Below are 142,055 nucleotides of genomic sequence, written 5' to 3'. Positions count from 1 at the left end.
TTTTTATCTGTGTGATATATTGGGGTTCTCAAAAATTTCAGTTGAGAAAGAGTTCTATAATGAAAAAATCAGGAAATGACTAATCGTATCTACCCCCCCTCAATAGGACGCCCCCACGCAGCAGCGTGGCCCAGCTCTGAGCTGAAGCCTGCCATACTGACCCAACAGCCGACCCTGTGAATGTCTTCCCAAGTCTGCACTTGGTGACATGACTTTGATAGCTCAAAATTGGCCATGGTGGGAGTTGTTACGCCATAGAGATGGGCAGATGATACAAATCAGGCAGCTTCCCCCCCCCCCCCCCCCCCGCCCCCCCCCGCCCCCGGAGAACCAGTTGTTAACATTTATCAGCACACCACTGCTTATGACCATGGCTAGTGAATCCCTACTCTGCCTGTTTCCTGACCTCGGGCTAGTTCTCTATCTGACCTCTGTGAGCCCCCACTTTTCCATCTGTAAAGTGGGAACCATACCACACCTACAGCATAGCTACTGTAAGGCTAAATGAGCTTGTACCCCTAAAGGTTAGCACAGTGGGTTTCCAAACCTGTCTGCATGTTAGAATCCCCGGAGGACTTTTTACACACACCAAAGCCCCAGCCATCCCCCAGGCCAATTCAGTTACAGCCTAGGGAGGTAGAACCCGGGCACCAGTGTATTTGGAAATTTCCCAGGTGATTCCAACATGCAGACAGGGTTGGGAACCCCTGGCTCACATTGCCTGCCTCTTGGCAAGCACTCGGCCGCTGTCCAGGAACCAGGAGAGAGAAGGGGGCAGTGGTGGGGGATTTTGTTTGTTTGTTTGTTTGTTTGTTTGTTCTATTTAAAGGCCCAGTCTGCCTAAAGTGTGCAGGAGATGCTGCCTCGAGGGAGCATGGCAGGAGGGTCTTTGCCCTCTCCCTTCCAGATGTGCTCTTGGACACCCCACACGCTCCAGAGCAGATGGGCACAAGCTTACACACCCCAAGGAGGCCTCACTTCATTTGGTACTCCACTGGCCAGCTGGGAGATGAACAGGCCTCAGCCAGGCCTCTCCCTCCCCTCCTAGAGAGAGTCAGGCTGGCTCTTCTCAACGCACAGGCCAAGGATCCACGAAGCTTGGCTTAGCCTGGGAGACAACAAGCTGCCGACTTGGAAGACTCAGATTAAGAATAGAGATATCAGTGCTTATGCCAAGGGCTTGGGGCCTCAGCCCAGCTTTGCCCTGGACCACCACCAATGAAAATCAGTAGTAAAAATAAGCATAATAGAGGCCAATATGTATTGGATTCTTCCTGCACGCTAGGATATACCACATAAGCACCTTGACAGACAGTCTAGTATAGAGCTACGCTCTCCAATCCAGTGGTCACTAGCCCCCTGCACTACCGAGCCCTTGAGATGTGGCGAGTTCAGATTGAGATGTACTGTCAATGAAGGATACCACCAGATTTCAAAGATTTTGTACCCAAGGAAGAATGTAAAATGTCTTACTGATAACTTTTTAAGGATTTATTATGTGATAAAATGATGCTATCATGGACTTCAATAAATGTATTATTAAAATAAATTCCCTAAGTTCTTTTTTTTACCACCTGTTGATTTTTACTTGCGTAGCATGGCTGCTAGAAAATTTAAAATTACATATGTACTTGCATTATTTCAACAAACAGTGCTGGCATGGAGGTCAGGAGGACATACTCTCTAGTGTCACGGTCCTGGGCTTTGAATCCTATTCTGTACTCTGCATTTACCAGCTGGGAGACCTTGGACAAGTTATATAACTGTGCCTCGGTTTCCTTATCTGTCAAATTAGGATAATAATCGTAATCACCTCTTGTGACTTTGGTGTGGATTTAGCATCCTGGCACGGACAAAGAACCCTTAAAAATCAGCAATCAGGGGACCATCTGGCACTCGGCTAAGTGATTTCCTTGGATTATCTCACGCCTCATTAGGTGCCGAGCTCCCTGTCACTGGTGGTGACCAAGCAGAGGCTGGGAAACTCCTTGGCAGGCTGCTCTAGAGGTAGTGAGAAAATTGAATGTTGGGGCGGAGGGGGAACTGGATGAAATGGTCTTTGAAGGTGGCTCCCGGCACTGCTTTGTGCTGCTGTCTGAACCTTGTTTAGTGTTCCCATTAATCCCCTTCTCCACTATATCCTTTCCTTTCCCAAATTTTCATTCAACCCAACTGAATATAACAAACACTCATAGGTGCCCCGTGGGCCAGAGTCCCGCAGGACACTGTGGGGGAAAAACAAAGGTAAAGCAGACGTTGTTCTTTCTACAAGCAGTGCAGTGTGGGCAGAGGGCCTGAGGTAGCAGCTTGGATATTTATAATATGAGGTGGGAGGCGACAAAGGCCATGAGCAGCTACCTAACTGCTCCAAGTCTCAATTTCTCCATCTGTAAAATGGGGCCACTGACAGAACCACCTTCTAGGACTTGTTATGGGAGAAGCATTCAGCACCGTGCTGGGCACACAGACGAGCTCAGGAAGTGTTGGTCATCATTCCGGTATGAGAGAACATACCCAGCCCCCGTGGGACCCCTCATCTTCAGCACCCACTGTGGGAAGAGCCAAAGAGGGGAGACACTGGTGCACAGTGACCGAATATTGGGCCTGGAAGGGAGCTAAAGCCGCCATCTGATTCTTCAATTCCCTTTCCCTCAGGGCCCCGAGCCTCAGCTTGTTCACCTCCGGGGTTGGGGGCCTCACTCTCCCCAGGGGAAGTTCCTTCATTCCATCTTAAGTGCCCCTTTTCTATAGAGATGAAATCTCTCTTGTGGTAGCTCCCTCCACACCACCCCACTGATCGTAATCCCATCGTCTGAGCATGACAGAACAACTTCAGCCCTCTTTTCTATTCCTTCCTCCCTTTAACCATTCCATCCAGGAAAGAATTCTCTGATCTCTTCCCATCCTGTCCACCCCCCTCTACCGTCAGCTCAGTCTGTCAGATTCTCAGAAGTGAACTGACCCCATCATTCCAGGAAAACCAAACCAATACAGACGATGGCAAGACCATCACCGCCTTCACTTCGGACATTCTATCATTATCGGTGCAGTCAAGCATCCATTAGCCTTTTTTTCCCTTTCTTTCAACAGCCGTATCTCTGCTAGGTCCTATTGTTCCCATGGATCACAAACACCTCACTTTATAACTGCTATTATCATGCCACATCTCCCACACCCTGGACCTGTGCTGTTGGCATTGTGAGCCCGATGGAGGATTCTGATCTGTGCTTTAGTTAGTTGGACCCTCTATGGGAAGGATTCTCCATGAGTGGTTGAGTCAAGTTAAAAGAAAATAATAATCATCACCAACAAGCCCCCCCGCCCCCAGCCAGCACATACATGCACATACAGGATAAAATAAAATAATGGAAGGGAAACATGTTTTGTCAACAGTTATCCAAAGCTATTATTAAGGAAACTCAGAACACGCTCATCCAAGCAATGGCTGGCTGGCTGAACAAGCCTGAAACGTGGGGCACCGGACACACAGGTTTAGTGGGTAGAGCTACGTCTCAGGGGTCGGCGCAGCTGAGGGAAAGGGAGCTGCGGCGGAAGATGCCGAAGGAGGAGGCTGGAGGTGCCGAGTCTGACTCTGCCGATGTGGTAGTCTGTCCCTCCCTGACCCCCCGCTTCTCCTCTCCCCTGAAGCCTTGGCTCAGCACACACAAAGACATCCAGCCCCACTCCTACTCTCTGTGACCAAGGGCGGGGCACTTCCCTTCCCTGGGCCTGAGAAAGCTGCAACCTCAGCTTGCTGCTTCACATGGCATGGGCAGTGGGGGCCCAAGTGCTGAACAGAGCCGCAGTCTAGCGCCCCCAGAGACGGCGGGGGGCAGTGCTCAGCCAATGGGCCCCGTGCTCTGGGGGCCTGCCTCGGAGGCGGGGGTCACTGGACAAACTGTGTGACGTTGGCTGAGTTACTTTGCCTCTCTGTTTTCCCTTATGCAAACCAGGGCTAACTACAGTGCCCACCTCACTGGGCTGCTGTGAGGATTGAAACCGGTTCATATAAGTAAAGGGCTTTAAGCTCACCAGTAAGTACACGGTACGTGTTATTGTGGTTGTAGTGAAGGGCTGAGCCAGGGGTTCCAGAAACCCTCCATCTCAGCACCTGCCCTCCAGCTCAGAGCTGCTGCACCACGTGCGTGTATGCGTGCGTACGTCTGTCTCGTGTGCACGTGTGCGTGTCTCTCTGTGCGTGACTGTATGCGTGTGTGTGTCTCTGTGCATCTGCGTGTCCGCATGCCTGTGTTAGCTGTGCATGCGTGTGTGCGTGCGTGTGTGTGCGCGTGTGAGGGGTCCGTGTGCAATGCTGCTGGGAGTGGCCCAGGGGGCGGCTCTGCCAGACCGAACAACCCGGGTGCTCCAGGCTCCAGGCTTTTCTCTCTGTTTGCATGCTTCCTCTCCTTTCCGGTTCCCGTGTAACTGGTTCCTGCTCCCCGGGAGTGGAGCTGGAGGGAGGCCCTGGCAGGGTAGGCACAGGGCCCTCCCCGCACTCCCCCCCAAGCTCTCCTGGCCGCTGCTTTACCGCTACAACCCCACACAGGCCCCTTCCCTCTCTGAAGGGTTCTTGGGGTTCCCGGTCCCTCCCAGAGGAAGGCAGCCCGCAAGTCTGCGGATGATGCTCTGATGAGCCCCGTCATGCCTGCCCCCTGCCCGGGATGGGGCCCAGCATCCCCCCAGGAGTTAGTGTCTGTGGCTCTACCCGGGGCCAGTCCCCAGGGAGCAGCCGTCCTGGGGCCTCCCTGAACTTCCGGCCACCCAGAAAGCCTGGGGCCCCGCCCAGGGACTAGAGGGACTATTGGGGAACATTCTGAGGGGCGAGGGCCCTTGAGGCCAGCCAGGCCCCGGCCCTGGGCCTCCAGGTCCCCGTTCAGCCAGGGCGGTGGTCACTGCCGGGTTGGCTCATTCAACCCCCACAGACGCCTTCCGAGGCGGGTGCTGCCCCCGCCCCAATTCTACAGACGAGGAAACGGAGACTCAGAGAGGTCCGTGGGCTGCTCGAAGTTACAGAGCCGGTGCGGACAGGGCTGGGCCTGGAGCCCGAGGCTTGGAAAGAGTGGGTGCTCTCCCCTCCTCCCCGGGCTACCACTCGTGGTCCCGTTCTCCCCTTCGTGAGGGGGTGGCGACCCGGTCCTCTGATGTCAGCAGAGTCACTGACGGGCCCGATACGGGCGCTGGGCACAATGTGTGCAGGGCTTCTGCATCGTCATCTCAGGGGGCTTCGTGACAACCCATTTTACAGATCAGGAAAGCAGAGCTAAGAGAGGAGCAGCGACCTGGCCAGTCCCTCAGCCTCAGCAGGAACAGGGCGCAGGTCCACCTGACCGCTTTTCTTCCTTCTCTTTTTTCCTACCCCCATAGCAAATGCCACCTTTTCCCTTTGCTTGAAGTCGATGTCATCACTGGTAGACCTGGCTGCAACTCTCCAGGGAAAGTGCCTTGCCGTCACACACAGTCTGTCTCTGGAAATCGAGGCAAAATCAAAGGAGGTGGAGTGCCCAGGGCATCCCCGTGGCTAGGTTTAACTAGAATCCTCTGCCTCTGTCGGAACCCACTGCTCAGCACAGCAAGGGTTACATGTTTATGTGGATGCTGGTCATATGAATAGTTTCGTCTTCTAAACGGCAATGTTACTTTAGGAAGGGTTGTTCTTTAAAGCAGGGCCACCTCCCGCTCCCTGGCCAGGCAGATCTCTCTATAACCATGCCCAGAAAGCTGCCCAGTGCATCGTAAAGTAGGCATCTGTGTGCCCTTGGCCTTGGGTGTAGCTGTTGGTAGTTCTGCAGGACCCACAAGGCCACTGAAGGCCATCTGGAAAGTGATAAGTTCTGAAAGCAGGGACTGTGCCCCTGACCCTGGTCAGCTGCTTCTGTGGGATTTGAAATAGCTGATCCCGGCCCCAAGGGAACCTGGTCCCAAGGAATGTGGACAACTCCATGTGGTCCACCCATGCTCCAGGGAGCCCAACCCTAAAACTCACAATCTTCTAGAGGAACAAGAACCCCCTAGAAGTAGATGGATGGATGTTGCTCCATCCTCAGACAGAGCTAGGGAATGACTGCAGCCTTGCTGAGAACAGTGCCTCCAGAGGCTGGTGTGGATACTGAGGCCCTGGGAGCGCGAGGAACATGCCCTGGGCTCCTTCCTCTGCACCTGCTGCCTCCCCAAGAAGGGATCCTGAGTCCATCCCCACCCAAAGATACTGTCCACATCCTTGAGCCAATGTGAGGTGCCCTCTGCCTGCTGCACGATGAGACAAGAAAGGACAGTCTCAGAAGCTGTGCCTGTAGCCGGGCAGGGTAGCGCTTGCCTAGAGTCAGTGATGAGACAAATCACCAATGAAGATCCATGGATAAACAGTCATCGTCATGAGTAACAGTAACTGCATCAGCAAGCCACTTAGTAAGGAGGGGATATATGGGGGCACATCCTTAAGGACACTAGCTCTAATCACCCCAGCGTGGAGAAGTGACTGAAGGACTCTACCCAGGGGCTCCCCACACCCCCCTGCATCCTCCCAGGGCACCCCTCCCAGGGGAGGTCCTGGGTTGGCACATAAAACACAGCCAAGTAGCCAGGGAGCCAAGGCTGAATGGCAGGAAGGCTGAAGCCAGGGTGGCCCCTCGCCTAACCACCCAACCCAGTGATTCAAAGCAAGGCTGAGGCCGGATAAAACACTTGAGAATGTCAGTCAGGAAACAATCTCTTTCCCAAATTCTCCGCCTTTGACCTTGGGCACCCAGCCCCGACCTTGGGATGGGCTGATCTTTTTCCCAGCTCTGCCCATTTCATCCCTTGTCCCTCCTCAAACACACACACACACACACACGCACACACAGAGTGTGTGTGACAACTGGGCTTTTCACTCTAATCACAGAATTATAAAACTGCTAATTTGTGGGGGCCAAAGGATGGTTTACAAGCAGATCACAGTGGATCCTAGACAGTCCAAACCAACATTCTTCTGGGCATTTAAAATGGGAGAAGCACCAAAAGTTGCCTAAATGGACAGGACCCTGGGGACCTTCTAGCAGTCCCCTGTCTTCATTCCTTTGAGGAGTTTATACTTTCATCTAATGTATTTTTATGTATTTTTCCCTCATGTAGGTGAAAACAACACACAAGCCTTGTGAAAACGAAAATTAGTAGTCCACGTGGCACCATGTCCTGAGCTGCCAGGGCGGCACATTCCACACTCGGAGAAATACTGTGTTGGCCCAAACCTGCCATTGCAGGGATGGGGAAACTGAGGCCCAGGGAAGAGAAGAGTCCTGTCCAACATCCACAGAAAGGAAGGGGTGGGACCACCACCAGAACCCAGAGCCCTGCTCCCAGTGAGTCTCACTCTTTAGGGAGAGAAGACCCAGGACTCAGGTCACTGGGGCCCCCAGGTGCCCTCGTTTGTCACAGCATCTGAGGTCAGCCTCTGGCCACTTCCCCGAGGTCTGGCCCTTGTCCCCGTTGTTTTCCTCTGACCCCCACTACCGTCTCCCTGATGCTGTGGGAAAGCTGTCCCCTCTCTTGCTTTCCTCACCTTCCTTGGCGACAGTGAAGATGCCATGCTCTCGGAAGTGCGCCCTCTGAAAAAGATGACAACAGACGTGGGAGAAGAGGCCGTTATCGGCCCCTTGCTCTGTGCCTCAGCCTTTCTTTCTGGGAAATAGGCAGAGGTTTGCAGGTGTGAGAAAGCCTGAACTGGGCTGGAGGAAAAGAAAGGAAGGAGGATGGCGGCCAAAGGGGTGTCTCCACATAGAAGGACCAGCACCAACTCAGCTGGGGTGCCTGCTCACCCCAGAGGACCCCTCCAGGAGGCAGCCAGCACGCTCCCAGGCTCTGGGAGATGGGTAGGAGTCTGCTCAGGACTCTGGCCACAGGAGGCCAAGAGGGAGGCCAGTCTGACCCTGTGAACGGGGCCACACCGACCTACAGATATGCTCACACACACACTCATCTGTGTAACGTGCACATACACAGAACTCAGACATTCGCACACACTTCTCGACATGCTCTCATTTGTACAGATGCAAATGACCCCAACCATTCCTACCCCACCACCCACCCTGGGCACACAGCGGGGCCAGCCCGCCTCTTCCCTCGCATCCCCCCGACCCCCCCGCCTGCCCCAGTCCCCAGCCCCAGGCTTGGCGGCGTCTCTGTCCTGCTGCCTGGGAGACACATGTGGTTTCAGTTAGCAGCAGAGCGGGCATTTCCGTCCCAGACAGCCGGGCCCTGCCAGGGCCCCGGCCCCACAGGCGCCCACCAGAAGAGCCACCGCGACCCCCGCTCCTCCACTGGCCATCCCGGGGACCCCAGAGGGCCCTCTCCCCTGGAAGACCCCACTCTCCTCTCCCACGGTCTCCCCCTCACCTGGAGCCAGAATCCGCACCCACGCGTGCAGGCACCAGCTATGCCCGGGCCTCCGGCCACGACTGCCCGCCTGCCTCCTCGCTCTCGCTCTGTCTCGGAGCAGGCTGAGCGAGATAGAAGGAGGGCAGGGTGTCAGGGGGGCGGGCGGGAGGGAGGGGAGGGGGCGTGTGGAAATGAAACTTTAATAACAGAGCCCCTTTTGTTTCCGAGCATATGGGATATTTCATACATACTGAAGACATTAGCCGTCTATATTTTTAAGGGCTCCGGCTAAAGGACGAATAAATACAGCCCATATTCCACTCGGCAAACACGCACATGGAGTGCTGACTTCTGGAGCATTTCAAAACCCAAAGAGAAAGCCCCCAGTGACACCGGACACTTAAAAATAAATATGTTTCCAAAACCTCAGGCTCGCCTTGCCCCTCTTATAGCTACCTGGAGGCCTTGGGGCTCCTTTTCTCCCACCACCCTCCCTGCATCCCCTCTACCTTCTATTTCAGAGCAGGGAAGCAAGCCCCTGGAATCAAGCCTCCATCCCAGTTCTCTTTCCCAGTACCCCCTCCCCCCAACTCCCAACAAGACCCCAGAGTGTCAGAGTTCCAAAAAAGCTTAGAAATCTTTGCCTTGTCATTTCTGAGAAAGGGCACCAAGGCCCAGAAAGGGGCAGGGACTTGCCTGAGGTCACACAGCAAATCAGCATCTTGAGCCAAGGGGCAGTGCCTTCTTCTTTCAATAAAATGTATCCCCCACTTCCCTATCTCGGGTTGGGGGTGGGGAGACCCCAAGACCCCAGAAGGAGGGCCAAGGTATGGGCTGGGAGCAGGCCTGCCTGCCTTTCCCACTGGAGTGCTGCTCTGGGCACCCCCCCACACCCAGCCCCAACTCTGGGCATGCATCCAGTGAAGACGTCAGCAGGGCTGGGAACTGGGCCGGCCCCAGGAAATCCCCTTCAGGTCGGCAGATCCCAACAGGCCTGGAGGCCTCAGGTGAGGGAGACTCCCTCCCTGACAGCTCAGCTCCCGGTCCCTTGTGCCCTCCATCTGTTCTCCCTGAGGAAAAACAGAGGCTTAGAGAGGGCTGGGCCTTGGCCAGAGTCACATGGCAAGATGACAACCAAGTGGGAAATTGAATGGGGTTTTCAAACCCTGTGCTTGTTGGCATGCTTTGCTGGTGAGCTATTCCCCCGCTCCCCCCAAGTCAGGGCCCCTTCCTCCTGGCCTACAGTCCCCCACACTGATGTTTATTCACCCCTAGCAGTGGCCTCAGCTCCCCACTCCTGTTAGAGTTCAGTCCCTTCCCACCAATGGTCTCACCATCCATTTAGTCGAGACCTTTACACAGAGCTTGACACAGAGTAAGTGCCCATCATAAACGTGAACAATTGATTGTGATGACATTGACGGAGTTTCTATGGTGCTCTGAGCCCCGCGCCAGGCGTGGGGGCTGTGACATTCACTGTGAGACAAGTCTACTCCCTCCCCGGGCTCATGAAAGAGAAAGAGCATCCCCTGAGGCAGACAGCTCCACACTGAGGGGAAACTGAGGCCCAGAGAGGTTCAGATGCTTCTCCAGGCCACACTGCTGGTAAGTAATGGGGCTGAGCCTCCAACCAGGATTCCCTGCCTCCGGAGTCAGTGCTTGTAACCCTCTAGGGGCTCACTCATCGGACCCTACCCTGGTCCCAAGACTGCAGGGCTTTGTTGTTCTCAAAAGTCTCTGCATTTAATAAGCATAGGCAGACAGAGCCCCTCAAACCCTCCAGGAGGAAGGGGTATTGATGCAGGAGCTAGACGCCTGGGTTCTCGGCCTCACTATGCCACTAAAGCGGAGGCGAGGTCCCTTCTTTGGAGACATGACTTTTCTCCTCTGCAAAGTAGAGATAACAATTTTGCTGAATTATGAAGATCCTGTGATATAAAGGATGTGAAGGGGGGCTTTGCCAAGTACTTGGTGATTTTCCTGTCTGGAGTTTCATGCTGTGGATGGATCCTGGCATTAAATCTTGTCTGGGTTCCACCGGGCCCTGACTGGCCTCCTTGCCAGCTGGTGCCCCTTGCCATAACCTGCGTTAGCCCCCAGTCAGCTTTCTGAAGAAAGCCTTGCATCTTGCCACCCCCCCAACAGTGACCCCACGGCAGTTCCCACTGCCCCAGGGCAGCCAATGAGTTAGACTCCTGGGAACCTGGTCCCTACCTCAGCCTCCCGACTCTTTCCCAATCCAGACCCTTTACCCATGTCAGCCTGGCATCCTCAGGCCTCAGGAAGCCTTCCTGTCCTCAAGTGATCTGAACTAGCTCCACCCTCACTTCTATCATCAGCTTATTGAGGAGGAAGGCCCCTGAGCTTCGGTGCACAAACTTGCTACTCTCTTGGTGATAGCTCAGAGGTCTTTTTTAAAAAGATTTTATTTATTTGAGAGAGAGAGAGAGCGAAAGCACTAGCGGGGGGAGCAGCAGAGGGAGAAGCAGACTCCCCACTGAGTAGGGAGCCCATCACCAGGCTTGATCCCAGGGCCCTGGGATCATGACCTGAGCCGAAGGCAGACACTTAACCCACTGAGCCACCCAGGTGCCCCTCAGAGGTCTTTTTAGAAGGAAAGCTTCATATAAGTTCTTGGCTGGGTTCTGCAAGGTAGGAGGGTTTCCAGGTAAGTGAGAGGTTATTGTCTTAATGCTAACTATTTCATACAATGATAATAAAGCAGCTATTCGTGGAGCACTTTACTCTGGGTCAGGCACCATGCTGGTGTTGAGCATGCATTGCCTGCTTGTTCCTGACAACTGGACAACCATTTGAGGCTGGGAGGGAGGCTGAGCTGTTTGCCCAAAGCCCCCGCCCGGCTGTGGTAGAGCTGGTATTCAAGCCTGGCCTGCCCGGCCCCAGCTTCTGCTCCTAACTGGCTCTCAAGTCAGTGTTTTCTTTCCGCATCGACAGTGGGAGCCCCTGGGGGCGTGACATTTGGCCTCAGACGTTTCATTCTTCGCACAGCAGAGTTGAGCCCAGTGCTTTGTTCTTAATTGGCATTAGTGAATTTTTGCTGGCTTGAACACTGGAGCAGTCCTGGTGAGATTCAGGGATGGGAGGAGGTGGGGCGTGGGTGTGTGTGCGCATGTGTGCACTACTCCGCCAGCCTGGCAAGCCCAGCCCAGCTCATGCGGAGCCCATGACCATGGTGGGTCACCAGGAGGGCAGTAGGCACTCCTAGGCGGGATTCTGCTGCTGATCAGCGTGACTCACTCTGTTTCCAATCCTTCGGGCAATCTGGTGGCCCCCAACTCCCGGCAGGTTACTAAACTGATGGGCACAGCTCACTACAGCCCAGAACTCTTGGGCTCAGTGACCCTTCTGTGTATGTGGATGGTGAGGGGTGGGGAGGCTTGATGTCCAGGAACACAGTTCTCTAGCAATGGGCTCAGCATAAGAGGTTTTGAATGCAGACTTGAAGAAACAGGAAACCCCAAAGCCCATTGCTCCCCACTCACCAACTTAGCAGAAGCTGCAGGAAGACAGCAGGGATCACTTGAATTTCCCAAGGCGGTCATCCTATGGCACAGCACTCCATCCCTGACCCTCACTACTGCAGCCTTGCAAGTAAGCACCAGTCTTTACCTTCCAGACTCCCTGCTAGGGATTGGAATGTAAGGAGAAGTCATAAGGGTTACCACGTTCACGGATTCCACGGCTGGGCACAGAGCCAGACCAGTTGGTCTAAGATTCAAACACCATCTTCCTTCACCTTCCAGACTCTATGTGCTGATTCAGGTCTTGAATGGACAGGGGGCCTGAGACACAGAGCAGGAAGTGGCAGCCCCTTCTGTGTCCCCAACCCCTGTTCATCAGGACACTGCTCACCAAGCCCTGTCCCCACAGGGGCCCCAAGAGGGCATCCCAGCCTGTGAGAAGGGTGGGCCACACATCCAGGAACCCTCATCTCTGGCAAAACAACCTTCCCCAGGGCCCCCTCTGACACATGAGCCGTCCTGATCAGATCACCGGTAATTGAGTTGCTTTGGGGGGTAAATTCCATCCAGATGTGGAGGGCGGGGCAGACTTCCTGAGCAGAGCAGGGGCGGGGTACTGATACATGGGGGCCATGTAGCCAACTTGCCAAGCACCCAGGAGGCCTGGGCTAGAACATCGTCTTGTAAAAAAGCCAGAAATAGAATTTCAGTGCCAGGATATGAATCTAACCCCCTCCCTTAGTCAGTATATGGGGAAACTGAGGCGTGGAAAGCCTATAGAGGAGAAGAGACTGGTCCAACAGTGGCTGGTTGGTCCCAGATCTCCTGTCTGGCCAGATTTCTTAAGTCTGGGAGTTTTTAGATGGATGGAAGGAGACAGAGCAGCCTCTTCTCCAGCCCTTGGATTAGGAGGTCAGGAACTGGGCTCATGGAGTAAGGAATCTGCAGGTGGGGGAAACTCTAATCACCTCCATCCTAAACCCCCAACCAGAGAGTTCTGTGTTTCATTTGTGGGGATTGGGGGCGGGGAGGAAGAATGCCCCAGGGACAAGCCTGTAAACAACATGCCTCCTACACCCCACCTAGCCCTTGCTGGTGGTGGGAGAGCCTGGGCCTCTTTTCCCAGGGGAAGCCCCTCCATACTTCTCCCTTTTAACCTCCTCTGGGCCGCATACCTTCCTGGCTCCTTTGGGCTGGCTTACTGGAAAGCAGGAAGAGGCTAGCCAGCAGGGTGGGTTGGGTTGGGGGGGGGGCATGAGAACTTGCAGAGAATGAGAGGAAACGAGGGGGGTTAGTGGGTTGGGGGGGCAGATTAAGAAGGGAATTTTTTTCCTCCTGCCTCATGTTTTGGCTGCCTTAGTGTGAACATGTCTAGGCGCCTTATCGCAAAGGCCAGCATAGTCTGCACGAGAAAGAAAATAGTGTGCAGTGGGAAAAGTGACATCTTGATAAAATATCCCTTTGGAATGGCATTGTGGGTCTCTTATCAGCAGGCGGCTGGACCCCACATGTCTCTTGTCTGACTGTCCCCAGGCCCCTAGCCCCCTCTATTTCTTCCCCTTCCCTGGCCCTCTACCCCGTTGCCTCCCCAGAGTGGTCTGTGCTGAAACTGTGGGGGAAGTCAGGAGACCCAAGTTCTAGTCCTGTCTCTGCCACTGAGGCTGGGTAACCTGGACCAAATGCTTTCCTCTTTCTGGGCCTTAGTGTCCCTTCGGTAAAAGGCAGGGAGGCATGGATGGACCAGATGGTTTCTAAAGATCCTTCCATCACGAACACTTTGTGATACTAACATCTTCATACTTAGTGCGTTGTGAAAATTTCCAACTTCCACTCAAACACCATGACATGCTATAAATGTCTCTGATAAAAAAAAAAAAAGAACACACAAAAACGTTCAGGGAGGTGGGTGGGGGGATGGGATAACTGGGTGATGGGCATTTAAGAAGGCACTTGATGGAACGAGAACTGGGTGTTGTATGCAACTGATGAATCTCTAAATTCTACCTCTGAAACTAATAATACACTGTATGTTAATTTAATTGAATTTAAATAAAAATTAAAAAAAAAAAACGTGCAAATCCCCTTCATTTCCATTAGACACGTGAAGCTCTTGCCTGAACGCCAGGTAAAGCTATGCAACCGAGAGCTCGTGCAGCTGAGAAGGGGTTCTTCTCAGCTCCCACCTGAGGAATCCAAGGAGAGCACAAAGCTTTCATTTCTCTTTAGATACAAATATTGTTCCCACGAAGTACTTCTTACATAGAAATCCATGTGGAAAACAGGCAAGGGAAACAATCGTGCCTGCTCTGACCCATGCTTTCATCCCCCCGCACTGCAGGAGTGTGCAAACCACCAGGGCGGTGGATGGAGGTCTGGACGCAGCCACGGGAGCCTGGCTCAGTCACTACCTCACGGTGTGAACTTGGAGGACCCCTTCTTCTCTCTGAGCCTTCGTTTTGTCATCTGAAAAAAATTGGAGGGAGAGCGTGCACCACGCCCCCCTCACTAACCACCAGGTTGTTGGGAGGAAAACTAAGCAGGAAATAGGAAAGTGCTCTGTGAACTCTAAGAGCTTCTTACTGTTGAGAACTTGGGAGTCTGCAAATGTGGGACCGGGAGGGCTCAACGAGACCATCTATCCCAGTCCTTCCTCACATGGCTGGGGAAACTGAGGCCCAGAGAGATGGGCAGGGACAAAGTCACCAGCGAGATAGCAGCAGAAACAAGGGACAAAGGAGAGAGCCGGGGAGGCGGCAGGACCCCCTTCTCTGGCCATCTGCCCTCTGTGACGACGGCTTGTCCGAAGGCCGGGGGGCCGACTTGTTGGTTTTTGGAGACCCTGCCCAGCTTGAAGATTCAATATGAGCCCTCTGAGCTTTCCCCTCACTCAGCCTCCCAGGCCTGAAGGTCAGGGACGGGGAGAAAGCCCCTTTGTGTAGTCATCAGGCCCCAGCTCTGACTCATGTTTTTGTTTCCTAAAGACCTTCCCCCTGGCAGAGAAGGCCCATCTGCACCCCCAGCCCTGCCCAGCCAGTCTCGCCTGCTTCTACAGCAGCCTCAGGCCGGGACTCTTGGCCTGCTCACAGGACTCCACAGAGAACCTCTGTCCTCCAGCCGTCTGGGTGGCAGGGTGTGGGCTAACACACGTGTGCAAGTCTGCAGGCTGGAGTAACACGGGGCCCGGGACCAGCTTACCCACGTGGGGACAGCCCCTCCCCCATACCTGACTTCACTGATCACCTTGTTTTGTCCTCTTTGTCACTCAGCCCAGAGCTGGTGGCCCCCTCAAGGCGCAGCTCCCAGACTGCCACCAGGTCATCCACACTGCCCATTGTCCCACTGAGCCCTGACACTGCCTAAAACCCTTCCTTCACAGTACCCAGGGGGCAGAGTACCAATCAATCAGAACAGGCACAAGCGTTTTTACCTATAAGAATAGATCAAGTATGCTCGTGGTTCATAAAGCAGAGCGAAGCCCAGGAAGGAGAGGGGGCTTGCCTGAGGCCACACAGCGAACTAGGGGCTGAGCAGGGACAGACCCCAGGTGTCCAGGGCTCTTCCTGCAATTCCTGCAAGCTGAGTCTCTGCAAGAAGGGAACTTCCCTCCCATCCTGGTTCTATCCTCACCTCTGCTCCCAGCATTCCCCACGGTCAACCTCTTCCCTGCTCCCTGACTAAGGATAGTACACAAGTCAGGGACACCCCAAGCACTGTCCCCATCCCAAGCCCTAAGCCTCTTCCCTGCAAATGAGGAAGTCAGAAATCAAGCCGTCAGAAGTAGAGTTCAAAGAAATGGGTCTGAATAGATTCGGAGGGCCTACTCTCACGACTGACAGATCTCTGAAGGACTGTCCTGGGCCAGAGGGGAGCACTTTGTTCAGAGGGCCAAAGTGAATCTACAGAGACTCTGTAGGAAGGCAGATTTCTGTTCAGGCTAAGGAAGGGCTTTCTCACCGTCAACACTGCCTAATGACGGAAAGAGATGCCCTCGGAGGTAGTGAGCACCCCGTCACTGGAGAAGTGCAAGTAAGTTTCAGATCCCCGCATGGGGCAGGCAGGGGCTGGGGGAGGTGTTGGAGGAGACTCCCTCAAAAGCCCTTTTGTGTCCTGAGAGGGTGTGATTTGAGCAAACACATACAGTCACTCATGCTCACAAGCCGCAGCTACTCAAACACATGCCTCTCTGTCGTCTGCGAGCAGGGTTAAGACTGCACCCCCGGGGAGTGTCCTCTGTTCCTCCAGCCTTGGGGGTCAATGGGGGAAGGGTGTGCAGAACTGCATTCACTGGTCGCTGATTAGGACCCAGACCCCACACCTCCCTCTCCCTCATGGAGCCTTTCAGAATTTCCCCCAAGTGCATTGCTCTTCCCGCCTCCAGATCCCCATGCTGGTGTGCTTGTTGCTTGCTCTCATTCCACCTGGAATCAGAGCAGTTTCTCAAGATTATTTTCGGTGGTGCAGGGATACTGCATGGAAACATCTAATCTCCTAGCAGTGAGAAAGTTATTCCTTCAAAAGCTGTCTTTCATTCATCAAGGAGAGAGTTGCCAAATTTAACAAATAAAAATACAGGATTCCCAGTTAAACTTGAATTTCAGATAAACAACACATTTTTTTCAGTATAAGTATAACCTATGCAACATTTTGGATATACTCATATGAAAATATTATTCATTGTTTATCTGAAATTTAAATTTAACTGGGCATTTTGTATTTTGTCTGACAGCTCTACTCAAGGAGGAAGTCTTAATTGGGTGCTAGCCTTTCTCTCACATTGGCTAATCTCGTTTGTTTCTATCAAAGACAGAGCAAGTCTCAGGCTAGCTAGAACTGAACAACATTGTTTTGCTTTTATTATATTTAATATGGTTATCTGCATGGCAAGTGATAGAAGCCTTGCATTTACAATAGCAATACAAAGTTCTTTTCTAAAGAAATGTATTCACATTTTAAAAAGGAGTCAATTGAAAGAAAAATGTTAGATAAGTGAAATCACAGGCTAAACACGGATATGACAAAAACCAGGAAGGTAGAGCCCAAGGGACTATCTGAGAAAGTGCTTACCCCCTTCCCCACCTGTGAGCTCCTAGGCAGGGTCCCTTCCTCCCTGACTTGGTCCCCTGTGCCCTGTCTTCTAGAAGTCTCCAGCCCCCGGGGCAGGCCCTCAGGAGACGCAGAGGCTCAGTGGAGGGGGCATGTGTTGTAATTCTTGGGGAGAGGCTTCAGCCTGTCCTCCATCACTGAGGTCCCTCGAGCCCCTTTATATAAAACAGCCTCCCCAGCCTGGGCTCAACTTCAGAGAGGCTGTTTCTGAGGAGGCAGCCGCCAGGGACTTCTCAATGTGTTTCCAAGTCGAATCCAAAGCTTTTCAGCTTTGCCAGGAAACCACCCCCCCTTTCCCACCCTGGCTGCCTCCGGGAGTGAGGGCTGTAAGGCCACATCCTCCCAGACGCGCCTCTCCTGCCTCTTGAGCCTCCTGGCCCAGACCCCATCGGTGCCCCACCCCACGCCTGGCACGGTGTTTCCATCCGCCCTCACACCCTCCAGTTGAGGCTCAGAAGAAGAGGCTTGGTATCAGAGGTGGGGAGTGAGGGGAGGAGCATAGAAGGATCTCGTTCCCTGGAGGCAGTGATGGCCCCAGCCCCTGCTTTGAGCCCGGCTGGACAGGGGTGGGGCCCTGTATCAGCAGAGCTACTCCACATGAGCCCCCTCGGCTTAGAAACCCCTCCCCCCCTTGTTTATCCCCATCACCAATAACAACCATGGTAGGAGCTATTCTTTTTAAGACTCTGCATCAAACATTATGCTAAATACTTGCAGGAATCTTTTCAATTCCCCCTGGCAAGGACCCTCTGAGGTGGGAATGTCATCACCCTGTTGAAGCTCAGAAGTGTTAAGTAACTTGATCAAGGTCACACAGCTCAAACGAACAGAGCCCAGGATTTGAACCCTCCCAGAGGAACTGCCCCTCCTGCCTCAGTTGCAGTGTGTTGGCACCAGGAGGGTTCTAGGAAACCAGGTGGGGAAGCTGAGAGATCAACAAGGATGCCAGGTTCGCTCAATCACAGTAGAAATCCCCTTCGTGGCCTCCCCCAGAGACTGGACAGCAACTGAGAGGGGCCACTTCACCAATTCGTTGTGTGGTCTGGGGTAGCCCCTTGCCCCCTCTGGGCCTCTGGTTCCCTCCTGGGCTCTTTCACAGGGGCCTGGGCCAGGCAACGATGGTCTCTCCACGCCCCCTCCAGGAGGAGCCTGCGGTCCCCGCAGGAGTGGGGCCAGGGAAGCACATCAGGTGGGGAAGGCCTGGGGACCATCTCAGCTTGACTCCTCCCTTGATCCTTAGCAAAGATGCTTCTCCCCGAGGCAGAGGCAGGCTCAGCCCAGACATCAAAGGGCCTGCACGGCTGGCGCTTTGATGGGAGTCTTGTAAAGTAATAGGAAACATGAGGATGATACTGTGCCCCAGCCCAAAGCACAAGACTTGGAGAAATGAAAAGAAGAAACTCTTGGCAGCCCTCTGCACGGGTTTTGGCTGAACTCGGGCCCCTCACAGCTGCCGACAGCCTGTCCTCTCTCCACGAGGCTGCTTGCGGGCCCCCGTGGGGGATGCGAGTCCTGGGCCTGGCCATGGGCCTGCGGGCCTCCCCGACAGCAAAGGAACACATCCACAGGGGCCCCTTCCTCCCAGGCTCCATGAGGCATTGCAGGGAGCCCCCGAGCCCGAGTTCACAGGGGCCCCAAGGGAACCCTCACCTGAGGATCCTTTAGCCCCCGTCGACCTTGAGACTGTGTGGCTCAAAATCATGTAGCCTGCTCTTTCCACCCCCTCCCTCAGAAACAACCGGACCTTGGAAGCCTGTCATCCCCTGTTCAAAACTTGCTGGGGGCATCTTGGTGCTATCGACTGAGTGCTGAGGGATGGTTCCCTTCGACCCAGCACAACCGCTTCTAGGAATGTAGGTGGCGTGTACCAGCCCGTGTGCTTAAAGCTGGATGCACAAGGATCTGTTCATCCCAGGATTGTTTGTGGAACCAAAAGCCTTGGAAAAAATGTCACTGTTCATTAGTAGGGACTGGGTAATGAAGTGCAGTGTCCACACAGCAAAGCAGCACCCAGCAGTAAACTCCACGCTCAGAGACGACCTGCAATGCATACGTTGCAACAGAATGGTGGGTCCGATAGGCTTCCATTGGGTCAAAAGGAGGGATGGCCACATTGCATAAATACAGCGTAGAGTATCTCTTGGAGGATAGAAAAGACCTAGCAATAAGGGTCATTTCTAGGGAGGGAACTTGGGGGAGGGGGAAGGGAAATGTGGATTTTACTGAACATTCAGATGTACGTTTGCTTTTTTTTTTTTTTTTACAATGAACATGCAACATGAATTTTTTTTAGTGTAAAAAAAAAAAATGTGACAGCCTTAACCCTGCTTTCTAGAGGATAAAGTCCAAAGGCTCAGCCTGACTTTATGGCCCCAGGAGTCCCTGTGAGTGCCACCCAGCATCTTCCTCTGTCCTTGGTCCCCCTCCTGCACCCCACCCCATACCGCTGCCATGGGGCTGTCACCTATCTCTATCTCAGTCTCTGATACCCACCCACACACACCCCCCCACACACACACACACCAGAATCCCCTCCTCTTCTGACCTCCACAGTCCTGTGTCTGGGGCCTCTGAGTACACTTAACCCCTACTGTCTTCCAGGGCCACCACAAAGCCCCCTTCCTTGCCAACATGTAGAACCCCTTTTTCTTGAGACTGGGACCAATAGCCCAAGGCTGCTCTGAGGCGGTTCTCCCCGACTAAACACACCCCTCTCCAGCTTCAGGGGCTGGGATTACAGGTGTCCAGGCAGGTGACCAAGTTCCAGCCAAGGGATGTGGAGCCAGAAACTCACTGAGGGACCCTACAGTCCCCTCCCTGGGGTACACCCGAGAGTGCAAAATCAGGCCCAGAGATACAGTCAAGGGCCAGGCTGGCTCATGAGGGAGATGGACGCTGGTGTCCCCACTCCAGATCTGGAGCCTTACCTGCCCTCCACCCCAGGGGCCTGGCGTCCACTCTGACAGTTCTACTGGGCTTTGAGAAAGGGGTGGGGGGATATCTGTACCCAGATCTGGCAAAGCTCAGGGAGGCTGGCCTTCCCAAGAACACAAAGAAAACCCTAGATTTTATAACTTTTCCTTCTAAAGAGGAAATGGAGGCCCAGTGACTTGTCCCGGGTCACACAGAAACCACGGGAGAGACAGGACTGGAACACGGGACTTTGACCCCTTCCCCAGAGGCTGCTTTGCACAATGGTTAGGAAATAGGGATTGGGGGTCATCTAATTTGCCTGGTCGTCTTGGACAAATCTACATCACTTTTCTGAGTCTGTCTGCTCACCTCTTGTAAGAGGGAGCTGAGCTCTGTAATTGCCCCTTCTAATTATGATGCTGAGCTGTTCTATTCTAACAGGATAATGCAATTTTTAAAAGTAGGATTTCAGCAACCCAGAGTTTCATGATTATTAACATTCTTATAGTCTAACGTTCCAAAGTTCTACCCAGCCATTCTTTCACTCGTGCCCCTGTCCCCCACCGACCCATCCATCTTCCTTACCCATCCAGCACCCATTCATGAACACCTTCCATTCACTCAGCCTTCTACTCACCTACCCATCTGTCCATCCACACCCACACACACACCTACACACACGCCCCCCACCTGCCCACTCACTCTTTTGTTCAACAAATGGCTCTTACTATATGCGGGGGGACACTGGTGACCGTGAATGACTCATCTCCCGCCCTCTCAGAGCACACAGCTAGAAGGGGCCCAATAGCCATCAAATAATCCCACAAATGAGAACATAATTACAAACTACGCTAGGCGAAGCCCCAGTTCTAGAAGGGCCATTCCAAAGGAGTTCGACCGCACCTCCAGTGTGTGGTAGGAGCTGGAGGGTAGATATCAGGGGCGGCTCCCCGCAAAGACAGGTCACCTGAGCTGAGAACGGCAGGAAGAGGCGGCGGTGAACCAGAAAGCAGGGTGGAAAGGGAAGAGTTGTGTGTTCGGAGGTTCCTGACATAATCATTCCCTGCTTCTGCTACAGTACGCTGGATTCTAACTCCTGTGATTTGGGATTTGACTGACAGGTCATAGGGCTGGTCTCAGCTGCCTTGCCTACCCTAGACAGAGACAAGTGGCAGAAGTAGGGTTCCCCTTCTCCCTCTCCCATTTGCCAGCCTCCTCCCGGCACTCACCTCGGCCAGCCAGGCATACTGGCCTGCACTTGCCCCATGCGCCAGGGAGCCGGATGCCCATGGGTCCCGAGGACCTTTGGGGTCTGCTTCCTGCATCCGCCCTGGCGGTGTCTTTCTCCGGGGCTGGCACAGTCACTAGGGGCCTCTTGGCTCCTCCTTCCATAACACCTGGTTAGTGACGCCAGGGAGAACTTTGCCTGGCTCAAGGTTTCCTATGGCTTCTCTGGGGCCAACCCTGCACAGTCGTCAAGAGCACTCCAGACCAGAGCACCAGGGCCAGGGTCACCTATTAGTCCCTCCTTCAAGAAAGGATCAGAGGGATTTCAAGAGCTTGCCCGGCTCCTTGGTGAGTTTGCTGCTCCTTGGGTGACCTTGAGCAAGCTGGGCCTCTGGGCCTCATAGGACCTGCTGAGCTGTCAGTTCCTCAAGGATGGAAGCCTGGGCTACTCTCCCCGCCAAGGCCCAGTGTTAACCTCAGTGCCAGGCACCCGGAAGTAGGTCTTCCAGGTCGGCTTGAGAGGACAAAGGAGGAGAAAGAGGGGAGATGAAGGGGTGGGGAGGGGCATTCGAGGAAGGGAGGGGGCTGTCCTTTCCAGTGCAGAAGCTCCTGTCTGGGGAAAGCTCTTTAAAGCCCATGAGAAAACAAGACGGTGGTTTACATCCTGGATTTACTGTGTCTCCAGCTGCCTGAGTCTGGACAAGCCTGGTCTGTTCAACTGTGTACCAAGGGCTGGGTGAGGCTTGGAGGGACTCAGGCAGCAAGCGCTCCCTCGGCGGCCCCCGGCAGCCTGGACAGGAAGGCAGAGCGCGAGCACGAGTGTGGGCGAGGGGCCCCCTGTGTGCCCAGGGCGGGGCTCCTCTGCTTACCACCTCTGTGACCCTAGGCAAGTGACCTCACCTCCTCTGGGCCACGGATCTCACGATCAGGTCTGCTCCTGGGGGCATTAAATGGTGCGTGGGAAAGGCCCAGCCTAGGAAATGCTCAATAAATGTGCTCTTACAGTTATTGTTATCCTATTATTAGTACTGCCTATCTGAGTGTGACCAAGTGTTGTGAGGCCAAGTGCAGGCTTCAGTTTGTGTGTGTGTGTGGGTGGGGGGGGTGTGGTGTGAAAGGGAAGAGAATGCTGGAATGTTGTCAGGAGTAGCTAGCTGATGGACCAGTTTGCGTGTGAAGTTGAATGAGCGTGTACACGTGAATGCCATGAAAGGTGCTGGTTCCAAGCAGTTCGCAGGATTCTTGGGGGCCAGGAACCCTTGAGAGGTCACCTCCAAGTCCATTCCCCTCCCCCAACACTTCTCCCAGAGGTCACAACTCGGGCTGCGTGGTCACACATCCTTCTCCCCAGGGACCCCCAGCCAGGGATCTTCCGGCGGCTGCCCAGTGGTAAGCAGGCCTGCCCCTGCACGGAACTGTGCCTGCCGCCGTCCCCGCGCCGGTCGCCAAAGTCCCTGCCTGCTAGAGGTGGGATTATAGAAGAGGCGCTATCTTTCATGGTCCCGTGAACTGGAGAGAACTGTGAGGCTGGCTCCCCCAGGTTACAGATGGGCAAACTGAGGACCAGACAGGATTTATCCAAGTTCTCCTCAGTTCCAATCCAGGGCTTCCCCACTCCCTGGTGTCCACTAGAGAACATCAGGGAAAGATGTGTCCCTGGGCCCGTAGTCCCAGCCAGGGGTCCCCGTGGGGACCAAACACCTTCCTCCAAAAGTGGGGCCAGGGCAGGGTGGCCATGGAAGGCAGCCTCCAGGGTGAAGCGCATGAGCGGAACTGGGGAGATGGGGGCTCACGTGTGCAAGTTAAATTGGTTCAGGCTCTCAGAGGGTCAGTTTGGTCCTAAGTCCCTCAAAGTCCCCATACAACATACTCTTCAACCCACGGATTTTACTTCTTGGAAGCTATCCTAAGGAAATCATCTATATGTGTACAAAGGTAGACGTACAGAGAGATTCGGTGCTGCATTGTCCATTTTAGGGAAAGTCTGAAAATTGCCCCAAAGGCAATGACACGGGACAGCTGCGGACTGGAAAGGCCCCAACAAGGTTGACGTGGGTCTACATTTCTGAATGTGGGCAGATGTTCACAGCGTGCTGCCGAGTGGAGGAAGGCAGGTTACAAAGCTAGATGTGCATGGTGAGCCCACTTATTTGAAAAATATGCATACATAAATATTTATATCCATAGATTCAGAATACAAATAAAGACGAATTTATACCATGTTAGCAGTTAATCTGTCACACATGGTGAATCTTGGGGTAATGTTTAGTTCTCTCTTTTTTAGTTGTTCCTTATCTATATATTTTTCTTGCTTTCTTTTCATTATTATGTATTTAATACTAAAAGCATTAGAAGGCCAAAGATGATGTAGTGCTCTTTGTTACAATCATGGTTCTTTAGAAGAGTCTATGAGGCAATAAACCTTGGGTGGATCTTAGCATCTGCTGGTGGAGCACCACCTTCTTACCCAGAATCTGTCTTCAGATCTACTCCCCAGACCACAAATCCAGGGGCCTCTCTTGGATCTTCCCACCCTGTGGAGGGCCCAGGCCCTGGTCACACCGCTGCCTATGGCTCTGGCCAGAATAACACAAGAGCCTTAGGCAGGTGAGACATTTTCCTCTTTGGAGCCTAAAGCTCTTTTCTGGGCAGCTACGTGCCTCGCCCCGCAGGACAGGATGGGTGAAGACCACCAGCCCCAACTCTAAACAGAGTCAAGGCCCAGAGAGACATGGCCACTGGCCAAAGGTCAACAACGGAACCAAAGCCACCTGAGCCCAGCTGTGGAGGAAAAAGAGGTAGAGGCTCAACATCTGGGTGGCTGCCCCCTGGCCCACTGCCGGTCTTCCCTGCCCCCATCCCGGCTCCCCAAAGGCCAGGAACATCTGGCTGCTGGCCTTCTTCCAGGAGGGGTGAGTGGCGGCGGCAGAGGGGCCTCCTTCCACCAGGCCCTGCTGCTGTGGTGCAAAGGCACATCAATCAAGCTGCAGGGCTGGCTGGTGCTAGGAGGGGAGCTGATTCCTTCCCCACCCCCTCCCCAGACATTCCTGCGTAATGGAATCTCCTTTCCTGTCTATTTATTACCGACCCACAGAGCTCCGCCAAGCTCAGTCTGCAGATGGAAAACCCACCAGCCCTGACTTTTCCTGGGGAAAGGGGTTCCCCAGGGGACACCTGGGAGGACCACCAGACCCTAACCCTCACCCGTATGTCCCACCTTGCTCTTCCATCCTGCCCTTGCGTTTGCACGAGGGGCCAGGTCTGAATTAAGCACTTCACGTAGGGGCTTTGTGTGTCCGGATCTGGGAAATGAGTGCCGTCTCATTATCTTCATGTTAACAAATGAAAAAACTCAGGCTCAGAGAGGTCAACTCACTTGCGCAGAATCACACAGCAAGGCAGAGTTTGCCTGATCTCCAGACCCAAGCTCTTTCCTGGCTCTTCTCTTCCTGCTGAAAATACTACTCTTTCTCCATTAAATGGCCTTGGCACCCTTGTTGAAAATCAGTTGACCACAGAGATACGAATTTAATCCTGGACTGTCCATTCTATTCCACTGATCTAAATGGTTAGCTTTGTGCTTTTACCACACTGTCTTGCTTACTGTTGCTCTGCAGTGAGTTTTGAAATTGGGAAATGTGAGCCCTCCTAACTTATTCTTCTTTTTCAGGGTTGTTTTGTCCATTCTGGATCTCTTGAAATTCCATATGAACTTTGGAATTAGCTTGTCCGTTTGTACAAAGAAGTCAGTTGGGGTTTTGATAGAGATTGTGTTGAATCTGTAGATCAGTTTGGGGAATATTGTCATCTTAGTAATATTACTGGAGTCTTCCAATTCATGAATATATGATGTTTTTCCATTTATTTAGATTTTCCCCAGTCTACAAAACATTTTCAACAATGTTTTGTAGTTGTCAGAGATAAGTTTTGCACTTCTTTTGACAAATTTATTTGTATGTATGTTATTCTTTTTGATGCTATTGTGAAAGAATTGTTTTTTCGATATGGGATGATGGGGCTGCCCATGCTGGGGTCTTGGGAAGGGACTTGTCCTTGCTGCTTGGATCCCTTAGGAGTCATGGAAGAAACCAACATGACTTCTGCTCCCATAGTGTTTGCCAAGGGCTTACTATGTCCAGGCCCACTGCTAGGGACTTCCCAGAGAAGATGACAATAATAATGATCATTATTCTTATTTCAGCTTCCTATATGTATCTGTCAGGGTTCAGCGAGAGAAAGAGAATCAGTAGGAGGAACACATTAAGAGATTTATTGCAAGGAACTGGCTTATACAATGGTAGGGGCTCGCTAGGCAAGTTGGAAATCTGTATGTGATGGTTCATTTTATGTCAATTTATCTGGGCCATGGGGTGTCCAGATATCTGGGTATTTCCCTGAGGATGTTTTTGCATGAGATTAACATTTGAATCAGGAGACTGAGCAAAGCAGATTCCCTTCCCTGATGTGGGTGGGCCTCATCCTAGCAGTTGAAGGGCTAATAGAACAAAAAGGCTGACCCTCCTGGGCGTAAGGGAGCATTCTTTCTGCCTGACTGCCTTTGAACTGACACATTTGTTTTTCCTGCCCTTGGACTTGAACTGAAACATTAGCTGTCCTGGATCTCAGGCCTTGGGACTAGAATTGGAACTACTCCGACAGTTTACCAACTCACCAAGTATATATATATCCATATATAACCAGTAGAATGTATATACATGCACACATATACGTTCTATTGGTTGTGTTTTCTGGAGAACCCTGCCGCATACAGTAGGGCAGACTGTCAGGAAGGACACACTCTGAAACTGTCAGGTGGAATCTCTTCTTCAGGGACACGTGGGTCTGCTCTGAAGACCTCCGACCTGATTCTATCAGGCCCATCCAGATTACCTAGGATAATCCCCCTCACTAAAAGCCAACTGATTATGGACTACAATCACATCTGTACGATACCTTCCCAGTAACACCTGGATGAGCACTTGACGGGGTCACTGGGCACTGCAGCCTAGCCAAGCTGACACATACATCTGACCAACACAGATGGGCCAAATGGGATGCCAAGCCCATGGCTACGTGTCAGCTCATTTGTTTCTCCAACAGTCCCACGAGGAAGATTTTTTAAAACTCTTTTTTCTAGAAGAAAGTGACTTGGGGAGCCTGGGTGGCGCAGTTGGTTGAGCATCTGACTCTTCGTTTCAGCTCAGGTCGAGATCTCAGGGTCGTGAGATTGAGCCCCGAGTCCGGCTTTGCTTGAGATTCTCTCTCCCTCTCCCTCCTTACCTCCCATTCATGCTCTCTCTCTTGCTCTCTAAAATAATAAATAAATAAATCTAAAAAGAAAAGAAAAGAAAGGAAGAAAGCGACATGCCCAAGGTCACACAGCAAAGAGGGAAGGAGCTGGGGTTTGAAGCTGGGTTGCTCCCAGCGCAGGCTCTTCACCACCGCCGGGTTCTGCATCACCACCTGATCATCCTCAGCCCTCACACAGCCCTCTGCGGGCTTCTTCTGTCTGCTTTAGAAGCACGTGGAGGCTCACAGGGGGCAGGGGGCCGCCCTGCTCGCTCAGCCAGGAAGTGGAGGGCTGTTCCACATCCGCTCAGACTCCTCTCAGCAGCCACCTTCTCACTGCTCTTACCTCAGCTGTCCACTCCCAAGGAAAACGCTGACCTTCTGCACCCGAATGCTCTGTGTGTCACAGGCACCCTCTTCCTCCTGGTTTCAGCATTGTCCTGTGTAAGGAGGGGCAAGGGTCTTTTGGGTTTGACACTGGAGGGTCTGGATGCCTTGGAGCGCAGGGTGGAGCCCAGCCAGGGACGCCTGTCTCCAGGGAGCTCCTATTCTGGGGCTAGTCCCACCCTTGGGGATGTCCCAAGGCCATCCTGTGGGAGACACCCAGCCAGGACCGAATGCCCTCAAAGTATCTCTGTCACCAGCCTCAGGCTGGACAAGGCCCGAGTTGCCCAGTAGAAAGCACATTCCTTGGGAAACCAGAGTGCCTTCTGGGACACCAGGCCCCTGAAGGGTCCTGACTCAGCCAAGACTGCGGTCAGTGCTGGCCACGGCCTGGCCTGCACACCCCTTCCTGTGGGGGCCTCAGTGCCAGGGAGGCGGCCCTGTGAACAATGCCCTGCTCTGTTCTTGGCCTAGGAGGGGGTGGTTAGTTCAGCGGCACCTCACACCAGCTGGGGATCCAATGCTCCCCTGCTCACCTCTACTAAATGGAGCCTTCGGGCCTCAGCGGAAACACAGACACCCCACGCTTGGCACCCTCCCAACTCCCAGACAGGCCACGGTTCAGAGGTCAGGAGTTAGGGCCAGAATGACTTTAGGAGCCCTAGAGATGGCACCTCAGCAGAACCAGCCATGAACCCCCAAAACCCCACCCCAACCGATGTCTTTGCTCAGACCCTCTGACCAGGCCTTGGTCCTCATTTGGTGAATGAGAAGGGCTCAGAGAGGCTAAGCAACTTGCCTCTGGTCACACAGCTAGGAAGCAGCAGAAGTGGAGCTCAAACCTAGGTCTGTGAGCCTCCAGAGCCTACGGTCTTAATCACTGCACCAAACTACCCTTCAGAAATCCCCAAGTGACAATGAGTCCCAGGGCTCAGGGTGCCCTGCATAGATTTCAGCACACACACACACACACACACACACACACACACACACACACCCCTTCCTTAGTAGCCAACCCTGCCAAGGATAGCCTTGGAAAGGGCCTGAGACTATCCAGGCCCAGATCCTCCCCCTGACCTGGAAAGGGCCTCTCTGCCTCCCGAGTCCCCAGTATGGGCCCAGGGGTCAGGGTCCCCTTGGTGTGTGCGCCGGTGGGGGAGGTCAGTCCTGCCCTGGAGCTCCCCTCAGCCCGGCAGGCCTGTAGGTCGGTTGGCCCTCCTCCCCCAGTCCTCCCAGGGCCCACAGGCCCCGGGCCAGGCTTGGCTTCCGGAGCTGCCGCCACCTTGGCCGGCTGCACCACACATGGTTTCCATCAGCAGCCCGCGGGATGAATGGTGCCTTGTGAGAGCTCCGCGGGGCTCACCTCGGAGAGGAGGAAGGCCAGGTGGGACAGCCTCTGGGAGGCGGCCATGCGAGGGGACCTTGGGTGAGGGATGAGCTAGGGGCACGGGACAGCACAGCACTTAGGAGCCAGGGCCTGTGGTCAGACAGGGAAGAGCGGGGTTCCGGGCCTGCCGCCCATAACTCACCAGCCATCTCCAGGCCTCGGCTCCGGGGTGAGGGGAGGAATGAGGCCCCTCCGAGGGGGTTTGAGGATTCCGTGAGGATGCCCAGCACGCCGAAAGGGCCTGGCACCCAGTAGGCACTTTGTTACCTAGAATCCAGCCCAACCTGTCAGGGAGCCCTGGGGCAGGAGGCCCACAAACTCGATTTAATGGGGAAGGGAGAGGACCCCGCTTAGAGCAGGCAACTTCATATGCGAAGGGGGAAGGCTGCAACCAACTGCTTCCGTCAGCTCCCTCCACACTTCGAAGGGGCCTTCCAAAGGGAGCTTTAGAAGCAGGCCTCGGCTCCACGAGGGGGGCAGAACTGGCGCCCCACCTTTCTTGCAGAGGAGAGCTTCAGGGTAACCAGCCCAGGCAGAAGTCATGTTCACTGAGCACTTACTGGGTGCTGAGCTCTGCGGGTCACGTGCATCGTCTTATTTCGTCCTCCGCCTCCTTCTATTAATGTTTCCACTTCACACATAATAAAACTATGACTCAGAAAGGGAAAGCAACCAGGCTGCAGCCACACAGCTGGGGAGGAGCTGAGCTGGGGTGTGAGGCCACACGATTCTGCTTCAGAGGCCAGGCTCTTGCCTTCTCCCCCACCTGCTGCCTGGGTGGCCGGCACAGGACACCCGTCCACAGAGCTGAGAGCTGCTTTTCTTTCTTTCTTTTTTTTTTTTAAGATTTTATTTGTTTATTTGACAGAGAGAGACACAGCGAGAGAAGGAACACAAGCAGGGCGAGTGGGAGAGGGAGAAGCAGGCTTCCTGCGGAGCAGGGAGCCCGATGTGGGGCTCGATCCCAGGACCCTGGGATCATGACCTGAGCCGAAGGCAGACGCTTAACGACTGAGCCACCCAGGCGCCCCGAGAGCTGCTTTTCTGACGGTCTCCAGTGGACAGGGCTGGTGGGGGCAGTGCTCCCTGGTGTCCCTGCTCAGCCTCCTTCCCCGCCCACAGAGCTTCCAAAGACCCAGTCCGAAGGGCCCAAGGACCCATGTCCTCCTCCCCACCTCTCTCCCACCAGCAGGCTGAGCCTGGCACAGAGAAGAGGCCTCTGGGCATTTGAGAACAGAGGGGAGGGAAGGAGGAAGTGTCAGGGAGAGGCAAAAAACTCATCATGTTTCTTTGTACTGGACCAGTATGCGGGTCCTACCACCAGACTGTCACGTGCAGACTCCTTACACCTTGGACAAAGGTCCATGGACCCTGTGAAAGCCTCCAGCTTCGTCACCCCTCCTTCTTTAAACTGCCACTCCCCCCCCCCCCGACCCGCCGTCCCCATTCTCCACTCTCCAGGCTAAGGCCCCTCAGGTCCTCAGCAGCCGTTGGTTCTCCATTTCTCACCTCCATGCTTTGCCCATGATTTCACCTGCCTGAACCCTCTCGTCCCCGGCCCTAGCTAGGTAGTCCTCCAAAACCCAGCCAAGCACTCTGTGCACCAGGATGCCCAATCTGTCCCACTGGGCTCCAGAGCATCCTCCCAGGTGTTTCTGGGAGCAGAGACCTAGGGCCTCGTGGACTTTCTCTGGAATTGGGCCCAAATTCAGAATCTAATCTATCTCTGTGGAGGAAGGAGATGCTTCCTCTCCTTTCTGGTGGAGATGGGATGCCACCTTTTCAGACTGGTTTCTCTTGTTCCTTTTCTTATTCAACTGTCTATGAAGTCAAGGGAGATGCACTCATGTGGCTACGTGTGGGTCATTCGCTGGGCAGCTCATTTCTAGCTCTTAACCTTTTAGTGGTTCCACTGAGAAACCATCTTCGGAGCACAGTTTAAAGAACAAGACATTTCTGCTGTCTTCTGTATAGACAGACCATCCCTCTCAAGCAGCACCAGCTCAGCCAGGAGCTGGGAATGCCTGGGCGTCCCCCCCCCCAACCCCGTCACACTTTCCTCCTTGCCCTTTGGTGTGATGGGTCAGGGAGGGCCGTTAGAGAAAGCAGCCCTGTGGAAATAACTGTGGACATTCTCAGGAGTTGCGTGGCAAAAATGTTCAGTGTGGCTTTGTTTAGGAGACTACAAATCTAAAATAATGCATGTATTCAACTATTAAATAAAATGTGGTACATTCACAAACTAAAGCCCATGAAGAAGAATTTTTAATGACACCAGAAGATGGTCATCATTTATCACTAAGCAGAAAAAAAAAATAAAAGAAAAAAAAGCAGATTATGAAACATTATGTTGGAAGAGGAAAACCAGCCGCCAGGCAGATATGTAAACGGAGCAGGGTTGTGGGGTAAGATGCAGACTCGGAAACTAGAAGGCCCAGGGCCAAAGGCAGACTTTGTAGCCTGTAGCCGGGAGACAACTGATGAGTCTCCAAACTTAAAAGCTGGACTCACAGCATCTGTCAAGCGGGGAGGACCTGGTCCTCTGGTACGTACTAGGTACTTAGCGCAGTGAGACCGGCACAGTCCAAGCATCCGATAAACATGAGCTTTGATGATTACTTACAGCAGTGCTTATGGCTGTGTTGAGTGATTTTCATTTTCTTAGTTTGGCTTATTTGTATTTTTAAAAATTTCTGCTATAAATGCAAATTACTTGTATTAATTAAAAAATATATAAACAAACATGACTGCACAAGGAAGAAGCCCCACGGAACTCCTTCCTGAGTTTTCCAGCATGTTACTGAGGACGTCACTCACTGTGATGCACTGATGAGATTTTTCTGGGAGAAACTGATCTGCTTTGGGTATCAGGAGGTTCCCTGGAACACACTGGCTGCCTGTGGACTTCAAGCCACGGCGGGGTGCCTAACCTCAATGTCCAGTGCCAGGGGAGCATTAAATAACTTAGGACCCAGGCTCTACAGCGTGCCCAGGACAACGTGTGAAGGCGTCCCACCAAAGAGTTAGAAGTGTTACCCCAGGGACCAGACCAAGAGGGACACTCCCACGTCAGAGTTTGTGCACCTACTGGCGATTCCAATTCTTTCACAACAATCTTGTATCACAATAAAAATGGAAATGACATCATTTGATGTAGTAGAAAAATGTTTAGTAAGACGCAAAAATGTTGACAACTTACTATGATTTAAAAGGGGTTTGCAAAACAGAATGTCAGTATATTCCCATTTCTACAGAAACAACTTTACACATCAGACAGAAGGGCAAAGTCCTAAAATATGAGCAGCGGTGGGATACAGTTTCAAAAATTTTCTTCTCATTTGTATGTTCTCAATTTTCCACAATGGACATCTATCATTTTTGTGATTTTCTTTTAAAAAAGTGTATTTTCGGGGCACCTGGGTGGCTCAGTCTTTAAGCGTCTGCCTTTGGCTCAGGTCATGGTCCCAGGGTCCTGGGATCAAGTCCCGCATCAGGCTCCCTGCTCAGCAGGGAGTCTGCTTCTCCCTCTCCCACTCCCCCTGCTTGTGTTCCCTCTCTCACTGTCTCTCTTTCTGTCAAATAAATAAAAATAAATAAATACAAATAAAAAAATAAAAAATAAAAAGTGTATTTTCTTGAAAGGAAGGATTTGGCCCCAAATTTTTGCCTGCATTTCTTAGCCTTTGTCTAGCCTTTCCCCCTCCCCCATGTGCCTGTTCTCTCACCTGATTTTAATTGACGCCATCTTTCTGTCCCTTGTGTGTCCTTGAAAAGGGCCCAAAATCTTTGTTGGAGCGAGGCAAGGCAGAAGCCAGGGCACAGGTCCAGCCCGCTGCTCCCCGTCAGTGGTCCCCCACCACCCCGGGCCGCCTCCTGGAGTATTGTTCTAATTAGTGGGGACGCAAAGCAGACCCGAAGGCGGAACTATAAACACCAGAGGCAAAGACCCATAAACAGCTGGGTAACTGACTCCAGCTTGTGCAGATGGCCCTGGCCCTCCTTCACGCTAGGGGCTGGGTGGGGGCTGGGCTGGCCACTGAGGACTTCCCTCTGCCTCCCCTCTCTAGACCACAAGCTGCTATGAGCCAGGTGGTTAGAGACTTGGGGTTCAGTCATGGGTGAGCTTATAGTTTCATGAATAGGTGGTATGGGGACCAAGGATCTTCAAGTTCACCAGAGCCCCATTATCTGCCCTGGGGCCTCAATTTACCTATCTGTAAAATGGGAAAGAGAAGAACCAAGAGACTAAGTGGGCCTTTTTTTTGTTTTAAATTTAATTAATTAATTTATTTGAGAGAGAGGAGAGCGTGAGCAGGGGAAGGACACACAGAGGGAGAGGGACAAGCAGACTCCACGCTTAGTATGAAGCCCAATGTGGGGCTCAATGTGGAGCTCAACATGGAGCTCAATCCCACGACCCTGAGATCATGACCTGAGCCAAAATCAAGAGACGGATGCTCAACCGACTGAGCCACCCAGGCGCCCCCTAAATGGGCCTTCTTAGCTCTACCACATCAGGCCTAAAGGTATGCCCTGGGATGAAATGCCTATCATCTACCTAACTGTAGTATAATAACAATATATGCCATTTGATAATATAATCATATGCTGTAATAAAATTATCTGCAATATAACCCATACTTCATATTCTGTATTATTGTATCATACTCTTTAATATTGTATTCCCTTTTTTTTAATGACCATCTATGGATATCTGTGATCAGAGAGTATGTAGAGGCAAGCCAGGATGACTTCCTGTACGAAGGGAGATTTACGGGCTGCGGATTTGACAGGCAGAGGAAATAAGCCTCCAAAAATGTCATAATGGAGGGGAAGGGGGAAGTCTTGAAGGAGAGGGAATTTATGGTGCTTCTTGGGAGGTTGTCTGGGGCAGGGATCCGTGTCTATGTTCTACCTCGGAAGCACACGGCCTAGCGCTATAGAAGGCAGGAAGAAAACATGCTGGATTGAAGTGACCGAGACTTGCCAGCCTCTGGTTACATGACAGAACACCTGGGGAACTTGGTAAAATACAGATTCTGGGTCCTTCCCAGAGTTCCACACGGCAGCAGAATCTGGAGCAACACGGCCAGGTAGTTGAATTTAAAAATCTGCTCAGTTGATTCTGAGGCAAGAAGTGTCCATGTCTGGCGCTGGTGGGTGTTTGGGAACCCAGGGTCCAGAGTTCCCAGTGGTTGGAGATAGAACATGCGGGAGGGTAGATTCTCCTATCCTGCTCCATGCCCGATCACCTGCGCAGTACAGCCCCGTGTGCTTCGGGCTGTGGAGTCTCCCAGACCAAGGACTCCTAGCTGTGTGATCCTGGCAGAGTTACTTAACCTTTCTGAACCTCAGATCCCATGGGAATGATACTAACATTTAACCTCAGAGAGTTGTTGCAAGGATTAAAAGACGTAGTCCTTGGCAAGCAGAGGGCCGGCCTGACAGTGAGAAATGCTTTTTAGTATTCATATGATATAACTGATTGATATTATTACTTGTAATATTATTACCCCCCCAACCCCACCATTAACCACCAGCCCAATCTTCTGTGTAGAGGTTCACAGGGACTCTAGCTGTGAGAAGCTGGGGTCACACTGCCCCTTGCTGGACGAGTCCTAGACTGCACAGGATAAGCCCAAATTCAAGCTCCATTTCCTCGCTTTTACCCGTAAATACTTCAGCGTGACCTTCTTAAGAAAAATTCTATATTCTTAAATAACAGTATAATTATTAAAATGAGGAAATTTAACACCAATACAACACCATACCCAATCCACACAGTCCGTTTCCACATTTTGCCAGTGTTCCCTCTGGCGTCCTTTATAGCTGATTGTTTCCTGGCCCAGGACCCCTTCCAGGGTCACACAGGACATGTGATTGCCAGATGTCTTCACTTTCCTTTAATTCGGAACCATTTCTCAGCCTTTATCTTTCATGACTGTGATATTCTTAGAGTTCAGGCCAGTTATTTTGCAAACTGTCTCTCAACAGAGATGTACCTGCTGGCTGGATTCATGTTACGCTTTTATCGGAAACTTCACAGGCGTTCAGCGGAATCCGTCTCATGCCATGTCAGGTTGTCCAGTTCTGATGATGTGGGCTCTAACTCCCCCATCTGTTAGCATGTGGGAGCTGGGCTCTGCAGGCCAGAGAGGGAGGGGAGACTTGCCTACGGTCTCACAGCAAGTCAGGATCCTCAGCTCAGGATCTTGATGAGTGCTCAGGATAGCTATGGCAAGGCAAGAACACCCCCCCCCCCCCCCCCCGCTGCACTCCACGGCCCCAAGCTCTGATGGGAGCCCAAGGGCTGGGTCAAGGACACCTGTGCTGCCTTCATGGCATCATCCCTACACGAGTCCGAGCGCCTGGAGCTCCCTTTCTGCATCACCCATTTCTAGTTATTTTTTATTAAGACTTTCATTCCACAAGTGATGTACAAATATCCTATCTTTGTTTTTTAAAAAGTGTTGCAACCAAAGCTGAAGTGCCCTTTGAACCTTTGCCCTCTTCCCAGTCTCTTCTCCCTCCTCCAGAAGTGACCAGTTATCAGTTTGGTATGAGAGGTATGTATCTACACTCCCAGGAGGAATACACACTATGTAGCACTCCTTCCAAAAATGGTCACACTGTAGGTCAGTCTCATAGAAATCTCCCTGGGAGGACTTGAAGGCTGAGCTCATTATTTTCAACTGCATTATCCTGTACCTCCGTGTCGCTCTGCTAGCAGCTATGTAGCTGATCCCCCATGGATGGACATCTAGGTTGTTTCCAGCATTTTGCTATTATGGAACACACTGCCCTATGCCCATAACCCACAGCTTCTCTGAGGGAGATGTCTACTTCTAGGAGCCTAGACTGCTCCTGGAGTACCAGATTCCTTGAGTAGACGCCTCAGTTAGGGGATGAAGAGAGTCTAATGTGCCTTTATTCACACAACCTATTAGAAATGCAGACTCTTAGGGCGCCTGGGTGGCTCAGTCGGTTAAGCGTCTGCCTTCGGCTCAGGTCATGATCCCACAGTCCCGGGATCGAATCCTGCACTGGGCTCCCTGCTCAGTGGGGAGTCTGCTTCTCCCTCTGCCTTTCCCCCTGACTTGCGCGCGCTCTCTCTCTCTCTGTCTCAAATAAATAAAATATTAAAAAAAAAAAAAAAAAAGAAATGCAGACTCTTGGGACCTCTGAGAGCAGCTGGGCTGGAATTTCACACAATGTTTCAAGGAGTTTTAGGGTTCCAAGATAATATGGGGGATAGAGAGGAGGAATTAGGTGAGAGTCCAGACGCTGACCCCACTCCAACTGGAGTACCCCTACCTTCACCTGGTTTTCAATTTTTCTCTTTTAAAAACAAATACCGGCTATTTTAAAACTCAAAAATCTCTGATGTGGCCAGACCCCCTAACTGGCACAGAAACCCTTCTGTATCACAACTTCTGGAGCTGCTCCCATTACTGCAGCCTCCAGCCATGTAGTGTTGGTGATGTCACATGACCCGTCCCAAGCTCCCAGGTGACAAACTGTAAAGGTCTCTGCAAGTGCATGCATTGGGGCTGGCATGTTGGTGTTCCCAGCTGTGTCCTCGCACGCCCCTCAGCAGCTGTCCACATTCCTCTGGGCCTTCTGTGCCTTGCGCTCAGTGGCCTGGTTCAGCGTTCCCAGATCTTCCTGTGTATCAGGGAGTTTGTTAAAATGCACTTTGCGGGGTCCCACTCCCACAGGTTCTGAAAGAGTGCATTTCGGAGAGCCCAGGGATGCACATTGTTTTAAAGCTTTGCAGGGGGTCCCGAGGGTGCAGGTCCAAAGGCCTCTGTTGCAGACAGCGGACTGGGCCTCTCTGCTCTGCTCCTCCCAGGCAAATCTCAAGCTCAGCCCTCAATCAGGCTGGGAGGGCTAGAGAGACACATGTTTTAACCAAAGTTTTGGTTCCTCGGATAGTGGGACTCTCTGAGTTAATGAGAATCCATAGGACTCCTCAATCAAAGCCCAGGTTTCCCAAAGTGCGGTGTCTCAGCACGAAGAGGTTAAAATGCAGATGGCTGGGCCCTACCTCACACCTGCCAGAGATGACTCTCTGGACGTGCAGCCTGGGGATCTGCATTTTAAGCAAATTCTCCAGGAACGGCCACTGAGTCCAAATTCCTCCATACCCCTCAAAGACGAGGGAAACTGAGGATCCAAGAGTGAGATGACTTATCCCCACCATATACAGGGGTGGCCACACTGGCTGTGCTGAGAACCTCCCTCTCCCCACCCTCCCCTGCAGGCCTTTCTTAAAGTTCAGAGACAGACAGACATGACCAGTGCGTACAAATAGAACCCCACTTTATTAGCAGTTAGTTCGAGATTGTACATTAATGGAGGAAGGTTCCCACTTTTAACACAACCCAAAACGGCTGGTTCGAGAGCCCTGATCAGGTGAGCTGGGTAGCACCCCCTCTCCCCCCTCTCCCCACCCCCACAAGGGAAGGAAACCTGTCTGCTCCCCTAGCGTGCCCCCCACCCTCTCCAGTCAGCCCTCTCCTCTCCCCAGGAAATGACATGAATTTCATGCACAAATTACAAAAGGAGCCCTCTTGCTGATAATAAAAGCTAGCACAGTCATAGAAAACTCTCTCCTTCTTCATTCTCCTCAAGAGCCAGAGAGAGGAAGGAAAGAGGGAGGGATGAACTTATTAGGATAAAACACAGCCAGAGTCTCCCCAGGCCCTTAACATTGACCCCTCACAAAGCCCATTCCGCCCCCCCCCCCCCCGCCCCCGCCAAATCTCTGGCTGTCCAAGCTGGCAAGGGCGAGGTCTGGTTGGGGGGCAGCCGGCCGGGGGTTGCAAACCAGGCACCCAGCACTGCCCTGAGGGCAGGGGTCTGGGCCCTCCATCTGCTCACTTCAACTAGAGCAGACCCGCTTTCTTCTTTGACATTTGAAAACCTCTGCCATTGCCCCATCTGCTCATCCTATAAATGGGGAAGTTGAGGCCCTGGGGGAAAACCGTGGCATTAGCTACTAAATGTACCCAGTTGGGACGAAATTTCACATCTCCTGCCTCCAGCCCTGGGCTCTTCTCCTCACACCACAGCTTGGGAGGGGGGGCAGTACCCCAGTTAGGCCCTTCCCTGGTGCATCCCAGGGGCCCGGCTCTGTTCCAGTGCACACAGACCACGGGCCTCCAGGAAGTAAAAACCAGGAGGCCACAAAACAGAGAGAGAGAGGGAGAGGGGGAGAGAGAGAGAGAGAGAGATGTTATTCGGTGCCCTGTGGTCCATCGCCAGGATCAGAGGGGGCAGCACAGGCTCTTCTGAACCAGAGGCACCTCCTTCCCAGCAGGCCCAGCACTGCCAGGCCCAGCTGCAAGGCTGCCTTCCTTGCCCTTCCCTGAGCTCCTGGAGCGCCACCTAGCCCTTCTGCTGGTTTGGCACTTGGTACAGGGATGGTAGAGGGCATCTCAGGCTGGAGTGAAGTTGTCAAGTCAGCACAAAAGGCAGAAATCCATACAGCCTAAATCACCCTTGACAAGACGGGGGCTAGAGGAACATATTCCATGACACCATGAAGAAATGATCACACAGATCCAGAATGTGGGACTTCAACAGCACAGCAGGCCTGCTCTCCTCAGAAATAACATCATTTAAAAAACCAAAGCGAGCAGAGAGAGGACTTTTCAGCACTTAAGAGACTGAACAAAAACCGCAGTTACAAGATGTCATGTATGCACCTTGACTGGATCCTGATTCCAAAACCAGGTGTAAAAGTTATCTGGGGGAAGAGCCAACATAGATTGAATAGCAGATGTTTTTAGGAAATGATTGTTGTCTTGGGTGTGATACAGGCCAATACGTAGGAGATGTCCTAACTCTTAGGGGATGCAGGTGGAGGCACATTGGTCAAGTCTCACGGTATTTGCAACTTACTTTTAAACTAATTTGGAAAAAATATATACATAAAGAGTGAGAAATCAAATGTGGCAAAATGTTCATTTTAACTCTAGATGGAGGGTAGTAGGTGTTCATCATAAAATAATTGGTACAACGTCTTTTCACTTGCTCTTTCACTAACAAACTGGTGGGGACCGCTCCCTACTGAGCCTGCCAACGTCTGTGGGTCAGCCGAGTCGTCCTCCATTGGGAACAGATGGCTGCTCCCTCAGCTGGGCCTCAGAGGCGCTGGCTGCTTCTCCTCACAGGCCCGCAAGAGGCCCATCTTTAAACTTCGAACTCATCCTCCAAGTGCCGGATGCCTGAGCTACAGGTGACCATCCCGCCTGCGCCCGCCCCAGGCAAAGGCTCATGGGAGGGATGAGAGAATGGATGGCGGCGTCCACTACATGATTTAAACTGTTTCTCTCTGTCTCTCTCTCTCTCTGGCCAAACACAGTGAATCAGTGAACACTTAAGATGCAGAGATGCTGTACCCACTGCCCTCTGGTTTGCTCTCTCATGAGGAGGATCTGTGTGCTCAGTAGCTGAGAGCCCCTAGACGGATTTGTCCAACCCCCTCCCCAATATCTACAGGTCCTGGCAGTGGGTCCACAAGCAAGATTCACCAGTGGGAAGGGAAGAAGTAGTAGTGGCCAGACAGACTCGGAACATGTGGCAGGTCAAGTCCCCAGCCTTCCAGAAGGGCCTGGACAACATTTCCCACTATTTCCTCTGCTCCCACAAGCTCCCATGGGGTCTCCAACCTGCCTGCTCCTTCCTCAGGCCAGAGGCAGAGAGAAATGGAGCTGCCTGCCCACCGGCCATTCTGAGCTCCCAGAGATGGGGGCAGGCGTCCAGACGCAGAGGGTAGATCTCAGCAGTGGGAGCTGTAAAGGTCTGCACACGCCATGGAGCCCGAGCCCCTCGCCACAAGATGGGAGACGAGGCCTGGGGTTTGCCCTATGGAAGTCGCCGCCCCCTTCTGCGAGTCTGGCCCCACGGCACTGGCAAGTCTTCACGAGCGTACAAGCAGGCACGCCACCCTGTCCCCACTCTGTTCCTCATCCCCTGCGGGCTTGACACTGGGTTCCCAGGCTCAAAGGCCCTGATGATGAGAAGCATGATGGGAAGGCTTCTGTCGGAAGACAGTGAACCCACATGCAGTTGTCCCGCTGAGTATCTGCCTTTCTTCTCCACTGCCGGTGAAGAACTTGAGAAAAGGGGTCAGGTTCAGAGGTCAGACAGACCCGCCCCCCCACCCCCACCCGCAGATGGCGGGAGGGCCTCTCAGGGAGAGCAAGGCAGGACTGCACGTGCAGACCAGGAACGGAGAAGGCTCAAAGGCACCCTGGCTGGGAAGGAGTGGTTTCCCCTATCCTGGAATGACCACGGGTGTGACTGAGGGAGGGACAGGAAGCTGGCACAGAGGAGGGTCCCCAGGATGGGCTCAGAGGCAGTGTGGCATTGGAAGAAGAGCACTGGACTCAGAATCAGGAGCCTCAGGTTTAATTCTCGGCCCTGCTTGCACGCAGTTCTGAGACGTCAGCCAAGGAGGCCGCCTCGCCTTTCTGGACCTGTTTCCAAACCCACTGAAAGACCCTTCCAGCCCCCAAGATGCTAGAGTCTTCTGAACGAGACAAGGCTCTCCAGAAAGGGTTTTCTGGATGTCAGTTGGAAGCTGAACTGGCAGTGGGAGGGGCTGGGGAGAGGCGCCCAGCCTTAGTCACTTCACATTGTTAAAGAAGGGGGTAGGAGCAGACCCTAACCAGAAAACAGCCCCCAAGATCCTGTGGTCTACAGGGGGCCTGGAGACAGTTCTGTGGGTCCCGGCGGGCAGCCCAGCTCCCAGGGCAGCTCCCAACCTAGCACCATGTGAGGGGGGAGGGGACAGGCTGGCCTTCAGCCCCATGGCCTCCCACCCCAGCCTTGCTGTTTCCTTTGGCCAAAATTCCTCCAGGGTCACTGCACTTCATGAAACCAGGTGTCCTGGAGAGAGTAGGTCCTCCCTGTGCCTCTCACATCTCTGTCCAGCTGCAGTAGCCCCAGGGCAGCCGCGACACTTGGGGAGGGAACAGAGACCTCTCCAAGGGGCACCTCCACACTGTCTCCCCGAGGCCCGGACACACGAAGACATGCCCTCCCCTCCCTTCCACCTCATTCTCTAGCACTGAGATAGGACACTGGGGCTTGCCACCATTTTGTACGACTGAATTAAAAACAAACCCAACCAAAAAAAATATAATATATATATATACACATTACATATATATATAACACAGTGCAACCCCAGCACCCAGGGTATAAACTCTGGCACCAAGAAAAAAAAACAAAATATTAAAATACTTTAGCTTCTTAGTATTTGGGGGGTGGGGCTAAGGGGGTCTCTAGGAGCCCTTGGCCACAGGTAGCTGGGGCAAAGCTGTGGATGGCAGTCTTACCCATGCTGCCCAGTGTCTGCCAGGGGCGAAGGTTGGGGCTGGGCGTGGGGACAACATATGTACATTGGGACATGTATACTGGCAGACTCCTGAACCGCCTCAGTCTTTTACCACAGGAAATACCACATGTCATATCCCAGGGTGAGGAGCAGGGGGAGGGAGGCCTGGGTCTCTGGGTCCAAATGGCATGACAGTGCCCCAGGGTCCTGACGGAGGCCCTGAGGACTGGGTGGATATTGTAGGAATCAGCGATTCTTTCCCCAAAAGGGAAAGTGAGATGTGAAGGTATTAACCAGAATGTGTGTAGAGATTCAGAGTTCTCTTGAGGTGGCCACCCCCACATCCAGCCCAGTGACTCTGGGTACCCAGCTAACCCCTCTGAAGTGCCTGGCTCAAATCAGTGAGGGAAGCATCCAGTCTCTCTCCCCTGTTTGGCAAAAGGCCCTGCTGGGCTCTTCTCCCTATTGTCTGGAGGACAGGGAAAATATGGCAGCTAATACTGAGGGGAGACCCTGCCGTCGCAGGGAGTGATGGGATGAAGGGGAGGGCATGGTTGGTAGAACACAGTGAGGGACAGAAGAGGAAGTCTCACGGACTCCCTCTCACCAGGAAGTGGCCTTCCACCAACAGGGAGTGGCCTCCCCACGGAAGGCCGTGACCAGAATGGACCTCTGGTGGCTAGGGAGGTCCTGGAGGCCACAGACCCAGCACTGGACGCTCCGAGGCGCTTGCGGACCTGCCTGGGCTCTTCTCCCGGTCCTGCCTGGGCCTCAGCTGAGTATTGCCCAGATGTGCCTGGCCAGCCCAGGCCCAGCTCCCCACTCTGCAGGTCAGTCTGGCTCAGCATGCGGCAGGCCGTCCAGGCCATCACATACGTTCAGTCTGGCTGTGGTGGCCGTGGCTACCTGGTGTTCTGGAGGTCCTCTCGGAGCCAGGTGGGCAGTGTCTGGCCCATCTTGTACAGCAGTTTGGAGAGCTCGATGTTGTGGTCCCGATAATAGTCCTTTAGGAAGGCGCGGGACTGGAACAGGAAGGAGAGTTCAGAGCTCAGGGATGTGCTGATTCCAGAGGGACCCCTCCCCTCTGTAAACCCACCACTCGGTCAGTGTCAACCCACACTCCTATCATTTATTCACCATCTTCCTTGGTAGCCTCCAAAAGAAAGCTAGACGGCAGGACACCAAAACATAGTACACAAGGTCAAAATTCTTGTGACTGGGAGAAAAGAAGGAATTAATTAAAATCAGGACGACTGAAAGTCACGGCGTGTGACCTTTGCCCTTCGTCCTTTGGACGTGCCATTCTCTGCCACAAGAACGCCTATCCGTCCATGCGTCGGGCCAAATGCTGCCTGCTCCCCGCAGGCCCAGCCCCAGAGCCCATCCCCTCCGGGGTCCCTTTCAGTAGCATCTCTGGTTCCGAAATCCCCTAGCACTTGTGTGCAGCTCTCTGACTGCATGAAGCGCGTCCTGCCTCGTATTCTTACTGGGGTGTGTGGGACTTATTTCCCTCCCAGACTAGGAGTCCCTTGAAGGCAAAGAACACGTCTCATCCATCCTCAAAGCCCACAGAGCTCAGCCCTAGGCAGAAGGTTATAAATTCTCGCTGGACTAAATCTATTCTAACCCACCATGTCCCAGCTTCGACTTCCTCCTTGTAAGAACACCACCCAAGAAAGGCCAAGGCCGTTAAGGTGCTGAGTGCAGGGTAAAGGGGAGAGGGGACCCCCGCCAGCCAGGGACCCCCGCAGTGACCCAGCCGCCACAGGCAGCGTGCCCACTTACATCCAGGTCCATCTCTGGGTATTTCCGGCCCTTGCTTTTGCCCAGACACTTGGTTTTTCCTCCTTCGAGCAGTTGGCACCAAAATCCTTTCTTTGGATCAAACCTGTGGAGGTGGGGAAAGCCTATGGATGGGAGCTGGCCCAGCCCATCCCCTTCCCACCTTAAGGCAATGGTCACAGACCCCAGGAGTGGCAGAGCCTAGGCCATGAAACCCACTCCCCTAAGCACACTCTGGAACCCACAGATAGACAGATGTGTGGGGCTGGGGTTTGCTTCTGCCGGCCCTGGGCTATACTGAACACGCCTGCCCCCTTCTTCCCAGCAGAAAGCAGCTCACGTGCTCTGAGTCCAGGCGGGGCAGCCCAAGTCCCTCCAGCAAGCAACCCAGAGCAGGATCACGTGCCGTCCTTCAGGACGTGGGGAAACCTTTCCTAAGCACTCTCCTCCTCAGGGTTGAGCAACTTTTTTTACCCAAGAACCCAACAGGGAAGAAAAAGCTTAGTGGGGGTTTTTGGGTGTGTGTCTTTATAAATTGTCTATTTTTTAAGAAATGCAGTATCTGCAGTTGTGCTTAAGCATGTCCATCACTGGAAAGTTTTGGCTTTTGGAGTAAACTTCAGGAATGACAGAGCACGACTGCCTTCAGGATTTGAAGTCATGCTGGGCCTTCAAAGGTTTCTGGTGGGGGAGGGAGATGAGATCTGAAGCTGCCAAGGGGAGGGGAGGCACGCTGGCATCAGAACTCAACCCCAGATCTGGAACCATTAGGAGCTGCTTCGGCATGAGGACAGCCGGAAAACGGAATTCACATTTGGCAGGTGTGGGAGACAGGGTCTTCTGAAGGGTAGGCATAAAGGAAGAAGAAGAGGAGGATGATGATGATGATGAAGACGATCTTTGAGCATCAGTACGTGCCAGGTGCTGAGCTAAGAGCTCCACATGCATGCTTCATGCAACACAGTGACCCTCGGGAGGTCTAGGAGTCAAAACCTTTATTCCCAATTTACAGATGAGGAAAGTGAGGTTTGAAGGCGCTAAGACTCTTGTCCAAGGTCACACAGCTAAAGAAGTAATGGGTCTCCTAACCCAGGCATCTCTGATGCCAACAGCCCAACATCCTTAGGTGCTGCTCCTGTCTGCCTCAAGGTAAAGGACCGCTTCTCTTCTTCACCTTCAACCTCCAAGACAGTGAGAAGGGAACATTCTTGCTGCATGACTTTCCCAAGTAGGTAACCAGGGAAGGTGACTTTATCCCTCCCTCTCTTGAGACCCACCCCCACCCCATACAGGTGCGGGAGTCACTTGTCTGTAACATGGTTAACACGCAACCACTCCCCAGCCCTGAGCGCCGGCCACACAGGCTGGCCTCTACCCGTCTTGGGAGGCCATTCTCAGTGCACCTGTACCAGGCTCTGAGTGAGTGGGATTATAAGCCATTGGCAATATCTGAAGTTTCCTTTTCCGGAAATTATATCCAAATCATGATCTAATGCTAAGAAACCTCTGTGGGAACTAGGGCTGCTTAATGTTAGTCTAACTTACTTTAATAAAAGGTTCTGAAAATGTTCAGCACAGACTGAAAAGAAAAGCCCAGGGGTGGGACTGACCACAGTAGGACATATTCACCACCTCCTTTTTTCTTGAGTTGATAGCCTTTATTAATATGATTCCAATCATATTAATATCAGCTTTTCTGCTAAACGGCCATCCGGAATATGCACACTTTCTAACTCTAATGTATCTGTGTCTCTTCCATAATCATTCAAGCCTTTGGCTTTTTGGTCCAGGTGCCTGCTCAGAAAATCACCCTGCTGAAAAGCCAAGGCAACACTCACGCCAAGGTTTTGTGGTAGTCAATAGTGTTGGTCACCCCAAGGAACTTCTGCACCGTGTCCATCACTTTGGCAGGTTCTGTTCGCAGCAGTTTGCCATCCAAGACCAGAATCTGGAGGAAAGAGAAAAGGGAGAAGGATGATCTGAACCTGTGTTTCCTCCAGGGGCAAACAGGTTCCCAGTCTCCTGGTCACCAGCCATGGTTACAAACTGGGCACTCTTCATGGTATAGTCTCCACCTCCTCTTCCACTTCCGAGCGGCAGGTGTCCCTGTGCCTCAGGCTTCTGCAGTCCAACTCCCTGCCCTCTACCAGCTTCCCTCTCCTAGAGATGAAGCTATCGCTCCACTCCTGCCTGCCCCTCACAACCCTACCATATCCCTCTCTGCCTCCCTCTAAGCCTCTGGCCCAACATCACTCTCCTGCCTCAACCCTCCAAGGGTTTCCCTAAATGCCTCATGTGATCTGGCCCTGCTTACCTCTCTGACCAGGCTCTCCCTACATCACCACACCCCTCCCAGGAAGATAGCCTACCCCAGGGCTTTTGGGATCCCCTTAGGGACACAGAGCCTGATGACAGGACAAGGGCTTAGGGAATTTTCACACATCAGCCTTGGGATAAACAAGAATGAAACTTTCGAAGCCCCCAAAGGTCTAGCTCGCCAATGAGGACCTTTCGGGCCCCACGGCTGACGAAAGAGATTCAAGGCTCTCTGCTAGCTGCCCCAAGCCAGAACTGTGAGTGCCCTCCCAAGGGCCAGGGACCGGCAGCTACCTGGTTGGCGTGAAAGGCGCTGAGCCAGCGCTCAATGTGGGTGGCGTACCAGCCGGGGACCAGGCAGCGGTTCTGAAGGGCCCGCAGCTTCAAGGACACGTCGGGCCCAGCCGTGATCACCTCGTGGAAGGTGTACTTCAGGGCCACTGGGTCATCATGGGCTCGCTGGTGCTGCAGGCAAGGGGAGAGGGTCAGTGCGCCCCATGGGGGGCACAAAGGAAGAGGCTCTCTTCAGCAGCTGTGAAGTGGCCCGAAGACCCTGGCTGCGACCAGCAGCCCTGGGTTCAAGTCCCGGCTCTGCCTCCCACTGCTCTTTGACTTTGGGGAGTCATGGCCTCTCAGAGCCCTAGTTTTTCCATCTTTGCAAGACAGGAGTGAGACTAGATCAGAGTTTCCAAATGTTGGTCATCTGCCTGTCATCTCTCCGATGTCTCCCATATCCACAAGCCACCTGTATGTGCCGAGGTCCACACACTTTGATTTACATTGACTCGTCTTTCTTATTCACATAAAACTATTTCAAAATAAAACTCACTATTGCCTCCGTAAGCAGAAGACCTGAGTCAGTTGTCACATACAAAAGGTAATCATTCATAAATGCAATAAAAACAAAGCAATGTTCTCAAATGCCAGCCAGATACAATGTCTGGCTATAGGCCCTGAGCCCAAAGCTTGCACTCTCTTTGTTGAAAACAGAGCTTAGCAATGTTAGAAAGGACTTAAGAGCCATTTACACTAAACTGAGAATTTGTCCTTTATAGAAATCAGGTGTTATGGGCTGAGTGTTTGTGTCCCCTCCCCAAAATTCCTATGTTGAAGTCCTAACCCACAATATGATGGTATTTGGAGGTGGGGCCTTGGGGAGGTAATTGTGGGTAGATGAGGTCAGGAGGGTGGGGCCACCATGATGAGGTTAGTGCCCTTATAAGAAATGACACCAGAGAGAGTGGGTGCTCCCGCTCTCGCTCACTCTCTTCCTCTCTGCTTTGTGAGGACACAGTGAGAAGGTGACTGTTTAAAAGCCAGGAAGAGTGATCTCATCAGGAACCAAATCTGTTGGCATCTTGATCCTGTACTTCTAGCCTCCAGCACTATAAGAAATAAACTCCTGTTGTTTAAGCCCCAGTCCATGAATACTGTGTTACAGCTCCTCGAGCAGACTAAGACAGGACAGGAGAAGAATCAGAAAGGGGGAAATGCCATGTTTGAACCACCTAGAACAATGCCATGGGCCATCAGCATCCAGACACCAGGAACCTGCCCGCCAGGGGTCACACTCTCTTGAGCCTCCACATCCGCACTGAGGCTCACACACAGCTCAGGGTGGGCAGGGAGAGAAGGGGCAGTCTGTGAGGATCAGAGAGCAAGTAGGGTCTTTACCCAGCAGCCCCCCCGGCACTGCAGAGGCAGTGAGGCCCCAGAGAGGAAGTGACAGGCTCAGAGGGTGGCAGGGAGCTGCTGAAAGTGGCCAGACCCGAGGAGGTCTTCCTAGACCAGCTAGTGGACAAGCTACCCCCCATACCCTGGCACTGGATCAGAATCCCAGGAAGACTGGGAGGCAGGGGAGGAAACCTCCCAAAAGGCCTGAGTCTAGGCTGTTCTGTAAGCCTAGTGCTCAGAAGAAATTAAGTCAGGCCACTGAAGTTAAAGAAAGTTCTAGTTCTTACATAGTCGAGTGGGGATTAGGAGTCATACCTTCTCTACCATAGACAACAGTCAGGTAACTTCTTTACCTGATCAGGTGTTTGCACCCTCTACTATGAATGCGGAGTTTTGTATCTTATCCTTCTCTGAATCCCCACCCCCCACCCCACCCAGTGTCCAGCGAGGAGACCAATTAGTATGATCACTGTTCACCAAATCTCCCTTTCATCCAGGTGGAACCACCTTCCACCTCTTGTTGGTGTCAGAATCAGAGGCGGGACCCCCAGTGAAGCTAGCAGGGTGGGCAGGTAATTGTTGGCTGGGATGCAATGTCGATTTCTGCCTGTCTCCTCCAATAAGCTAGAAGCCCTGTGGAGCTGAGACTCTATTCTTACCCACCACCGCATTCCAGAAGCCTAGCTTAGGGCCGGCACATAGTAGGTGCTTAGTAAATATCTGTCGAATGAACGTATGAGTAGCTGAGCGATGGACAGAGCCCCATGCCCCTACCCAGGGCTCCACCCCAGCCGTGGCTCACCTGGTACCAGGAATAGGCCCGGTCCGCTGGGTTGATGAGGATGGTCAGGACCTTGGCCTTGGGTAACAGAGCAGCTGCCCGCCGGGGTGCCACTTCCGAATCAAAGTAGTTGGCGCTTTTCTCAAAGTAAAAGTCAGAGGTGGTGTTGGAGGGGATAGGGAAGAACTCCATGTACCTGCAGGAAGCCCAGAGAGAAGAGCTCACAGGCAAGACTCATGAGAAGGGGTCCTGAGGAATGCAGCGTGAGAGGGTGAGGGTCACTGGGGGTAGAACTTCAGAAAGCAAGCAGGCACACTGATCCCAAGGACCTGCTTCTGGCAAGGATTCTAGATGGATGGATGGCCACCAGGCAGTCTCCCTTTGTTGAATCATTCCTTTTCAGGGGGGACCTTGGAGTCAGGAGGATAGGAAGACTTATGGAAGTGATATGGGTTATAAGGCATGGGATGGGGATGTGTGTCTTTGAACCCTAAATAAGATGTTCCCAGTTAAAGTGACAGGGCCTTAACTCACTGCCTCTAGGAGGAGAACTGGGACACCTTCGACCCGGGAAGAAACAGCATGGACCCGAGGGACGCCCTCTCCTGCCTCCCGAGTACAGGGTTTCTTTCCTGGCCTAGGATGGCACTTTCTAGGATGTCACCATGGACCAGGAGACAAAGAGAGGGGGAGTGTGTCACTGCCTGCCAGCCACACCCCTCCCAGGTTTCACATGGGTCAGTTGATGGCTTTCCAGAGGAACCTCCCATGTTCCACCCAGAGGGACGTCCATGCCAGCCCTCTGGGACCAGCTCTGGATGGAGGACACCTCAGGAAGCTAAATGAACGCTCCAGAGCCTCCCACAGGCACCTACTCATACAAAATAGAGGTACAGGGACGCCTGGGTGGCTCAGTCGGTTAAGCGTCTGCCTTCGGCTCAGGTCATGATCCCAGGGTCCTGGAATCGAGTCCCGCATCGGGCTCCCTGCTCCGCAGGGAGCCTGCTTCTCCCTCTGCCTCTGTCTCTCTCTCTGTCTCTCATGAATAAATAAATAAAATCTTTAAAAAAAAAATAGAGGTACAACTTCAGGGGCTCATGGGAATCAAAGCCCATAGGCCCACCTTAGGTGAGGGTGTAGGATCTCTACTATATCCTGGGAGACAGGGTTACTCCAGGGAGGTGGGGCTTCTGAGATTCCTCACCCCACCCTACACCTACCTACAAAATCAAAATCTTGGGAATGGGGCTGAGGAATTGCTAGCTCTCTCCTATTTCTGAATTTTATTCATTTTTTTCTTATTTATTAGATTTTAAATTCTAGTTAGTCAACATACAGTGTTATATTAGTTTCAAGTGTATTTCTGAATTTTCTTTGTGAAATAGTATCTATACACCCACAGGCCATTGTTTCTAACACCTAAATGGAGAAAGCTCTGAAAATAGAAGCTTTTCCCCTCAAGTTTATAGCAAAGCCATTTGGCAGCAAAACCCGACTTATTAATCTTAGTGTAAATATTCACAGACTTTGCTAGAGACATATTAACGCATGTATTTGCTACTGGGGTACTTGCTGATGGGGTGCTGCCCCAGGCCCTGCTGGAAGTATTGTTAAATGTATGGTGTCGCACCATATTACCTCCCTAAAACCTGAGAGAAGGTGACTTCCAGTGACACATCTGGCTACAGTGAGTTTTAGACAAGAGATAGTACACATATTAGAGATAGAGACAGGTGGGCAGCGAGGGGTAGGCAGACAATAGACAGACAAAAGAGAAAGAAAAAAAAGTACGGAAAGAAAACAAATAAACAGAAGACTGGCCATAATCTCTCCACCCAGGTAAACCACTGACATGAAAATAATAAACAAGAGTAATACATGTATAGGGAAAGAAAAGGCAAATAGTAGAGAAAGATGCCAATTGACATAATTGGAGCATAAAACTATCCCCACGGGGCGCCTGGGTGGCTCAGTTGGTTAAGCGACTGCCTTCGGCTCAGGTCATGATCCTGGAGTCCCGGGATCGAGTCCCACATCGGGCTCCCTGCTCGGCGGGGGGTCTGCTTCTCCCTCTGACCCTCCTCCCTCTCATGCTCTCTGTCTCTCATTCTCTCTCTCAAATAAATAAATAAAAATCTTTAAAAAAAAAAAAAAACTATCCCCACGAAGGCCACCCCACTCCCCCTGCCACCGCCTTAACGTCTGGTGACAGGTTCTGGAGAGAAGCTGCAATTTCCACCACCTCCCCAGGCAAGTCCCCAAAGGCCAGCAAGCCGCCTCTGAAGGGCTCGCAAGAACACCTCCTGCTCCACAATCAGGCAAGCAAAGTTCAGCAGCTCTCGGGGTCAGAACACTTGGAGTTTAGCCCCTGCTCTGTCCCCAATTCTTGGGACCTTGGGCAAGTCCCTGTGCTCCTCTGAGACTCAGGTGGTTTTCCTGCAAGCAAGGGCGGTGCTGGCTCCCACTTCTAGCAGTCTCTGACCCCAGGTGGTGACGAAAAGGGGCAAAGGGCTTCCTCTTCAAGTGTCCCGCCTGTGATAAGGCTCCAACATCATGATGCAAGGGTCACTGAGCTTTGTCTCTGTTTACAGGAACTTCAGCTGTGTGTGAGCAAGGGCCAGCTGCTTCCTACTGTGAGCAGAGCAGACCTCCTCTGGGGCAGACTCCATGAGAGCAAGCTCCCATCCAGCTCTGGACAGAAAGGGCCACTCACCAGTCGATGCCTTTGTGATAGTTGTGGCCATTAAAGAACTGGATCTCCTCAAAGGTCTCTGAGCTGGGGTAGTTGCTGCTGAGGTCCGGGTGCATGCCCAGGAACAGGTAGAGGGCCGTGGTGCCTGCAGGGATGGAAGGTAGCTGAGATCAGGGCCCAGCCCCGAACACAAACATGGAGTCTGGGATTCTGGGTTCTGACTCCAGCTCTCCATGACTCACTGGGAGATCCTGGGCAAGTCCCTTGCCTTCTCTGGGGCTTAGTTTCTGTATCTGTGCAATCCAAAGAATTTTATGAAGGCCAGGACAGCAAATACAGGGCATGCGTGTGGGCACCCCAACTCCTGCATCCACTGTAGACATCACTAACCTATCATGGCATCCTAAATACAAAACAAGAACTTGGCCTCGGAATCCTTCCCACCCATGTACTGTACTCTAGCAGGCCATGCCCAGTTCACTGGTGTCTTCTCATAATCCCAGAACTAGATGGTTTCCAGGTCTGGGCCTCTGTCCTCTGACACATGGGAGGAGCTCAAAGAAAAGGGAGCTCCAGACCCTGCAGTCTATTGATGTGAAATTCGCGAAGGGCTAAGAGATTTGGCTCAAGGGCGCCTGGGTGGCTCAGTTGGTTAAGCGACTGCCTTCGGCTCAGGTCATGATCCCGGAGTCCCGGGATCGAGTCCCACATCGGGCTCCCTGCTCAGCAGGGGGTCTGCTTCTCCCTCTGCCCTCTTCCCTCTCGTGCTCTCTGTCTCTCATTCTCTCCCTCTCAAATAAATAAATAAAATCTTTTTTTAAAAAAAATAATTAATAAATAAATAAATAAAAAGAGATTTGGCTCAAATGCCTTCTCCTTCTGGTCACCCTCCCCCACTCACACTCTGTCCTACTTGACAGTACAGGACCTAGCCCCTCCTTTAGAGAGTTCATTCCTTTCCTGTGTGTGAGTTTATGGTTTGTATGCTATAATGAGACGTCTTGGAAGAGAAGGAGACTATAGAGTTTAGTTTCCTGAAGAGTATAATATAAGCTTTGGGGGTCAGAGAGATAAGGGTTCAAGACCTAGACCTGTCATTTCCTAACTGAATGTGTCAGGGGAGGTCACTTCACTTCTCTGAGCCTCAAGTTTTTTATCTGTAAAATGTGCATAGCCGTTCGTGGTTCACAGTGTGTGTGGATGGCAAACACTTAGCAAGCTTATCACCGCTCCTCCCTCTTGTACCCCTGGCAAACATGACTCATTGATTGCAGTCCCCTTTGCACTGAACCCGTTTTACCTGGCACTGCTCAAATGTGCAGAATAGCTGATCTGGGCTTCTCTGCCTTAGACTCAGAGACCCCCAGAAAAAGAGCTCCCTGAGGTGTGGTTCAGGACAGATAGGAAAATTCTACACCCACCCTACACCCCCTCCCCACTTCCATACTGATAGGCAGTTCATCCCAACTTCACTCTCACTTCCTGGGAAAGAGGGGGGCAGATTACTGGGGAGTGGAGCCAGGGCAAGGTGGTCCCCAGAATTCCATGGCTGAGACACCGAATTCCGTGGCAGTGGGGGATGCTGGCCAAGAGTGGAAAGACCTGCCTGTTTTCTGGGGGCCAATGATGAGGAGCTTTGGGAAGCGGTCACACGTCTTCTCCTTGGACCAGATGTCTTTGTGGCGTTTGTCCTCACATGGGTCCTAAAACAACAGTGGAAGGAATGTTAGGGGGTGGCCCAAAACCCAATGAACAGACTCTCATTGCACATGGATATGCAGCTCTTACAGCCCTGCCAGGTACAGTAACTACGTGTGTCCTTGTCACATCCCCACCTCAGGACACCGAGCTGCTAGCAGGCAGCAACCACTTGCAATTAGTCCTAGCAAAACACTCAGCCCAGGGCTTGGCACTCAATAGCAGCTCACGAGCACTTGTTGAATTAACTGGATGAGCTGTGTCGGAACCAGGGGCCAGCAAGCTTTCTCTGGAGAGGTTAGTAAATCTTCGGTAAGTGCTCAGTGACTGTTTTAGGCTGGAGTACTACCTGGTCTCTGTCACAACTACTCAACTCTGTTGTCGTAGCATGAAAGCAGCCCTAAACAGTACATACAAGAGTGAGTGTGGATGGGTTTCAGTAAAACTTTATTTACAAAAACAGACTGCAGGCCAGATTTGGCCCATGAGCTGGGGCTTGTGGACCCCTGGTCTGAACTATAAGACTGCTTCCATTCCAGCTTAGCTTCTGTTTCCAGATTTTGACAGCCCCCAGGGGAAGACTTCCCCAAGAACTGCCCCCCAAGACCTCCCATCAGTCCCCTCTCCGGTGGTACAGAGCCTTCTAGCATGAGAAGGGGTATAAAGGACTAAGAGTCCAACCAGGCCAGGCAGTTGCATGGATGTGCACTTGACCTACACTCTGCTCACTTACAGTCTTGTAATGCTTTTTCGGAAGGTGTGTGTGAGCGTGCATGCGTGCACATCTGCGTGGGCGGTGTGTACATACATGCGCGTGCGACAAGCGAGTGTGCCCGTGCTGGTTTGCACTCAAGAGGGACAATGAGGGTGTGAGGGCCAAGCCCACATCCGCCGTGTGTCTGGGACATCCCATGTCTGCACCACGGCACCCACCCACCCACCTGCCAGAGCGGGTCCTTCTCCTCGGAGAAGATCTGGAAGTACTTCTGGGCCAGCTGCACAGGGGGCAGCGTCTGCAGCCGCAGGTTGGTCCAGGAATGCAGGAAGCGCGCCAGGTGCTTGAAGGTGTACAGGCCCAGGCGGTCGTTCCCATAGTTGGACAGGTGCGTCATGAAGATGCTAATCTGCTCCAGGGGAGGGAGGCGGGGGGTGGGGCCGGTCAGCATCTGAGCCCTCACCCTCCACCCCGCTTTGGACCCTTCTGGTCTTGTCGCAGCTTTGCAGAGTCACTCTATGACCCGTCCAATGTTCACTGGGGCCGTCAGCAAACTTGCTGTGTGACTTGGCCTAGGCACAGTCAGGTGAAGCCACGTCTGACTGACCACCAACTATCACAACCCTGAAATGGGAGGCTGACCTACTGCACAGTCGTTTGGGTGTTCTGTATTTTCTTGGTGGGGTGTTCATGGAAGACAAGGAGGGCTCGGTTGTCCCATAAAGCTGAATACCACCACCACTGGATATCTACTTAATGGTATTAAATAAAGCATGGTGATAATTGCCATTTTACAGATAAGGAAAGAGAGGGCCAGAAAGCTCAGATGAATAGTTGAAAATATATGTATTTCAAAATATAGGTATATAGACATATATAGCTTATAGATTAATGATTTACTCTGTATGTTAGTACATAACATCCATATATCTACACACACACCCAAAGACTGGAAAGAGAACACAGACCAAAATGCTCACACCATTGCACTGAAGTACCAGATTCTGAAAGGAAAAAGGAAAGACAGCTCGGATTCTTTCCGCAAGGTCACAGAGCAGAGCAGGGCCAGAGCCAGGGGGGCACAGCGGGTTGCCCCGCTCCCGGCCCTCATGCCGGCGGCCGCCGCCTCCTCCCCAGGCCCAGGAAAGCCAGCCCTGGCCGCCGACAGGCTGTCCGGCAGCGGCCCCTCCGCCCCAGCCCAGGGCTATGAGCACTCACAGGATTGAGGAGCACAGTGAGGAAGAGCTCGCCGCCATTGATGATCTTGTCCAGCTCGCTGGAGCCACCAGGGTACTCACTGTAGAAGATGGTGTGCGTGAAGAGGCCGCAGGTCTGCCGCGGGAGGACCTGGGGATGGGGCAGGGGAGAGCTATGGCATCTCCAGGCACGGACGGCAGTAGAAGACCCTCCCTCAGGAGAACAGCCAGGGTGTCTCCTCAGAAGGGCAGCCTCTCGTGGGACTACACCGCCCCCACTCTTGGGGGTCTTCTCCCCTTGTGACCTTCTGCAGCCTGCGACATTCCCTCAAGTGAGCCCACGGGCCCTTGCCATTTCACAAACTTTACCGCTATTGCCTGTAACAAAATGAGCAGGCCCCAAAGCAACAGAGATAGGCAAGTGAGAATGTTTGCCCAGCAAAGGTCCCTGACCTTCTGCAAAGCAGTCCTCCAAGTCACCCTCGCAACCCCCTCACAGCGTTAGAACCTGCCTGGGAGTTCTCCCAGTCACCTGCTGGTTTAACTGTTGATTCTCGGTCTCCTTTCATAAAACTGCACTCCAAGAGAGCAGGGAACTTGCTTTTCTGGTTACCACCTCATCCCCAGAGAGAATATGAATGCCTGGTATACAGGAGGCCAGTGGAGGGAGGGAGGGAAGGAGAAAGGAGGGAAGGATGGATGGATGGATGGATGGTTGGATGGACAGATGAAAGCATAAATCTGGCCTTCCCACACATGCCCCATCTGGACTGTCAACAATTTATCCTTCCAGTGGCTCAGGCCAAAAACCCGGGAGTCATCCTGACTCATCTCTCTCCCCCACACACTACCCTCCAATCACTAGTTGATCCTGTTGGCTTGACCTTCTAAGTAAGTCCAGAATCTGATCATATCCCAAAAATTGCACCCTGATGGAACCACCACTCTCTCATCTGGAATATTGAAGTGGGCTCCCAACTGGTCTCCCTGCCTCCCCCTTTGTCCCCAGCAGTCTCTGCAACTCACAGCAGCCAGAACAAGAGAAATCTTTTTAAAAATATGAGTCCGATCCTAACAGCACTCCATGCAAAAACTTCCCATCTCAGAGAAAAGCTAACATCCATCCAGTGGCTTTCTGTGGCCCACATGATCTGGCCCATCACCCCCTGACCTCATGTCCCCCTCACTTGCTCCCCTCCAGCCAGACTGGCCTCCTAGTTGGTCCTCAAACACACCTAGCACGAAGTCTGCCTACCACAGGGCCTTTGCACTTGCTTTCTCTGCTGCTTTAAAGCTTTTCCTCATATAGCAGCATGGCTCTTTCCTAGGAAGGCCCTTCTTAATCACCTTATTTAAAATAGCTTCTCCTCTCCTCTGGCACTCCCAATCTCCCTTCCTTGCTTGACTCTTCTCCACGGCCCCATCACCACACCATCTGGCCATATGTTACGTATGTCACACATTTGTGAGCACACGTCTCCTGCCACTAGAATGTCAGGTCTACAAGGGCAAGGACCCTCGTTGGTTCTGTATACTTCTGTCCCCAGTGCCTAGAACAGGGGCAGACACACTGTAGAAGCTCATTAAAAATGTTTCAATAAGCAAATGAATGAGACAGAGGCCTCACCTTCCCAGTCCTCACCAGAGGCCCCTTTAAAAAAAATGTTCAGCCCCTGATCCCATCACGAACGCTAGAAAGGAGCTCCGGAAAGGGCCGGACCAGCAGCCTACCTTCCCTGGGATGGAGAGGCTGGATGCCAGAGGGGGGCAGCAGAGCCTGGCCTGCAGCCCCTGGCCCGAGCACGCAAGCCACGCTTCCCCACACGGTGTGTGCATATCCACCTCACAGGCTGTGGGGCCCGCTCACCATGATGCCGTTGTGGATAAAGCCGCGGCGGTAGCGGGCTGGCTTCAGGTGGGGGTACTCCTCCGTGCTGGTCACGCGGATGCTCCACACCTGCTTCCAGGCCTCGTACAGCTGCACATGCACGGGATACACACCCGAGTGGTGGGGGGCCACGGCGTAACCCATGTCTGTGGGGATGCCGTGCTCCTGGGGAGAAGAGGACCAGGCCTGGGTGAGCACGGGGTTCCTTCCCCACGAGGTCTCATTTCCCCTTTGTAGAACGGGAGAGAGAAATCAAGAGGCTAGAATGGCAGGGCAGTGGGTCCACGCCCTCATGGTACAAATGGGAAAGCTGAGGCCCAGGGAGGGAAAGGGATGGGCCCCAAGTCTCGAGTCTTGGAGTGCGGGACTGACCAAGCTGGGGGACTCCTAACTCTCAGCCCGGAGTTCATGCCCTCCTGCACCCTGGAGTGAGGAGCAAGGACAGGGGCTCTTCCTGCCTGTCTCGGCCTCTGATTGGCTGGTGGGCCCAGGCTGAGCCCGTACTTGGGCCTCATCCCCTCTTCCCCAAGTACCAGCTCCAGCTTTCCTGAGCCTCCCACTCCGACCTGAAGATAGAGCTTGGGCTCAGGAAATAAACTGGCCTGGATTTAAGTCCTGGCTGGACCTCCTCCTAGCTGCCGTGGGCTCCCTGCGCTTCGGTGTCTTATCTAAAAGGGAGAGTATCGATAACCACCTCCTGGGGTCTTTGCGAGCCTTCAGAGAGACAGTGGCTATAAAGATACTAATAAAATGCTGTCAGAACTGCAAAACAGCAGTGAGAGGCCAGCAGGCCGGACCCGCCCAGCCCCCGGCCCCCCAGCTCCGCCCTGTAGGGAATCTTACTCACGACAGCGAACTTCTTGTTCAGAGCCATCTGCTCGGCCAACACCGACTGGTTGTGGAAAAGGTGGGGCTGCATGTGGCTCCACATGTGGGGGAACCACCAGAACTCCTTCACGTACGACAGCAGGAGATCATCCCCAGCGTCCTCAGCATCAGTACCTGCAGCCAGAGTGCGGGCCCACTCAGCCCGGCCACGATGAGGCTCTCCAACGGGGGCTGGTGCCCGGGGGTGGGAGCGCGCAGCCATAGCCCACCCAGGAGCTGCTCGAAGAGTCACCAGAGCCACCGGGTGGGAGCAGACAGTGCCCCGGGCCAGGGCCCTGCCTTCTAGTCCAGAGTGGGGCCTTCACTCAAGCGGTGACTTTGGCCAAGTCCTTCTCCTCTCTGGGCCCTTGGGCCCCATGTGTGCAATCCACGGTCCCAAGGGTTTCTCCCAGCTCTGACAGGCCTGCTCTGATCTGTTTCCTGTTTGCGTATTGGACCATTTGTCATTTGTCTTTTACTTAATGATCTGAGAAGCTCTTGGTATATATACAGGATGTCTTCTCCTGTCTCACACTATGACTCAAACTACCCCTGAAATGCTGAGGGCCGAGAATATGAAAAATGCATTCAGACGGCCCAGTATTGCTCCTATTTGGCTTTGGGACTATGCTGCAGACTTTCCCCCCAGAATTGCAGAGTATTAGGGTTTTTCCTAGAATTCAAGAGAGGCTCTCCACACTGCAGCCCAAGCAGAAGGCACCTACAGGGAACCTTGACTACGGATGATGGCTCAGGGGTCCTTCCCTCTTGCTTGGCCCAGAAGGGCAGCATTTGAGGAACTTGGGAGAGCCCAAAAAAGGAGGGAAGGCATGAACCATGCAACCTACACCCTCAACCTCGACCCTTAAGACTTGAAAATGAAATGGCAATGGCCATCTCCGGGGCAGGAACAATTGGAGAGCATTCTCACTTTCTATGCTATATATTTCTATGATGTTCTTAAGATTCAACCAATTACTTTTTTAAGCAGACATAGGACAAATAATTTTAAAAGATAGAGGAGAGGGGGAGACAAGAGGGAGAGGATGTCCCCAAAGACAGCACAGCCTGAAGGACAAGGAGGGATGAGTGAGGGATGTTGTCGTCTTATTGCTGCCCCCAAATGCCCTCCGCCTGGGGCTGACTGCTCTGTGGGCTGCTGGATCAGCGGGGAGGCCACCAGGGTGAAATGTGGCCCTACTGTGGGCCCATCAGCCCACCTGCTGCCCCCGTGGCACAGCTCTCCACGGATCCAGATGCCGAGGGCCCCTGGAAGTTGCTCGTGGGGGCAGAGCCAAGCCCACTTACCTGTGTGGAAGAATTTCCCTGAGTAGCCCAGGTTGAAGGTGAAGTTTGGGATGTGTGTGCGTAGTTCATTTTGCGTATCAAACAGGGCCTAGGATAGGCAGAGGAGGAAGAAGCGGGTGAGGGGGAAGCTGGGAACTCCCTGTTCTTCCCACTGAGGGCCCAGAAAGATCATACTGTTGCAGGACCAGCTGCAAAGCTTGTAGGGCCCAGCAAAAAATGAAAATGTGGGACCCTTGCTCCAAAATTATTTAAAATATCAAGAAGGCCATGGCAGAGCACTAACCTTGTACAGGCCCCTTCTGAGCACAGGGTCCCACACCCACGAAGCCAGCCCTGAGCTGCCACCTGCCCTGGGCCTCTGGCCAGAGAAGACCTGATGTCAGCCCGGCTCTGCTATGTGCCCTCGAGAAAGCTTTGTGACTGCCCTAGGCCTCAGGGTCCCCAAGTGTGAGATGGAGATAATAATTTCTCCTGGGATGACTGAATGAGACCCTGCATGTCAAAGTGCCCGACATTTTGGTAAGCAATGTAAAATGGTGGCAGGGCTGTGTCTGTGGTCACTGCCACTGTGAGCCTCGGATCTTTGTCTGTCAAATGTGGAGGGCCTCTCCCGCTGAGTGCAAGGCTGATGTCACAGGATCATGACTTTTCCAAAGACGTACTGCGTCCCCAGCCATGCGATGTCCCCGTGCATGGCACACCCCATGCTGGGCAAGCCAACAAAGGGAGGCTAACGCTTGCAGAACAAACACACGCTTGTGCTCTGGAGTCAGGATCCCAAAAGGTCCCCCTGCCCCACACACCGCCCGCACTCAGCACAGAGGGCTGCTAAGACACCTGCAGGAGCCTGCTGTCAGACCACTTTGCAAACAGACAGTCCTGGCCCTCCTGGGGCCACCCCCAGCATCTCACCAGGCCAGGCACTACCTGACAGACACGCTTGCTCTATAGCTGTGTGGCCTTGGGCAAGTTACGTCACCTCTCTGAGCCTCAGTGGCCTCCTCTGTGAAATGGGACTTACGATGACAGCCGCCTCATGGGGCTGCTACGAGGATCCGCCGAGGCCATACGCAGAAAGGGCTCAGCGCAGAGGCTGGATTTGCCACGCCCTGAATAAGCAGCTGCCGTCCGACAGCTGGCACTGTCCGAGTGAACGAGGCGACATTCGTGTCTCAGAAGGGCTCAGCTGTAGCCTGTGCTCGGGATGAAGGGACGGGGAGGGAGAAAACCCCTGCCCCTTCAGACTCACAAGGGTGTTTAAGGCCAGGGGGACCCTGCCCGGCGAAGCACTGGGCAGTGTGCACGGAGCTGAGTGCGCGGAAGAGGGTGTCGCTATTACTGTTCTTCGACAGAAACAGCCCCAAACTGCTCTCATCCCTCTCGCTGTAGAAGTGGGGAAAATAAGAAGCAAGCAGGGCAACCTCAGGGCTCATGAGGGGACACGGTGAGCCTGGTAGCCTGGTCTCCCTGCGGGATCAACCCTGAACCAGTCTCAGGGACTCACCTGGACAGGCAGCCAACACTAAGGTTAGAGCAGGAGAGAGCGGAGGAGCGCCCTCAGTAGAAAACAGAGCGATCTGCTTTGTCAGAGGTAGGTTATGGCCTCAGAGCTGGAAAGCCTCAACAGGAATCATCTTAACACTTGCTTTCAACAGGACAGCCCTTGAGGAGGTGAAATCTCAGGAGCAAACACAATGCGTAAAGCAGATCCAAGCAACACAGCCCTGCCCTATGAGATGGGAGCTGGGGGGGCTCAAAGCCTGGCCCCTCTGTAATCCACCCCCCGGGGGGTGGGGGCACCTGTAAACTTCCCATCCGCCCCTCTTGTCAGTTCACCCCTGAGGCTCAGACGTGGGAAGGGACTTGCCCACGGGTTCCGGTCAATTTAGGGTCAAATGGGTCTGGACTCCCCACACGGTGCCCGCCCTCCAGCGCCATCTGCTGTGCTCTTCTCCTCTGGCAGTGTAAGGAAGAGTAGAGTGTTCACTCCTGCCCCACGGCCTCCCTCCCAGGCCCCAGGGCCAACCCCAACAGTAACTTCAGGAGGACAGGGAACACAGCGCCCACAACCGGACTCACTTGGGAGGAAAGCACTCCTCTTAGAAGTCTCTTTTGCCATCTGAACATCAAAGCGAAGTCTGGATTTGGTGCTAATATGTTCTAACGCTTGCTAATCTCCTAAGGGAGAACGGGGTCATCAGGCAGCAAGATCTCTGTAGAATTTAATCCCCTGGTTTTGTTTTCCTTGGATCCACTGTTGTGCCTGCCCTCTATTTATGGCAACCAGCACTGATTTCCCCACTTACACTAGTGATGCCGTTTGCTTTGCAAAGAACTTTGAGTAAAATAGAGACTAGATGAAAAGCGCATTTTAAAGCTTGCTTAATGGTCTTCTCTTTAGTAGTGATGCATGTGTGTAAAATTTCATGGTCTGCAAAATGCTGTTATATACAGTTTAGTTTGGTAAACACTTTTTGAAATAAACACATGCATTCCACTATTTATACAGACCTCAGTGAAAATATGCCTGTGTATGATTCAAGCTCTAATTCTCGCTTTAAAAGTTTTGCGGGAGCTCTGGTACTGACATAAACATTTCCGAGAGTGAAAAATCACGTCTGGATTAAAGGCAGATATGTAACCCTGCAGAGCTCCCATCCCTGGGCTTCAATGACGGAGTCTCTCCCTCCACAGATATATTTCTGAGTTCCACACACCAAAATTCTTCTATATCCAATGCTCCAATATAATCTCCAGTGATACTTTTGTCTAGTAAAACAATCACTCAAGCCACCTGGCCGAGGTAGGGGGACATGCACAGCACCGGGGAGAGGCACGAAGAGAGAGCGAAGTCATGAAGGGGCACCCCAAGGTTCGAAGGTGGCGAGGCCTCGCCCAACCTGTCTGGCACCGCCCCCCCCCCGGCCATACCTTCACGTCCTCCACCTTCATGCGTGTGCCCTCCTTGCCCACAAAGATGTCATCGATGTCCACCAGGATGTAGCGGTCCAGAGGCAGCGAGAGGCGCTTGCCCGTGAGGAAGGCCACGGCGTCGACGAAGACGAGCTTGTGCAGCCAGAAGTTGAGGTTGTTGCCAAACAGCACGCGCTGGATGCCGTCGTGAAGGCCCAGGTCCTGGACCACGGTGGCGTGCAGCGCAGCGTGCAGGCCAGCATCCGCACCCAGGTGCGGGATGGACTCCGAGGAGCGTGTCTTGGCCAGCAGCACGGGCTCGTAGGTGGAGTGGTTTGACTGGAACACCGTCCAGTCCTCGCCGGGTAGCACGCCCTTCTCCACCTCGCTGGGCCGGGTCACGTAGAGCAGTGGGGACTTGGGGTTGATGCTGCAGTCCTTCAGGCCCAGGTTTGAGTGCAGGAACAGGGGGAAACCTTTGAGCTGCGCACTCAGCAGGCTGTTCTCGTTGGCCTGTAGCCGGGGCGGGGAGAGGGCAGCAGAGTTGTCAGATCCAGAAGCCCCAAGGGAACGCTCAACCTCAGGTGGGGACTGGTAACAGTAGTGTTAACAGTATTCTCTAAGGTTCGCAGAGGCCTTACACATCCCTGGCCCTGTGCTAACCTAGCTGCGCAGACCCCGATCTGCCTGTCCCAACAATATACCAGCAAACGCGCACCATGCGCTTACCAAAGCCAGGAACCCAGGTCACGCACTTGGCACGCAGGGATGCTGTTAATCCTCCTAATGACCCCACGACGGAGGCATCACTATCATTCGCATCTTACAGATGAGGAAACTAAGGCCCAGAGAGGTTATGTAACTTGTCCAAAATCACACAGAGAAAAGTCTAGCAGCTGCGAGCCCAGACTCTGTCATCAGACTGCCTGGCCTTGGGCAAGTTATGTAACCTCCCTGTGCCTCCGTTTCCTCTCCTGTAAAATGTTCCTCACCGGGTGGTAGAGGATGATGAGTATTCATCCCGGTAAAGTGCTCGGGACGGGGCGGCGGCATCACAGTTGCTCATTCAGTCCCCATACCAGCGTCAGGACAGAGTTCCTGTGTTATCCTACTTCATGGGGTGGGGGGAAGCTGAGGCTGCCCTTGGCCACACAGGGTCAGGAGGAGCCACAGTGACCAGCCAGACCATCTGCCCCTGGGGCCCACACACCTGGCCACCAGGCTCCTCTGCCTGGCTTTCCCAACTGGCTCTTGCCACACCATCCTTTCCTCAGGAGAAATCTTAGGTGGATGCCAATGTAGAAGAGATCAGAGAGTGGGTGTCTGCTGGGCATCCCCAACCCCCCAAATGCACCTAGCACCCCGAGGCCACCCCCTCACAGGAGCCCAGCTCCCTGGGATCGGCAGACAGTACCCACAGCACCCCTTCTCCTCTTCCCTAGACGCATAGCCCCTGCTCCTTCGTACCATCCCTCCCCTTCCCAGCCACCTGATTCTGGATATGGTACAACTGGCCTTTGTCCTTGTGCCAGTTCCATTCTGTTTTCTTTGCCTGACAAACTCTTGTTCATCCTTCAAAACCCAATGCAAATACCCTCTTCTTTACACTGGCCTCCCTGGAATCAGGTTAGAGCCTCATCTACAGCACTTTTCACCTTGGCCTCTGCATTATCAGCTCAGGGTCTCTCTCCCACCAGTCAGCCCTCTTGAAGGCAGGAGCTATATCATTCCCACCTTTGGGTCCCCAGTGCCCTAAACAGGCTTGATACCCAGGGAGAAAACATATGTTTGATGAGCTAACTGGATTTTAATTTTTTTAAATTTTTATTTATTTTTTAAATTTTATTATTTTAGTCACCTTACATCATTACTTTTTTTTTTTTAAAGATTTTATTTATTTATTTGAGAGAGAGAGAATGAGAGAGAGCACATGAGAGGGGGGAGGGGCAGAGGGAGAAGCAGACTCCCTGCCGAGCAGGGAGCCCGATGCAGGACTCAATCCTGGGACTCCAGGATCATGACCTGAGCGGAAGGCAGTCGCTTAACCAACTGAGCCACCCAGGCGCCCACATCATTACTTTTTGATATGGTGATCCATGATCCATTGTTTTCGTATAACACACAGTGCTCCATGCAGTATGTGCCCTCCTTAATACCCATCACCGGGGTAACCAATCCCCCCTCCCCCCTCCCCTCTAAAACCCTGTTTGTTTCTCAGAGTCCATAGTCTCTCATGGTTCATCTCTCCCTCCAATTCCCCTCCCTTTTCCCTTCCTTCTCCTAATGTCCTCCATGCTATTCCTTATGTTCCACAAATAAGTGAAACCATATGATAATTGACTTTCTCTACTTGACTTATTTCACTTGCATAATCTCCTCCAGTCCCATCCATGTTGATGTAAAAGTAGGGTATTCATCCTTTCTGATGGCTAAGTAATATTCCATTGGATATATGGACCACATCTTCTTTATCCATTCATCTGGTGAAGGGCATCTTGGCTCTTTCCACAGTTTGGCTATTGCGGACATTGCTGCTATGAACATTGGGTGCATATGGCCCTTCTTTTCACTATATCTGTGTCTTTGGGGTAAATACCCAGGAGTGCAATTGCTGGGTCATAGGGTAGCTCTATTTTTAATTTTTTGAGGCACCTCCACGCTGTTTTCCAAAGTGGCTGCACTAACTTGCATTCCCACCAACAGTGCAAGAGGGTTCCCCTTTCTCCACAACCTCTCCAACATTTGTTGTTTCTTTCCCTGTCCATTTTTGCCATTCTACCTGGTGTAAGGTAGTATCTCAATGTGGTTTTGATTTGAATTTCCCTGATGGCTAATGATGATGAACATTTTTTCATGTGTCTGTTAGCCATTTGTATGTCTTCTTCAGAGAAGTGTCTTTTCATATCTTCTGCCCATGTTTTGACTTGATTGTTTTTTTTGGGTGTTCAGTTTGAGAAGTTCTTTATAGATCTTGGATACCAGCCTTTTATCTATAGTGTCATTTGCAAATATCTTCTCCCATTCTGTGGGTTGCCTCTTTGTTTTGTTGACTGTTTCCTTTGCTGTGCAGAAGCTTTTTATCTTGATGAAGTCCCAAAAGTTCATTTTTGCTTTTGTTTCACTAGCTTTTGGAGATGTATCTTGAAATAAGTTGCTGTGGCCAATGTCAAAGAGGTTACTGCCTATGTTCTCCTCTAGGATTTTGATGGATTCCTGTCTCACATTGAGGTCTTTCATCCATTTTGAGTTTATCTTTGTGTATGGTGTTAGAGAATGGTCGAGCTTCATTCTTCTGCATGTGGCTGTCCAATTTTCCCAGCACCATTCATTGAAGAGACTTTTTTCCATTGCATGTTTTGTCCTGCTTTGTCGAAGATTATTTGACCATAGAGTTGAGGGTCCATATCTGGGTTCTCTATTCTGTTCCATTGGTCTATATGTCTGTTTTTGTGCCAGTACCATGATGTCTTGGTGATCACAGCTTTGCAATATAGCTTGAAATCGGGCAACGTGATGCCCCCAGCTTTTTCTTTTTCAACATTTCCTTGGCGATTCGGGGTCTTTTCTGATTCCATACAAGTTTTAGGATTGTTTGTTCCAGCACTTTGAAAAACGTCATTGGAATTTTGATCGGGATGGCATTGAAGGTATAGATTGCTCTGGGTAACATAGACTATTTTAACATGTTTATTCTTCCAATCCATGAGCATGGAATATTTTTCCTTCTTTTTGTGTCTTCTTCAATTTCTTTCATGAGTGTTCTGTAGTTCCTAGAGTATAGATCCTTTACCTCTTTGGTCAGGTTTATTCTGAGGTATCTTACAGTTTTTGGTGCTATTGTAAATGGAATCAGTTCTCTAATTTCTCTTTCTACAGTTGTGTTGTTAGTGTATAAGAAAGCAACTGATTTCTGTGCATTGATTTTGTATCCTGCCACATTACTGAATTGCTGGATGAGTTCTAGTAATTTGGGGTGGAGTCTTTTGGGTTTTCCACATAAAATATCATGTCATCTGCGAAAAGAGAGAGTTTGACTTCTTCTTTGCCGATTTGAATACCTTTTATTTCTTTTTGTTGTCTGACTGCTGTTGCTAGGACTTCTAGTACTATGTTGAACAATAGTGGCGAGAGTGTGCATCCTTGACGTGTTCCTGATCTTAAGGGAAAGGCTCTCAGCTTTTCCCCACTGAGGATGATATTCGCTGTGGGTTTTTCATAGATGGATTTTATGAACTTGAGGAATGTTCCCTCTATCCCTATACTCTGAAGAGTTTTAATCAGGAAAGGATGTTGTATTTTGTCAAATGCTTTTTCTGCATCAATTGAGAGGACCATATGGTTCTTCTCCCTCCTCTTATTAATGTGATCTTATCACACTGATTGATTTTTGAATGTTGAACCACCCTTGCATCCCAGGGATAAATCCCACTTGGTCGTGGTGGATGATCCTTTTAATGTATTGTTGGATCCTATTAGCTAGGATTTTGTTGAGGATTTTGGAATCCATATTCATCAGGGATATCGGTCTGAAATTCTCCTTTTTGATGGGGTCTTTGCCTGATTTGGGGATTAGGGTAATGCTGGCCTCATAGAATGAGTTTGGAAGTTTTCCTTCTGTTTCTATTTTTTGAAACAGCTTCGGTAGAATACATATTATTTCTTCTTTGAATGTTTGGTAGAATTCCCCAGGGAATCCATCAGGCCCTGGACTCTTGTTTTTTGGGAGGTTTTTGATCACTGCTTCAATCTCGTTACTGGTTATTGGCCTATTCGGGTTGTCAATTTCTTCCTGTTTCAGTCTTGGCAGCTTACAGGTTTCCAGGAAGGCATCCATTTCATCCAGATTGCTCAGTTTATTGGGATATAGTTGTTGATAATAATTTCTAATAATTGTTTCTATTTCCTTGGTGTTAGTTGTGATCTCTCCCCTTTCATTCATAATTTTATTAATTTGGGTCCTTTCTCTTTTCTTTTGGATAGATCTGGCCAGTGGTTTATCGATCTTATTAATTCTTTCAAAGAACCACTTCTGGTTTCATTGATCTGATCTACTGTGTTTCTGGTTTATAATTCATTGATCTCTGCTCTAATCTTAATTATTTCTCTTCTAATGCATGACTTAGGCATCGTTTGTTGCTTTTTCTCTAGTTCTTAATTTTTTTTTTAAAGATTTCATTTATTTATTTATTTGACAGAGAGAGACACAGCGAGAGAGGGAACACAAGCAGGGGGAGTGGGAGAGGGAGAAGCAGGCTTCCCGCTGAGCAGGGAGCCTGATGTGGGGCTCAATCCCAGGACCCTGGGATCATGACCTGAGCTGAAGGCAGTCGCCTAACGGCTGAGCCACCCAGGCGCCCCTCTCTAGTTCTTTAAAGTGTAGAGTTAGTTGGTGAATTCGGGATTTTTCTATTTTTTTGAGTGAGGCTTGGATGGCTCTGTATTTCCCCCTTAGGACCGCCTTTGCAGTATCCCATAGGTTTTGGACCAATGTGTTTTTGTTCTCATTGATTTCCATGAATTGTTTAAGTTCTTCTTTGATTTCCTGGTTGACCCAAACATTCCTGAGCAGAGTGGTCTTTAGCTTCCAAGTGTTTGAATTTCTGCCAAATTTTTTCTTGTGATTGAGTTCCAGTTTTAAAGCATTGTGGTCTGAGAATATGCAGGGAATAATCTCAATCTTTTGGTATCAGTTGAGGCCTGATTTGTGACCTAGTATGTGGTCTATTCTGGAGAAAGTTCCATGTGTGCTCGAGAAGAATGAGTATTCTGTTGTTTTAGGGTGGAATGTTCTGTATATATCTATGAGGTCCATCTGGTCCATTGTATCATTCAAAGCTCTTGTTTCCTTGTTGATTTTCTGCTTAGATGATCTGTCTATTGCTGAGGGTAGAGTGTGGAGGTCTCATACAATTAACATATTGTTATCAATATGACTCTTTATTTTGGTTAACAGTTGGCTTATGTAGATGGCTGCTCCCATGTTGGGGGCACAGATATTTACAATTGTTAGATCTGGATTTTGATTTTTATTTGTTTTTGAGAGGGGGCGGGAGAGGGGCAGAGGGAGAGGGAGAGAGGCGGGGCTCGATCTCACGACCCTGAGATCATGACCTGAGTGGAAATCAACAGTCAGATGCCTAACGGACTGAGCCACGAGTTAACTGGATTTTTTAAAAGAATAAAAAGGAACAGACAGATCCCTAGTACCTGGCACCTGACAGGTACTCAATATGGGTTTCATTTGTTCATTCCACAACTATTCATTATGTTAAGTGCCAGGGATGCAGCGAGGAGAAACAGACATGGCTCCTGCCTCCATGAACCTTAAAGTCAAGCAGGGAAGAGAGACAGCAATCAAAATTACAGAGATAAATATAAAACTTCAATGGGGTGCATGCCACACAGAGCAAGTTCATCGTTCTAGAAGAGTCAATAACCAGCCATAGACAGCTGGCTCAAGGAAGACTTCCCAGAGAAGGGACTTTTGAACTAAGATTTAAAGAATGCCTAAATATCAACTGGAGAAAAGCCCTAAGGAAGGAGAGGGCTCAAGGAATAGCAAGAGGCCAGCAGAGTGATCAAGAGGCAGAGGAGGAGATGAGGCATAAAGGTCAGCTGGGGCCAGACCTGGGACCCTGGAGGCTTGAAGTGGCAGGGGAAGCCATCAAAGACTCTATCAAAGGGTTTCAAACAGAGGAATGACAGGTTCCAATTTGCATTTTAAAAAAGATCCATCTGGCTGCCCAGTGGAGAATGAGTCGGGTGGGGCAAAGCAAAGGGCACCAAATGAGGGCACCCAATGAGTCTGGAGAGGCAGATAGGGGGTTACACAGGGCCACCCAGGAGAGCTGGCCAGGTGAGCACTGCACAAGGACACTCAGCTTAGGACTGAGCCATGTGCCCCAAGTGGAGCTGCCTCTGCCCAGAGGGTGTCTTTTGCTAATAGCCGCCAGGCAGGAATGCTTGTTGCTAATTCCCACAAAGGCTCTGCAGGGCTCTGGCCCAGGAAAATGCAATAAGGGACCTGCATTCACTTCTCCACGCACCAGTACCTGCCAATGCCCCACCCTGTCCTGAGCCAGCCTCCAGTGTTGAGACCCAAGGCAGAGCCCCGGCCTGAGAGGCCACCCTGCCCAGCACTGGCCAAGGATGGAAACTGCTTGGGCTACGTGGGGGCAAAGGCAGTGGGGCCCGGTGACATCTCAGGCCCTGTCCATCACCTGCTGTGGCCTGGGAGGCCACACTGGACCGCAGGCACTGGGGGATCCCATTTCAAAGCCCTGTTCCTGAGCTGACTGCCAGGTGCTGGCAGCTCAGCCAGCTACCCAGCTGGGGGACATGGAGGAAGAGGGAAAGCCAGTCGGCAATGAAAAGGAGCCAGCTGGGGAAGGGAATGGAGAGCAAGCCTCAGCATTGCACAGACTGACTCCTCCTGTAGGCCTCAGCCCACCAGAGGGGAACCCCTCCGGTTCCTCAGCACTGAGGACCCACTTAGGAGACACCAAATCTCCCAAGAGAGTCATGCAGGTAGAGGGAGGAAGGGCCCTGATCCGAGAATCAGGAGGCCTAATACAGACTCTGATAGTAACTAGCTGGATGACTTTGGGACCCCCCAGGTTCCCAAGGTATCCTTTCTGTCCGTCGGTTTGTGCTGACATGCTCACGTGTGGCTGGGCTGGAAGGCACGAGGGTGGTTGTCCATCCTCGGCCCCAACTTACTGGCCATGTTACTCCAGACAGCCATTCCACTTTGGAGCCTCAGTTTCCTCCCTGAAAACAAAGTGCCCACTTCACCGGGTGGTCGTGAGAATTACACATGATAAAGCCTACAAAGTAATGAGTTCGGTGTCTGGCACACAGTGTGTAATAAAAGTAGTTGGGTAGCCCTTGTCAGTCCCCTGCCGGGATGTGGTCAGCCCCAGGGCCCCTGGAGTCATGAGGCTGAGACACAACAACGGCAGGAAGCGGGGCTACCGATGAAGATCCGCCCCCCTCATAGGGGCGCCTATTGGTCAGAGCCACAAGACAGACAAAGGTGACCACCAGCTGTGTTTGCTGAACCCGGAGATGACAAAGCAAGATAGCTGCCATTTGTTGGGTGGCTCAGGGTGCCACCCACTGTCATCTTCAACATGACACCAGATGGGTTGAAGATCCCGCCGAAGGTCACTCTGCTTATAAATGATGGAAAGATGTGAACCAGGGCCTGGATTTTTCAGCCCCTGCTCTTACACTGATCTGGGAATCCAGCACCCATGGGAATTGGAAAGTGAGTGTCTCCAGACCTCTGGAGTCCACCAACCCTCTGGGTTTGAGAAACCCAATGCACAGCACTGACGCAGGCCTTGTGGAAAGAGCCAAAAGATGGAGTTTGACCACCAGAGGGCTCTGTTTGAGCAGAAAGTCACAGGGCCCTGCTCAAGACCAAGGAGGGTCTTATCTTAAGCAATATGGTAGGAAGAGCACGAAGACTAGAATTTCCACTGACCCCGCAGTGAGATGGTGAGCCTGTCCTTGCTCCCCGGGGCCTCATGTCCACCCTCTGTAGAGCCAAGAATTGCGGCTAGAAGGATCCAAGCTCTGGTGTGCCAACTGTGCCTGCTGCCTGGTCCGCAGAGACTACGGGAGTTCTTTGCGCTGATGTAAATTCTACTACATAAGCGGCAGTTGAGACCCTGGACTCACCACACAGTGGTTACGACTAAAGCCTCTGCAGCCAGACTGCCTGGGTTCAAATCCTGGATCTGTGCTTATTACAGAGATGAGTGGAGGCACATTTCTTCACGCTTCTTTGCCTCAGTTTCCTTTTCTCTTAAATCAGGATGATATCCACCTGCCTTAGAGGATGGCTGGTGGGTGTTAGGTGAGTTCATTCTTCACACAAAGCACAGTGCTGGGCGAGCACTCAGTAAATGTCAGCCATTGCAATGTTCTTCAGGACAGAGGCTCGGAATCAAACTTAATGTAGTTCATGGCAGGGAATGGAAGAGTCCAGAACAAAAGAAAAAACAGACAACGGAGGCAGTCTGAAGTTATGCCACTGAAAAGCCATAAACCAGGCCAGCGTTTCCCAGAGGGTGCTCTGTGAAGTAAAGGGCTTTGTGATCAAGCCAGCTGGGGAACAAATCTCACCAGGTTGTTCTACTGCGGGACTTCTAAGGGCCTTCAATTTCTTGGCCCATAAAACCTTCTTTTAGTGGCAGAGCATCCTGCTGCATTAATGCGTGAAAGCACACACACTGGGAACCCCTCATCTGGACCAGGCTCCTCCCTACACCGAGCACAGGGCCCAGGGCACCAGAGGGCCCCCGAATGCCTGGGGACACATAGGCCCCCGCCAGCGGACATGGGCCCCTTCTGACCCACTCCTGCTCCTCTCCCAGCTCATGCCAAAAAAGAATCTGCTTTAGGATCTGTGCACTGTCACCTCTGCCTGGAAGGCCCTTTGCACGGAGAGCTATGTGTCTCCTGGTCTCCCTTCCTCCCAGTCACTCTGTCAAAGTGGCCATTGTATCAAAAATGGCATCAACTGCCCATACCCATCATTCCCCATGCCCTTTCCCGGCTTCATTCCTTCTTGTACTTATCACCACTTGGCACATGATGTGTCTACTTGTTCGTTGCCTGTCACCCACCCCACCCCACTGCACTGAAATGTCAGCTCCGTGACAGCAGTGACTGCACACTCCGATTACCACCGTGTCCCCAGTGCCTAGCAGAGGACCTGGAACACAGTCAGCACGTAGGACATGTTTGCTGAATGAAGAAGCAAATGACCCCAAGCACCTACCTAGTCCCTACCACCCATCTTGAAGCCAGAGCCTCTAGAGGCCCCCATCCAGCTGCTCCCCACAGACAGCTTCCCCACGACACTTTCAGCAAAGACTCTGACCCCAGCAGTAGTTCTGGGTGCCCCGTGGAGCCCAGAGCAGCTCACCTGCCCGTTGGGATTTCTTTCTCCTCTTTCCTCCAATGCACAATGGCTCTGTTCAGGAGGTGCATAAATGCCGCGGCCCACCAGAGCCAGAGGAAAGAGCACAGGATCCAGAGCCCAGACTGCCTCAATCTGAGCTCAAATCCCAGCTCTCCCACTTCCAGGCTACCTAGCCTCAGATACATAACCCTCCTAAGGCCTTGGTTTGCCCATCTGCAAAATGAGGGCACACCCCGTCCCTTAGGGAAGACTGCCATGACGTTCGAGGGGCCAAGCCTCTCCTACCTCACACCTGTTCCCGGGGCTTCCCTTAGGCAAGCGCCTGCGGTGTGCCAGGCAATGCCCCTGCCATGTGCTCCTAATAACAACTAATATTTATTTCTTTAAAGATTTTATTTATTTGAGAGCGCGCGAGAGCACAAGTGGGGGGGGAGGGGCAGAGGAAGAAGCAGGCTCCCCGCTGAGGGGCTCGATCCCAGGACCCCGGGATCATGACCTGAGCTGAAGGCAGACGCTTAACCCACAGAGCCACCCAGGTGCCCCTCACGGCTAATACTTAAAAAGCACTTATTAGACACCAGGCACTGTGTCCTCCAAGTGCTTTACATATAGCCACTCACTTCTCCTTCACGACAATCCTAGGAGGTAGGTGCTACCACTCTACCCATTTTACAGATGAGGAAAGTCAGACACTCAGCTATGGAGTGTAGAAATGGGACTCAGACTCAGCCAGAGTATGCACTGCTTGGGGACCCCAGCTCCGCGTACCTTGAAGAAGCCGATGATGCCCACGCCGTAGGCCACACAGTACTTGTCCAACAGCTCCCGGTTCCAGGCATCCAGGTTGACATACTTGAGGATGTTCTCATAAATGATGAGGGCGAAGCGGCCACGGCCCTTGTCGGTGAGCGTGGGCATGTCCCCCTTGCCCGGTGCGATCTCCGTGCGGTACTTGAAGCGGCTGGACTCCAGGATGGCCACGACCTCCTGGCCCAGTTGGGAGTAGAGGCTCTCCACAAACACCAGCACCAGTGGGTCCGTGCGGGCGGGCGCGGCTGCCTGCATGGGCTTGAGCGGCAGCAGGCGGCTGGGGGCCACGGGGGGCGGGTCCCCACAGTCAGGCTCAGGGGCATCCGCCGAGGGCTCCAGGCCCCGCTTCCAGCCATACAGGTAGTAGGCCGAGACAAAAACGCTGAACAGGCAGAAGACGAACAGCAGGAAAAGGACCGCCTGCGGGGACACGTGCCGACACAGCCTCCGGAGGCGCGCCAGGGCGGGCATCCTGGCCCCCGAGACCTCGGCCGCCGGAGGCCCGTGTGCCCTGGCCGCCCCCAGGCCCCACGCAGGAGATGCCAGAGTCATCCACTGACCAACAATTTCACAGACGCTTAGCAAGCGCGGCCCTCGGTGGGCAGCAGGAGTGGAGGATCCGGGCCCCCGGCCCTTCCTCCCAGCCAGGGGCACAGTCCGCAGGCCGGTCGCGCTCCTTCCTTCCTCTGCGCCCCTTTATGTCACCATGGCAAACCCCCACGTGGTCCTGTGCACAGCAGAAGTGCCCCCAGGGCGTCAGGGTCTCCTGGGGGGGCTGGGCAGCGGGCCGAAGGACACTGGGCAGGCCTGGGGGCGCCACATGCCGCTCGCTCGGTGGGGCCCCCGGGGCCAAGGCTGTGGAGAGAAGAGGAGAGCCAGAGGTGAAAAGCCAGAGCGTGCGCTTTGCGGGGGGGTCCGCTGACTGTGGACACACAGGACCTGACCTCGGTGGGCCCAAGCTCAAGTACTGCTGCCCACCCTGGCTGCATGATTTCACACGAGCTTTGTAATCGCTCCGAGCCTCAGTTTCCCTACTTGTGAAACAGGGCTGCCAACAGTACCTGCCTCACAAGAGGCTCAGGGCGTAAGTCCCTAATCCTAATGTGTATAATGTGTATAATATGGTGTCTGCAACCGCGCTTGCTATTTTTTTTATAATTATCAGAGTCCAAGACCAGACCAAGCGAACTCCAGGTGCAGGAAGGACAAAGTGAACAAAATATCTGCAAGGCCTGGGAGCTAGACATGGAATTCTAAATCGCAGCTGAACACCCCAACCTCACCGTCTCCTCCTCACCCACAGTGCCTGCCCCCACCATTTCTCTCTCTCTGAATGGGCTGAGCAGCCTCATCAGGCAGCCAGAACTTAGGGTTCCTAGGTCCCCTTCAGCCCCACCATCCCCGCCCAGAGCAGGTCACCTGTATTGGTCTCCCTGGAAAGTAAATGAAGACCACACACCCACACCCACTGAACCAAGGCCCCAGTTTCCCCACCCCAGATAGCAGCCCCCAGGCCCCCATACACATGAGTGGAAGCAGCCGCTGAAAGCTAGCAGGAGAGAGATGGGGATGGGGACAGGGACAGAAGGTGTGAGGGTCTGGGCGGGCACAGCCAGGGGGTGAATAGAAGCCTCAGACCCAGACTTGGGGGTGAAGATCTTGAAAATCCCTCCCAGGCCGCAGCGTACCAGAGACCCAACAACTGCAGTTCTAGGAACTTATTATCCTAGGGGTTGTAATTGTAGAAGTGTGTACTGATTTCCCCAAAAGAATACTAATCCCAAGGCTGTTTGTAATAGCAAATGCCCAACAATAGGGGATTGTCCTTAGCAATTATGATGCAAGCATCAGAGAGAATCCCCGGCAGCCACTTACAACTTGTACAAGATGTGGAAGAAGGACATCTACTGACATAGAAATACAATTGCCACACATGTTGTTAAAGTGGAAAACATTTATAAAACAGTATGCATGGGGCGCCTGGGTGGCTCAGTTGGTTAAGCGACTGCCTTCGGCTCAGGTCATGATCCTGGAGTCCCGGGATCGAGTCCCGCATCGGGCTCCCTGCTCGGCGGGGAGTCTGCTTCTCCCTCTGACCCTCCCCCCTCTCATGTGCTCTCTCTCTCTCTCATTCTCTCTCTCAAATAAATAAATAAAATCTTTAAAAAAAAAACAAAACAGTATGCATGGTCACATTTCTGTTAAAAATTGTTATGCGTAGGGGCGCCTGGGTGGCTCAGTCGTTAGGCGTCTGCCTTCGGCTCAGGTCATGATCCCAGGGTCCTGGGATCGAGACCCGCATCGGGCTCCCTGCTCCACGGAGAGCCTGCTTCTCCCTCTCCCACTCCCCCTGCTTGTGTTCCCTCTCTCACTGTGTCTCTCTCTGTCAAATAAATAAAATATTTAAAAAAAAAAATTGTTATGCGTAAACCAGAAACTGGTACTAAATCCAAACCCAAAAAACCCCACAATGTTAACAGTGATTATCTCCGAATGATTTTTATTTTCTTCTTTTTGTTTCCTAAATTTTCTACAACAATCATTTACTATGTTCGTGAAAATTAAAAAAAAAAAACCACAAACAAATGTTTTTAAGAGATGTGCTCAGAAGCAAGAGACAGGGGTGTGAAATGAGGATATGTCTCAGACGCCACCACTGCTCCCAGTTCTGCCGATGACATGCTATGTGACCTGGAGCACAAAACCCCTCTCTGGGCTTCCTGCCTATTAGCGAGGAGCTTGGGCCAATCTCGGGGGGCTCTTCCACCTCCCATATTCTGCAATTCAGTCCCTACTATGTGCCAGCGCCCCGGGGAACCCAAGGCAGCCAAGAAAACAGGCAACTACAATGCTGGGGTGGGGGCGAGTGTGATAGTGGGGGAAGGGTATTTGAGAGAACTCGGGGGCACTGAACTCTCCTAGAGGGGGAGGATCAAGGAAGGCTTCCTGGAGGAAATGGTACCTGAACTGACCAGAAGAACATGTGTGGGTTGACCAGGGGTAGGAATGGGGAAGGGCACATGCCTCAGCTTGGAGATAAGGGACAGTGCAGAGCTTTCCAGGGACTCCTTGCAATTCTAGCTGAGAGCAGGGCAAGAGCGAACAGATTTCCTGGGCGGAGGCTGAAGGGCTGGGGTGACAGTCCTGTTTATTCCCAGGCTACAATTGCGTCCCATTTCCCCCTGATAAGGGCAGCCCTCTGCCCTGCGGCCACAGTGAGCCCTACCTCTCAGCCTCGGGGCCAAGACCAGAGCACAGTGGGTGGAGAGGTGCAGCTGCCTGGAGGATGCCCCGCCAGTCTGCCACGCCTGGGGGCACCTGGCCATTCCGGCCACCCGACAGTGTTTCCCCTGCAGGCCTGGGTGCTGTGATCACCGACCCTTGGTCAACCGCATTAACAGACTTTCAGTGTGCATGGTAATGTTGCACCCAGCAGTGTCAGGCACCTGGGGATCACAGACCCCTGGGGGAATCTAACAACACTTTCCCATAAAAAAATATGCACATATGCTGGAAAATCTTGTAACAACTTCAAGGAGTCCAGACCCCATGCCCTCAAACCCACCCGTGGACCTAAACTCTACGGTTAAGAAAGCCTTATGGTTACATGCAGACTGGAAGCAGGCAGCTTCATTCACACCCACATGCCACCTCCCAGCAGCCGTGTGACCTTGGGCAAGTTATTTAACTTCTCAGTGCTCCCAGTTTCCTAATCTGTAAAACAGCAAAGTTTGACATGCTCCCATAGTTGTGAAAATTAAATGAGTTCCGGGGCGCCTGGGTGGCTCAGTCGTTAGGCGTCTGCCTTCGGCTCAGGTCATGATCCCGGGGTCCTGGGATCGAGCCCCGCATCAGGCTCCCTGCTCCACGGGAAGCCTGCTTCTCCCTCTCCCACTCCCCCTGCTTGTGTTCCCTCTCTCACTGTCTCTGTCAAATAAATAAATAAAATATTAAAAAAAAAAAAGAACACATAGTGTATCACAGATGTAAGAGCACTCTCTCTCTCAGAAGGTCTGTGGGCTGCGAGTGGAGGGAAAAAGCCTGAAGTAGGGGCGCCTGGGTGGCTCAGTCGTTAAGCGTCTGCCTTCAGCTCAGGTCATGATCCCAGGATCCTGGGATCGAGCCCTACATCGGGCTCCCTGCTCCTCAGGAAGCCTGCTTCTCCCTCTCCCACTCCCCCTGCTTGTGTTCCCTCTCTCGCTGTGTCTCTCTCTGTCAAATAAATAAAATCTTTAAAAAAAAGAAAGAAAAGAAAATTAAATGAGTTGGTATATATAAAGCACACAGCACCAAATATGGGCCAGCCACTCTCTCCGAGCACACCTGCTGCTTACTGAATCTAGGCACAGTGTGGACAAGAACTGAGCTCGCAAAGCTCCGTCAAGTCAGCTCCATGCTTCCTCTCGAGTCTCTGATAGCCAGTCCTCAGAAGCCCAAATCCCCATTTTCAGAGGCCATGGCCTTTCCCTGGAGCTGGACAGATGAGCAGGGGCAGATGGTTAGAGGCCAGGAGACCAGGGAGAAAGCCATGGCAAAGCCCAGGCCCAGGAGAGGGTAAAGGCCTCCCCTGTCCCCAGAGAAGGCCAAATACTCTGGAGTGGGGGGTGGCGGAGGGCGAGATGCTGCTTCATGAACAAAGTGCCAGCCCCCAGCGTGCTGGCAAGAGGGGCCTTCAGCACTGACCCCCACCGCAACCCCCTCGAAGGCCTGGAGCCAGCCATTCAAGACCCTCCACACCCACCTGCATTCCAGAGCCCCTGTGGCTCAAGGATGGAGAACTGGGGGGGCTTCTAATCCCCCTGCAGCCACCAAGTCCTCCAGGAGAGCTGGAGGCTGAGGCCTCGACACCCCGCCCCCCCACCCCGTTGCCCTGGGCCTGCCTGGGTCTTGCCGACATTGCCAGAGGTTTTCCTAAACTCCAGCCTCGCCCAACCAGTCACCAATCTTGGTCATGCATCTAGGCCTTTGCTAATGAAATTCCCATTGCCGGAATGCCTCCCCCTCCCCCTTGGGACACTTACTCATCCTTCAAGACCCTAGTTCCAATGTCATCACCTCTCTGAAGTCATCCCAATGCACCACCCCCTTTCCTGCCCCCAAGTCCCATTCCTCAGGCTTCTGCCGGCCCCATCCCCACTCCATAGTGTGGAACCAGAAAGCCAGGACCCTCAGGCCAAAACAGGACGCAACTGTGCGTTCTCTGGCTTGCACGGCATTTTTCTTACATTTGAGATTCGCTATCAGTATTTTAAAATCAGGAGATTTCACAAAGAAGTTAGAACTTCTAACATTTAAAAAGAGCATGTTCTGCTGACACTGGGCACTCACTCCCACAGGCCACCATCGGCCCCCACAGGCATGGACTCTCTGGTTAACACAGTCCCAAAGCCAACCTCCTTCCTTCATTTGGCTTCCTGCCCAGTCCCTGGGTGCACCGGAGTGTGAGGTCCATGTAGAGTGGACTCGAGGTGTTTCCATACACAACTCTGGAGCCTCCAGATTCCCGGGCGGGGCCAGGACTTACTGACCTCTGCCGGGGCAGGCCCTGCCTGGTACCCGGCAGCTGGCACATAGAGGCCCTCCACAAATACTGATTTCGTTCCTTCTCCTTCCCCACACACCTGGGTGCCCTGAAGGGCAGGGACAAGTCTGAATCATCGTGGAAGCCCCCACTGCTCTCCCCAGGCATAGGTCCTAATTGAGTACTCAGGATATGAATGAATCATAATGAGCTATTATTACTCCCAATTTACAGATAAGGAGACTGAGGCTCCAAAGTGAAATGACTTGCCACAGTCACATAGGAAACCGCTAAGTCTTGACTCAAATAGGTTTCCTTCCTAACTGCAAATTTGGTCTTTCATTCCTCCATCGGGAGTCCCTCCAAGGGGTTTCTATAATAAAAATAATAACGACAGTGATACCATTATAATCATCATCATTGTTATTTTTACTGCTACACGTTTCAAGCACTTACCACGGGCCTGGCACTGTGTTTAGCACTTTCCCACACCTTACCTCATTTAAGCCTACTACTACTAACTACTACTAACTACTCCTGTCATTATTCACATTTCCAGTTGAGGAAAATGAGGCTCAGAGAGGTTAAGTCACTTGCCCCAAATCACACAGCTAGTCCATGCCAGAGCTGAAATTTGAACCCAGACCCCAGGAGACAGAAGCGGCTCCAGAGCCCAGCAGGGACACCTTGGCTGCGATGGGGGACAGCAGGAGGGGACCTCAGCCACTGAGGCCTCGAGCCATCAGCCAGGCTCCCACTGTGCTCTCCCAGCCCTAGGCCCAGCTCTCCCTGCCAAGGTGCTGGGGATAATGAATGAGATGCTCTGGTCGTCATGGAGATGCCATGGCAACGCCGCACTTTCGGGAAATACCACGGTAACTGTGGCCACTGCTCTGGAGTTGAAAGTCACTCCTTACCCCTCACCCCACTCCACTCCAAAATGCTCTGCTTCCCCCACAATCCTCTCTAGGACCTGGAGAGAAAGGAGGCAGAGGCGAAGGGTCTTCCAGAGACCAAGCTGTCTAGAAATCGGGACTGGGGAGAGGGTCCAGCTCTGTCCTGGATGGACAGGTAGACTCCAGGAGTGACAGCAAGAGCTCTCTGAGGCTGAGCTTCCTGTGCCTTTCCTGGGGCGGCACAGCTAATAAGCAGCTCTCATGTACTCGGGGTCTACTCTGTGCACCCGACCTCCTGCGAAGGGCTGCACATGTCATTCTGTTGCATTCCATCTGAGAGGTGGCGGCGCGCTAGCTGCTGGCCTTACGGTGAAGGGCTCCGACTGCAGCCAGCCTGCCTGGGCTTGAACCTTGCCTCCATTGTTGACCAGCCTTGGGATCTTAGAACAAATCCCTCAACCTCTCTGAGCCTCGGTTTCCCCAGGTGTAAAACAGGCTTCATACCACTTCCTATCTCACAGGGCTAAAACTCATAGAGATGATGTGTGTCAGACAGCTCGGGGCCTGGCACACGGTGATATAGGCTAATACGATGATTAGCCATTTAACAGATTTGGAAACTGAGGTTCAGGAAGCACCTGGCCCAAGGCCACAGATCAAATTCACAGTGGATCCAGAAGGAGAAGAAAGGGGGTCGGGTTTGGGAGCACCCTGTAAGCTGGGTATAAGCAGAGGCCCATTCCCCATCCCCTCTTTCTGTACTTACTGGGCACCGCGAGACACCGAGCCCTGGCGCTGGACACCGAAGATGGAGGCTTTTTGGGGGGCCCCGAGGTTTTGTGCCTCTGGTGTGTGACGCTGCTGCAGGGTAGATGCAGGAAGGTCCCTGCAGTCCCGCATGTTCACCGAGCCCAAATTTTATTTCCCGCCTGGGGCATTCCTGACACTGTCCCCATATCCCCATCCTCACACGCACACGAATGCACAAACTCACACGGTGCCGATCTGTTCAAGTGGGGTCATCGCAGCCGTCTGGGCCACAGGTGCAAGTGTGGGGTGGGCAGCAAACAGCTCCAAAAGTCTGTGAATGGGCACCCGGGCTTGGGGGAGGAGGGGTGGCTGCGGGTCCAGGCGCTGGTAGCCCCACAGGCAATCCCAGGGCCACTGCCCACAGATGACCCGGCCCCTCCCCGCCCGTCACACCCCCAGCACAATCACACCACCACCCACCGCCCAGCCACACCCCACAGCCGCCCAGCTCCACCAGCCACCCAGCCTCGGCCTGCCCCACCCACCACGTACAGCGCAGCAGAGAAAATCCTCCACATTTGCTTCCCAGCTGTGCAGGAGTCTCTCCAGCCCAATTACCCCCCTGGGAGGCCGAACCAGAAGCAAATCCCTTCCTCTGCTGGAATTCACTGCACAACCCATCCCCCACAGGCCCGCAGTGCCGCCTGGCTGCAGGCCAAGCTGCTGCCCATCAGTCACCCCAGAGTCCAGGGCTGCCACCAAGAGACGGTCGGCAGTCTGGCTCAGAGTCTCGGGGTTGCAGAGGGTGCAGCCCCCGCTGCAGTGAGCACGTGGGGACACGGAGACCCCGAGAGAGGAAAGGACCCCCGCCCCCACTCCCACCTACCTGGACCCATTTTCTTGTCCATTAAAACACTGCCCAGCCTCCTCCAAGGCCAGCCTCAGCCCGGAGTTGGACTCTGCGGGCTGTGTTCCAAAGCCCGAGGTGAGCTTCCCCGCTCTGTGTCCCGCCGTGCAATGCTGCGCGCATATGCTCCCAGACGCCGGCTGCTCTCGCAACTACAGCGCCGGTCCCCCAACTTCACCAAAAGCTCTCCAAAGCAGAGGCGGTCTCCTACCCACGACAGGTGCTCAAGAGAGATGGGCCCCTGCCAATTACCTTCCCTCTTTGGATCCGCTATGAGAAATCTCCAAGCTAAATGCATTAATAATACGAACTTTCATTTATTAGACACAAATACGTCTGTACTCCGTGCTATTAACCCTTTCACAGCACCGCGACCTACCTTCCCCTCACATTACAGACGAGGACAGTAAGGCCCAGAGGGGCCCCCTCCCACGGAGCAAACGAGTGGGTGACTGGGATCCCGCACAGGCCAGCCGGCTCCAGAGCCGGGGCTCGTCAGCTTTCGGCCACGCGGGCCCCCCACGTTCACCCGGCACGGCTCTCACCACTGCTCCGCACATCCCACTCTCTGCTCCCTTTGAATGGTGCTCTTTCTGTTTTTGTTTTCATCCATTTTATGTGTGTGTGTGTGCGTGTGTGTTTTAAAGATTTTATTTATCTATTTGACAGAGACAGACACAGCGAGAGAGGGAACACAAGCAGGGGGAGTGGGAGAGGGAGAAGCAGGTTCCCCGCTGAGCAGGGAGCCTGACGTGGGGTTCGATCCCAGGACCCTGGGATCATGACCTGAGGTGAAGGCAGACGCTTAATGACTGAGCCACCCAGGTGCCCCCCATTTTATGTGTATTTTAACATCAAAAGCAGCCTCTCATGATCCGTCTTGGCAGAAGACTCACAAATCATCCATCAGCCAACAAGCAAACAAAGCATAACATGCTGGTTCACTCCCAGGTTCCCAACCTGGGATTTGTTCTGGGTTCCCCAGCAGGGATTGCTCAACCAAAAAACCTCAGGAACTTAGACCCCACTTGTTGAGAATTTGTCTTTCCTCCAACAGAGCCCGAGTTGAGAGTTTACCTTGCACTGGCTCTCAAGAAAGGGTTTACCGAGCAAACAAACAACCAGCTTGTGGGGAGGGGCAGAATGAGGAATAAGACAGGTCAGGACCAGTTGCCCTCCAGTCCCACTGAAGCTCCTAACACAGATCAGGGTGAGCAGGCCCATTACAGGGCATGCTCCCCACTAGCCCATGAAGCTACCCCAAATAGGGCTCTCTCCCCTCAACCCCCAAATCCATTCCTATTTTTCTTAGGCTCAGGTCACAGGCATTCAAAAGGAATGGAATGATATTTCCTTGCAAATATCATAAACTCCCTCGCTGACAGCAGCCAGCACTGGCTGAGCTCCTGGTAACTCAGCAGCCCCACACTGGGACCGTGCTGAGAGCTTTCCCCGATCTGTCACACCCCATCCTCACACCCTGAGAGGTGGGGACACTGATATATGCACTTTACAGATGGGGAAACTTAGGCTCAGAGAGGGTAAGCAACTGACTAAAGGTCACACACCTGGGCAGAGGCAGAGCTTAGGATGACCCCAAGCCATCCCACCCTGGGGCCCCTGTTTGTAACCCCTATATAGTCCTCATGTCCAGCTTTCCACACCATTCTTAACCCAGGTCTGTGGCCTAGAGCACATCCAGAGAGAGGCTTCCCGAAGATCACCAGCCCCAGCTGCCTAAACACAGGCTGACCCAATTTCTCCAGGGATGTGAAAGCCTTCACTGGCAGAGAAGGACACCACAGATTCCCAGAAAGGCAAGATCTCAGCCAGAGGGTCTTCCCCTTCCCTTGTCCCGGGGGCCTCTGTCATCTCTGACAAGCAGGTGTCCACATGAGAAAGGGGGCTGCCCCCACACCCCAGGCAAAGGCCTCATGTGAAGGAAGAAGAGACAGAGGCAGGAGTGAGGGTAAGAAGCAGGAAATCTCAACTTCGAGAGCGAACTCAGAGGATAACGGTGACCAGCATGCTTCACGGGTCTGGTGCACACCAGGTACTATCATGACCTCATTTATTCACCATTTCTTCCCAATGAAGTAGAAACAAGTTTATCACGCCCTGAATACCTACCCTGCCCCGCCTGCCACCCCTGCAGGGCAGCCAGGCAATGCCGGGCAGCTCCAGCCTCTGTCCTTCCGCATGCCCATCCCAGGTCACCGGATGCCCCCTGAGAGATTCCAAAAAGCAGGTGTTCTGGGGGTGGTGGGGGCTCCATCTCACAGATGCAAAAGCCAAAATCCACATGGGCCTGGAGTCCACATCAGCATCCCAGCCCCTCCACTCACCCTCTCTCTGCACCTCTGGATGAGACCCTTCCCTACTTCTAGCCTCTGTTTTCTCGACTGGACAATGAGGGGTGTGGACTAGATCAGAAGTCTGTGACCTCCTGGAGTTACAGAACCCTCTAAGAATCTATAAAAACTCTTAGTGAGTTCCCCCAGACAGATACCACATTCCAAACAAATTCAGGGTAACTGTGACCGGCCCCCACCATACAACAAATTAAGAACATGGGAACTTTCTAGGGGTCCTTCTGGCTTTGACATGCCGCAGCTTACACAGTGTAGACAGGATCGAAGTCATGAATGTGACTTCTGAGCACCCTGGGACCTCACCATTCCAGCTACCCATCATGGCCCTGCAGTAAATCTTTAACTCTCAGACCTGTTGGCTTCCAGTGGATTCATGGACTGCCCAGCTCAACAGAAGCTACAACAGAAACTAAGCCCTTCCTTCCCATCCCTCAGCCACCACCTCCTTCTACTCCATCAGAAATCTGCCCTGTCAGCCCTGAGCCATCTCTCTGGGGCGGCCCCAGGGGCTGTGACACTTGAGGAACCTGCTCCCGGTCCTAAATGCAGGCAGGATCCAGTGCCAGGCTTGGGGGCCAGGCTACCCCCACCCCCAGCCCCCAGCCCCCTCCCACGTGGCTGTGAACATGCAGGCACACACACGTCTGTCCAGACAGACCTGGAGGACTGGACAGGAGGGAGGGGACTAGGGGCCATGGTTAGAGGGTATGGGAAGGCTGGAGAGAGAATGACAAGACCCACCAGACCTCCAGGGAGCAGCGCTGGGCTCCGCTTCCCTTCAGTGCGTCCTCTTAATGGCTACACACCCCTCACTTAACACTGCCGCACCTAATCCCAGAGCTAGGACAAATGGCATTACTCTATGCCCAGCCGCCTCCCTGGGAGGGAGGGAGGGAGGGAGGGACAGAAGGAGGGGTGGCCCTAGGGCACCCTGAACCGAGTCACCAACCGAGATCCCTGCCATCCCTGCCGGAAGCCTCCAGGCCCCTCACTAACATGTTCCTTGCTAGAGGCCACCAGCCCCTCCCTCCTGGACTCTTCGGGAAGAGGATGTCCTGCCCAATTCTGCCCCACACCCAGGGGCCCCACAGCAGACGGAGGCCTCCGCCTGGAGGCACCTTCCATGGAAGGGGAGAAAGCATGTCCCTGGCCCTTATGCTGATGGGCCCTCCAGACACTGTCAAGAAAGGTAGCAGCCAGCACTGGAGGGAGCCCACATTGGCTGCAGCCCTGCCTGGCTTCCGCCGTGGAGATCCAAATAAGGCCCTTCCCCCTCCAGACCTCAGTTTCCCCACGTGTCCTGAGAAGCAGAGAAAGAAGTCCTGATATCCTCTATGGGGGCCGGCTGGTGGTCAACGCGTTTGTGACACTGGCTTCTGGGCCCTGCCCCCACTCCAAGACTCAGCTGGCGGGTCCTCCCCTTTGCCCCGTCCAGCAGAGGAAGAAAGAGGCTAACTGCCAGAGTGTGGAAGGCGTAGAATCCATGCCAGCGGGTTGAGGTGTTGGGTAAAAAGGGCCTGACGTAGCCCAGAGAGGAGAAGTAACTAGGCCATGGTCACACACGCAGCTGGAAAGGGGCCAGGCGAACTTGGCTTCGCTCTGCAGCAGTATAATACATGGGAGACTGTCCACCCACGAGCGTATTTGCCTTTTCAGAGGACACCAAGAAAAGCACAGGGCTACTTGCTGATGGCAGGAGTTCAGGCCCCAAGAGTTGCAGGAGGGAAAAAGATGGAGTGTTGTATGTGTGGGCCTGGTGATGGAGACTGGGCTCACTGTCCAAGTCCCCTCATGTCACATCACAACGGTGGCCCAGGACCCTTCCAGCCCTGCATAAATCCTGAGAACCCCTGCAGGGAGTAGAGGCCTTGGCTACCTCTTCACAGCAGCGTAAGGCCCAGCCAACAGGCCCAGCAGGGGTGATGGGGAAACTGTCCCAGATGGACACCCCAAGATTAGGCTGCCCACAAGATAGGAAACCAAAAGGCCTCCAGGCCCTGTAGCCAGAGCGGAGGGAAGCTGGATGTGTGGGGGCAACAAAGAGGAAGGGGAAGCTTTGAGTCACTTAGAGCTGCAGACGCTCCCTAATCTCCCGGATGCCTGGTGGGTACAGCGCGGGCCTGCTGAGACCAGGGAGGCTTCAGTCGGGGCATGCATGAAAGTGGCCTCATCCCTCTAGACTTGCTGCGGCTTACCACCACGACAGAAGCCCCCCACCTACATGCTTACATGGAGGCACAGCTGGTAGGGGAAGGGGCAGGAGGTGGGGGAGGCAGGTGGAAGGGCCTCACTTTCTCTAGAATCCAGAAACTAGAGAGCACAGACGGAGTGAAAAGCACCAGTGACCTACTTATTGCAGATTCCTTTTAAAGGGGCCCAAGAGGCCTCAGTGAGCTGCTTAGAAGGTGCGTCGCAGGTGTCCCTGCACTTCCAAGGCTTGGGGATCAGTTCCTGGGGTCAGGAGACTGGAGGTGCAGCCCTAGCCCCGGCTAGGGTGAGGCTGGCGAGGCAGCAGGCACAAACGGGCCAGAGGCACCCATTCTCAGGTGTTGCTGCATACCTGCCCAGTGCTAAGAGTGAGCACCGTCTCCCAGGGGCACCTGAGAGTGAGGGCTCCCTACCGTGTGCCTCTAGGTGCCTCGCTTGCCTTACCCTCCTCTAACCTGCCGGTGACCTCAGCCAAGCACCTGCTCCTTTCCAGGACTTGCTTTATTCACCGGCAAAATGGACAGTGCCAGATGACTCCAGAGGCCCTCCTGGTTCCAAGCTAGGCGACTGACCTCTGCAGCTCATCCCCAGACATGGGCCCAATGGCCCCCACTCCCTGCCATCCATAAACCCATCAGTCCCCAAGCTCCAGGCAGAAAACACATTATACAACCCCCCCACCCGATATAACCATGTGCTGGGCCCTTTGCTAGATGCTTGGCCTCCACTTCATTAGGGCTTCATCTTACAAGTATGGAAACTGAGGCTCACGGAAGTTAAGCAACTTGCTAAGGCTCCCAGTGGGGAAGTGCTTCACTGAGGTTCGAACCAGTGTCTGGCTGCAATCCTACATCCCACGGCATCGGCCACAGACAACCTAAACCCCACTAGGGCCCGGAGGATGCCAGCGGGTCTTTGCACCTCCCACACCCCCGAGGGTGCAGTGGTGAGGCTAATGTGAAAGGCAGGCTGGCGGGGGCCGGGAGCAGGCGGGCAGGGATGGGAAGCCCGCGTGGGCGCTGAGCACCTGCAGACCGACCAGCCTCCGGCCAAGCTAGCTGTCCACCACCGTGGCTGCGGCGTCTTCCTTGCCAACAGCATACCGCGGCCGCCGTGCCATTTTTAAATCACTACACAGATGCAAAGCTTTCTCATAGCCATGGCTTTAGCGTCACATGACAACCTCATAAAAACACAACGGGGATTTCTTCCGCGTTTCTCAAATGAGAAAAATGGGGTTCCCAGGGGCAGGGTGACATCCCCAAAGGCACACAGTGAGGCAGTATTCGGGAGTGAACTTAGAGCCCACCTCTTCTGCTACCCAGTCCAGAGCTTTGTCGCCTCCTCCACGTCCTTGACTTTTGGTTCAACCAGCACTTAGTACGTTTTTGAGAGCTCACTCCGTGCAGGTTTATACCCAGCGCTTCCCATACTATCTCATTCAACCATCCTCATAAACGAAGTACTACCGGCTTCATTTCACAGAGACGCTGGGACTCTGAGACGTGGGTATCTTGGCCAAGGTCCCCTCGCTAGGAAGGGGCAGTGCTGGCTCGGGGGCCGAAGCTCAGAACCTTTGTGCTGCGCTGCTCTGTCTGGGACCCGAGGCGAAAGGAGACCAGACACACTCCAACAGCATGTGCGCCTGGCAGGTTATGGCAAGAGTATGATAATAGGAAGACAAGCAAAGCTCGCAGAGAGCCCACAAGACAGAGGCTGTTACAAACATCCGGGCAGGAGGCCAGGAGTCTAAGCAAAGGACATGGGAACAGAGGGAGGTGACAGATAGTAGGGAGGCGGCCTTGTGAGACCTTGGTCAAGTGCCTTGCTTTCTCTGGATCTCAATTTACCCGCTGTAAGAAAGTCCCTGGAATATCTCCAGAGCCCCCCTCCACCCCTAAAAACGCCTAGACTCTGGGAAAACAAGCAATGCCTGGTTTGACAGCCTGGCTGTGAGCCCTGGGGTCTCTGAAATGTCCTTGGCCATCCTGGCATGGCTCAACTGCTGAGAAACAGGCTTGCAAAAGCCCAGGGCTCAGGCGGCATGCCTGGGCACCAGTGAAGTGTGGGTCTTGAAGGGGCCACATTCCTCCACCCGTTGTCAACCTCTCCACGGCTCCACTGGAGCAAGCACCAACCAGCCTGGACCTAGACCAGGAACTGAGGGCACAGTCAAGTGCCCAGTGGAATGCCACTCCCGGCCTGCCTTGCCCCCATGGGCCCTATCCAGAGCCCTCCGTGCAACTCAAGTCCCCTCGATGTCACCCGCCCCTCAAAGCCCCACATTTGCATTCCCTCAGGTCAGCCACTGGGAAGTACACACAAGGGGTCCTGTAGGAGAACTTAAGGGAAATAATCACTCCGTCCCCGAGGGACCTATGCAAGGTGAAGGCGGCTCGTGCCGTCAGTGAGGACCCTCAGCGGGGGAAGGGCAAGCGAGTCCAGTAGGGCCAGCCCTCAGTTCTCACTCTGGCAGGTAGGCGGGGTCAGGGACTTACCAAGAGGACTCAGGCCAAGTCCCCACACTCATGGCTGCCCTCAAATCACTACATGTAACATGCTCCTACTCTGTAACCTTCCATGGCTCCTACTCCCAACAGGCAAAACCCTGAACCTGACCCACCACCCACGTCACTGGTATTAAGAGCCCGTGTTAACAGAGTATGGGATGTGCCAGGGCCTTCGCTAAGTGTTTTGTGTGGATTTTCTCATTTAACTCTCACTGCAACGCTGACAAGGTACTATGGTTGACCCATTTTCACAGATGAGAAAATTCAGGCTCAGAGAGATTATATCACTGGCCCAGAGTCTCACAGGCAAGCCGCAGAGCAAGGATTCACACCCATATCTGGACTCCAAGTCCGGGTTCTAAACCACTGTGCGATGCGGCATCCTCAAGTACACCTTGCCACCCTCAGAACCCTGGGGCCAGCTCAACCCTTCTATGTACAAGAGGGGAGGGGCACCTGGGTGGCTCAGTCGGCTAAGCCTCTGCCTTTGGCTCAGGTCCTGGGATGGAGCCCCACATCGGGCTCCCTGCTCAGTGCGGGGTCTGCTTCTCCCTCTCCCTCTGCCTGCTGCTCTCCCTGCTTGTGCTCTCTGTCAGATAAATAAATAAAATATTTTTTAAAAGGAGGGGAAATCAAGGCACAGAATGAAAGCTCTCTCTATTGGTAGCAGAGCCAGGGCAAGGCCTGAAGTCTCCAGGGCTCCCCTACACCCCCACAAGAGGCACGCTGGGCAGAAAGGCCGGGACCACCATGACAATGAGTCCTCAGATCTGCCTTTTTCCGAGGAAAAGCAGGAGCACGTTTGTGAAGAGAGAAAAGAACATGAAGAGCCCAGGAAATATCTGTTCTTAGAGGACAGATTCTCAGAGTTCAGGAGGGTACCCCTCACACCCACGCAAGAATCGCCCCTTCAACAATAGGAATATGTAGGCCTAGGACCAACTTCTGCCCATGTGCCCCTCCACTCCAGCCAGTGCTCCAACTTAATGCATCTGACCTGAAATCTCCATTTCTCTCCCCAAACTTGTTTGTCCTGTAGCCTTCCCTGTCTCGGTAAATGACAACACTGTCCCTCCGGTCCTTTAGGCCAGAGTCCTTGCTGTGGACACCCTCTCACACCCCACACCTAATCCATCAGCTTATCCTATAAAATTGATACAGAATCTGACCTCTGGTTGCCACATGGTGGTCACACTGAGCCCTTCTTCATTCGTGTGACTACAGAAGCCTCCTGGCCGGGCATCCTGCTTCTTCTCAGGCGGTGGCCCACTCGATCCTTCCCAGATGTGTGCTGAAGTGAGTGTGACCTCAGCCCCAGCCCCTCGGCAGCTTCCCCTTTACTCACACTAAATACCAAAGACCCCTCGGGGGGCCAGAGGGCCCTGCAGTCTGCCCCTCCATACTCCCTCTGGCCCCATCTCCTGCCAGAATGGCTCTTCCTTCCGTCCCAGCCACACCAGTCTCCTTCCTGCCCCTCAAACACACCCCACACCCTCCCGCCTCAAAGCCTTTGTGTTGCTGTTCCCTCTGCCCGAAATGCTCTTCCCCCGCCCTTATGGAGCCTGCTGTCCCTCTCGCCAGAGACATAGCAGAGCCACTTGCTCAAATCACTCTTTTTACCGCCAACCAAGCTTTAGTTTTCCTCCAGGCCCCTCTCGCCACCTGACAAACAGCCAGTGTTGAACTAGTATCTGTTGCTTTGTTGATTCTACCCCATCACTAGAATGTCAGCCCCACGTCCAAAGCAGGGCTTGGTCTGTTTTGCTCACTGCCATGTCCCAGGACAAGAAAAAGTGTCTGGGGCGCCTGGGTGGCTCAGTTGGTTAAGCGACTGCCTTCGGCTCAGGTCATGATCCTGGAGTCCTGGGATCGAGTCCCGCATCGGGCTCCCTGCTCGGCGGGGAGTCTGCTTCTCCCTCTGACCCTCCCCCCTCTCATGTGCTCTCTGTCTCTCTCATTCTCTCTGTCTCAAATAAATAAATAAAATCTTTAAAAAAAAAAAAAGAAAAGAAAAAGTGTCTGAACAAAGTAAATGCTTGAAAAAAAGTTATTGAATGAGGGACCATTGCCTCCCTCATCTGAACACATCTTTTGGTTTCTGCAGCCCCTGGAGACCAGTGTCACTTGGAGGCTGATCACCTGTGGCAGCTGAAACCCTGACGGTTGTCACATGAACACTTCCTGGCCAGATCTCCATCCTGTCCCGGGACAACTAACTGCTTGGACCAGAGGAGGATTTTACCTTGGTCCCTGTCTGATACCTGTGCCCACCCTTTTGGCCACTGGGGGAGGCCTTGACAGTGGGGCCCACAGGGTGGATTCCGCCACCAGCAGGAGCAGGGTCTGGGCTACCCCCTCTCCCAGCCCCCCAGGGCTGCCGGGTCCAGGTCTGGCTTCTGACAAAGGTTGCCCCGTGCTCCCAGCAAGAGGAGGTGGGGGGGGGGGGTAGCCCAGTGCCATGCCTGCCCCTTTCCTGTTGCAGGGGGAGGGCCATCAGAAGGAAGCTTTGTTTTCAGAATAAAGAGCATGAAGCCCAGTGCCAGGCGGAAATGGGCACCAAGGGGGCTGGCCCGTCAGAGACAGTTTACGGAAAAACAACAACAAAAATGGGATGGAGAATGTCTGAGGTATAATTTGCACACCCAACCGGTTTCATGCCTCCAGGGTGGCTGTGACGATAGGGCCTGGAGGCTGACACAGACAATCAGACGACTGTCCCAGCTGGGTGATCTGGCATTGACCCTGCAGAGGGAGGTGGGGACAGAGGAGTGTAGCCTTGCCTGGGAATCAGATGACCTGAATCTGAGCCTGACTTACTACGCTCCCGCGTGCGACGCTGGGAGAGTGCCTTCTTCTATGTACCTCAGTTTACCCATCTGTAAACGGCTTATCCAGGCCTGCACTTGAAGCCTTGGGGCACCCCTCAGCCTGTGGCCAGGTCACTGGCCACACAGGCTAGAGTTCCAACTTCCCTGGGCTCAGGTCCTCCCTGTGGGGCCTGCCAGCCAGGGCACAGCCCCTGCCCACTCTGACCCAGGCTTTCTAGCCTCCCTCATCCCATGATTACCTGAAATATGTGCAAGCTCTCTGGGCCTGGCCCAGTGACAGAGGGCCTCACCCCCACCCAGACACTGGCACCTACGCTGATCCCCTCTATCATCTTCTCCAAGGATGGCGCATAGGCCCTTTCAGCGACAACTACTGAAAAGAACCCAGCATGTTAGCACACAGAGGGCAAAAGAGAAGCCCTGAGAGGGAAAGGGGCATGCTGACGTCACACAGCACAGCTATCAGCCAGGGGTCCCCCCGCCAGGCCTGGGCTTCATGAGTTAAGACAGGGTCCTCAAAACCTGGCTACAGAGCCACATGTCTGAACCTTGTGGGGAGAGGGAGGTTGTACCTTAGACTGAAGGAACCAAAGATGGGGGACAGAAATCTACATGCAGTTTTTATAGCTTCCCAGCTTTTTCTTGTACCCAGAACACCTACAACCTCTCAGCCAAGACCTCTTCCAGGAGGAGCTAGCTTAGCTGGCCTTAGGGCTGGTCGGGATTTCAACCGAAAAAGTGAAATAAACCTTGGGCAGATAGCTGGACAAAGGAGCGGATGGATAAAGCATGTACTCTAGGAGCAGAATAAAGCAGAGACAGGCTCGAAAGAGGGCCCAGTCCAGTAAACACTTGAACTGATGCCTCCCTTCCCCCCGTCCCCCTAGGACGCAGAGGTCTGGACTTGGTGCCATCTGAGGGCTACGATCCCCGCCTCCCTCTCCCCCCAAATTCCTCCGAGCCCCCTGGGAGAGTGAAATGTGGGATGGTTGCAAGTGAAATGTTCCACAGTATGGGACAACACTTTCAGCGACTGTTTATCCACAGCTTAAGAAGCTGCCTGGGTCAGTGGCTAAGCAGCCACAGCTTATCTGGGAGGAGGATTCAAGGGCCACAGGGCAGGCTGATCCAGAGGCCTCGATTAAATAGAACCTTCCCAGCTGGTGGGGAGCACCACTGCCACCCCTTCGTTCATAAAAGAAACACTTAATTTGCTCCTGCTGTGTACACGGCCCTGAGCCTGAGCACGATGCTTTGAGCAGAGATGGGCCAGCCCCCCGCCCCCCCCCCCATCGTTAAAGAGCTCACAATGCAGACAGACGAGGAACAACACTATATGACGCAGGAGAGAAAGCAGCCCATGCCTTCAGGATAGGGTTACAAACTCAGATGCCTAGATGGCCAGAAAGACCAGGTGAGTGTGCGAAGAACTCAGGCTCGAGGTATTCTGATCTTCCAAATTTGTGAAGTAAAGCCAGAAATCAGGATTTTTAGGTAAAAATCTCCTCTTGGCAATCAGCTCAGTTTTTGGCATGGGCTAAGCAGAACCTGCCCGTGGGGCAGATGTGCCCTGCCAGTTTGTGTGGCCTCTGTTTTCTTGAAAGGGACATGCTGTGTCACAGAACATGCTGTGAAGCTCAGTGGAAGCCAACTTCCCTGCAGCTGAGGTCCCCGGGAAGGCTTCTGGGGAGAGAAAGATGGGTGCGGGCTGCAGGATAGGGAGAGTACTCCTGCGAGGGAATCCTGAGGAGGGGTAGGCATACCCGCTGGAAACACAGGGGCCGTGGATCAAGGGGTCCCCAGCCTATGGCCTGCCTTTTCCACTAAAGAGGAGTTCCTGTCTCTGTCCCCAAAGCAGGCAAGAGGCATCAGCTCTGTCTGTCCCCGGGTGGCAGGAGGAGGGGCCCCCTGCCCAGCAAACCTCCAGATTAAATCAATGGGCAGCAGCAGAGCACAGGTTCGATTTCATCCCTGGAGCTTGAGGAACAGGTCAGCTAATGCAACAGCTCCATCAGAGGAAGAGACAGTGGAGGACAAAACGAGGTTAAGAATCGTCTCCTGCCTGGCCAGGCCTGGCTGGTTATATAAGCCTGCCTCAGGACAAAGCCACGTTCAAGGCACCAGGGAGGGCCTGGGCTAGAGAGTCCCAGAAATACAGAGAAGGTTCTCCCTCCCTCCCTGGCTATCCCTACTCTCCCACCTTGCCTTGCAGTTCCTGGAAAGTCCAACACAGAGTACACAGCCAAAGTTGGAGACCAAGACCCCAACGTAAGGCACTTAACAGGATCACAGAGCTGGGACTAATAATAATAGCACACTTTTACCAAGTGATTACTTTGTATCAGGCTGGTCCTGATACAAAGTCCTTCTCATGGATTATCTTATTTTAAAAGCTGGTGGCACCATGAGATAACTATTATTATTCCTCCCGTGTTACAGAGAGGGAAACTGAGGCACGGACACAGCCACTTAGCCAAGGTCACACAGCTCCTAAGTGAAGGATTTAGAACCCTACACCGGCCTCCGCGACCACACTCTGAACCATCGTATTCTGCTGCCGCCGGCCTACGGTCTCCTAGAATATTACAGCCACGCTGCCTCGTCAGCAACCTGCTCGCTGCAACGCAGGCACATGGCCTCCTGCCCTCCTGTCAGCACCTGGGGGGACACTGAGTCCTCTGACAACCTGATGAAACCTACAGACTCTCTCTGCAGAAAAAGAACGCAGAGGAATGCCGCCAAAATGTCGTGCATGATCTCCGGGGCACAGAGACTTCTGCATTGGTGAGATGGATGAGTCAAGATCACAGGATCCACAGGATCGAGAGATAGGTGGCAGAGGAACAGGACTCCCCCAAGCCCTTTGGGACAGCTCATATCTGTAAACATGAAGTCTAAACTCACAGCTGCTTAAGTTCATAGGCGTGGGCACGAATCAGGGCTCAGGGCCTAGTCATCCCTTCGGGGCTGAGAGAACAGAAGAAATCACAATACAATAGCCCTCGCCTCTGCACCCACTGGGTGTGACTCACAGCTGCCGGGCAGACGGTGCACAGCTGGGCCGTGGCATCTGGACGGGGGTGGCATCACTAAGCACACCATCCCAGCCTCTCGCCCACTCCACGAGTCAGCACCCAGTGAGCCCACCTCGCTAGAGACCAGTCCTGGCCTTGCCCTAAGTCCACAGCTCTGAGTGTTTCCCAAGGGGACCACCCCACAGCCCCTGCCCAGCTTCTGTGCCAGCCGGAGCCCAGGGAGTAGTGAGTCAAGACAACAGCCCCTTGCAAGGCTCCAGAAGACCCCGGCTCCGGGGCCAAGTCTTCTGCTATCTCACTGCGGGACCTCAAGTAGGCCCCTCCTGACTCTCAGAATCCACCAACTGTAAAGTGGGGAGACCACCCTATCAAGTCCTTCCCAGCAGCATGACAAACTTCACGGAGCCCTGGGATCCTACTTTCAGGAAGTTACATAAACATCCTTCAGAGAAACAAAAGTCAAACCTAAAGACCACTTTTTTTTTTAAAGGATATCAAGAAGCGCTTTTTATAGTCCAACTTCCCCCATCCTACTTCCATTGTTCCAGATATCCTCTCAGGACCTAGAAAACACACTTGGTTTCCGTCTGGGCTTTGGGCTTCTTGGTGTTCTCCCTTGGACACTGCCCCACCTCTCTTTGGCAGCTTTCTCCCCCAGGACACACCCGTCTCTGCCCCCAGCATCGCTCTGGGCCACCCCGAGGGCGATGGCTACCCAGACTGCCTGAGACGGGGTGGGGGGCAGGGACAGTGTTCGGGAAACAAACCCTTCCCTGGTCAGAACAGAGATAGCTCTGGCTTCTGGTCCCAATCATGACACTGTGTGTGTCCCTGTGTGGGCAAGTCCCTGCTCCTCGGTTCCCCGCTGAGAAATGGAGAGGCTCCCACAGCGTCAGGAAAGCCCTCCAGCTCCTGGGCTCCTTGGGGACACCGAGGCAGAAAAGAACAGCAGGCGAGACAGTGGGCTCTGATCTTGACCCCCATCCCCACCCCTCCTGCTAGAACCAGAGGAGACCCACTCTTCTCTCTCTGATTTTCTCTCTTGCCCTAGCTGTGGGATCCTGAACTCAGCACTGAGTGAGTGTCTGTGTGTCTCAAATGGCTGTCCAGATGACAGGAGGAATGACAGGGTCTGCAGTGGAGGCCCCAATGTGGAGGCTTCAGCCCTACTCACCCCAACACAATCCCATCACCCCCGCCAAAACCTAATTCACTCATTTGATAGTATATACGTTTCTGCATCTTTAAAAAACCAGTCTATGTTGTGCCTGCTAAACAAACACTCCAAGACAATCCCCCAGCTCCCTTCTTCCAAAGAAATCGTGCTTCTAAGCACCCCTACAGAATTCTACAGAATTCCTAGATCTACCACCTTATGGCTATACGGCCTCAGTATTTTCATCTAAAAAATGGGGACAATAATAGTGCCTGCTTTATAGGATTATGCCTAGTAAGCACTGATAAGCTCTCAAAAAATGTTGAGTGGCAATTTTATGATCATCATCATTAAAATGACTGAGATGCTTAAAGGCATGGGGCTGGTGACGCTAAGGCCCCTTAGCCCTCTCAGACCACGTCTGACCACCGTAATCCACACACACATGCGTGCGGCCTCACCCCCAGCACACATGCTTCTCTGAAGCAGGACCCACACTCTGCCTGATTCCAGCCCTAGCACACAGCTGGCTTGCTCCTGGCATCCACCTTTGCCACCCACAAAGCCCCCTACCCTTCAAGTCCCCTGATCCTGCCTTCCTTGAGTGACCACCGTCTTCTCTAATTGTGTTGGGGTTTTACTGAGCCTCATCACTGTGTCACAAGCTTGCTTCCTGGAGATGGGAAGCTGTTACAAGATGGTAGCTCCCTGAAGACAGGGTAAAGAGAAACTGGGCTTTTCTCCGGGTCTTCAACATATGCTGGATGTCCGAGTATGCTGAGAGCCCAAGGAGAGAAGCATCTTTTTTTTTTAATTATCTAACCAAGTGTTTCTTGAACTTTAGCATGCACCTGAATCCCTTGGAGGCTCCTTAAAACAGACTGCTGGGCCCCTCCTTCCCGCCTCATCCCAGTTTCTGATTCAGTAGGTCTGGGGTGGGGCCAGATAATTTGCATCTCCAGCAAGTGCTGTTGGTGCAGATATGGACTTTGAGGACCAATGACTTTGCCTGCAGGTGAACTGGGAAGAGCTCTCACGGGAGTATGTGACGCTGAGCCTCCTGTAAAAGCTTAAGCAGGAGCTGCCCTGATGTAAGGAGAGGAAGAAGGGAACCTGGGCAGACAGGGAGGCCTGAGTGAAGGCGCCGTGATGATGACATCCATTTCTCCTCACCTGGCCTCCGCCTGGGCAGGCAGCGCAGACCAGAGGCGGCTCTCCCACCGCGCAGATACAGCAGACCTCCGCCGCCCGACTGCCACTGCAGACCTGCCCAGACAGGTCGACTCCCGGCTGGCCGAGGGGTGAAGAGGATCCCCGCCCTGCCTCAGACAGCCAGACCTCAGCTGTGAAGGAGGCCAGAGTCTCCAAGCGCTGGGATTCGGCTCCACGCCTCCAGACACGACCCCGTCCATCTTGGCTGACTCTGAGTGTTTCCTCCCTTCCGAGCCTAGCTCCCAGCACTATCTGTGTCCTACTCACCTGCCTCAAGACCTACCCCAAGGTCACCTCTCCCTGCCATCATCCTGTCCCTGTTTCCAGGGCACAGGGAGGCCAGGAGGGAGGCCTCTGGAGGTTCCAGCCCACAGTGTGCACTGTCTGGGGTATGCGTCCCTCGTCTTGAGGACGGCCACAGGACCTGCCAGCCGGGCCAACTTATCTGACACCATTCCACGTGGCCACCAGAGAGGAAACTGGGCCTGCACAACTTGCACACCTTAACCTTGATGAAGGGAGAGAAGAGGAAAAACAGGTGTAACAAAGAGAAGAAATCCTGTCAGGCTTCCTGGGTAAGAATGCCAGCACCCACACCCTATACAAATTGCCCTGACTCTCTGGGCCTCAGTTTCCTCTTCTGAACAAGCCTTCTCAGGCTATTAGAAAGTTCAGGAACTCAAACTCCAAGGATTCTTCCCTCCATCTCTGAAGGGACAGCCCACCCCCTAGGTATAAACAATAGTAATACCCACTGTTATCTTTGAAGAGCTCCTACTGACTGGGCTCTTCCTCTGGGTAAGGCATCGATCTGTTCAACTCTCCTAGCAAAGCAGGATGATTACTATCCTCATTTTGCGGTTGAGAAAACCAATGCTCAAAAGGGATTTAAGATTTAGGTAATTTGCACCAGATCCCACAGCTAATGGTGGCAGAGCTGGGGTTCGAACCCCCAACTTTGGACTCCACTCTGCAATGCCGCCCACCACTGCTGATGTAGGAATGGCCCACATGTAGCGCCTGCCTCCAAAGCATGGATCCTAGAAGAAATGAGACATGTCCCCCTTAAGAAATCAGGATTCAAAGCCAGGTGTGTGAAGGGCCCGGTGACGAGGCCATATAACAGGCTCTGCCCATGCAAAAGCAGGGAGCAGGCAAGGCCAGCTCTGTGGCATTAGGGATGACTGTACGGAACAGGTAACACTGGAGTTGGGCCCTGGTTGGGGAGAACTGGGGGCGGGGCGGCAGGGGAAGTGACTGGCGCCCCGTATCCTCACCAGGAACAGAAATGCTCACGCAGGAAAGGACAAGAGGCAGGTTCTGCTTGAGGGTTGAGGGAAATGGGGGATGGGGCACAGGGTCACATAGTGGGCTACTCCCTAGACCTTGCCCTCAAATAAATAAATGCTCGGGCGCCTGGGTGGCTCAGACGGTTAAGGGTCTGCCTTCGGCTCAGGTCATGATCCCAGTGTCCTGGGATCGAGTCCCGCATCAGGCTCCCTGCTCCTTGGGAGCCTGCTTCTCCCTCTGCTTCTCTCTCTCTCTGTCTCTCATGAATAAATAAATAAAATCTTTAAAAAAAAATGCTCATTTGCAATCTATATTTTGATTAGATTAATCCAATCTGTATTAAGAAATAGAACAGGGAGAAATACAAAGGGCTAGGAGGCAACTTAATATAAACACTCCTCCATCTAGAAAAGAGCTTTGGTCCCCTCTGTGACTCCTTGTGGCAGACTGGCTCTGGCCCAGAGGCCACACAGTCCTAGACATCCATGTCCCTCCCTTCTACCAAGCTCCAAGCTTCCAAGCTGAAGCAAATGGGCAGAACTTTGTATCAGCCCCACGGGCAGGAGAAAACACCTCTGCTGGTGACAACCGCCAACCCCCCAGGACCAGGAGACCCTGCTTTAACTTTACTGCAGGGAAGGAGGGGGACAGCCCTGCCCCCACCCCAGCCCTCCCACTCCTCACTTTCAAATTCACTGGCCCTTTCCTCCAACTCCTACTGATTCTGACTGATTCATGATTCAGCCTTCTTTCCACACATTTGAGGAAAGAGAGACTGAACCCATTTCACAGACCGGAAAATGGAAGCAGAAGGTTCCAGTCCTCTGTGAAACCACAGTCCCCGGCAGCTCAGGCTCTGGCAGCTGATCCAGACGTCCCAAGGGGCTCCTGGAAGATCAGCTGTACTGAATGTATTCCACGGGGTAAGGACTCTCCCAGGCAGAGCACTGCAGGCCAGGCAAGTACAGGGAACTTCCCAAGAAGCACAGGAAGGGGCAGCTCTGGAGAGCTATGAGAAAAACAGGGGGTGGAAGTGGGCCGAGCACCACCCCAACTGCTGGGATTCTCGAGAGAAAAGGGAACTAAGAGAGGTCACCTAGGCCTGACCCTGCTGGTTTACAGGCCCTCTGCTCCCTCCCCCCTCTCCCGTCTCACTGCATACCTTTAGCAATGGAGATCTTGCCTCCTCCCCAGGCATCCTATTCCCCTGTTAGCCTCCTGTCCCCCTTGGTGCTGTCCCTGGCCTCAGAGGCACGGGACAAGGCTATGCCCTCTGCCCACAGAGAACCCTGCAGGAGTTCAAAAGCGGTGACACTGCCACTTAAGGGTCCTTCCCCAAACCTTAGGTCACCCGTAATGACCCCAATCCCCAAGGCAGCTACCAAGTCCTGCAGCCTCCTCCTCCTTTCCTCAGCCCTATGGCCTGTGTCGGGCTTTGGTCAGCTCTCTGCTGGACCACAATTAGCATCATCTCTGAGTGGGTCTCAACGCCACCAGTCTTGCCATCATCTTTGGCCAAATGACTTCTGAGAGGAACGGCATGCTAGGGCAGAAACAGTTCCGGCCTGCGTTCCAATACAGCTCTGTACGTGACTCAACCCCTCAGAGCCTCCATTTCCCCATCTGAAAATGGGGCGGGGGGGGGTTCCTAGCGGCAGCAGCTACTTTGCAGGGGTATCGTGAGATTTCAATGGAGCGTCTGTAAGGAGCCTGGCACGAGACACAGTAACAGGCATCAACTCGAGGAGCTGCTTACAACCCTCTGTCCTCTCCACCGGCTACAGAATAAAACCCAAACTCCTGAGCAGGATGCTGCAAACACCCCACAACCCAATCTTGCTTCCCACTCTCCCCCCCTCCCCTAGCCTGCATCCTCACAAACACTTCCTCCCCCAGGAAGCCCTGCCGACATTAACAACCAAAAGAGCTTTTCCCCTCTACTGACCTTCCAAAGCCCATCTATCACTGACCACGTCCTGCCTCTTTACCATCACTGATCCTCGTCTTCCCTCCCCCATCAGACCAGCAGCCTCTCCACTGAGAAACAAGTGGCACCTCACCCCATTTCATTTCCCCATCACCCCACTCCGCAGACAGTTTCCATACATATTTAACAAATTACCCTAATGTTCCATTTCACGTAAAGCACGTCCAAGTCCTCCAAACAGTCCAGATATTTCAAGCCATACCCAAAACCAAATTCCAAGCCAGCAGAAGTCTGCCCAATCTCTAGGGACTTGTAGGCCTGGCACTGGTCCCAAAGTATGGAAGACAGGTCGAGCAGTCCCAAAGCCCAGGGCAGAGAGAGCTCAGGGCTGCTGAGACTAGAGCCCGTTTCCACGTTTCTCAGATGCAGAGTCTCTCAGTTGGCCCCCGGGCCAACCCCCAGTCTATGATTCCATACTCCACCACATCCTCAACTTGTGATTTAAAATTGCTTCTTGCATGGCCCTTGTTGACAAGAGGCTCACTATCCATCTTTTCTTGCTTGCTGGCTCCAACCCTTCACCTGTTGATTCTCCCAGAGGCTTCTCTCCCTTCTCTGATCACGATGATAAGGATCGTCTGGCCACATGCCAAGGGTCATCCCCATCCCTCAGGACTCCTTTCAGCCATCCAGCCCCTCCACTCATTGCCCCACATTTCTGAGTCCCCTCAAAGTCCAGCTAGTAGTGGAATTTCCACTCTTGTTCCTACAGGCTAACAGTGATCTGTCGGCCCAGGAGGGCCCCCTATTCGTGGAGTCTAGCAAAGGCCTGCAGACCCTGCAAATCCCAGACAGAGTATGGGCACAGCCCCCAGAGCAGCTCGAACAGTAACGCCCAAACTTGCATCTCCCAAGAACTTTCATTACCTACCCCACTCCATTGTTTTAAGATGTCATTTATTAGCTAACAAGTTGTTTTCCATTAAAAAAAAAATTACTCAAGGCTCCCAATCAGAGGCTGACAGCAGTCATGAGATGGTACCTCCACTAAAAGATTGGGCCAGCACAGGGCATTAAAGCCAGTGGAAGTCTGGGTCACCCCACACATTCACTCACGGGCCTACACTGCATCCTAGGCTCAGAAATCCCATATACACATGCATTTTCCAATAGGATTCTGTAATCCTGACACTGGCTCAAAGTCACCCCCCATCACTGTCCTCAGGGACCTTTGGGGCTGGAGCACCTAGAACAGCCCATTAGTTCAGTAATAAGGACCCTGCTGATGATTCACAGAAGAGGACACCTGGGATATAAATCCCTTGGCCTTATGTCTCTCGTCGCCCCAAGGACTCCACTTCTTGGCCCTACCTCCACCCCCTGCTGATCTGAAAGTGACCTGGTCTGAATGGAGATGAAAGGCTCTGCCGTCCCATGGGTGCTGGGGAGGGGCCTGTTGACAAAGCCACCAGCTGTCCCTAGCTGAAGCCAGGGACACCAGCTCCTCCCTGCACCCCCTGCACTGGGAGAGCATTCCTGCCATGGACCCAGCCCTCAACCGAAGTTGGACCATCACAGAGCTCCGGGCCCAGGCTCCAGTGGACTTCCCTTCTGCTCCAGCTGCCCACAATAACAAGAGCTGGGCACCAGATCTCACCCCACACCAGTACCAGGCAGAAGGAGCATCAGCTGGGGATAAGGGTAATGGGGAAAGGGGACGGTATCCTCGTAACTTGAACTGAAAATGACACCGTGAGCTCAGTCACAGCAGGACCTTACAGAGCTCTGTAGCTGAGACTCAGGCTGGGGGAGGAGAGTCAAATCCAAGCTCCACCACTTCCCACCTGTGTGACCTTCACCATCCTGTGCCTCAGTTGCCCCCTTGGTGAAATGCGGTTAATAGTAAAGTGGGAGAATCGAATAAAATAACATATGTAAAGCAAGTAGCCCAGTACCTGCCACATAGTAAACATGTAGTAAATACTTGTTGAATAGAAACATGCCATCCTTTACTGAGGTACCACTGGTTCTCATTTCAACTTTATTCTAGAAGATAACTATATCTTCCCCATTTTACAGGTAAGGAAACTGAGGTGAGGGGAAGGTAAGGAACCAGCCCAAGGTCACAGAGCTGGGAAGTGACAGACACCCAGGTCAGTCTGCACCTCAGACCAGGGGGCAGTACTGCCCGAGGCCATCCTGAATGATTGGGGGTTGGTGGGGAGGAGTACAGAGCTGGGGCTAGACGGGGTTGGGGGGGTGGGGGGGTTCTGCATCCCCTGGGCCTGGCTTGGCTCCTGGCTGACCCGTGTGCTCGAATCCGGGAAAGCAGAGCCAGGAGGCCAGTTCCCAGATTCCCGGCCTGTCCCAGAGCCCACGCGGCCACCGGCGCCCCCTCCTCACCCCGTCCCAGGGTGTTCAGGAGCAGCGTTCAAAACGGAGGCTCCTGGCTCCGAGAACCTGAGGGAGGAAGGGAGTTAGAGACCAGGCCGCGCAGTCCCGAGAAAACCGGTCTGGCTGCCTTACCCTGCCCCGAGCGGGGACCCGGCCTCTAACCCCCTCCCTAGTCAGACAAAAGTTTCCCCTGTTCGGGAGGAGGGGAGGGGGAGGGGGCATTCCTCGCGAGTGACATTATCCGTGACCTACAGCTGCCGCGCTGCCCTCGCCCGCACCCTGGCCTGCCCCGGCCCCCGCGCGGCCCCCCACCCCTTTGTCCTCCCACCCCGGTGCGCGGGGCCCCGGCAGACTCGGCTCGCCCGCCCGGCGCCCGCCCGCACTAAACTTGCGCCGGCGGCCGCTTGGGCCCCGCGCGGCCTGCACGCCCGGCTCGGGCCCCGCCGGCCCAGCGACAGGGGACTGGCTGGCCCCGGCCCTCCCAGCCTCTTACCTGCCCAGGCTGGGGCACCCCCCCCCGGGGGAGGAGGAGCTCCCGGCCAGCCGCGGGACGCCTGGGTTCCCCCCCGGGCCGTGCGGGCGCCGCCGGGCTCTGGCCCCGGCCGGGGTTAACCCCTCGCCGGCCGCCTCCCGCCGCTCCCACCCCCGCTCCGCGCCGCAGCCGCCGCCACCGCCCGCTCCGCCTCCCGCCTCCCGCCCGCTGTCCCCCTCCCCCTCCCGCCCGGTGCCCAGCCCCCAGTCCCGGCCCCCGGTACTGCGCTGGGGCAGCTCGCAGTTCGCCCCCTCACCGTCCGGCGGTCCCGCGGCGGGGAGGTGGGGGTCTCCCCGAAGACTGGAAGTTGGGGCGCGCTGCTGCGCGCCCCGCAGGCCGGTGGGGCACAGAGGGGCGAGCCCGCGCGCCCAGGGCCCCCGGCCCGTCTCCCCTTCCCTTCGCCCGCCGCGGCGCCTACCTCCCCGAATCGCGGCGGTGGGAGCCGGGTTCGATCCCGTGATGGAGCGTGGGTGCCGGCCACAGATCGGCTCCGGAGGCCCGGGCGGCCAGCGGGCGTGTGGCGAGCGCCCCGGGGCGGGGGCCGGGGCGGGACCGGGCGCTGCTATCGGGGCTGGATTTCTCGGCTTCCACCCGGATTCTCCCTCGGCTCTCCCGGCCGATTCGGTGCTGCTCGGCGACCACGTGACGCGGGCTGCCTTTGACCCCTGTCTCCGAGCGAGTAGGGGGCGGGGGCCGGAGCGGGTGTCAGATGCGGGACCCACGAGGGCCCCGGGCGGCTGCCGGGCGTCCGGGAGGCGGTGACCCCCGGGGAAACAAAGCCCGGGGGAAGCCAACAAGTTATGCGAGGTCAAAGAGGGAACAGCGCTGGGGGTCCGAGAGGCTTCGGAGAAAATGAGGGAGACAAAGACCCGCGCCCACCGCGCCTCCGGGGCCCCCGGGGAGCGCCCTGGCCGGGACCGAAGGGGGCCTCCGGGCTCTGCCGCCTCTGGGCTTATGACAACCCTCCAGGGCCTCCCCAGACGGCTCCCCCGACAACCAGGTCTCTGCCGGAGTGACCCCTCCTGAGCTCCTGGGCAGGCCTTCGCCACCCCACCCCACCCCACCCCACCCCACCCCACCCCACCCCACCCCACCTTTGCCCCGACTCTCGAAAACCCCTTTATTTCCTTTATCGTGATTATCTGGTTCATTTACTGGTCTCATTGTTTACTAGAATGTCATCTCCCCCAACAAGTTGTTCCCAGCTGAATCCCCAGAGCATGACCCAGAACTGGCAGATGAAGGGGTGAATGACCTTTACAGATTTCTTCTCCCACTGAGCCTCAGTTTCCCATCGCCAGTGTCATTTCAACCATCTCAAGGGCCCTGCAAGTTAGACAAGACTATAGTGGCCATCCTCATTAAATGGATGGGGACAATGAGGCTCAGAGAGATGCAATGATTTCTGGGAGTCTCACTGAGAGCTAAGGGGAGTCTGTGCTCAGATCTGACTGCTTTAGGCAGAGGGGCTTTTTGCCCTCTATGAACCATCCTGAATAAGGAGAGATGGGCCAGGGGAGGGGGGGATTTGATTAGTGAGCCTCGAGGAACTTGCTAATGATGTGGATCACTAGGCCCCTCCCCTGAAGATCCTGACTCTGTGGGCCTGGCGTGAGACTGGGGCAAATTTAGAAAACAGTAGATTGGTAGTTTCCTAAGGACCTTCTCAGGCTCAAGATTAACTGTAGGAACAAAGTTCAAAAAGCATATGAGCAACCAGAGCAGAGCCAAGAGAGGCAGAAAGGCCAAGCTGGACATATGACAGTAGGAGAGACTCATGCCAAGTCCCCTAAAGGATAACTTTGTGCTGGGGGAAAAGGGGTTTTCAGCTAGCCCACTCATGTCTCAGAAGAAGAAAGAGATGCTGGGGGATGGGACTGGGCTCCTGACTCCTAGATGTGCCCAAGTGACAGCTCCGGATGGAGTACCATCAGACAGGAATGAGCCTGGTAGTGGTGGTCCCAGGCCCAAACAACAGGCCATGTTCAAAGAGGGGCTTGTGACTTCTTAGTGCATACTCCAGCCCTGCCACCAGTTTGGCCAGGGAATCAGCATCCACCAGCGAATTATCCTTTATAATCTATGTTCCTGTGGTCAATGATCTAAAAGTCCTTGAATATGCTCTGAGTCTTAGGCAGGTTAAACAAGCCCCCTAGAACCTTACTCATGCTAATCTCAGAGCTCTAGAAGACCATTTCCATCCACATGAGGTCCTGTGAGCTTCTTCTCTGTGCCAGGCACCAAGCTCCTGGTAAGGGAGAAGCAGGGTTGAAAGAGACATGGGTCTACACTCAAGAGGTATACAGGCATGTTTGGAGATGATCCGCATGCCCCTCCCTGTGTCCAGGAGCTGGCTAAGCTGAGTGCCTGCTGCGGAGGCCTAGGGCAAGTGCTATGGCCTACAGTAAGAGGGGAGCAAAATGAGGGAGCTTTTGGGAGAGGCAGCCTCAGAGCAGGATCAGGGGGAATGGGTGGGACTGGGGTGGGGAAAAGGACATGCTCTGCACAAGGAACAGCCCATGCAAAGGCCACATGGAAAGTGCTCAGGAAAAGCTGAATGTTGCATGGGTGGGAGGCAGGGGCCAGGAGGAGAAGGGCAGAGATAGCAGGAAGGAAAGAATGAGCAAGAAAACTGGAGAGGTGGGTTAGAAGTAGATTATAGGGGACCTCTTGGGAGAAGCTCCATAGATTGGACATTATCTTGAGGGCCTGGTGAAGCAAGAAGGCCATAAGAAGGTGAAGGAGCTGTGGGAGGGTCGAGGGGAAGGGAGGCCAGTCAGGTCACAGAGCCATCATCCTCCTGTCCAGGCTGATTGGGATCTGGCATCTCATCAATGGAGTTGCAAATCCAAAGCATTTGGGGGGGCAGCAGTGAGCTGGGGTAACTCCCCATCCCTGATAGCTACCTCTTCCTACCCTGTTCACGTCTTTAGAGTTGCTGTTCACCAAGCTGGCCGCAAGGCCCTCCAGCTCAATGTCACCCAGAAAGCCTGTAAGGAGGTGAGGCCCAGGCCCCACCCAGGGAATTTGCCTCCACTGGACTAGGTGAAGCTGACCTGCATTTCTAACCACACCCCAGGAAGTTCTGAGGAAGACTATCAAGATGCCCTGTTTCTCCATCCCCTCAGGATCCACCCACACCTCTCAGAGCTTCAGGGATTTTCTTTGTGCTGACAACTCCCCTGCCCACACCCCTTCCTCAGCCCCAGGTGGCCTCTCCACTGCCCACTTAATATGTCCCTTGGCTGTCCCAAGTCAGAGGCTTTATCCGACTCCACAAGTCAGAGGCTGAACTCATTTCTTCTACCCAGATCTGCTTCCCTCCCTCCTCCTGTGTCCCCAACTCACATGTCCAGTCCAGAAATCTGACACCAGCCCCTTGTCCCCACATCCCATCCAAGAGCCAGTCCCATTGGTTCTGCCTCCAGATGTTTTTTAAATCCAATGCAACCCCATTTCTTCTTCTTCACCATTGCCAATACAAGCTGCCATCTTGTATCCACCGTGGTCCATGTTCACAGTCTCTTAATTGCTCTCTCTCCCTCCCTCCCACTTTGCTCCCTCTGATGCAACCTCATCTGCTCATTTCCTACTTAAAACTACCAATGGCTTCCCATTGATCTTAGGATAAATTCCCTGCCCTGATGTTCAACCTCACCTCTTGTACTAAATGTTATGCCCCACCTTCCCCTTTACCTAATTCTTTTTTTTTTTTTTTAAGATTTTTATTTATTTATTCATGAGAGACAGAGAGAGAGAGGCAGAGGGAGAAGCAGGCTCCCAAGGAGCAGAGAGCCCGATGCGGGACTTGATCCCAGGACCCTGGGATCATGACCTGAGCCGAAGGCAGACGCTTAACCATCTGAGCCACCCAGGCGCCCTACCTGACTAATTCTTTGATAAGAATGTAGACTCAGCCAGACTGCCGGCTTTGAATGCGGGCCTTTCCACTTACAAGCTGTGTGACCTTGGGCCTGTTTGTCAACGTTTCTGTGCTCAGCTTCCTTATCTCTAAAATAGGAACAATAATAGTATTGTAGTTCACAGGTTTTTCGTGAGAATTAAATGAGTTAAATATGCCAAGCCTTCAGGGTGGTCTCTGTTACATGAGAAACACTATATATAAGTGTTAGCTGAGCATTTCTTGTGATCCTTTAGATCTCAGGCTAAATTTCATTTCTTCCTGGGGCTTTTCCTACACCCCTAATCCAGACCAGGCTTCCTGGTCTACATGCCACATCCCCCTCCATCCCCCTTAGTTACTTGTCCACTGCCCATCTCTCCCCCTAGAGCGTAAGCTCTTTGTGGGCAGGCCCTCTTTTGTCTCAGACACCGCTGAGCCCCACGGCCCTGCTCAGCACCAGGCAGAGGGTGGGCAACTCGCACACATTCACTAACAAAACAGATGAAATTAAATTCAACAGATTCAGCACCAAATAGATACTGTCTACCTACAAAATGCTTGTCAATGGTACTTTATTCATTTATTTATTTGACTTTTTTTTTTTTTAATTTAGAGGGAGAGAGTGCTGTGCCCTGGGGGGTGGAGAGGGAGGTGTGTAGGGGAGGAGCAAAGGGAGAGGGAGAGAATCTTAAGCAGACTCCACACTGAGCATGGGAACCAGAGGCAGGGCTTGATCTCAACCTTGAGACCAAGACCTGAGCTGAAATCAAGAGTCAGACGCTTAACTGACTCAGCCACCCGGGCGCCCCTATTTGACATATTTTAGTACCTCTCCTATAGTCTTCCTCATGCCATTCTTATGGGGGAGGACAAGTAGAGGGACACAGAGATGAACAAGACAGAGGTGGCCCCTGCCTGGGAGGAATGCACAGTCCACTGCAGAGAGGACAAGTAAATGCAATAGTAGTGTGTTGTTACACTGGCCTGTAACAATTTTGTTCCCTCCCTCCAAAGGTCTCTGAAACAACAAAAAGTGAAAAGTAACTGAAAACACACAGTTGCTGACTGTAGCCAGCATCCCCAGTTCCTAGTAGGTTTGTCTTTAGAGCGGGAAGGGTAGGCCCTGTCCTAAGGGCGTTCAGGCCTCACCAACTCTTCCTCTGTCTGAAGACCTCTTATTCAGCCTTCAAGGCTCCTCTTAAGCAGCACCTCCTCCACGAAGTCCTCCTGCTCCTGCCAGGGCTCTTTATGGGCCCCACTCATGGCTTTAGTGATTTTCTAGGACTATCCTGGGATTTGTCAAGAATGATCCAAATTTCATGTCATTTGCTTCTTTAAAAAAATAAAAGGTGATTCAATGAATATGTAACTACATGTGATTTCATGTTTGGACTTCAGTGGAGGAAGAAAATAGCTTCTGTCAGACCACGTGACCTGATTTGTGGTTTGGAGAATACAGTCACCGTAATTACAGCATTGACCACATGGTGTAACAGTTTCCTCCCCCTCCCTCCTCTTTCTCTTTCTCTCTCTCTCTCTCTCTCTCTCACACACACACACACACACACACACAGGCACGCACAGTGAGTTCTTCCTGGCAGATCCTGATAATCTCTTAAACAAATAAAGGAGAAAATCTGTGAAATGGGCAGATGATCCATGCTTCAGATGGACAATGGGTATAAAATGTTCGGGAAACCAACCAAAGACTGTCTGAGGTGGGGGATAGGAGCAATTAACAGCAATTAATTACTTGCTCTGGTGCATGCCACCCACTTTCTGTTTGTTACTCAGCAACCCAGACGGCGTGAAGCTAGAAAGGTGAAGCAACTTCCCCAAGGTCACCCAGACAGGAGTGGCAGAGGAGATTTCCAATCTAGGTCCATCCAACTAAAAGACTGAGTTCTTGTCACTATTCACCCCACCTTGCAGGTGCCCAGGGGCCGTGAGCCCACATGTTGTCCAAGACCACCTAGGTTCTGCGCCCCCATCCCTCACTTCCAGGGGTTCCCTTCCTGCCCTACCCTGCTGTAAACCCACATTCATCGCCGCTGCTGCAGCAGTTTGAAGAGTACGTGCAGCTTGTTTCCAAAGCAGTCCCACCTCCGGGGCCAGGTTTCCTGTTTCAGGCAGAACCTAAAGATAGGTGTCCTGCCTTCCCTAGACCATCCCTCGTTCTCCGGAGTTGCCACTGGCCAATAGGCTCACTTAGCACAGTCCCTTTCCAGGGCAGCACTGTCTCATTCTGTAGACCAAGTTCTGGGGACCACACAGCAGCCCTAGGAGGTAGACACGGTGGAGATTTGTCACCCCCATTTCACAGATGAGAAAATGGAGATTTGGCTAACCTGGGGGAGATGCGCACAGCTAGCAAAAATGCCGAGCTGCGGCTCCACAGGGTCTGCAGACCACCTGCCCGCATGTTTCCACGTCCCTGGAGGATTCGTCTTGACCATCGAACAAATAGAGCAACGAAGGGGGGTGAACATCTTCACAATGCTCAAGCCAGGAGGTAATGGCTTCTGCAAAGAAATGCAAATCGCTTAATTTCTTACTGTGTTCATTGTAATGCACCAATTACAACCTGGTGAAAGAAAAACGCACAAGGACATGTGGTCTCTAAATGATGTTACTGCAAGGGCTCAAAGTCCCCTGAGGGCAGGGCAGGGTCCAGGGCTGAGTTCACTCCTGGCAAACTGAGTGGAAGTCTCAGCCACCATCAGGATGGCAGGTGCCAAGGGCCTGGAGGGACTGTTCTTTCCCAAACCTCTCTGCTGCCGGTCAGAGGTGCTCTGCCCGGCCTTGCCCTTACCCCCAGGCCCCATTTCTCATCCAGTCCTCCACTATCTGGCCTCCTCATTCTTCAGTTCTCTTCACTTGATCCCCTGGAGCCAAATACTTCTAACATCACTCAAATCAAAAGATTGCATTAATCAAAAGGGGGGGGGCATTTCTCCACAAGATTCCCATCAATTATCCTAGTTTATTCTCACCACTCCCGTGGGGGAGGGTTAAGCATTATGATGTCCATTCTTTAGTTGAAGAATGGAGTTGAGGCTCAGGGTCCCAGTAGCTGCTCCCCCACCCCGCCGACCCCAGTGAAGCTGGGAGGGATGGTCTAGGTCACCTGGTCTGGAGGCTGCCATGCCGTTTTCCTTGGTCCCCACCACTCCATACACATGGCCAGCCCGCTTTGTTCATGAGCCCTGTCGGCATCTTAGTTTATAATTCCTGAGCCGATCTGATCCGCCTCCTTGCAGAAGCAGAGAAACTGAGGCCCAGGGAGGAGCAGTGACGTGGCAGAGCTAGGACGACCTGGGGAGGCCCCTGCCCGGTGGCCTGCCCCATCTCCCTGTTGTATAGGCAGCGGCTGCGGAGCAGGTGACGCCAGCAAGGCAAGGACTCCCAGGACCAAGGGTAGCCACCATTCCTGGGCCCTGGCAAATGTGCCAGCATGGGGGGGGGGCAGAGTTGACCCAGTGGGAAGTTGGCTCCGGTGACTGGCAGGGGGGGTCAGTGACTCTTGTCTGGGGCTGTCTGCTCCAACAAGCATAGAAGTTTTTTCATTCCCAGGCCCCTCTTCACACCCACCTGCCCAGGCTGGGTCTGTTCTGAGGTGGAACGGGACGAGGGAGGGAAGAGGGAGGGAAATGCGGGGATACCTCCCCCCACATGCACACTGCACACAGTCCCACTCATTCACAATCATAAACCGCGCCCCCCCCATGTGCCCCCACCCACCTCCCTTCTCCCCAAACCACCCTCCATCCAGTGCTTAAGAGCCTGGGAGCCAGACAGTCCTGTGTTGGAATCCAAGGTCAACCTCCTCTTACTGTCATTTAACTAGCCTTCCATTGTTTATTTGTAGAATGGGGATAGTTATATTTACCTCAAAGGGTAAATGAGATTTCAGGAAGCTGCTTAGCACCAGGCCATGTGTAGCTATAGTTGTTACTGTTACTTTCTTCAGTTCCCCCATAGCTCTTTGGAGTTCCTTTTCTTCTGTTGTACACACCCATCCCCAGAGGCTAACTCACAGGCTGCCCTCAGCCTGCTGACCCACCCTCACAGCCCTCCCACCTCTGACCCTCTACTCCAGGCGGCCTGAGCCCCTCAAGGCCTGAGCACAAGCCATGTCTGCCCAGCATCCCTTCTGCCCAGAATGCCCTCACCTCCACCTCTTCACAACTCCAACTCCCACCCCTTCCTTCAAGTCCCACCTCCTCCAGGAAGCCTTCCCTGACTGATCTCTGTCTCCCTCTGAATTGCTGAGGCCCTCTGAGTCACTGCCACTTAGTCCTGCCTTGGAATTCCTGATTCTGCTGGGAAAAAAAGCCTCTTCCTTCTTCCTCTAAGAGTCTCTTAAGATTGAAAGCACTTTTCAAGCAGATTCTGGGCACTCTAAATCAACCCCCTGATTCCTGTGCCATCCTATGTCCCAGCACCTGTAGTCACCCGTCCCCCATCTACCTGGAGCTGGAAATAAGGCAGAGTCAAGACAAAGGATGATAACTACTGGCCACTTATCCAGATGGACAGACAGGATAATCTACAAATTGGGAGAGTCTGGGAGACTCCCCCTCCGCTGTTATCGGGGTCCCAGGACCAGTTCCGCTGAGGGATGGGGAAGCAGAGAAGGTCATCTGGAGCTGAGGGTCCCTGCTTGGGAGTACTTGAAGCCAACCTGTAGGAACAGTTGTCAAGGTGGGCCCTGCCTGTAGGACAACAGTCTGAGGGGGAGGGACAGGACCCAGACTCCCTACCTTTCATGGGGACCTGACCAGGAGGCCCTGGAAGGTGCTCTGGGAACCGATCTGAAGGGTGGAGAAAGGGGCAGGGAGTAGATCCCACCCAACACGAAGAAACTGAGCATTCAAGAAGCCCAGCAGCCTTGGCTCCAGTGAACTTTCGGCCAGGAGACAGGAAGGGGTAGGCAGAAGCTTGTCAGCACCAGTCAGGGCGAGATAGAAGGATCCCTATATTAGGTGGGAGAAAGACCAGGAATTCTTCTCAGATTCTTCTAGGCTCGGAGAGTTACAGTCTAAGGAAGATTCAAAGTCAGTAATGTAAAGATCTGGAAATCTGGTTCTAAAATTCTATCACTTCAAGGTTCTGAAATGTCACAATTTCATGATTCTGAGATTTTTTTAAAGATCTTATTTATTTATTTATTTAGCGCACATGCGAGTGCAGGGAGGGGCAGAGGGAGAGAGAGAATCTCAAGCAGACTCCTTGTTGAGCACAGAGCCCAATGTGGGGCTCGATCCCATGACCCTGAGATCATGACCTGAGCCGAAATCAAGAGTTGGATGCTTAACTGACTGAGCCACCCAGGTGCCTCCGATTCTGAGATTTTTAAATATGATTCTTAGGTTCTAGAACAGCTCTATTAGAAATATAATGCAAGTCACTCATTGAATTTTAAATTTCCTAGCAGCCACATTCTAAAAAATAGAAAGAAAAAGTGAAATTAATTTTAGCAACATATCATATTTAACTCAATATACCCAAACTATTAGCAATTTGACATGCAATTAATATAAACTATTGATGAGGTGTTTTAAATTCTTTCTTTTGTACAAAATCTTCAAAATCGCTGGTAGCTTGCATTTATAGCACCTCTCAGTTCAGACTGGATAGATTTCAAGTACTCACTAGCCGCACAGGACCAGTGGCTACGGTGTTGGACAGCAGTTTGGAAACCTAAAATCTATGTCTCCTCTTTCTAAAACTCTAGGATGCTGTGCCTCCAAGATTCTAGAATTCTGCCGCATACTACGGTTCTGTAAGGTTACAATAGTGATCCCACCAGATTGAAATGTTTCCCCAAGTCTGCCCCAAGCCCGCTTGTGGATAAGGCTTCCCCCCCAACATGTCTTTTGTGTGGAAAGAAATCCAGGCCCCTGCAGAGTCCCTGGGGGGTGAGGGGCAAAGAGCCCTCCCCTCAGCTGCCCCCCTCCATCTGGCCCAGCTCGTGGAAGAGGGGATGGGCGTGCCCATGGGCCCAGGGAGCTGGCTCCTCTGTGCGAAGCTGCCTCACCAGCCATCTCTCCAGCTCATCATCTCTCCATCCATGCGCACAAGCCTGGAAGTGAACCTCCTGCCTTTGAATCTTCCCGGGGAAGGGGCATGCCCCTGCCTCCCTCCCTTCGTTTCTGTCCACTCTGGAGAGCATCTGGGGACTACTGTAGCAGATGGAGCTAGGGAGTGTGGTTAAAACCCCAGATGGAGGCCACTGAAGGTGGAACTGGTCTCCATTTGCTGGAGGCTGAAGCCGGGAGCCCCAAGGAGGGCAGAAGTCAGAAACCTACTGTCTAGGGCTGGGAGACCCATGAGGGCTTTCTGAGGTCATGTGATGTGTGCTTTGAGTTGTGCAGATGGGGAAACTGAAGCCAGAGAGCAGAAAGGGTTTCCCAATCTAGGCATGAGGCAAGTGTGCTCTGCGAAGAGGAGGCCTTCTGGTTAGCCACAGGGTTCCTCTTCCTACTCCCAAACTCCCTCTCCTGTCTCCGCTTGCTGGGAAAGTCAAGGCGGGAACCTGGCATGGCAGGGTGTCAGGGAAGCTGTGGGAAGGTCCCCCAGGTGTTTCTTCCGGGTGAATGACTTCTTGGTTGGGGGATAGTCGTGCCAGGAAGGCCCAGAGACCCCCTGGCTCCAGCCTTGCCCCCAGGCTCTCAGGTCCTTCAGAGGGTCTGGGGAAAGGGGGCTTGGGTACAGGCAGGAGGCTGGGTGAGGCAGAAGCTGGAGTTGGACAGTGAGGGGCTCAGTCGACAGTGATCTGCACCTGCTGTCATCCAGCTCCGCAGGCCACTTCAGAGTCCTTTGGCAGCCACAGTCCCATTTCATCCTCACAAGAGTGCAAGAGGAAAGGTGGACAGGACTTGCCACCCAGCACATAAACTCCCAGCCCAAACGCCATGCAGAGAGATGGCCTGGTCCTGGAGCTTGGTTATCATTCCATTTTCTTTTCTTTATTTTTTTAAGATTTTATTTGAGAGAGAGAGAGAGAGAGAGGCACAGAGACAGAGCATGCACAGGGGGTGGAGGCAGAGGGAGAGGGAGAAGCAGATTCCCCGCTGAGCAGGGAGTACAACTCGGGGCTCAATCCCAGGACCCTGGGATCATGACGTGAGCCGAAGGCAGACGCTTAACCGACTGAGCCACCCAGGAGCCCCAGCTGTTCCATTTTCTATAGGTGGGGAAACTGAGGCCCATAGTGAAGCTATGATCTGTCTCAGGCAACAGAGCCAGAGAAAGGCTAGGTCTCGGCCGCTGGGGAATCATTGGATCAGCACCCATCCAGGCAGCCTCCCACCTTGCTCCGCCCCCAGGGCACCCAGCCGCTCTGCAGCTGAGACAAACATCAGGAGTCACCCACAGCCACATTTTCCATGGGCTACTTCCAGGCTGGGTTTCCCCTCTGAGGAAAGCCCCAAGGTTGTTCTGCCTGGTCAGGAGAACCAGGGAGGAAATGACAAAGATCCTGCTGCAGAGGGTGACAGAAAACAGTCCAACCTTTGGCCCCTAGGGATGTGGAGGTGCCAAGGTGGGGGCAGGGGCCAGGTGTTGAAGGGAGGGGCAGCAGGAAGGTGACCTGGAAGCTATATTTGGAAAAGCACAAACTTTAGAGTGAGGTGAGCAGGGCTTTGAATCCCAGCGCTGCTGCTGAGTAGCTGTGTGATCTTGCGTCTGTGACTTTACCTGGACTCTCTCTGCTATCAACTGGCAAAGGCCCATCTCCAGGCTCGCGGGAGTCCAAGAGTGCACGGAAACTATGCCCATGGTTCGCGCTGAATAAATGTTAGTTCTTGCTCAAATGGCCTTCCAGGAACCGATCAGTCCCGGGCCAACCCCCCCCCCCCGCCTCTGCCACCTTTTGCTGCCATAAATATGCTCCATAAATACTTACTGAATAAACAAATGAACAGAGGATTGTTGCCAGCCAAAAATACGGCAAAATATCGAGGGCTTTGAACTAGCCTATCAGGATATCTGACAGACTCACAACTCGCTGGGTGGCCTCATTTTTTAAAGAATATAATAATAGCCAATGTTGCTAAAGCATTCACTGTGTGCCAGGTTTTGCTGAGAACCTTAGAGCACTTAGTTATCCTAGCAAGCCCTGAGAAGGTTTGATATGTTCTAGATGGGGAAACTGAGGCACAGAGAGGCTAACTAGCCCCAAGGTCACCTTGCTGGTTGGTGGCCACCCCTAGACATGGACTCAGAGCTCACAGTCTTTACTCAGGGATGGCCAAGGGAGCTATCACTCTCTCTTCCAGATTCCCTAGACCAGGACTCCTCCAGGGAAGGGGCTCTCTTTCCCAGGCTGGTGCTGGTGCTGCTTAGTTTTGGAGGCACCTGCAAATCAGCTGCTTGGCGTGTATGTGGGAGATGAAGTGGGGGTCAGCCCACTCCAACACTGTCACCCGGACCCTTTGTCAGAAACTAATTCTCATAGCTTCCCAGCTGCTTGCTGCCCTGAGGGAGGCAGGAAGCAAGGCCCACAGGGATTTGGGCTCCAGCTCCTTTGCCCTGCCTCAGCTCATTCTCCCTCTTCCGCTGCTGCAGCTTCAGGACCTTCCTCTTCTTTGCCCAAATGCGGACCTTAAACTTGAGGTTCACTCTCAGGCAGACTTTCCAGCATGAGCATAATAACCCAGTGCTGGCAATCCAGGGACTGAGTTGTTGTTTTTTGTTTTTTTTTTTTAAGATTTTTTTTTATTTGACAGAGACAATACAAGCAGGGGGAGCAGAAGTGGGAGAAGGAGAAGCAGGCTCCTCACTGAGCGGGGAGCCCGATGCGGGGCTCCATCCCAGGACCCCGGGACCCTGACCTGAGCCAAAAGTAGACGCTTAACTGACTGAGCCACCCAGGCGCCCCCAGGGACTGAGTTTTCCGTGCTGCCAAAAACCCAGGGGTGCTTTTCTCTCCAGGTGGGCAGATTTGTAGAAAACCTGCCCCCAAATGGACAGGAATGTGCCAACAAGGCACACGTGCACGCATCAGTTTACAGCGAAGCTTCACAACGATCATGTGGTTCCGTCCTGACCACCGTGGTTAGAGATGGGTTAGACTGTTATCACTCCAACTTAAGAGAAGAGAAAACTGAGGCCCAGGAGGATTAAGTGCTTATTCATGATTATGCAGACATTTAGAGGCAGAAGCGAATGTTTACCGGAGGCTCCAGAGATTGTATGGTAATAATAATTACTATTGCCTGTATCTACCAAGCTGACTCGGCCAAGAGCTCTTCTTTTATAATCCCCTCAACACTTTGAAGTAGTGACCCCCATTTTACAGATGAAGAAACTGAGGCTCAGGAAAGCAAATCACCTGCTCAGAGTTCAGTTATTTGCCAGCACTAGACAGAGTGTCAAAGTTACATTTGATCTCAAGTCTGTCTGGCTCCAAAGTCTCAAATCTTACAAGCAAGATAGGGCTGCCTGCACTGGAAGTGGAGGAGTCACCCTGTCTCCCAGAGTGGGGGCTGGGCAGAACCTGGCCTCACCCCCTGTTCATGGTGCTGCTTCAGGCCATACACACAGCTCCTGGGAGCCCCTTGGGCGACAGGCCCTGGGAAACGTAGCAGGTGCCTCAGGACCTTGGGACATGTTGGGGCCACATCTGTGTATGAGCCCTCCACACATAATGGCAACCCCTGGTCTTGGCTAATGTGGCCGTGGGACAGCCTCCTTCCTTCTTCCCTCCCTCCTTCCTTTCCTTCCTTTCTCCCTCCCTTCCCTCCCTCCTTCCTTCCTTCCTTCCTTCCTTCCTTCCTTCCTTCCCTCCTTCCTTCCCTCCTTCCTTCCATCTCTCCCTTCCTCCCTCCCTTCCCTCCTTCTTTCCTTCCTTCACCAAACACCAGCCAAGTCGCCCTCATACTTCTACACACAGGCATTCACTTCTTTTGCTGACCTCTCCAACCAGGAATAGCTACACAATTTATGGGGCCCAGTGCAAAATGAAGATCCAGAACCCCTTGTTCAAAAATAAAGAATTTCAAGGGCGCCTGGGTGGCTCAGTTGGTTAAGTGACTGCCTTCAGCTCAGGTCATGATCCCGGAGCCCCTGGATCGAGTCCCACATCGGGCTCCCTGCTCGGCGGGGAGTCTGCTTCTCCCTCTGACCCTAACCCCTCTCATGTGCTCTCTCTCATTCTCTCTCTCTCAAATAAATAAATAAATAATCTTAAAAAAAAATAAAAATAAAGAATTTCAAGACAGTGATGGCAGAGCATTCAAGCAGGTGTGGGGCCTGGTGTGAGTGCACAGGGGGGTGTGAGTGCACAGAGGGCACAACCCTGTGCCGACCTTGCCCCAGCTCAGTTCACCCCTTCTAAATCTAGCTCTCCGCTCCTGACACAGGGCCACCTTACCCTCCTATCTCATCCACAAACATTCCAAGCTCTTTCCCACCTCAGGACTTTCGTAAAGCCTGTTCTCCCTGCCATGGACCCTTTTCCCGATCTTGTCTCAAAACTGGGTCCTTCTCATCGTTCAGGTGTCAGCCCAAATGCCACCTCCTCATGGAGACCTCCTTGGTCCCCAGTCTGAAGTGGTCACCATCTTATCTGTTTATCCCTTCCCAGCGTGCGTCACAATCTGTGACCTCACACGTACTTCTCAGTTCACTGTTTATTGTCCCTCTTCCCCCCTCGGATGTTGCTCCACAGGCAGGACCCAAGTCTGTCCTGTTCAGCATTGACTCCCTGGGGTCCAATTCAGTGCTTGGCACCTAGTAGGTGTTCAATAACTATTTGGAAAACGGTGAATGAATGGACATAGACAGCCTAATGCACACACACACACACACACACACACCCCTTCTCCCAGCCTCCTTCTGCAACCCAGACAAGCACAGGGGTGCTCCCCAAATATCCTGGTGCCCTAGACATCCCAACACAAAGATCTGATGAGACCTAGAGGGACAGGATCCTGAGGCCTCAAAACAAGGTTGCATAGAATTGTCAAGGCCTGGATAAAAAGAGAAAGAAAAAGAGGGAGAAGGAGGAAAAGAGGAAAGAACAGAGACATAGAGCCGGAGGAAGGAGAGAAGAGGTAGACAAAGAGGGGAGAACAAGTCAGGCTTGGTGATAATCCTGTTTCTTCTCTTTATTAGTGAAACCAATAATTACTATTAATACCTGGCCCCTCCCTGGCCTTTTCATCCAGGCTGCTGGGGAAGTTTTGAAGATGAAAGTCTGGGGTTGGGGGTGGGGTGTTCTCATATGCAGTTTCCAGGCCTCACAACCACTAATTAAACTTGGCAGCCCCCTCCAATTACCCTTCCCCACGCCCCCCATGCGGTGCCACCTGACCCAGTGCCTTTCCAGGTGGGAAGCTAGCTGAGGAGCTGTAGCTGGGGAGGAGAGACTGTCAGCAGAGCCGGTCATGGGGAGGCGCCAGAAAGAGGAACCTCACACCAGGTGCAACTGAAATTGAGAAACCCTGCCCCCAGCTGAAATTACAGCCCATCCCTGAGGCTGGCCTCCCCACCCCCACCCCAGGGTCTCATCTCTGGGCCCTGCCAGATGGCAGTGGGGGAAGTGCCACTGAGGAGAATATAACCAGACAAAGAGAGAGTCAGCATGTCCAGCTTCCTCCACACAGTCTCAGGGCCACCCATCCCTGGTCTCCAGCATCCTCAGAAGCCGACTTATTCCAGCTCTCTCAAAGAGGCCTCCCCTTTCCCGCAGCTGGGACTGACCTCAGCCAGGCTCCCCTGCACATCTGCAGTGATGGGGCCCTTGCTACCTTCCATTGCGGAGCCACCTGGACTGTGGGCTGGGTGACCTCCCCCAATCCCTTGACATGAGAACAATCTAGAGGCTCCTAAAGTGACATCGGCAGCCCTGACCATTCCGGTGAGCCTCAGCTGCCTGCCCATCTTTCTATCAGGAGGTCCTACAGCTAGCTCCAAAAGTAACAGGGCCTGAGCTTCCCACCCTCCACTCAAATCATGACCTCTCCCAGGCTCCACCACCTTGATAAATGGTCCCACTGGCCACCCATTGCTCAAAATCCTACAGATGCTACTTCCAAAGTAGCTCTCAAATCTGGATTTGGTCCTCCCATCCCCACAGCTACTATCATGCTCTGAGCGCCATCTCTCACCTGCACGACCATCTTTACCTGATTCTCCCAACAAGGCCAGAGTGAACTTTGAAATACACAAATCAGAGCATGCCGTGCCCTGCTTCAAGCTCCTCACTGCCTTCCCATGGCACCCTCCCACCAAGGCCCACCAGGCTCCTGCCCTCCTGGATGATCTTACTTCTTTCTCCCTCTTTGCCTGCCCCCTCCTCCAGGCAGTCCCTTAGGCTCTTCTCTGCCTTGGCAGTCCTTGCGCTAGTTATATCCTCTGGCCGTGTGCCTTTTCTCCCTTCAGGTCTCAGAGTCTTGTCCCCACCGCCCTCTAAGAGAATGAGCCCAACCCTGTGATCTTCTTGAGTCTAAGTCTGCCTGTTTCCTTCTTAGCACTTGGGCCAGTTTATTCATACATCATCTGGCTGTCTCCACTGCTAGATTCTGCCTTTGGGTCTGTGCTAACACATTTCCTTATCGCTCACCAATGCCTAGCAGAGATCCTGGCACATATCAGGCACTCAACAAGCATGCTGAATGGGTCAATGCCCCAGAATCTGTATCATGGTACCATCACCCCATTGGGCCTTGCTTTTTCCTTCAGGGCGACCCAAGCAGGTCTGCATCGTGGGGAAGTGTAGAGGCCTAGATTCAGATCTGGGAGGCCTGGTTTCCACTCTAACCACTTACTCCACTCCGAGACAGCCCAGAGACCTTGGGCACGTCCCCCACCTTCTCTAGCCTTGGCTTCCTCTCTGGAAAATGAGGATAAAAATCTGAGCTCCTGGGGATGAGATGAGGCACAGAGAGAGAATGTATGCCAAGGCCACCTCACAGCCATGTCCCAGGTGGATGTCCCGACTGAAGTGCAGATTTACACACAGACTCACACTCACACTCCCCAACTAACTTCTGAGCTCAGAAACGTCAGAGCAGGTCCCTAACACAGAGCATCCTCCCCACACCAGCCTCATCCAAGGCCTCTCCTTGCCCCCAGTGTGGGGATCCGCGCCATCTAGTGGGGAACCTAGGCAGGAGCAGGCATTCTCAGCCCCTCTGTTCCCACTGCCGCCTTGAACTCCCTCCGTGGGCAGAGCTGGGCCTAGGAGCAAACACAGGAGCTGCCCATCCAGGCACTTAGCCTCTCACCCCCGATCTGGGAGCCCACTTCCCACCATTCCCTCCCCACCGGCCGCACAGAACTTCTCCACGAATGATCCTGAATGGTCCACGTTTTCTACAGACTCAAGACCTTCCCACAGGCTCTTTTCTCCCCCACCCTCTTCTCCCTGTCCTGGCTGACCCCTAGCCCCTGCTCACACTCGGGGCCTCTACTTAAATGTCACCTGCCCGGAGGCCCCTGACCCAGCTAGGCCCACCCTCTGTTGCCCCCCAGGCATCCCTCCCGCCCTGTTGCTAAGCCTGCTCCACATACATACACCATGCTTCTTGCCCGGATCCCTCCTTCAACAGAGACCTTGACAGAGGCTCTGTCATGCTTTCCTCAGCAGGGTAAGTGCTCAGAGGGCCCGGGCCCCATACACTCAAACTGCGAGTAAGTCCCGGGAGCATCGGAAGCAAGCAGGTCACAGCCTGTGGAGGATGGACACTGGGGGTTTCCAGGAAGGACGCAGGGTGCTGCTTCAGGCAGGGTCCCACCTCCAAGCCCTAGTGCCCACTGGGCTACCGTTGGTCTCTGACTCCTGGCTGTGTGTCTGTGGTGAACTAACTCACCCTCTCTGGGCCACAGCGTTTTCTTCCCACGCTTCCCTTGCTCCCGTTCACAAAGCTTGCCTCCAAGCAGAGCAGAGGATGGAACCCACGAACAAATTAAAGTGTGACCTGTTGCTGAACATGGGAAGTTTGGGGCATTCCAGGCAGGGCCCAGCAAAGGGCTGGGTGTGGGTTTCTCAGGTTAATTCTCTGCTCTTCATTTACCCAGCCAACAGATGTTTAGAAAACACCTAAAACTTCGGGGCTCTGGAGTCGGATTGCCTGGGCTCACATCCCTGCACCACCACCGATGGCTGTTGACTGCTTACTTGTTTGTTCAGTTGTAAATGAGGGGACAGAAACAGTCCTGCCTCCCGGGGGGGTGATGCATGCACCTGGCTTGGGACAGGCTCTGGTGTGCTGTAAGTGTTCCATTAACATAGGGGCTATTGTTGCTACCATTGTTCCCCGGGCGGCTGCAGGGTTCAGTCACTAAGCTCTGCCGCCTTGACCGCCTGCCCACACCCAGGGCCTCCCTTGTCTCTGGCAATCCGTCCAGGTCCCAGTGCGGCCCTGGCAGCCCCTCCTCAGTCCCCCCCACCACCTCCTTCAGTTCCTCAAAGCCTTCTGGAATTCTGCCCTGGGGAATTCCAGGCCATCAGCAATGGGATTTCCTCTCTCTCCATCTCTTCTCTGGACTTTCCCGTCCTGTCCTAGGAAATCTGGCCCTCCCCTCCATTTCCCCTCCATCTCCCTGCAGACCTCCCCATGGCTTCCCCTTTTGCTTACACAGCCTATGGAAGGGGGATAGGAACCACAAGGTGTGAGCATGTTATCCTCCTGCTCCTCATTGTTATTTCCAGGCCATTCTCCACCCCCCTCCCCCAACACACACACTAAAGGACACTAGTTTTGAATCTTGTCACCGCAGGCCTGTAGCTAGCACGCCTTACTCCACCTCAGCGAAGGTATCTCCCAACCCCTGGGTCCCATCCTGCCTCCCATCCTTAAGGCCTTTCCCCTGGACTCTGTATCACTCTCCATCAGCCTATTCCTGTTTTACTTCTTGGCCCTCTCAGTATTCACACGGAGGATGCTGCCATCACCCTGGCCTCTGGTCCCTTAATCTGCTCTTCTCTATGAAGAGCCACTCACTCCCATGGTCATTACCAATGCCTGCAACTCCTCTTTCAACCAACATCTCAATCCCATGCCCCTCAGCCCCTGACCTCCAGCGCAAAGTATCAGCCGGTAACTGACTGCAGCTGTCCCCTTGCCCCATCGGGACCTCTGACCTGTTGCCCCACAGTCTTCATGGTGTCCCTTAGCCCTTTGATGCTCTCACAAGCCCAGTCATCCAGCTTCAATGTCATGCTCCGTCATGATCATTGTTCCTGTGCACTCACCCTCATTCTCCTGCCCCTCTCTCAAGTTCTCTTCTCTTGACAAAACCACAACTCTGGTTAAATCCAAAGCTCTGTTTATTCCATAGCTGCATCCATGCAGCTGAACGTGGCTGGAGAAAACACCGACCACCAACCTCAAGTGGGCCCTTCGTGCTGCCCCAGAATTATCCTCTAGTGCCCTAGATCTCAGTGACCCTTTCAAGCCTTCTCTCACCTCCAACCTTCCCTATCCCCCAACCCGTCCCCAGCCTCATGCCATTCCCCCTCCTGCCATTCCTCCAGGCCACTCTCGAGCTCCCTCCCTGACATGTGCTTACCCTGCACACCTTCCTTCTCCCCCATTTATACAGATGCACTGCCCACGCTCCTACCTCGAGTCGGTTCCACCTTGTGGGCACTAAAGCCCATCAAATCTCACCTGCTTAAGGACACAGCTCCTTCATCAAATTGTCACTGTACTAGACCATTCCCATCAGTGTACAAACATCTGTTATTGATACAACCTTTAAAAAGAATAAACCAAAAGAACCTCTTGACCCCATTTCCTCATTTTCTCATCCTGTCCTTTGCACACGTTGCCTTCATTTCTGTCTTACATCTACTCCAACACACGCACGCTTAAACTGCTCTTGCTGGGGTCCCCAACGCCCATGTTGCTGCATCCGAGCACATTCTCAGCCTCCCCCTACATCTGCCTCTGGGTGCTTTGGCAAAGCTGCCCCCTCCCTTCTCCTTGCTTCCCTTTTTTCACTTGGCTTCCTGGTCACACCCCTCTCGGTTTTCCTCCCAACTCACTGTTCCCAGCTTCTTTTCCCCTGGCTATCTCTTTCTCTTTCCCCCATGCTCCAATGCTCACTCCCTGGACCTCTTGTCCATCTGCACTCAGCCCCTTGGTGGTCACCAGCAGATTCATGATTTCAAATACCATCTAGACGCTGAAGACACCTCTCTTCGATTCCAGACTCATCTAGCCCCAAAACCTCCTTGGTACCTCCACTTGGATGTGCAATAAACACCTTAAACTCAGGCCTATGATTGAACCTCTGATCTTCCCCCCAAAACCTACTTCCCTCTCGGACTTCTCCATCCTGGCTGATGGCAATGCCATCTTTCCAGTTCCTCCAACCATAAATGCTGGAATCATCTTTGATAATTCTCTTTCTCATATGCCTCATGCTTAATCTATCAAGAAATCCTGTTGGATCTACTTCAGAAATATAATCAAATTTTGATCGCTTCTTTCTGCCCCCACTGACGCCACCTGGGGCTCAGCTACCAGTATCTCTCCCCTCTAAACTGGAACCCCTCCTTTTATATTAGCCCCTCACTCCCACCCCTACCAAGAGTCTATTCTCCACAGAGAATCTTCAATGATCTTATTAAAACCTAAGTCAGATTCTGTCACCCTTTGCTCAAAACCCTCTGATGCCTCCATTCAAAGTAAAAGCCAAAGTCCCTCCAATGATCTAAAAGCCTACATGATCTGCCCACAGCACCCGTTACCTCCCATCACTGCATTTCCTCATCTTCCACCCATCTCCCCTCACTCACTCTACTCCAGCCACAGTGGTCTCCTTATCGTTCCTGGAATATACCAGTGGTGCTCCCACCGCTGTGGGCCTTTGCACATGCTGTTCCCTCTGCTTGTTATAATCTTCCCTTATATATTGGCAATACTTGCTCCCTTTTCTGCCTCCCACCTCTGCTCAAACTCTCAACAAGACTACCTTGCGCTCTCAATTTAATTCTGCCACATGCCCCACCCCTTCCCTGAGAAGCCCCCACACCTGCAATATCCTTTACCCTACTGGACTTTTTCTTCTTTCCATAGTAACCGATCGATTACCTTCTAACATAATAGAAATTTTATTTAGATATTATGTCTGCCCCTGCTGCCAGAACATAAACTCCCAGAAAGGAAGGATCATTATCTATTTTGATCACAAATGCACTCCAAGTATCTAGAACAGTGCGAGACACATACTAAGGGCTCAGTAAGTATTTATTGAATGAATGAATAAAGTATGAGAGGTGATGGCAAACATATTCCCTGTGTTTACAGTGTTGACGCTGCATGGGGTGGGGTGTGATGGGGAAAGCAGGCAAGGCAACAGAGAGGTAAGAAGACCCAGCAGGAAGTGGCTCTCACCGTTCCTCCCATGATCTCCCACCCCCTTCCCTCGCACACAATACCCCAACCATACTGGCCATGTTTTTAATTCCTTGAGCTCTCCCAGTTCCTTCCCACCTCAGGACCTTTGCATAAACTGTTCTCCTTGTCCAGACCATTCTTTCCACCTTCATTTAGCTAATTCCTGCTCTGTTTTTAAGTCTTAGCTTAAATGCCAATATTATTATATCTCAGAGCTTGGCACAGAGCAAGTGCCCACTGAAGATATATGTTTCAATACACATTTTTTAAAATACAGTTATTGGGCGCCTGGGTGGCTCAGTTGGTTAAGCGACTGCCTTCGGCTCAGGTCATGATCCTGGAGTCCCTGGATCGAGTCCCTGGATCGAGTCCCTGGATCGAGTCCCTGGATCGAGTCCCGCGTCGGGCTCCCTGCTCGGCAGGGAGTCTGCTTCTCCCTCTGACCCTCCTCCCTCTCATGCTCTCTGTCTCTCATTCTCTCTGTCTCAAGTAAATAAATAAAAAAATAAAAAATAAAAAAAAATACAGTTATTACCCCATTTTACAGGTGAGAAAACTACAGTGCAGAGAGGTTACAATTTTTGCCCAAGGACTCACAACTAATAACTATTTGTAGAAATAATAAATATGTTGATTAAATAATCGAATTGGAGTTTGAAAGCAGTGACTTTGCTGATTTCTGGTATGAAGGTAAGACTTCCCTGTTTAAAAAAAATGTTCTTTTTAAAATATTTGTCTTATTTTATTTTTTTAAGTAAGCTCTATGCCCAACGTGGGGCTAGAACTCATGACCCCGAGATCAAGAGTCACATGCTCTGCTGACTGAGCCAGCCAGGTGCCCCTAAAAAAATATGTTCTGCGGTGACTGTATGGACTATCTTCAGCTGTAAGATCAAGCCATGCTTCCTTCATGAAGTTCTCCCTCACGGAGATCTGTGTGTTTAATAAAATTCTTACCCAAAGCAAGAACTCACTCCACAATGCTCCAGTTTCTACTATCATATCTCTTCTTTTTTTTTTTTTTTTGAGGTAAAATATGCAAACATTTACTGAGATACATAACTACAAATATAGATGTTAAAATAATTTAATACAATACTGTAAAATATTCTATGCAAATAATTTTGAAATTCATAAAGAGAAAGAAAATGTCTTTTTTTAATTTAAATTCAATTAATTAACATATAACGTATTATTGGCTTCAGAGGTAGAGGTCAGTGACTCATCAGTCTTATATAACACCCAGCGCTCATTACATCACATGCCTTCCTTAATGCCCATCACCTAGTTACCCCATCCCCCCACACTCCACCCCTCCAGTATCATACCTCTTCTATTGAGGAACTCACTACTAGAGAATAAAAAGCCCTCCCTTTTCAGAACTATAAACAGACCATTCACATAAATTATGCAAATGCTCAAAATAATCCATAAAGAGACATCTCACCTTACTAACCGTGGAAGAAATACAATACAAGGAGACATATTTAGTTTCTCAGTTAAGCAAAAGTGGAAACTGATAAGAACTTTCTGAGGGGCAATTTAGCAATATGTATCCAAATTTCAAATATATATTCTTTTTGACTTCTGGCAATCTACCCTGCGGAAAAAATAGCACAAGTGTGTTCTTGACAGTTTTGTCTACATTTACAAATTCTGTTCCCAACAATAGAGAACTGGCTAAATAAATAATGGGTGAGCTATACAAAGGAATATCATACAGTAGTTAAAAAATGATTCAATACAACTATTCCTGGTTGTTTGCAAGGAAGAGGATTGGGTTGCTGGAGTCAGAATTGAGAGGACTTTTTTTTGTGCATACTTATTTATATCTGTTTGTAGTTTTTATTTTTGTGAATGCATTTAATATTCAAAATAGCAAATAAAATTTAAAATATTTGTAAAACGGGGCACCTAGGTGGCTCAGTTGGTTAAGTGTCTGCCTTCCGCTCAGGTCATGATCCCAGGGTCCTAGGATCCAGCCCTGCATCGGGCTCCCTGCTCAGCAGAGAGCCTGTTTCTCCCTCTCCCTCTGCTGCTCCCCGGGCTTGTGCTCTCTCTCCCTCTCTCTGTCAAATAAATAAAATCTTTTTAAAAAATAAAATAAAATATTGTAAAGAAATGTTGAAGATCTCTATTAGTTGTTATGGGAAGATGTCCACAACGTTGAGTGAAAGAAAGTTACCAAATGACATACAGAATACAATTACTAAACTAAAACTGTGTATTATATAATAAAAATATATTTTTTTAAGATTTCATTTATTTATTTGACAGAGAGAGACACAGAGAGAGAGGGAACACAAGCAGGGGGAGTGGGAGAGGGAGAAGCAGGCTTCCCGCGGAGCAGGGAGCCCAATGCGGGGCTCGATCCCAGGACCCCGGGATCATGACCTGAGCCGAAGGCAGATGCTTAACGACTGAGCCACCCAGGCGCCCCTATATAATAAAAATACTGGCATAGATAATAGAAAGTTATTTCTAGAATGATGCTCCACCTTGATAATAATTTGATAATGGCGGTATCATTAGAAGAAAGTATGTAGAGACAATTTTTACTTTTTTGTCCATGCTTTTCTTTATTGTGAAGATTGTTTATATTGAGCACGGATTTTTTTTTAAACCATCAAGGAAAGATACTGTAAGGTTATTCTCTTTTAAAAAAGAGGATGTGCCTCTTCTTTATGTATTTGCATAGATCATGTTTGGAAAGGACATACACCAAGGTGTTAATTGTGGGGGTAAGACTGTCATTTCTTTTTTCTCTTTTGTTCTCCTTTCTGACTGTTTGTATTTTATGGGTTTTCTGTAATTAATTACTTTTGTAAAGGGAAAAAGAAGCACCACTTTTTAAAAAAGTTCTTCCCTAAATTGAGCTTAAAGCTATTCAGTGGCACCAATTCTAGAAAAGAAGGGGCTCTATATTACTCTGTACAATCAATCATTTTGTTCAAAAACGTTCATATATATATGCAATATATACAATCCATTACATGGGCTTTATATATAAATGTATGTATGTATATATACACTTATACATATGTATATATTTATATATATATACACACACACACACATTCATACACACACACAAACACACACGACCTACTTCTCGGCCCTTCCCCATATTTCCATCTATACATTATCCCAACCCTTCAAGATCCTTCAATATTGGAGGGATATATGGAAGTGGCTGTTAAACATATAGGCTTTGAAGTCAGAATTCCAAATCAGCCACAAATGAGTGATTCAGTTAACATGCCTTATCTGTAAAAAGGGAAATGAAAACAGTTATCTATTTGATAATTTTGTAAGGATCAAATGAAACAATCCATATAAATTGCTCGGCCCAAGCTAGTGTATAACAGATATTGAATAATTTGTTCTTATTTTGCCCAGTACATAGTAGACCACATAAAGAGTGATCGCGGCTGTTGTTGTTATTGCCCTCCGAGCCATGAGGAGCGCTGCCGCCTCCGGGCTGACCAGGCCCGGGGTCAGGATACAGGAAGTCCGTCCAGTCGCGGCGCCCCGCCATCTTTGCACACTGGCCCGCCTCACTCAGATGTAGCTGCTTCGTGCAGTCTCAGAGGTAGACCCGCTCGCAGCGACACCCTGCCCCTTGCCTTTTTTGGTACTCTTTTAAGCAAAGCGCCTTTACCGAGGGCGAGTCTTCAACTCCCTAGAAACGTTAAAGCCGGCATCTTCCGGGAGCCGGCTTCGTTCGGTGACCTCAGGCGTACACTTCCGGGGACGCGGACGTGACCCGTCGCCCCGCCCACTCCCACTCTCTCTTTCCGGTAGCGGAGTCTGGAGAAGACGCGCAGGTAGGAGGCCTGGGCGAGGACAATCGAGTGGCATCCTGGGACAGGGGGCACTCACCGGGGCCGGGGTCGCGGGCCTGGGGTGTTTCCGTGGAAGCTGAGCCAGGTGCGGGCGAGACGGGCGCGGCCGGCCGAGCCCAGACTCAGGGTCGCGCCTTGTCTCGGAAGGTGGCGGTCTTCTCTCGAGGAGGAGCTTGTGAAGTGGGGGGTGAGTGCGGCTACAGCCCTGAAGGCCCGGGCTCCGCGCTGCCGCCACCGCTACGTGTAAGGGGCCGCACAGCGTGGTTGCGAAGGAGCGGGGACCCTAGTCAGTAATGGCCTCTCACCTTTACTCCGCCGTCCCTAATCCCTAGTCCGTGTCCTTGCTTGGGAAATAGGGTTAACTGTCGCCCCGACCCCATAGAGTTGTAGTGGGGGTTCAAGGAGGGAATCAGGAGAAACGGCCCTGTGTTGGGTGCTCCCTAAGTCTGGGTGATTGCCAAGTCTGGCACGTTGCAAGTACTGGACGCTTAGGGCGCGCCGCACGAAGCCAGAAGTCGGGGCTTAGGGAATGTGCATCAGTGTTTGCTGAGCACCTGCTGTGCGTTTGTAATTTATTCTCCAAGGACCATTGTCATCACCACTTAAGGGCGACACGGGGTGGGGAAACTGCACGTGGGCATTTGTTGAGTGGCCACTGCAGGCATTCGTATTCATGCTTCCTTACTTCACATCTGCTGGGGTCTTTCTGGGCTTCTCCAGGCAGAACTTAAAAGCTTCTCTTCCTGTGAGCTCCCTTGGCACCTTCCTTGCAATTCTTACTCTGTTGGATCTAACTAAAGCGTAGGAGTAGTTAACTTTGTACACCCAAGGCCTACACTTGTAGTGCTTACTGTGATCACTCACTAGACCTTGTATAAGGAAGGCACTGGGGAGATCCGGGAACGCAGGAGACGTGAACTTCTCCAGGTCTGGAATTGTGGTTATTCGTGGAATAGAGGCATCTTGATACAGGGTAGAGAGTGCTGGACTGGGGGTTGGGACACTGGTTTGTAGGTTTGGTTTTGCCACTGTCTTTACAAACCTAGGCAGGGCTGTGTTTGTCTTCACCTGGAAGGTGACAGCCCAAGTCATCTGAGCCTTGCTTGTTTCTAGTGTCTTCTGAAAGTGTTAGGAAATTGTTCTGATTTTTGAGTCTCAGGAGGCCTGGGGCTTTGGTCAGAAAGTAGGTCCTCTCTTAGCCTTCGTATTACTGTCCTCACCTGCTTTCCTCCTGTTAGCGTCTCCCTCCCCTACGGTCTGTGACAGTTTAATTCCATCACATGCCATGTCAGATTACAGTTACCTGGTTTCACTAACATTGAATTTTGGGGATGGGGCTTTTCTTTTAGCCTTCTAAGAAGATAAGTTTTACTGCCTTTAATGCTTGATTCTAGTAAAAGTTTAAGAATTTGGTTTTAATCAGCTGTGGAAGGACAGCAAGAGATCAGTTGTCAGAGAATGATAGCATTTAAACTGGCTTTTGGAGGGATCTGGTAGAGCACAGGATATAGTAGATGAAGCTAGAGGGTATGTGGGTAAGGGACCCTTGAATTCTAAGCCAAGGAATTGGTGCAGAGTTCAGGCAGCAGGTGCCTTCCATAAAGGGTCTTCAGGTGTCACCAATTCATGGGTAGGTTATTGGCCTTGGCTTTGTACTAACCTTTTTGGATGTGGTCTTAAAGTCTTCTTTGAGCCTAACCTGTACGTGATACTTGGGGGCCAGGAAACCAGAAACACTCCTGGCATTGGAAGTATTGTGATTCGTAGACCAGGAATCTCTTAACCTGGTTTTCATTTCTGCTCTTCAACTGACTTGCTATGTCACCCTAAACAAATCATCAAAAGTTTCTCAGGATACATATTGGAGGCAGTAAGGCTCAGGGATAATGGATTTGCCCGGGTTTGTAGAGCTGTCAGTTGAACTTGGAGGTCTCCAGAGACCTAAGCCAGTTTTTGAGGCCCACTTGGTAAAAAATTGAGGGATACTTATGATCTGCTTAGAACTCTAGGCTCCTTTCCTATAAGTGCTGTGAGCTGTGCTTTTGGTAGATTCAGGAGAAGGGTTATCTCAAGGTACTTTGCTTTCTTTAGCCATCAGTTAAAAGCCCCTAAATGCAGGGAGAAATGAGTTTTAGGCAGAAATGAGGTTTCACAGACCAGGGTGGAGGGAAGCAGGACACAGAGGAGCAAAACTTGGGAGATTTCCTTCAATAGCCAGGAAGAAAGTGTTGTGGAAACCTTGTCCATTGCTAATGTTGGATTTTTTTCCTTCTTTCAGAAATGGCACCTCGCAAGGGGAAGGAAAAGAAGGAAGAACAGGTCATCAGCCTTGGACCTCAGGTAGCTGAAGGAGAAAATGTGTTTGGTGTCTGCCATATCTTTGCATCCTTCAATGACACTTTTGTCCATGTCACCGATCTTTCTGGCAAGTGAGTACCTGGGTGAAGAGGCACAGACCAAACTGGCAAGGGTCTAGGGGAAGAAATGCCCCTGAAACTGGTTGGCAGGTTAAGGGGTTCTCGTGAAAGAATTTAAAAGAATGTTCAGATAAGGAAATGCATTTGGCTTTTTGGCCACAAATACTGTGATTTCCCAGGCACTTGGGTTACGAGAAAGAAAGAGACACGTCTTCTGCCCTTAATGATCTTAAAGTGTAGTCCTTGAATCCTCAATCTCTTGGTACTTTGTAGGAGCAGGGGTGGACAGAAGTCCACTCTATGTACAGATTCTGGCTGCTATTAGCAAGTTTTTATGACACGTGAAGTCACTCAAATACTAAGCTTTGGTTTTCTCATATAAGGTGAGAGCTCATGGAGCAATTGGGAGGATTAAATGCAAAAGTAAATTTATGTTGTTAATAACAGTGTTCATTTATTTTGGGTCTTTGAACCCCATCAGGGCAGAACCCATGGCCATAGTCTTGTTAGAAAGGAGGATGCATATTCAAGTTAACCTTCATCCTCTGCCATACCTGAACTCTGGCAGTCTTTACTCAGTAGGGGTGTGATAAGCACTCAGAATTCTTGATGGATGAGAGAAATGACTGAGCTTTTGTTCCCAGGGAAACCATCTGCCGCGTGACTGGTGGAATGAAGGTGAAGGCTGACCGAGATGAGTCCTCTCCCTATGCTGCCATGTTGGCTGCCCAGGATGTAGCCCAGAGGTGCAAGGAGCTGGGCATCACTGCCCTCCACATCAAACTACGAGCCACAGGAGGAAATAGGTACATAAGGCAGGGGCTGGGTGGTGAGATCTCTGGGCCTGGGTGCCAGAGCACCGAATTTGAGGCTTGGTTTTTCTCTTGTAACTTTGCACAAGACATCATAAGTGTGTTCGTATTTAGTAGTTGGTTGCTGCACCACTGCTTCTACTCCTCCCACCCCCCAACTTACTGTTCATTGAGCACTCAGCTGCATACCAGGTATTGTGTTCTAGGTACTAGAAAAGAATGATCGAAAAGGGTAGTTAAAGCCTCTACTCTTCCTGTGTAGGTAGAAGAGGCCGACTTTAAACAGCCTGACTAGGGGAACATGCGCCTTCCATTTGTGGCAAGTGCTGGGAAGTAAGAGGTACAGTGTGAGGGTTGGGAGTTAATGATAAAGTGAAATGTCAGCTAAGACCTAAATGTTGTGCCAGGAGTTGGTCCAGTGAAGGAAGGGCAGGGAGAGAATATTCCAGCCAGATACAAATGCAGGAAAAAGGTCTTGAGTGGGAATGAACTTGATACATCTATGGGAAAGAGTTGCATGAGTATGATCAGAGAGATAGGAGAAAGTTCCTGCTAGGTCTTAAAGGAAGCAGTAAGGATTTGGACTTTAGCCAAAGAGGGTGGGGGGGGAAGCATAAGAACTTTTTAATAGTAATGACCTGATGAGATTGGAGTCTTGTTTTTGTGAGAGAGAATATGTGTGGGCGGGGTGCGGTACAGAGGGAGAGAGAATCTTAAGCAGACTCCATTGCTCAGCGCGACCCTGAGATTGTGACCTGAGTTGACATTGAGTTGGACCCTTAAGTGCCCAAGCCACCCAGGTACTCCAAAGATTGGGGATTTTTCTTTATTTTAAAGATTTTATTTATGTATTTGACGGCGAGAGCAGGAGCACAAGCAGGGGGAGTGGGAGAGGGAGAAGCAGGCTTCCCACTGAGCAGGGAGCCCAGTGTGGGGCTTGATCCCAGGACCCTGGGACCATGACCTGAGCTGAAGGCAGACGCTTAACGACTGAGCCACCCAAGTGCCCCTAGGGGGATTTTTTTTTTTTTTTTTTTTAAAGATGACTCCTGCTTCAGGGTACCTGGCTGGCTCAGTTGATAGAGCATGAAACTCTTGACCTCTGAGTCATGAGTTCAGGCCTACTGTGGGCATAGAGCTTACATTAAAAAAAAAAATGCTGTGTGGGCAGCAGACCAGAGAAAGTGGTCCTCTGGAGAGATGCTAGTGTTTTGGTTTTGGGTGGGGGAAGCAGCTGGAAATGGATTGCCAAAAAAAAAAAATTATAGCCTTTGGCAAGAAGGACAGTTCCTTAAGTGGGCTGCAGGCAGAGCAGAGCACAAACTCTGACGCATGGGCCAGAAAGTACGCAACAAAAACCATACGTGGCCCCCTAAGCCTTAAATATTTATTGTTTGGCCCTTTACGAAAAGTTGCAGATTCCTAAACTAGAGGGTTGTGGGATCTAGAAGGAACCCCTAATGAGTTGGACAGAGCTTTTCTTCATGTAGATCCTCATTTCCCTAGAACCAAGACCCCTGGACCTGGGGCCCAGTCAGCCCTCAGAGCCCTTGCCCGCTCAGGAATGAAGATCGGGCGGATCGGTAAGTTCCTCCCTCTAGCTAGCACTTGGATTTGCTTTGAAGCATTGACCCCAGAAAGTTTGTGTTGTACCCAGTGGGATGCAGTGCCTGGTTTGGGGTCTATTGGCAGTTAGGGTGCCACAGTTAATGGAGTTGCAAGAGGCCCACCATATGACAGAATTTCCTCCCTGAGCACCCCTGTCACCTTGATGTGCATGTTGACAGCACAGTTTGATTCCTGAACCTCTGTGCCCCACACTGCCTGGTGTGCAGGGCTTGAGACTGGCTGGTGGAACTGACGGGAGATGAAATGTCTCTTTCAGTGTTTCTTACGGGAGTTGGCATTTTATGTGGTCTGTCCCCTGAATTGTTAAGACCATCCATATCCTTGGTTCTTTCCTACAAAGTATTAGAGCATGCCAATCATTTTAACAGTGGAAAATGAGTGCAGGGAGCAGCACCTCCCATGGTTGAGAATCACAGCGAGTCACCTACATCTGTGTGGTGCCTGCCCCCTCACGCCTGTGATCTCCTGGCCTCTTAGAGCTCTTAAGAAGGTGTTAGCCCTTCCCTGTTTCTGTACACAAGGTAGCATCACATACTGATCGGTCTAGTTAATGGTTCAGCCTATTACCTTTTGGAAAGGAGGTAGTTTTTAGTTGCCCCTGTTTAGAAGAATCTTTCCACTAGAGAGTCCCTGAGCTGGGTGTCAGAAACCTGATTATTTCACCTCCTTCTGACATTGTAAGTTGAGTGCCTTTTCTGACCCTCAGTTTCCCCTTCAGAAAAGTGAGTTGAGACCACATCAGAAATTTTGAGGAAGCAGCAGATGGGGCAGTCCATGTCCATGTGTTATATACTGAGGATTCACGTGGGGAGCAGCGGGATTCACTGCTGGTCTGTTAGACCACTGGTCTAGGGAGGCCTGGACTCTTTCCCATCCATCTCTAGGCAATGATGTTTTCTCTTCCTCCCCACAGAGGATGTCACCCCCATCCCCTCCGATAGCACCCGCAGGAAGGGGGGTCGCCGTGGTCGCCGTCTGTGAAAAGGATTCCTCAAATTACTGTTTTCTGTTAATAAATTGCCTTTGTGTGAGCTATTTCGACTCTAGTCTTCTCTCCTTCAGGGATATTTGATTCTTTCCTCCTAGAAATTTGACCAGGGCATGAGACTGACTCGAAGTCACAGGTGCAGGACAAAGCAGGAGGCATTTAGTAGATCTTTTACTTCAGAGGACGTAGGTAACTTGGCAAGCAGGAACACAGGAGGGATTGGTTGGGCCCCTGACATGCGATGGGGTGAGCCTGTGTTCTGTGAAGTGACTTCCTGGGAGGAGGAGCCTCAGGAGAGGTGAGGTGCTTGTGCTGCGGTTGGGGCTTTTCCACACTGCTTGTTGTGGCCACCAGCTAAAGCCCACCAAGGCCTCGGAGACCTTGTTTTGAAAGCGGAGATGTTCATTCCAAAAACGGACTAAATCTTAAAAGAGCCGGAGCAGAGTGGAAGCTGTTGAGCCAAGTGTAGTCTGAGCAGAAGAGGAGCCTTTCAGACTTGAGCCATATATAAACACATGTGGGTGTATACTCGCCCCCCACACCTTCTGTGCAAAATTGGGAACACACGCTACTGCATCTTGCTTGTTCTCACTTGGCAGATCTTGGAGATTGTTCCACATCAGTACATAAAGTACATAGAGATTCGGTCACCCCACAAATACACACCAAGCCCTATTTTCATCAGTGATAAAAAAGTTTTTGCTCTCCAGAAGCTTGTCTCCACCTCCAAGGACCCAGTGGCACCAGATGGTACAGAGTGTTCTGCAAGAAAGTAGCATAGGCCCAGGGATGGTGGCTGCTACAGTGTTGGGTGGTTAATAAAGTAAGCTAGAGAGAAGAAGATGGTATTAATGTTCTAAGGAAGAGAAAAAACATTTACAGTACTCTGCTGTATTTATCGAAAAAATCCACATGGATTGAATTACCCACACAGTTCAAATCTATGTTGTTAAAGGGCCAGCTATAGTTATTCAAGGCAACGGGAACACTTCAACTCTGTGATACACTTTAAAAACCCATAACACAGAGGACATTCTGCAAAATACCGGTGCTTAAGTTATCAAAAGTGATGAAAAACAAGGGCAGAAAACCAGAGGAGATTATGGAGACAGAACTTAGATACAGCGTTGGATCCTGACCCAGAAGGAGGGTGTTAGTTTGAAAACTGGTAAAATACGAGAAAGTCCTGAAGTTCAATTAGTAATGTACCAACAGTAGTTTCTTAATCTTGACTAATGTTTCGTGGTTGTATAAGATGTTAACATTAGGGAAAGCTGGATGAGTGGTATACAGAAAAGCCATATTATTTTCACAACTTTTTGGTGAATCTAAAATTAACGCAAAGTAGAAATGTGAGGGGGCAAAAAAAAAAAAAATACGGTCAGCCTGGTTTCTGAGGCAGGATGTGTACAGACCCTCAGGTAAACAGGCCTGGATGAAAATACCTAGTTCCCCAGCTTCAGACTGTAGCTTTAAGCAAATAAGCACTCAGCCATTGAGTGAAAATTCCTGTGATAATGGCTGCTTCGTAGGGTGTCATAAGAAATAAGATTAAAGTGTTCAGCACTGCCTGGCTCTGAAGAAGCTATTGCTATTCTTAATGCCTGTTGAGTTCTTATGCCAAGGAATGAATGACAGCTGGCTGGAATCCTGGTGGAAAAATGCTGGCAGTTGCTAGAGCATTCTTTATTTCCTGTGATGGGACTTTGCAACTTGTCCTGCTGTTTCCTGGTAACCAGGGATGCAATCAGCCAGGTCTTTGAAAGCAGTTCCTTTCAGAGGTTTGTTTGCAAGGAGAGCCAACTTCCACAGCTTGCGTTGGAACGGAGCAGTCTGTTGGCCACAGGCATGCAGGGCAGGACTCGATGAGCTGTTGCCCACCTGCGACACGGACCATGGGAGCCCAGCCTTGGCAGGTGAGCCTGATGCCAGGGGCTACAGCTGCAACCCCAACCAGGCCCCTAGAAATGGTCCCTACTGCCCTCCTGCCTCCTTTCTCTGACCTGAGCCACGCAAGTCTCCCAAACAAGCCTCCCTGTCTCCCCTCTGGCCCCTGCCTAGCCCTAGACCACATGTTTTGTTACCTGGTCCTGCCACACACTTCACCCTCTCTTGCCCAAGCCAAACCTACTTCCTTTCACTTTTCAGTTCTCTGGGCCTTCAGTCTTCTGCTCATGTTCCCTCCCAGCTTGGCTCTGTCAGCATCTTCTCTCCCCCATTTCACCTATCTTCTGCTCATCTGTTAGAATCAATTCTTCATCCCTCTCAAAGTCACCCTCCTGGGTGCCCCTCAAAGTGCTTCACTAAATTCCTGTGTCACCCCTACTTCCCATGTGCCACCGCTGCCCCCTGTATTCTAATAGCCTATTTTCCCTGTTAATCTGTGAGCTCTGAGAGGGCAAAGTGGGTCTTGTTCAGTGTTTCCAACCCCAGCCCTCAGTCCAGTCTCCAAAGTACGGGCTCAATAATGATTTGTCTAATGAATCACTGAAAGAATAGGTGAGTGGGCTTCCCCCTTCTGTAAACTAAATAGGTTCTATAAACTAGATGGTTTATTATTTTTTTTAATAAATTTTTTGAAGATTTATTTTAGGGAGAGTGCATGGGCGAGCAGTGGGGGAGCGGCAGAGAGATTCTCAAGCCAACTTTGCACTGAGCGTGGAGCCTGACACAGGGCTCAATCCACGATCCTTAGAAGACCTGAGCCGAAACCAAGGGTCAGACTCTTAACTGACTGAGCCACCCAGGTGCCCCTAAACTAGATAGTTTAAAGAGCCTTGGTAGATCCTCGATAAGTTAAAACAAACACGTGTTCCTGTGCTTCAAAGCAATTAAGGAAATCCCCAAGGGCATTCAAGAAATGAGAGGGAAAGTTCATCAAGATGAAATGGATTAGGGAACACAGCTGTAGGCAAAGAAAGTTGGGGTAGCCCTCCTGGCAAATACCAAGTCAGTGCCAGGAAGTTAAGTTTGGGCTCTGCCTTTACCTCTATCAGTCCCAAGGTGAGGGAGCTGGGCTTGACCTTTACAATAATTAGCCAGAAGTCTTCAGATTTCTGGGCAATATGGTCCTAAGTAGGACTGTTCCCGGGCTCTTGGCAAAAGCAAAAGCAAATCCTCTGGAAAGAACCACAATTGAGGCCCTCTGGTTTCCCACAGATGAAGTTCAACCAAGTAGGAACCCCGCCCCCCAAAATACCAACACATGAAAGTAGGCACCAAATGAGAGTCAACAGAAACAGTTTTTTATATACCTCAAAGACTCAATATTAGAATTAAAATATAACCTCAAATGAAATGTTTAAAGAAACAATGGAACAAAAAAGTAGGCAAAATATGCATAATCAGATGGCTTTGACGAGGAAGCAAAGAAAACAATACAATAGTTATTGAAATTAAATACTCAGTGGATGGGTTCCATGGCAGATGAGAGCCAACAGAAGAAAGAATTGCTGAACTACAAAGTCTGAAGAAATTACAAAACAGAGAAGTCCAATGGGATTGGAACTGAATATGTTCCTGCATTGCTCCCTTCCTGTTCTGCCTGAGCGAGAGCATTAGCCTTCCAGTTAGCCTTCGTTGACCTGAGTGATGATGTGGCTCCCTGTCATCTAGGAGTTTACTTTCAAGGTCATTTTCAATCTCTTAATGCAGAATCAGGAAAACCTTTCCCAAGACATGGCTTCAGGGAAGCCATTGACCTTTAGTGGTCCAAAGAGAAGATGGATAATGGACTTAAAATTGGTCAGTTCTGTCTTGGCAAGGAAGGGGCAAGCAGTCTTGTTGCATGTAGTCCTAAGGTGGTAGGATTTGGCTGTTGGATAGTTGTGGAGAGGTAGACTTGAGTTATCAAAGAGTTTTCTAAAAGCTGCTCAAAGAGGGAATACAGCTGCTTAATGAAATAGGGCTCTCCCCATCATTGGAGGCATACAAGCATAAACCAGACCCTCAAAGGTTAGTTACATCAGAATCTCTTAGTGTGGCAGAGACCATTTCCCAATACGCTTTTTCTTCATTTTCTATTGTAAAAAGGAGTCTCAATTTTTAGCTGGATGTATGGCTGATTAAAGACTCCTCAGTGGCAGCTGGGTGGCTCAGTTGGTTAAACATCTGACTCTTGATCTTGGGGTTGTGAGTTCAAACTCCACACTGGACTCCATGCTGGGCATGGAATCTACTTTAAAAAAAATAAAAATAGACTCCTCAGGCGCAGTTAAGTGTGGTCCATATCACTAAGTTGTGGGCAATGAGATGTAAGCAGAATTTGTGTATGCAATTTGCAGGAAGTATCTTTTGGAATTATTAACTATAGTCCCCTATATTATATCCCCAAGACTTACTATAAATATAGGAAGTGTCTTGAATAGGAAAAGGCATACCCTTTTAACCTTTCCTCTAGATAATTGCTTTCAGATCTCTGCTGGAACCTGTCACCTTATACAGACAGGCTCTCCCTGACCATCATAGATGAATTAATGTTCCCCACCTACCCCCCCACCCAGCCATTATTCTCAAGATATTTAACCATTTATTTGCCATATTCATAGCACTTAACTCTACCTGATGTATACATCTATATGTCTAAGTCTAGTGGTCTTCAACCTTGAGCATGCATCAGATTCAGTAGATCTGGGATGGAGGCCTAAAGTTTTGCATTTCTAACAAGATGTTAGGTGCTGCTGCTGTCAGTGGTCCAAAGACCACACTTTGAGAACCACTGGACTTGGCTTTTTAGGTTCACTGCTATATCCCAGTACCAGGAACAGTGCATAAGTGGTGATGGTTTGTAGGTATTTGTTGACTCAGATTATTGGCACTACCTCATTTAATCACTTGGAGGTAAGTACTGTTATTATCCACATTTTACATATAGGGAAACCAAGGGTCAGAGATTAGTGACTTGTGTAGGGACACAGCTAGAAGGGGCAGAGCTGGGATTTAATCCTGTACTTGTCTGTAACCACAGATAGTGCCCTTAATCACTGCACTGTCATATCCCTGGCAGGCTGGGGCTCCGCACAGTCCGACTGGCTAGGAGGTGGAGGAGGAGGATCCTCCTGTCCTCACTTCAGCAGAGGACTGAGAAGTAGATGGCAGCAGAGTCCTGCTCCTAAGGGAGCCTAGCCACTGCCCTTTGGGCACTCATTTATGGGTGACCACTAGGTGGCAGCATCATTCTGATAGGAAGCTGCCTGCTGGGATGGGTACGGTGTCTGGGTTCTGATCTGAATTCTGTCACCGTTAGTTCTCTGGCCCTAGGCATATCCCATGGGTCTGTGGGTAGGCCTCAGTTTCCCCATCTTTACAGAGATTAGATCTCCTTAATCTCTAAAGCGCCCTTGCTGCTCAAATACCATCTCTAAGAGACCAGTACAGCCACTAAAATTCAAATACCCCAAAACCATTTGTACTATTTTTTTCTCCCCCACTGGAAAAAAAACAAGCACTACCACCATCACTCCCCAAAAACTACAGTATACTGCTATAACAGTACTGTCCAAAAGAAATATAATGCAAGCCACAAAACTGAGTCACATGTAATTTCAAATTTTCTAGTAGACGAATTAATACAGTAGAAAATAATTATAATAATATATTTTATTTAATGCAATATATCCAAAATATTTCCATTTTCAACATAATATGAAAATTATCAAGGTATTTTACATTTTTTTTTAAGATTTATTTGACAGCACAAGCAGAGGGAGAGGGAGAACCAGGCCCCCAGCTGAACCTGGAGCCCAAAGCGGGGCTTGATCCCAGGACTCTGGGATCTTGACCCGAGCCGAAGGCAGCCGCTTAACAGACTGAGCCACCCAGGCGCCCCATTTACATTCTTTTCTTATATTAAGTCTTTGAAACCCTGCGCATCTCAATTTAGACTAACCATGTTTAAGGCTTCAACTGCCACATGTGGCTAGTGACTGCCTTATTAGACAGCAGAGCCCTAGAGTATTCATGGCAAATGTTTGTTGAGGTAGGAACTGTGCTGAGTGTTTTATATGCATTATCTTAATCCTCATAGCACCTGATGAGGTAAGGTTTGTCTCTCATTTTTGCTGATGAAGAAACTGAGGCTCAGAGACACTGAGTGTCTTGGCCAAGATCACACATTGCAAGTAAGCAGAAGAGTCTGGATTTGAGCTTGGCTCTGTCTGTTTCCAGAATCTGGGCTTTTCATCATGACATAATCTTCCCCTGATGGTCGATATGCAGTCATGGGGGGCCCACTGACAGGGTTCCAAATCCAGGGAGTGCAAAAGCCTGGGAGCCAACAAGAGAGCCTGTAAGGGTAGAAGGCGAGGCCTTAAGCTGTCATTCTCCCACCCTAGTTATGTATTTGGCAACGTCGAGCTTGCCTGGCAAACCACCAGTGACTCTGTCAAGGAGAAATCATGATCTTAGGAAAATCATATTTGCATGATAACTAATTGAGCTTACAAAAAAAAAACAAAAACAAACCCAAAAGACAAAAAAACCTTGCATCAGAAGAAAATGAAAATTGAGACCTGCAGAACAATAGGATTAAACTGCAGGTGAGTACAGAAGAGGGTAGAATTCCAAGGGCCCAATGGGTCGAGGTTGTAGTAAGGTAAGTGGTGGCTTTCCCTCAGGAAAAATAATGATGATATTAATAGCTAAAATTTATTATGTACTTACCAAGCAACTTAAATGTAGCATCTTATTAATCCTCGTAGTCACACTAGGAAGTAGGTACGACTATTATTACCATGTTGCAGATGCGAAACTGAGGCACGGGACACCAGTAGGTAGCAGAGTTGAGATTTAGCCACAACAACTTGGTCTGGGGTCCGTGTTTTGGATTGCTATGCTATCCTACTGCCTAGAACAGGCTGCTCATGGAGGTAGTGAGCTCTCTGTCTCTGGAGGCATGCAAAAAGATCATCAGGGATGTGAGGATATGCTCAAAAGGGGTCATTCCTGGGTAGGACAGAAGCCTGGTGAACTGATACTAAGCTTGTCTGGAGAGTAATCGTGGAAATTGCCCACATGAAACAAAGATGGGGAAAGAATCACATCTGCCTTTCAAATCTATCCTGTGGGAATTAGGGGTACAGGAGGCATGGCCTTCACTATGACTGGCCAAAGTGAGTAAGGGGTCTGTGGAGGCAGCATGGCATGGTAGTTAAAAGAGAATGGAATCTGCAGGCAGTTCAGACCTATGTTCAGGTCCCAGCTCTGCCACTTACTAGCACCCTTAGCTCATACTTGTATCTCCCTGAGGCTCCTAGGGCTGTTGTGACAATGAAATGGGAAACCATGTTGTGGGAATCCGTTATTCTCAGCCACAGAGGTGAGACACCAAGAGGGAACGAAAGCCAAGAACGAAGGCCTTGGTGTACTTCAGGAAGTTTCACTTTTTCCTCAAATCCAGTAGACAGTGCTGTTGGCAGCATTTGGGAAACGAGCTGGCTGAGCTGCCATGCTGAGGCAGGAGGGCTGAGTCCCGAGAAACAGAAGAACGGGGGTGTCGGGGAGCTGGTTTGGCTGCCATGGAGGGGAGGCACTGGGGAGGAGGCTGGGTGACAGAGTGGCCTTGCTTGGAGGGGTAGCTTCTGCAGAAGCACCTCACTCTGCAGGAGCTGGGCAGGACCCTTCCTCAGCCCCATCTGCCCCTGTCCCATTCCCTCCTGAGTATTTCCCATCCACAAACATGCCCAAAAGCCATGACCTGAGTCCTCTTCCAGCTGCTGCCCCCCACCTCTGTGCTCTCCCTCGTATACTGGCACCATTTCTCCCAGTCACCTCCCGACCCAATTCATTGATCTCCTGTCTCCCATCTCCCATGGCCTCTATGTGGCCACGCCTTCCCCTCCACCTCGTCCTCTCAGCAGTATCTGCCACAGTTGACACTCCCCCTCCACTCCCTTATTGGGATCTGTGAGCACACCCTCTCCTGGCTTTCCTTCTTCCTGACGGCTGCTTTGCTGCACAGGTCAGGGCTGCTCCTCCATGCAGTCTCTAAATGTTGAGAGTCCCTAGAGCTCAGCCCTAGTCCCATGGTTGTGAATAGCATCTACAAGTTGATCGTTTACAAATGTCTTTGTTCACTCTTTTTTTTTTTTTTAAAGATTTTATTTATTTATTTGAGACAGAGAGAATGAGAGAGACGGAGAGCACATGAGAGGGGGGAGGGTCAGAGGGAGAAGCAGGCTCCCCGCCGAGCAGGGAGCCCGATGCGGGACTTGATCCAGGGACTCCAGGATCATGACCTGAGCCGAAGGCAGTCGCTTAACCAACCGAGCCACCCAGGCGCCCCTGTTCACTCTTTTTTTTTTTAAGTTTCAGTCTGGTACCATCAGCCATCTACTTGATGTCTACATGTGGGTGTCACACAGAATACAGCCAAAACCAAACTCTGGAGTCTGCCCGTTCCGGAATGTGCTCTCCCATCTTTCCCATCTTGATGAATGCCACCATCTATTGTGCCCCAGACCCCGGCACCATCTTTGATCTCATCCCCAAAGCAGGTGCTGTCATCTCTCCTTTCAAAACAGCTGTGGAATCCATTCACTTCTCCCCGTCTCTACCACCACCAGAAATCACCACCATCTTTCACCTAAGCTACTTCACTCCTACCTGGTCTCCAGGCTCCCACTCCTGCTCACCTTAACTCTATATGCCACACATTATTTTAAAACATTAACCAAACCCAGCTCTTCAGGACTCACACCCTCTGCTAGCTTCCCCTTGTTTTGAGATAATACCCACTAACACCCAAGCCTGCGTGATCTGGCCCCTGCCTGTCCCATCAACAACATTTGAAATCACTCTCCCCCTTGCTCAAAATGCTCAGACGAACGGCATTTCTTTCTGTTCCTCAAATGTGCCAAGGACTTCCTCTTTCTGTGAATGACATCATCTTCTCTGTCACTCAAGTAGGAATGCTCAGCAGCATCTTGGTCCCATCCCTTTCTCTAGAAAGGCCCAAGTTCAGTCTGGCCCAAGTCCTGTGGACTTTCCTTCTGACCTTTGTAGTCTTCACCCCCTTTCCTCCATGCTCCCAGCCACAGGCTCCATCAGGCCTTGCCTCTCCAGCTTGACTTTTCACCACAGCCTCCTAACTGGTCTCTCTGCCTCCAGCCACAGACCGACCCCTGACCCCTAAGCTTAACCCCAGCCACTGGTAGCCTGGTCTCTGATATGTGACCCCTGCTCCACTCTCTGGAGACTGGGGCTCAACCCTGGCCAGGTGTCTTCAAATGCCCCTGTGTCCTAATGCCTGGCCTAGAACTGGTGCTTGGTACATATTTGTTGGATGAATGAATCATAGGGGAGGACTACTCAGTCCGTCCTGCTCAGAGGCGCTAGCTGAAATCACAAGTCCAACGGCTATTTACCTACCTGCCAGATGGCACCTGGGAGAAGACTCTGGGAGTTCCAGATTCTAAACTGGTTGTAGAACATCTGACCTTGGGCAAATCAGATCCTTTCCTTGCTCAATTGTCCCTTCAATAAGATGGGAAGAAACAGAATAGCTAGTCTCTTTTTTCCCAGAGGCATTGTACTGTATTCAGGGCCTTTTGTTACGAAGTGCTTTCCATCCAGGCTCTCCTTAGACCTTCAAAGCAGTCCCACTAGGCAGTGGGGATTATCTGTCCCTATAGTACAGATTCTCAAGGAAGCAGCCCGAGCCACTGTTAAAACAATCAGATAACAGCACTCCTGCTCAGAGGCTTCCCATGGCTCCTGATTTCACTCAGAGTAAAAGCCAAAGTCATGAACATAGCCACACAGTCTGGCTGCATACATCACTGACCTCACGTCCATGCACTCTCTAGCTCAGTGGCTCCACTCCAGCCATACTAGCCGCCTTCCCCTTCCTCAACCATGCCAAGCACATCCCCACCAAGGGACCTTTGCTCTGCCTGTTTCTTCTGCCGAGGACACTTCCTCAGACATGGGCTTGGTAAACCACCTCACCTCCTTCAAGCCTATCCTCAAATCTGGCTTTGCCAGTGAGGCCCATCCCAACACCCTATAAAGTGCTGCAACCTGTTCCCATCCACCTGCCCCAGCAATACCTTCCCGTTTTCCCAGCTTGCTCGTCTCTCTCAAACAGTATAGTTTACTTGTTTGTCTCCCTCTGGAATGTCAGTTCCATAAAGGCAGAGATAGTTCTCTGCTTTGTTCATTGATGTAGCCCAAGTACCCAGGAGAGTGCCTGGCACAAAGTAGATGTGCAATAAATGTTGAATGAATGAATGAATGAATGAATGAATGAATGAATGAAGTGAAGTAAGTAACTTGCCTGGGGCGGGTATGGCAGATATGAGGCTGGAGACCAGACCTGCTCTTCCCCACAAAGAGCCCCTTTTCTGGCTCTGTGTTCATGGCCCAAGTGTACTAGGATCCATGGAGGCCCCACCTCAGGCCATGTGCGGTGGGGACAGGGCTGGACATGAACAGCCTGCCTGCCACCTGGGGCGGCTCTTCCTCTCAGGGACTTAGGGACTAAGGAGAACAGGATGGGCCTGAGGTCC

At 52.1% G+C, this 142,055-nt stretch overlaps 2 protein-coding genes across 2 annotated transcripts; one reads left to right on the top strand and one right to left on the bottom strand.

Moving 5' to 3' along the window:
* Nucleotides 1-36,585: 36,585 nt before the first annotated feature.
* LOC118006822 (bifunctional heparan sulfate N-deacetylase/N-sulfotransferase 1) lies at nt 36,586-101,195 on the bottom strand. The gene is made up of 15 exons (XM_034999639.1): nt 101,017-101,195; nt 71,019-71,915; nt 60,335-60,829; nt 57,404-57,491; nt 56,076-56,230; nt 55,208-55,393; nt 53,363-53,491; nt 52,371-52,553; nt 51,338-51,434; nt 49,753-49,876; nt 47,061-47,235; nt 44,879-45,049; nt 44,107-44,216; nt 42,272-42,374; nt 36,586-41,508 (listed from the first exon to the last, which is right to left on the bottom strand). Exons 2-15 carry the CDS (start codon nt 71,610-71,612, stop codon nt 41,389-41,391), a joined length of 2,730 nt encoding a protein of 909 aa, XP_034855530.1. The 5' UTR covers nt 71,613-71,915; nt 101,017-101,195; the 3' UTR covers nt 36,586-41,388.
* A 24,386-nt stretch (nt 101,196-125,581) lies between these two features.
* On the top strand, nt 125,582-131,597 carry LOC118006829 (40S ribosomal protein S14). The gene is made up of 5 exons (XM_034999644.1): nt 125,582-125,686; nt 127,983-128,133; nt 128,766-128,927; nt 130,440-130,516; nt 131,476-131,597. The coding sequence occupies exons 2-5, from the start codon at nt 127,985-127,987 to the stop codon at nt 131,541-131,543; spliced, it is 456 nt and encodes a 151-aa protein (XP_034855535.1). The 5' UTR covers nt 125,582-125,686; nt 127,983-127,984; the 3' UTR covers nt 131,544-131,597.
* Nucleotides 131,598-142,055: the final 10,458 nt, after the last annotated feature.

The sequence above is a fragment of the Mirounga leonina genome, unplaced genomic scaffold (genome assembly GCF_011800145.1).
Source record: "Mirounga leonina isolate KUSES-001 unplaced genomic scaffold, KU_Mleo_1.0 Mir_99, whole genome shotgun sequence".
NCBI lineage: Eukaryota > Metazoa > Chordata > Mammalia > Carnivora > Phocidae > Mirounga > Mirounga leonina.
The sequence above is the reverse complement of the archived record's forward strand: the minus strand, read 5'-3'. Positions and strand labels throughout refer to the sequence as shown.

Coding starts and splice junctions, on each gene's coding strand:
- LOC118006829 (XM_034999644.1), top strand. CDS start 127,985: ATGGCACCTCGCAAGGGGAAGGAAAAGAAGGAAGAACAGGTCATCAGC. Junction 128,134..128,765: donor GTCACCGATCTTTCTGGCAA/GTGAGTACCTGG, acceptor TTTTGTTCCCAG/GGAAACCATCTGCCGCGTGA. Junction 128,928..130,439: donor CGAGCCACAGGAGGAAATAG/GTACATAAGGCA, acceptor TCATTTCCCTAG/AACCAAGACCCCTGGACCTG.
- LOC118006822 (XM_034999639.1), bottom strand. CDS start 71,612: ATGACTCTGGCATCTCCTGCGTGGGGCCTGGGGGCGGCCAGGGCACAC. Junction 56,231..57,403: donor AGGGAAATTCTTCCACACAG/GTAAGTGGGCTT, acceptor CTCTGGCTGCAG/GTACTGATGCTGAGGACGCT. Junction 45,050..47,060: donor GGGCCTATTCCTGGTACCAG/GTGAGCCACGGC, acceptor CCTTGCCTGCAG/CACCAGCGAGCCCATGATGA.